Source organism: Amphiprion ocellaris, chromosome 24 (genome assembly GCF_022539595.1).
Source record: "Amphiprion ocellaris isolate individual 3 ecotype Okinawa chromosome 24, ASM2253959v1, whole genome shotgun sequence".
Taxonomy (NCBI): domain Eukaryota; kingdom Metazoa; phylum Chordata; class Actinopteri; family Pomacentridae; genus Amphiprion; species Amphiprion ocellaris.
In genome coordinates, this window is record NC_072789.1 from 20,148,543 (window position 1) to 20,270,438 (window position 121,896).

The 121,896-nt window shown below is 36.1% G+C and overlaps 6 protein-coding genes and 1 long non-coding RNA gene across 15 annotated transcripts in view; 3 read left to right on the top strand and 4 right to left on the bottom strand.

Annotated features, from left to right (window-relative positions):
* The window catches only part of bin1b (bridging integrator 1b), a 38,573-nt gene extending 16,207 nt beyond the window's left edge, over nucleotides 1-22,366 (bottom strand). The window contains exons 1-5 of one of the 7 annotated variants that reach the window (XM_055008491.1): nucleotides 21,953-22,366; nucleotides 2,854-2,934; nucleotides 2,627-2,681; nucleotides 693-787; nucleotides 477-512 (exon numbers count right to left, since the gene is read on the bottom strand). In XM_055008491.1, the coding sequence (XP_054864466.1) occupies nucleotides 477-512; nucleotides 693-787; nucleotides 2,627-2,681; nucleotides 2,854-2,934; nucleotides 21,953-22,033 (348 nt within the window). In that variant the 5' untranslated portion in view covers nucleotides 22,034-22,366. The remainder of the gene's footprint in view (nucleotides 1-476; nucleotides 513-692; nucleotides 788-2,626; nucleotides 2,682-2,853; nucleotides 2,935-21,952) is intronic. The other 6 variants (XM_055008490.1, XM_055008492.1, XM_055008495.1 and 3 more) reach the window with 6 other exon arrangements.
* Nucleotides 22,367-28,502: 6,136 nt separating this feature from the next.
* LOC111582838 (indian hedgehog B protein-like) lies at nucleotides 28,503-44,834 on the bottom strand. Its single transcript, XM_023291693.3, has 3 exons — nucleotides 43,942-44,834; nucleotides 38,335-38,596; nucleotides 28,503-30,928 (listed from the first exon to the last, which is right to left on the bottom strand). Exons 1-3 carry the CDS (start codon nucleotides 44,239-44,241, stop codon nucleotides 30,231-30,233), a joined length of 1,260 nt encoding a protein of 419 aa, XP_023147461.2. The 5' UTR covers nucleotides 44,242-44,834; the 3' UTR covers nucleotides 28,503-30,230.
* A 1,403-nt stretch (nucleotides 44,835-46,237) lies between these two features.
* nhej1 (nonhomologous end-joining factor 1) lies at nucleotides 46,238-72,417 on the bottom strand. 2 transcript variants are annotated; one of them, XM_055008107.1, is made up of 9 exons: nucleotides 72,335-72,417; nucleotides 69,945-70,064; nucleotides 67,713-67,919; nucleotides 65,954-66,175; nucleotides 65,725-65,863; nucleotides 64,730-64,788; nucleotides 47,291-47,471; nucleotides 46,807-46,904; nucleotides 46,238-46,535 (listed from the first exon to the last, which is right to left on the bottom strand). In XM_055008107.1, the coding sequence occupies exons 3-9, from the start codon at nucleotides 67,899-67,901 to the stop codon at nucleotides 46,461-46,463; spliced, it is 963 nt and encodes a 320-aa protein (XP_054864082.1). In that variant the 5' UTR covers nucleotides 67,902-67,919; nucleotides 69,945-70,064; nucleotides 72,335-72,417; the 3' UTR covers nucleotides 46,238-46,460. The 2 variants fall into 2 exon arrangements, with proteins under 2 accessions (XP_054864082.1, XP_023147463.2); XM_023291695.3 differs by having other exon boundaries at nucleotides 47,306-47,471; nucleotides 72,335-72,416.
* A 398-nt stretch (nucleotides 72,418-72,815) lies between these two features.
* On the top strand, nucleotides 72,816-79,010 carry LOC111567750 (tyrosyl-DNA phosphodiesterase 2-like). The gene is made up of 6 exons (XM_055008625.1): nucleotides 72,816-73,004; nucleotides 73,076-73,207; nucleotides 73,288-73,382; nucleotides 74,878-74,996; nucleotides 76,392-76,562; nucleotides 78,470-79,010. The coding sequence occupies exons 1-6, from the start codon at nucleotides 72,946-72,948 to the stop codon at nucleotides 78,749-78,751; spliced, it is 858 nt and encodes a 285-aa protein (XP_054864600.1). The 5' UTR covers nucleotides 72,816-72,945; the 3' UTR covers nucleotides 78,752-79,010.
* A 3,398-nt stretch (nucleotides 79,011-82,408) lies between these two features.
* On the top strand, nucleotides 82,409-101,508 carry rpgrb (retinitis pigmentosa GTPase regulator b). Of its 2 annotated transcripts, none has more exons than XM_055008623.1 (14): nucleotides 82,409-82,531; nucleotides 84,842-84,967; nucleotides 86,030-86,122; nucleotides 87,667-87,729; nucleotides 87,815-87,973; nucleotides 88,052-88,201; nucleotides 90,388-90,546; nucleotides 91,592-91,747; nucleotides 91,849-91,973; nucleotides 93,299-93,490; nucleotides 94,450-94,636; nucleotides 95,718-95,866; nucleotides 95,976-96,035; nucleotides 97,876-101,508. In XM_055008623.1, exons 1-14 carry the CDS (start codon nucleotides 82,501-82,503, stop codon nucleotides 99,769-99,771), a joined length of 3,546 nt encoding a protein of 1,181 aa, XP_054864598.1. In that variant the 5' UTR covers nucleotides 82,409-82,500; the 3' UTR covers nucleotides 99,772-101,508. The 2 variants fall into 2 exon arrangements, with proteins under 2 accessions (XP_054864598.1, XP_054864599.1); XM_055008624.1 differs by having other exon boundaries at nucleotides 95,772-95,866.
* On the bottom strand, nucleotides 87,858-94,486 carry LOC129348328 (uncharacterized). The gene is made up of 4 exons (XR_008600859.1): nucleotides 93,398-94,486; nucleotides 91,569-91,715; nucleotides 90,337-90,539; nucleotides 87,858-87,995 (listed from the first exon to the last, which is right to left on the bottom strand). It is a non-coding gene; the product is annotated as an uncharacterized LOC129348328 (long non-coding RNA).
* Nucleotides 101,509-116,789: 15,281 nt separating the features above from the next.
* Nucleotides 116,790-121,570, top strand: s100b (S100 calcium binding protein, beta (neural)). Its single transcript, XM_023271103.3, has 3 exons — nucleotides 116,790-116,929; nucleotides 118,550-118,705; nucleotides 118,823-121,570. The coding sequence occupies exons 2-3, from the start codon at nucleotides 118,562-118,564 to the stop codon at nucleotides 118,967-118,969; spliced, it is 291 nt and encodes a 96-aa protein (XP_023126871.1). The 5' UTR covers nucleotides 116,790-116,929; nucleotides 118,550-118,561; the 3' UTR covers nucleotides 118,970-121,570.
* Nucleotides 121,571-121,896: the final 326 nt, after the last annotated feature.

A 121,896-nucleotide genomic window follows, 5' to 3' on the forward strand; every position in this document is an offset into this window, starting at 1 on the left:
ATGCCTTTCTGTGGTCATTATGTATGTCTTTCTGGTCTTTTTGCTTCTCATTCTGTACATTCTGTGTCCGTTTGTGGTCATTTTGTTTCTCTTTCTGGTAATTGTACGCCTTTTTGTGGTCATTTTGTGTCTTTTTGTCGTCTTTTCATGACTGTCTGCGCTCTGGCAGAGTGAAAATGGCCTGATGAAGCGTTTCCACCACAGTTCTACAGTAAAGTTTGCTACAGAATCTGCTCTAAAACTAAACATTTCTACTCGGTCTGCTGCACCAGTGTGTCCCACAATAAACCACAAGAATAATAGCTGCACAGTCTGACTAAAATCAGCATCAAATGGAGATTTATAACACATTTTTTACATTCCTTTTTTAATCCAAAGTTAATATGACTGTCAATGTAAACTTTGTGTTTTTGCTGCTAAATGTTTCGTCCTGAGCTCATCTGTGGGACACACTGGAAGCTTCTCCTGCCTTTTACCTCCAAGTTATAGTCCATCTCCTTCTCTATCATCTCCTTCAGAAGCATGCAGTTCAGAGAAACAAAGTGGGTTAGCAGCGTAGAAAAAGAAGGAAAAACACTCTGAAGTCACACAGATTCAGACTCGTTCAGACTCAGGAGGGAGAAAACAAAAACAACAGTGAATAAGACACATTGCTGTCAGAGAGAAGACAGGAAATGATGAATCTGTCTCACCTCTGCCATCGCGTCCATCTCCTCTTTGCCAAACCAGTCGGGTTCGTACATTTCAGCCAGACAGTCCTGCAGCCGCCGCGACGCATCGTGCATCGCTGGAATACAAACACATGAACGCACGTTTACGTACGAGGCCAACAGAAACTAATTCAAATGTTTATTTCCAGCAAGACACTGGTTGAGTTTCTATTTGTTGTTTCAATCTTTGTCCTTTTGGGGCTATTTTTAGTCTCTTTTGCATATTTTTTCCATTTCTTGGTGGTTGTTTTTGTCTCTGTGGCCATGTTGAATCTTTGTGGCCAACATGCATCCCTTTGTCGGTCATTTCGCTTTTCATTCTGGTTGTTTTGTGTCTCTTTCTAGCCATCTTGTGTCTTTTTCTCATTGTTTTGTGTCTCTTTATGGGCCTTTTTTTAATCTCTTTTCGGGCATTTTGTGTGGCTTTCTGGTGGTTTTGTGTCTCTTTTGGGTCGTCTTGCGTGTTTTCTGTGATCGTTTTGTGTTTCTCATCATTTTGTGTCTCTTTGTGTTTGATTTCTATCTCCTTCGCATGGTTTTGTGTCTCTTTGTGGTCACTTTACGTCTGTCTGGTAGTTTGTGTCTCTTTGTGGTCATCTTGTATCTCTCTGTTCTCATTTTGTGTCTCTTTTCGGTCATTTTGTGTGTCTTTCTGGTGGTTTTGTGTCTCTTTGTCATCATTTTTATGTCTCTTTGTGCTCATTTTGTGCCTCTTTCAGGTTATCTTGTGTCTTCTTCTCACCATTTTGTGTCTCTGTGTTTGTTTTCTATCATTTTGTGTCTCTTTGTGGTCATTTGCATCTCTGTCTGGTTGTTTTGTTTCTCTTTCTGGTCTTCCTATGTCTCTGTCTGATTGTTGTCCATCTCCTATCGTTCGTTTTGTGGGTCTTTCTAGTTGTTTTGTGTCTCTGGCAATTGTGTGTCTCTCTGGTCACTTTGTGTCTCTTTCACATCGTATTTTTAGTCTCTTTATGGTTGTTTTTTTGTGTCTCTTTCTGGCCATTGTGTGTCTGTTGTCGTTTTCTATCTCTTTCACATCATTGTGTGTTTCCTTCTGGTCAGTTCCATCTCTTATCAGTCATTCTGTGTGTGTTTCTGGTAGTTGTGTGTCTCTTTGTGTTCATTTTCCATTTCCTTCACATCATTTTGTGCCTCTTTGTGGTCATTTTGCATTTATTTTGGGCTGTTTATTGTCTCTTTCTGGTCATCTTGTGTCTCTTTGTGGTCACTTGTGTGTTGCTGTCACTGTACATCTCTTTCTGCCATCATTTAGTGTCGCTTTGTGTTAATTTTGCCTCTCCATGCGTTTGTTTTGTGTGTCCTTCTGGTTGCGTTGTGTCTCTTTGTGATTGTTTTGTTTCTCCTTTTGATCATTTGCATGTTTTTATTAGCTGTTTTTGCATCACTTTTGGGTAGTCTGTGTCTCTTTATTGTCAACTTGTGCATCTCTGTGGTCATTTTGGTGCCTCTGGTTGGTCATTTTGTGTCTATCAGTAGTGGGTTTCCATTAGTTTGTGGCTGTTTGCGTGTCTTTAGAGTAGTTTTTAGTCTGTTTGTGGTCATTTTGTGTCTATCAGTAGTGGGTTTCCATTAGTTTGTGGCTGTTTGCGTGTCTTTAGAGTAGTTTTCTGTCTGTTTGTGGTCATTTTGTGTCTATCAGTAGTGGGTTTCCATTAGTTTGTGGCTGTTTGCGTGTCTTTAGAGTAGTTTTCTGTCTGTTTGTGGTCATTTTGTCTCTTTTGGTTGGTTGTTCTGTTTGGTTCTTGGACCTGTCCTAGGTCAATAAGACATATTTTTAGTCCTTGGAAACTTCAAAACGTACAACAAAAAAGATACTGGGACAAACTGATGAAATAAACATAATGTGCAAGTTTTCCTAGCAGAGTGTAAACTAAAACCACAGTTACAACACTTACTTTTCACTGCCGTCAGGTAGGCTTTCAGGTCTTTCTGCAGCTTGGTGCCCTCTGTCTGAAAGAGCAGACACAGCCATGGAGGACGGTGAGTAACAAAGCTGCAGCCAGGAGTTATTAAAACATCAAACAGCACTGTAATTTGTGTGTCAGTAGCATCGGACACAAACAGAGTTTTATTAATCTTTTTGCTGATTTCTCGACTTGAATTACAAAGATTCATCTCTGACCATCTGCTTGTTGAAGTTGGCCACCATCTCCTCGAAGGCAGCATCTCTGGTCTCGTCCGCTTTGCCGAGTTTCTGCAAAACCTGCGGAGAAAAGACATCGATCCGTCATTCACGTCCGTTTCATTCCTGCCGCTTTTGTTCAGATCTATAACCGGAGGCATGCATCTGTCTATTTTCAGGCCCGTCAGAGCCATGTGTCTGCGGTTTGCACCAGCTGCATGTGGACTAAACCGGTTTCAGTTTTACACCTTCTGACTGTTTGAAAGACCCGTGTGAAGGTTCAGACGTGGTTTTAGGGTTAACGTTAGAGTCAGGTTTAGCTGAAAATGAATGGTAAAGGCATGTTGTCATAAAGGGATTGCTGAGGCGTCTAGGTGCCTCTGATTCGCAGTCAGTATTCAAATGAGAAAGTAGAAATAAACCTTAAAAAGGTACATTGACACTCAAAATGGATGGAAAGAGATGCAAAAAACAATAAAAAGAAGCAAAATGAACACAAATAGAGGACCAAATACAGAAAAAAGTGGTGCAAACAAGCAAATTAAATGACAACTAAAAAGCGCTGCAAAATAAGCATAAACTGATACGAAACAGCTGCAAAGACGCACAAATAAACCACGTCTGTAAGTGGAAAAATTGCAAAATGAGTACAATAGATGCAAAAGTACAAAGAAACAATTGAATGAAAAAGGCCAAACACAACGACAAAGAGATGGAAAATGAACACAGAGACACAACAACCACAAAAACATCTAAAATGACTGAATAAATGACACAAAAAGACACAAAACTACTGCAAATAGTGACAAGATTACTGTAAAGGGACACAAAATGACCACAATAAGACAGCATTAACTAAAAATACACACAGGAAGAAGACAAAAAGATGCAAAACAATGGAGAAAAGACTACAACAAGATGTAATATTAACACAACTAGTTGCAAATCCACTGAAATTAGAAACAAAACAACCAGACAAAGATGCAAAATGACCAGAAAGAGATGCAAACTGACCACAAAAAGACAAATAGACGCAAAACAACGGCGAAAAGACTAAAATGGGATGTAATATTAACACAACTAGGTGCAAATCCACTGAAATTAGAGACAAAACAACCGCAAGAAGATGTAAAATGACCAGGAAGCAACACAAAGTGATTAAAATGAGACTCAAAACACAAGTATGGAATAAAACAAGTCCAATTTGTATCTGCAATGTGGGCAGTTTTGAACTTGCGACTTTCAGAAGCAAGGTGAGAAACTTCAGCTCATGACTGTTCTTTATTAGGATAAAAAGTCAGCATATGGAGGTCAGAGGTCAGAGCCTCTGTGACCTGAAGACACATCTAAGTGATCCTGAATGACAAGAGAAATGTGGTGTGTTCTACTTTTAGAAATATTTCACGCTTCGGTCTTGACTGACATAAAACAACCAGAGAGACGTAAAACCACTACAAAGGGACATAAAACCAACTCAAAAGAGCTCAAAACAACCAGAAAGAGACACAAAACCTGTACAAAGGGACATAAAACCAACGCACAAGGGCTCAAAACAACCAGAAGGAGATGCAAAACCACTACAAAGACACATAAAACCAACTCACAAGGGCTCAAAACAACCAGAAAGAGATGCAAAACCCCTACAAAGAGACATAAAACCAACTCACAAGGGCTCAAAATAACCAGAAAGAGATGCAAAACCCCTACAAAGAGACATAAAACCAACTCAAAAGAGTTCAAAACAACCAGAAAGAGACACAAAACCTGTACAAAGAGACATAAAACCAACTCAAAAGGGCATAAAGCAACTAGAAAGAGACACAAAACCACTACAAAGAGACATAAAACCAACACAAAAGAGCTCAAAGCAACCAGAAAGAGATGCAAAACCCCTACAAAGAGACATTAAACCAACTCAAAAGAGTTCAAAACAACCAGAAAGAGACACAAAACCTGTACAAAGAGACATAAAACCAACTCAAAAGGGCATAAAGCAACTAGAAAGAGACGCAAAACCACTACAAAGAGACATAAAACCAACTCAAAAGTTCAAAACAACCAGAAAGAGACACAAAACCTGTACAAAAAGACATGAAACCAACTCACAAGGGCTCAAAACAACCAGAGACTTAAAACCACTACAAAGAGACATAAAACCAACTCAAAAGAGTTCAAAACAACCAGAAAGAGATGCAAAACCCCTACAAAGAGACATAAAACCAACACAAAGGGGCTCAGAACAACCAGAAAGAGACATAAAACCAACACACAGGGGCTCAACACAAGCAGAAAGAGACACAAAACCACTACAAAAGAGACATAAAACCACCACAGCCCCTCAAAACAACCAGAGAGAGATGCAAAGCCACTATGAAGAGACATAAAACCAACACAAAGGGGCTCAAAACAACTAGAGAGAGACACAAAACGGCCACAGAAAAATACAAAACCCCTATGAGTATCCACAAAACCACAACAAAGAGACGTAAAACTCAAAAATCATTAGCATTTTAAGCTAGCAAAACTCTGACATGACATAAAACAAGCAAACGTTGTGAAAAAAATGCTCTTTCAAGTAGTTTCAGAACTGTAGTTCACATTTAAAAGAAAAAAAATTCAGTCACCCTTAAAAAAAAACAGGAAAAAAAACTCAACATTAAACCATCCAAACTGGAATATTAAAAATTCATATTTCAGCAAAAGAGTAAAATGCATCTTTGGTAAAAATAATACAAACAGCAGTTTTTTTTTCTAGTGTCTAGATTTTTTTTATTTTAATTTTGATTGATGGCTGTTACTAAAAAACTCTTTCCATCCTATTTTTTATATTTGTTAATTTTATTGTACTTTTATGCTTCAAAGTATATTTACGATTTCGTGCAGTAGAACAATTAAATAAAACAAAAATATGTAAACAAAAAAAAATTTCTACCGAATATTCAAACATTTTTTTTGCTTATTTTTTAAATCAGATTTTACAATGTTATTTTTTAAAAAACTTCTACCTTTATAAACTGTGATTTTTCCATGTTTTTTAAAAAAGTTGTTTATTTATTATTTTTTTTTTTCTCAAGATAACTGATTTTTTTCAAGCTTTTTTTGTCTGTTTTTAATGAAGATTTTTTTTGACTCCTTTGATTTAGTTTTGTTCCCATTCGCTAAATTATAAAGATTTATAACTTTTAATTTTTAAATTTATTTTTCATTTATTTTGTGATCATATATCATTTATTTTGTTTGTAATTTACATATATATGCATATTTTTAAGAGTTAATTCAAACATTTGCATTTACTTTATTTCATTTTTACTAATCAAAAGTAAAACCAATAGAATTATCTTGAGAAAAAAAAGAAGTAATATATAAATAAATACATGGAAAAATTACAGTCTATAAAAGTACAAAATAAGTTATCAAAACGATCATCTGTAAAATATGATTTAAAAAATAAGCAAAACACATTTTTGAATATTAGGTAGAAAATTTAAATAAAACCAAACTCAGTTCGACTTGTGTTTTTGTGTGTTTAATGCGCTCTGAGTGGATGATAAAAATAAACAGACATAGTTAAAGTGTTGCAGCAGTTTGTATATTTGAGCCCACATTTTATATTTCTGGTTACACCTGCAGGATCCTGAGAGACAGAAAAAGGAGACATCAGTGTGTTTCCTTTGTTGCTGTCAGTGAACGAGGTCAGCAGCTAATCTGATCAGATGCACCACCTGCCGCCGTAATCCTGCGACGGACACACAAACCAGCATCAACACCGGCGGGGGGACTTCCCACCGCCTCCGTTTATAACCCTGCCGGGGAAACACCGAAGCATCTCAACCGCACACAGCTGCTCTTCTGACTGGAAGCCTCTCAGGTGCGTTCAGGTGACGACGTTTGAACGTTTTCATCGGAAATGTCCTCGCAAAGATAGAAGCACCGACGTGTGTGAGGCAGCCGACGGCGTTCGGTTTCAGCCCCCAAAAATACCCCCCGAGCTCACACACTGTGGGGTATTAAGAGCGACGGGGTGGAGGTCCGGGGGGCATAAATATAGATGCAGCCCCACCCACCCACCTACCTACCTACCTACCCACCCACCCACAGCACAGAGGCATGCTGGGAGAAGTGGGAGGAAGGACAGGTGTTGGATTCAAATGACTGAACTCAGAGCGCTAAAGACGGACCAGGAGTTAGTTTTTACATTTTTATTCAGAAATTCAGACAGATTTTTAATCAGGTTTGTATCATGAGGTCACAACGCCTGAATGCTTCAGTTTCTACTAATGAATTTCTACATTTTTATACCATTAAATTTAGCATCGTAATTTAGGTCCACATCAAAAATCTGTGACCATAAAATTACAAATTTTTTTACTGTATTTAAATCAGACAAAATTGCGGATATTTCCTGCTATCTGACAAAAAAGGTGAATAATATTTTAAACTGTTATTTTTCAGGTTTTTTTGTTAAATTACAAATAATATCCAACAAAATCACCGAAAAAAATGCTAATTTACACGTTGACTGTAGAAAAAAATGGATAAAACTGAAATAAAACTGAAAAAAATTACAATAAGTGACCATAAAATTTGATATTTTTTACTGTATTTAAATCAGAAAAAATTATCATTATTTTTACATATGTTTGCTGTTATTGGACAGAACAAATATGTATTTTTACAAATTCCAACTTGTGTTTCTACACATCTGACTGTAAAATTACACTTTTACTGTATTTAAATCAGCAAAAAATCTAATTATTTTACAGATATTTGATGCTATCTGATATAAAAGATAAATAATTTTCTAAACTGGTATTTTACAGGTTTTGTCTTGTTAAATTACAGATAATATCCAGTAAAAATGTAAATTTATATATTAACTGAAAAAAAACAGAACAAAAGTGTAAATAAAGTCAAAAAATCTGCAAATTTACTCAAAGAAATTAGTTCTTTTACATGTGACCACAAAATGACACTATTTTTTTTTACTGTTCTTAAATCACACAAATTATCATCATTTTACAGATATTTGTTATTTGACAGAAAAAAAGCTGTATTGAGGATTTTAAAAAAAGGTAAATCTTTTAATAACTTGTTATTTTGCAGATTTGGTTTTGTTAAATTCCACATATTTACCAGTAAAATCGCAGAAAAAAAGCATGAATTTATGTCTTAACCCTAAAAAAACTGGTTAAAACTGTAAATAAGGTTGTATTTTTAAATTATTGACTGTATAATTACACTTTTACTGAATTAAAATGTGCAAAAAATCTAATTATTTTACAGATATTTGATGTTATCTGATAAAAAAAGGTAAATCATTTTCTAATCTGTTATTTTACAGGTTTTGCTTTGTTAAATTATGGATAATATCCAGTAAAATCAACGAAAAATATGCAAATTAACATGTTGACTGTAGAAAAAACAGGACAAATTATTATGATTGTTAATTATTACTAGCATGAGAAAATAACATGTTGGAAGTGGCTTCAGTTTCCACTTGTGCTGCAGAGTTTGTTTCCGAAACGTACAATATTTTCTGGTTTCTTTCCTCCTTTGTGACACTTAACTGAGTATCTTTTGTCATTTTTCATCTTCTTTCATCTCATCTTGGACATTTTTCACCCTTTTCTAGCATTTTTAAATTACTGTAGACGTTTTATGTCACAGATCCACGACTTTCTAATAATTTCCAGCAAAGATTTCCATGAAGAACTTTGAACTTGGCTGCAGCTCCAGCTGGAAATCCTGCATTAATTCCTTGACACTTTCCTCACAATTTCCTTAAAATTTGCTGCGAATTACAAGATATGTCCAACAAAGTGCAGCACAATTTGGAACTAGCTACATAAAAAGGAAAAAAGTGTTATTATGTTTGAGTTTTAAGGGGGAAAACTGAAAAAAAAAAAAAACACTGATAAAGCTTAATTTCCTGAAAACAAAAGGAAAAAAGCTCCTTATTTTAATTCAACATGACAACTGTAGTAAATTAGAAATCTACTTTAGTTAGTTTTTACTTTGAATTTTAGTTTAAAGTTCCTTAATTTTGTGCATCAAACTAAGAAGAAAGAGGAAACACATTTCAGTGATTTTTATCTGGGAAATTTGCTGCAAATTACAAGATATTTCCATGAAAATGGAAAAAAGTGTTGTTACATTTGAGTTTTAGGGGGGAAAACTGAAAATTTGCTGTAAATTACAAGATATTTCCAACACAGTCCTGCACATTTTGGAGCTAACTACACAAAAACTCCTCATTCTATTACAGCAGACGTTTTATGTCACAGATCCATGAATTTGTAATAAATTCCAACAAAGATTTCCATGAAAAACTTTGAATTTGGCTGCAGTTCCAGCTGGAAACGCTGCATTAATTCAATGGTAGATTACAGAGATGAGTGCGTTTATTTAAACTGAATTTATCTCCAGTATTTAGTGTGTATTCATGATAAATTAGCAGATCTTTCTACTACAGACTGATGGTGAAGTGGGACGACTACGGAGGTCAGGTGAGGCTGGAGGAGGCGTTGCCTTCAGGTGCTGCTTCCTGTCGGGTTTTCCTCCTCTTTAGCTCCCAGCACCACAGCGGGTCTCTGGCTGCTTTCTAAAGGGCAGCTCCACACTCATCCGGATTCCTCTCCCAGCATGCTCTGCGGCACAGCTGACTGGGTGACATTACATCACTATGACTACGGCGGCGGCACCCAGGAGAGGCTCGGGATTACTGGGGCAGCTGGTCCGAGTCAAATTAGTACTTGGAAATGAGGGAACAATAATGAACCGTGAGCGGAGTCAGAACCAGAGTTTAGTAGAATCTAGTCTGTGTCGCTTTACATAAGACAAAATCAAGATAAAATAAAGATCTGATACGATACGATAAAGATAAGACAGAGATAAGATATGATAAAAATAAGATACAATAAAGATAAACTAGAGATATGATAGAAATAAGATAAAAATAAGTCATGAAAAAATTAAGATAAACATAAGATAAAGATGTGAGAAAAATAAGATAAAGACAAGACAGAGATAAGATAAAATAAGACAGAAATAAGATACGATAAAAATAAGATATGATAAAGATAAGATAGAGATAAGACACGATAAAGTTAAAATGAAATATGATAAACATAAGATATGATGAAGATAAAGATGGGGTAAGATAAAGTTAAAATAAGATAAAGTTAAGTTAAGGATAAGATCAAGATGAGATAGAGATAAGATACAATAAAGATAGACATAAGATATGATAAAGTTGAGATAAGATAAACATAAGACAAGATAAAGAAAGGGACAAGATAATGATGAGATGAAATAAAGATAAGATAGAGATGAGGTAAAGATAAGATAAAAAATAATAAAGATAAGATAAAGATAAGATGGCGATACGATACAACACAATAAAGATGCAGTGAATAACACTGATCATCTTGTTTTAATGTCCTGCTGGGAAACCTTGAGTCCTGACATTTATGTTGATGTTTGACATGTATCACCACCTAAACATTGCAGGTCAGGAAACAGAAGGTTTTTAGTCATTTTGGACGACTCTGGAGTGGTTTCTGAGAAGGTTTTAGTTACCTTGGACGATTGAAGCGGTTTTTGAGAAGGTTTTAGATACATTAGATGACTCTGGAGTTTTTTTTAAGAAGGTTTTAGTTATTTTGGATGACTCTGGAGTGGTTTTTGAGAAGGTTTTAGATACTTTAGATTACTCTGGAATGGTTTCTGAGAAGGTTTTAGTTATTTTGGATGACTCTGGAGTGGTTTTGGAGGTTTTTCTTTTTTGTAAAACAAAACGTAATTCTTATATCCCAAAATGGCACATATAGAGTTCACAATAATACCCATAAGAAACTCTACAGTTCTAAGGAGATTACTAGCCTGCTTTAGCTCGTTGTATTAGTTTTACAGTCTACAAATTTACTGTTTACAGTCTGTTTTCATCACTAAATGCTCAGCAGCAATAAAGTTAGAGATCAGTTGGTGAACATTTTGCAGAGTTCAGCAACTACAGAGCCACGTATTTCCCTCAGGAGGTGGTGGAGAACAAAAACAGAGCTTAAAGAGAGGAGATACTGGACTTTTAGTGGACATGAACACGACTCCAAATCAAGCTGTACATCCAGAATATTATCTAAACAATTGCAAAAAACTGTGCAATATCAGTTTCATATTTTCATTTCTTGTCAATGTTTGTGCAGTATTTCATTTTTGTTCCGCATCATACTTATATAATCTTACTGCTTTTTTACTTTTTAGACACTGCATTTCCTATATAATGACATCTGGCACATCCTTTGGGATCAATAAGGTTTTATTTTATGTGTCTTTTACCTAATTTTGCTGCCCCTAGCGGTCAAAACTAAATAAATTTACACACCTCTGAGATGATGTTACCTTCCAGCAATAACACCTATCAGTTATGAGTCGTGTCAGGCGTGTTGCCAGGAGTCATAACCTTTAATGAGCGCCGTAAAACCGACGTGAGCATGCTCAGTGCAGCTCTGTGGCTCGGAGGGTTTCATGCACCGATATCGGTTGGACCTCCTCTGTTTTTTTGGAGTGTCGGAGCGTAAAGGAGGCGAGCTGGAGGAGGTGTTTGGTGGAGGGCAGCGTGCCAGCAGACGGACAGCTGAAGCCGACTCCCCCCTCCTCCACCGGGAAGATGATACTCTGACCTTCCTCTCTGCTCCCGGCTCAAGGACTCGCCTGAAAGCTGGTCGGACCGACTTTACTCATTTCTCCACTTGACTTGTCTCTCAACAGATATCCATGAAAAGGGAGAAACATCGAACATCTCATTATGACGTGTAGAGATAAAGCTAAATTCCTCCACACTTTCCTCGCAATTTCCTTAAAATTTGCTGCAAATTACAAGATATATCCAAGAAAGTGCTGCTCAATTTGGAACCAATTACATAAAAAAATGGAAAAAAGTGCTGTTGTATTTCAGTTTTAAGGGGGAAAACTGACATTCAACACTGATATACCTTCATTTCCTGAAAAGGAAAAAAACCACCTAATTTTAGCAATAAATTAGAAATCCACTTTATTTAGTTGGTTTTTATTTTGAATTTTAGTTTAAAATGCCTTAGTTTTGTGTTTCAAATGAAGCTACGAAAGAGAGAAGACATATTTCAGTGATTTTTATTGGGAAATTTGCCATAAATTACAAGATATTTCAGCAAAAATGGAAAAAAGTGTTGTTATATTTGAGTTTTAAAAGGGAAAACTGAAAATTCAACATTGATTAAGCTTCATTTCCTGAAAACAAAAGTAAAAAAACTCCTAATTCAACACGACTAAATTGCTGTACATTAGAGAACTGCTTAACTTAGTTGGTTTTTAATTTATTTTACTTAATTTCAGTGATTTTTTATCTCAGACGTGAAGATAATGATGCCTTTCTGCAGAAACACGCTTTAGCAATGCATTATTTTACAGGTGAAATCTAAATTCCTCCAGATTTTCCTCACAATTCCCTTAAAATTTGCTGTAAATTACAAAATATTTCCATAAAAAAGGGGAAAAAAAGTGTTGTTGTATTTGAGTTTTAAGGGGGAAACTGAAAATTCAACACTGATATACCTTCATTTCCTGAAAACAAAAGGAAAAAACTTCTAGTTCAACATAACTGAATTGCTGTACATTCAAGATCTGCTTTATTTAATCGGCTTTTCTTTGATTTTAGGTTTAAACTTCCTTAGTTTTGTGCTTCAAACTAAGCTACATGAGAGAGGAGACACATTTCAGTCATTTTATCTGGAAAGCTTGCTGTAAATTACAAGATATTCCCATAAAAATGGAAAAAGATGTTGTTATAGTTGAGTTTTATGGGGGAAAACTAAAGAATCAACACTGATAAAGCTTCATATCCTGAAAAAAAAGAAAAAAATGGCACCGACATCTCTTGTGAGGTGCTATTCATTAGAAATCCAGTTTTAGTTGTTGTTTACTTTAATTTTAGGTTTAAAGTTCCTTTGTTTTTCTGTATTGTGTACCGATTTACAGCTGATAGCTAATTTTCTTGAGACTTTCCTCTTGATCACCTAAAAATGTGCCATAAATTAAAATATATTTCAAACAAAGTAATGCACAATTTAATAGGAAATGTTAAAAAATGTTACTAAATTTGAGTTTAGAGGAAAAAACTGTGAACATTTAAACTAAACTGAAATTGACATCAACTAATATCTAAGAAAAAGACAAAACTCCTCTCTAATTTTTGTGTTTTAAACTGACCTGACAATCAGCAACTAAAACACGTTATAAACAGCAGTTTAATTTACAGATAAATTTCTATGGGAGTTTCACAGATCCGACCTGTAAAAAAAAGTGAACTATTTTCCACTTATTTAAATGATTATGTTCTACTTTGTCCCTAAATATTTCAATGCAACAAGTTCAAATCACAATTTCACAGACAATCTGGCCTTTCTTGGGAATATTCTTGTAATTTCCTCCTTAATCCAAACAGATTTTTGGGAAATTATGAAATTTGGGACCATAAATAACATCTGATACCAAACTCTGAGCAATTTTCTTCGTGTTTTAAAACATATTTGGATTTTATTGTCATATATCGAGTTTTTTTTGCCTAAAATATCCAAAGCATTCCTAATAAAGACCACAAACCCTTCTCTCTGGAAGCACCCATCATTATTTATGATAAACTCGAGCATCTCGGAGCCAATTCTGATTTTATGTTGAGATCTTGACCTCTTTTTTAAAAATACACACAGTTTTCCTTCATAATGAGGTACTTTAAGTCATTTTTGGATGACGTCTTTCTGATTCTTCTATTTCCTGTAAATCCAGGGATTGTTATTTGGCTTCCCTCCAGATTCTAGAGGACACTGCTGCTCTAAATAAACTCTCACATTAAGACATAAGGAATGTGGAGAGTATTTCATTCAGCAGCTGCTATTTAAAGTCCATTCAAAGGCCTCTGAAATCACAGTACAAGGACAACATCCTGTAAATTTAACATCTGAAATAGACGTGAAATTCTAAAATACTACAGCTTGTCACACGTCAGCCCAGTTTCTGGCCATTTTGAGTCTCTTTGCAAGTGGTTTGTAGTCATTTTACGGCCTTTTGTACTTTTTTTTTTTTTACACCTCTTTGCTGCCATTTTTTTGTCAACACTAAATGTTCAGCAGCAATAAGCGGGCAGATAAAGCTGGAGATCAGTTGGTGAACATTTTGGAGAGTTTAGCAACTAAAGAGCCATGTACTTCCCTCAGGAGGTGGTGGAGAACAAAAACAGAGCTAAAAGAGACGAAATATTGGATTTTTAGTGGACATGAAGGGGGGCTGTGCACGGAGAAGCTTCTAGTCTCTGCTCAGTTCATTAAAACCAATGACTGGAGCATTTTAATCACCAATCCTCAGTCAGTCAAGAGAGGACGCCAACAACAGAGGTCCACTAGAAGCTTAATTGATGACAGTTATCAACATATCGGCAGAACTGTTGAAGAATCTAACTCAGAGAATCTAGCTGCTGTTTCTGGATGATCTGACAACTTTCTTGGCACAACACCCGTGTGTTTGGAGCCGTAAACATTAAAACAGTTAGTCCGAGAAGCAAAGCAGTCTTTATCTCCTGCTTATGTATGTCAAAGTCATGTGTGTCAACACTTCTGATGTCATCAAGACTCCTGAGGGCAACGCAGATATCTTCTTCACAGACACCAGAGAACTCCAAGGAGACCCTGGAGCACCTTTCCTCTTCATCATCTGCTTAGACTACGCACTGAGGAATGCAATTTTGCCCTCCAATGGTCTGACCCTAAAGCGTCGTCAACGTAGAAGTTATCCCAGAACTTGCATTCACAGATGACATTGCCCTGCTGGAAAACACTCTCAGTGAAGCAGAAGACCTTCTGCATCAAGTAGAGCAAGAAACAAGACAGATCGGACTCTTCCTGAATGCTGGAAAGTTCATGCACCTCAACCCAACATCTGAGTAGACACTGCATGCACTAGATGGGTCAGAAATTGAAAAAGTTAAGGATTTCCTACATCTTGGAGGCTACACCAACACAGCACGATATAGAAACAAAAACTGGTAAAGCTTGGGGAGCATTGCACTCTGTCAAAAATATGGGCATCTCCAATTAAAATGGCAACCAAAATGAGAGCATTCAAGGTGACAGTGGCTTTCATCTTGCTTTATGGATCCGACTCCTGGTCACTAACAAAGAAACTCTCAAAAAGAATTGATGGGACTTATACCAGAATGCTGTGGATGGTACTAAACATCTCCTGGAAGTCACACCTCACCAAAGTCGCTATATGGCTGACATCCACGCTTGTCAACCATCATCAGGCAACAAAGATTAGCCCTGGCTGGACAGAATGAAGAGACACAACGAAGCAGCTGGTCGTTGTTATGGAATCCTGGCACTAACAGAAGGGCTGGCAGGCCTAGCACAACGTTAAGGAAGGTGTTAGAAGAAGACATTGGTCTCTAAGGCAAAGAACTACTGACTGCGATGTTGGACAGAGGGAGTTGGATGAAGAACTTCATTCATGTGACTGATTCCGTCAGATGCAACTGACTTGACTTGAGCTCCTGCTGCCAAAAATAACGGATTAATCCTGGGAGGCTGTTGATTTAGCAGCTTTCCTCCTTATCCGAGGAACACCTGAGACTGTCCAACCAAAGGGAAACTGGTTGGACGAGAGCAAACTGATCAACCAATTGATCTGTCAACCAGAAGACTACAAGTCTAGACATTTCTGTGAGTTTGGTGTATTAATGCAAGGAAGGCTACGGTTACAAAGCCTGGTTTTGTTGCATTTTGGTTTAATTAATGACTTTTCCACCTTAGTCGAGTGCGTAAACGTTTCTGTCATATCTCAAGCACTGTTTGCAGCATTTTTATTTTTTATTAAAGTGCAAATTGAAAATATGCAGGAAAATTAATGGAAAGATGCAAATTAAATGCAGAATTTACAAAAGAGCAAATATCTTCAGGTCTTTTCTTTCCCATAGTTCCTCTCTACTATCTAATAAAAGGTTAAAGTGCCTCAAAAACAGCTGTTGTTGAACCGTTTCCTTTAAATCTGCTGTAAATTACAAAATACATGTAAAATCCACCCAATCGTTATCAGCGACCACGCACCATTATCTCTCAGCCTGCAAACAGATTCCATCCCTAAATCTCCTCAGACTTGGCGCCTCAACATCTCTCTACTCAAAGACCCAGAATTTGATCGAATAATAAGGAGGAAGTGGGCAGACTTTCTAAAAAACAATGAATCTAATGATTTATCTCCATCTTTACTTTGGGAAACTGGAAAGGCCGTAATCAGAGGTAAAATAATATCATACTCCTCATACAAGAAAAAAAAAGATCTACAAACAGAGAAAGAAATTGAAGAAAAAATTAAACAACTTACAGAGAATTATGCAATAAACCCAAGTGATCAACTATGGTCCGAACTACAAAATGCAAAACTAAACCTCGATAATGTCCTATCCAAGAAAACAGAGTTTTTATTACAACAACTAAGATATAATGATTTCGAACACAATAATAAATCAGGAAAATTTCCGGCGAACCAACTCCAGCGCAATAAAGAAAAATCCTTCATAACAGCAATTCAGGATCCCTCAGGAAAATATACTCAGTCACCTCAGGAAATCAACCAGACCTTCTATAATTATTACCAGAGTTTATACTCAGCAGCAGCTAACCCAAACATAGAAGATATTCATAATTTTCTCAACAATCTAAACATGCCCGAACTAACGTCAAATTACAGAGACATATTAGATGCTCCATTGACTATGAAAGAATTACAATGTGCATTAGACAGTATGCCAGCAGGCAAGGCACCTGGTCCTGATGGTTTCCCTGCTGAATTTCTTAAACATTTTTGGTCAATGTTAGCACCCCTTTTCTTCAGGACAGTGACAGAGATTAAAAATAATGGTTATATCAGTCCGCACATGAATACAGCTGCAATTAAATTATTATTGAAACCAGACAAAGATCCTACGCTTCCCTCTAGCTATCGACCTCTGTCACTGATCAACACCGACATCAAAATTATCTCAAAAGCTCTCGCCTCTAGGCTGGAGAAAATCATCCCGTCAATAATTCACAGCGATCAAACAGGATTTATAAATGGCCGACACTCCACCAACAATATCAGAAGACTTCTAAATCTAATCTCTTTGACGCAACGCCACAACAAAGAAGCTATTGTTATGTCACTGGACGCAGAAAAAGCCTTTGACAAAGTTAATTGGTCCTTTCTCTTTGCTGTGCTCCACAAATTTGGCTTCGGAGAATCGTTTATCCAGTGGGTATCAGCTCTGTACACCTCACCCAAGGCTACAGTCACCACTAATGGGATCACTTCACAAAGCTTCAGTCTGCAAAGGGGAACAAGACAGGGATGCCCACTCTCTCCCTTATTGTTTGCGATCTTTATCGAACCATTAGCAACAGCTGTACGTCAGAACACCGATATCAAAGGTATCTGTGCTCTGGAGTCTGAACATAAAATTAACCTATACGCAGATGACATTTTACTTTATCTACAAGAACCCAAAACTTCAGTAAAGGAAGTATTTAACCTCATCACAACCTTCTCGCGTCTTTCAGACTACTCCAACTGGTCAAAATCAATTATATTACCTTTAACAGAAAACTCGTGGAATCCCGCAGTCCAAAACTCGCATTATTCTTTTCCTACTGGCAACATCAGATATCTGGGCATAAATATTTCCTCCAAACTCTCAGAATTAGTTCACCTGAACTTCACTCCACTTTTGGACAAAGTCTGTGATGATCTGAGGCGTTGGAACAACCTCCCCATCTCCCTTTTGGGACGAATAGCTACAGTCAAAATGAAAATATTACCTAAAATCAACTATCTCTTCTCCATGATTCCATTTAAACCCACATCAAAGTGGTTCCAATTGTTAGACTCTGCTATTGGTAAATTCTACTCAGAGAATAAAAAGGCTAAAATCAGTTTGACTACCCTCCAGAAGAATAAACCTGAAGGGGGACTGGAGGCTCCCAACTTCATGTATTATTATTTATCCAACCAAATACAATATCTCACCAAATGGATACATCTGCATGAAGAATATAACTCCTGGCTGGAAGTAGAACAGTTAGATTGTAACCAGATCAAAATCTCTGACCTTCCCTTTATCACTTCTGCCCTTAAACATCACTCCTGCTTCAAGAACTATAGTCACCGCGAATTTTGCTGGATTTTGGTTGATTTTTATATGAATGTTCTTAAAGAAAATATTAGACGTTTTACTGATATATATGGAATCACTTTAGATATTTTTAGGATTTTTTGGAAAATTGTTACTCATTTTTGGAAAATATTTACAAGAATTTTCTTGCCAAATTTGGGGGATTTTTTTTTTTTTAAATAAAAGTTTTAAGGGAAACTTTTAAGGAATTATTTGAGTTTTTTTCCTGAAGGTTTTGCAAATTCTCAGAAATTTGGGGAATTTTTTTGCGCATTTTTTGGATTTTTTCCAGACAAGGAAACTACATTTTTTGGTGCCTGTAAATGAGAACAACAGGAGGGTTAATACAGCTCAAATTAGGAGGTTACATGAAAGCAAAAATCTATTTTTGAGTGAAAAACTACTTTTTTTTTTTTTTTTTTTTTAGCATGTCTAGCTTATTTTAAGACACCTAAGCTTGACAATCCTGGTAAAATAGAGCTTCAAATAAGTTTTCCCAGCTAATTCTAAGATTTCAATATTCTAAATATCATATTTTATTTCATGAAATCTTACCAAGTCATTTTTCACTTGTTTTGTTGGCAGATTTTTCACTTATTTCAAGGTAAAACTTCCTTGAAATAAGTTTTTTTTTCTTGTTTTGAGAGGGGCATTTTTTCCAGTGTGGTCATGTGTTGCAGGAAAATTAAACTTTTAAAGCTCAAATTAGAGAGAAATATGACGTCAAAAGCAGGAGGTTGGCAGATATTTTGCAGTTGTGTCTTTTAAGGGGTTTAAACTGGAAACATGAGCAGCAGAAAGACGGAGTGAGGCGCATAAAGATAAAACAACTGGGCTCGGGGAGCGTTTTAAATGCGACTGACTGACTGACTGACAGCACTCCTGGTGTGGCTCGGAGGTGATTAGAGGGTAAAACCTCGGCAGGCTTAAGCAGCAACAGTGATTAGGACAATAATAACTCGGAGCCCAACGCTCACTCTCGATCAGGTTTCATTTGGACACTTTCAGGGCTATTTTTTCCTGCCTTTTCTTTCCTTTCTCACTTCTCCAATTCTTGTGAAAGTACAGAAAATCCCCAGGTGGTGCGAGGATTTCACTATCAGTAGCTCTACTCACACTGTGGATACACAAGTACATCTCACAACGTAACGAAACGCTTTGGAAAGAGCTTTTTTCTTTGGGGAACTAAAAAAGAATCTATTAAAATTCAACATCTGATACTCTTCATCACTCTTCTGTCTAATGGCATTAAATTAATAACAATTTAGAGTTTGCAAAAGTCCTAATTAGCAATTTAAGGTGTCTTTTCAGGAGAGAAAACTCCCTTTAATACACAAATCAAGGGGCTTCTGTTATTTTTTTAAGGGGTTGATATTATATTTGGGAGTAATTAATAGAATTATAATGGACTACAATATACAAAGGAACTTAAATTACTTTTTTCATGTTTTAATGAGGTATTAAGGGGTAAAAATCCTCTAAAGAATATCAAACAGCATTAATGAAACCCCTGAATTTTGACTTTCTTTAAATAATTAAGGTAAAAGCCAAAGTGAATGGATTTTTTTCCACGTTATTTTAGTCTTAAATCACCTTAAACTGTTCCAAAAAACCCATTAAAAGTACCTTCACACACCACAACCTGTTAATTAGCACATTAAAATAACTTTAAAAGGAAAATTTAGGGTATTTTAAGGTCAAGTTTCAGGTCACAACAGTGAAAGAAGCTCTTGGTTTTTCCCTGAAAATCCACATTAACGTCAAATATTTCCCCTCATAGTTGTTACACTAAAAAACTAAAATTGTCCAGTGCTCTGAATTTGCTTTAAACTATGCAGAAAATAGCTCAATATACGACAAGCTCTTCAGTTCTCACCTTAATAGACTTTAAAGCCGTTTAAAGTGGACCTTAACAGATGGTTTCAATTCATTTTAAGATTTTACCCTTTAAAAACCCCTGAAATCGTGCCTTAAACTCATTTGGTAGCTTACAATTGGTTATTTATCTCATTAAAAATATCATAATCATCCTTAAAAGTCAATTTTAAGGTATTCTAAGGTAAAATAATATAGAAGTACACAACTTTCCCCTTAATTTTAAGTATCTTTAATGATATAATTGAAGGTTGTGTTGTTCTGACTGTGAATTGCTCCCCTTGAGAGATAAATAAATTAGCTAAATGATGAATTAATTTAATTCCTCAATTTTCTTTTTTTTAAAAGTAATTTTTTTTTGGCCTTTTTGTGGGCTTTATTAGATAGGCGCAGTGAGAGAGAGACAGGGGAGAAGAGTCAGGGGAAGACATGCAGCTAAGGGCCGCGAGCGGGAATCGAACCCGGGCCAGCTGCATCGGGGACCAGCCCTGTACATGGATCACCCGCTCAACGCGTTGAGCTATACGGGCACCCAATTCCTCAATTTTCCTCATTTTAAGGCATTTAGATGACTAAAATCAGGAAATACTGCCCTAAATTTTCCCTTTAACACCCTTAAAACCCACAAAAATTATATTTATCTGAAAGATGTCCATGTTTTTTCTATTTTATTTACTCTGAAACCCACATTAAACTTGCCTTAGCCCAATTTAAAGAGCCTTAATATGTTACAGTCTGTTAAATATTGCAGTAAAATGGTAGTGTCATTCTTAACCCTTTGATGCGTAGACCACATCAGTAGATACCCATTTTCCATTGGATTTGGGTCACTTTTGACCCATGTTATGCATCAAAGGGTTACACTACAAATTTAAGGCTCTTCAAAAGGTAAAATGCATGATATTTTACGTCATTTTAAGTGTCTTCAGTTACATTAATAAATGTTCTACTGTGTGCCGACTATGAATTGCCCCTTTGAGGGATCAATAAAACAAATGAATGATTAATTATTTAACTTATATTTGACAAAGCCAGTCAATTTAAATCATTTTGAGCACCTCAAAACCAAGAAAAGCAACTGAAAACCCACTAGAAATACCTAAATATGTAACAATCTATTGACTTTTCACCTCAAGTAAAGAATTCATAGCCTCATAAGTTAGACTTTAATCAACGGCGTCCATGTTTATTAAGACTTTACCCTTGAAAACCCCACTAAATGGTGCTTAAACCCAATTTAACCTACATTAATACCCTACAATCCACTAAATATTGCATTTAAATATGAGTGTCATTCTTGGAATACAAATTTAAGGCATTTTAAAGTAAAACGTGATATTTTATTTCAATGCAGGTATCTTAAGTTATGTAATTGAGTGTTGCATTGTGTTTCGACTGTGAACTGACCCTTGAGGGATCAACAAACCAACTGAATGATCGATCAATTGACAGATATTTGGCAAAATCAGCCATTTTAGACATTCAAATCTCCTTAAAGCTCACTTAAAACACCTTAATATGCACCCATACACTGAGTTTTTCATCTTAATCCAAGGTTTTGAGGAACTTTAAGGTAGAAATTAAGGACTGGTGCCATGCTCTCCCCTAAACGAAGCACAAAACCATTTGGAAATACCTTAGTAGAATCAAATTCATCAGTTAAATAATTAAAATGGACCTAAAGTAACAGTATTTGAAGTTAAAATATGGTTTAGAGACACTTAAGTTCTGGTTAAAGGTGTTTTTAAAGGACTTAAACTTAGAAATCACCCTTAGACTCGGGGCTGGTTTGGAACTTTTACGCAGGCTGATTGTCATTTCAAGCCCCGGTAAAATATGTATGTACAGTCCGTTACCTCTCCCGTTACCTGCCTCGGTTACAGCGGCACGTTAACGGGAGAAGTGCCGGTATTCGGAGGTACAACGTCAAGGGATCCGGTTTCACAGCAGGACACCGTGTCCCGCCGCCATGGACAGGCTGACCACTCTTACCTTCTCCTGCGCCCTGGTCAGCCTCTTCTGGACGTTGCTGGCCAGCTTCCCGGCGGTCACCCCTTTCCCGATCTCGGCCATGGTGTCGCGCAGCTCCCCGGCGGTGTGAGGACCAGCGAAGCGGGAGAAATGTGCCTCCTCTGGATACCGACGGCGCGTAAAACCCCTCCGACCTGGCTCGGTGCGCGTAACTCTAATCCCGTTGACAGCTTCTTAAAGGTGCGATGCGTAATTTAATCCGGTTTGTGTGCGACGAGGAAAAGAAAAATAAAAACCAACGAAAAAGAAGGTGCAGTTTGGCGAACAGAGCAGAGATCCAGACACCGTCCTGGTCTCGGTTCTTACTGTTAATTGATGGAGACTTGAGCTGGATATGCAGAGATATTAGGTGTCCTGCTCAGTGTCGCTCTTAAAGGCGCAGCAGGTTGTTATTATTAGCCGACAACTGTTGCATGCATGCTGCTGTCTTTACGCACAGCCTTATTTATGCCGCTTCATGGGGGATGTGGGGGTCTAAATTAGTCCCGATCCCCCCTCCAAGAGGCCAACATTCATCAGCTGTAGGAATAAACTGGCACACGTCCAGCAGAACACACCTGCTGTCAGGACAGGAAGCCGCCAGGTGTCAGCCAAGGTGCGCTGATGGCAGGTAAACTGGTCACAATCAGAATTAAACAGGCCTCCAAAACCCCGCAGAAACCCCAATAATACCACCTTAAACTATACATTGAGCGTCCTAGCATCACTAAACCAGATTTCACCTAAGTTAACCACCAATTAATTGGATTTAATTGATGAATTGCAGTTCAGAGGCTTTTCAAAATGGTTTTCTGCTTGATTTATCAGGTGAGAAATATCCAACTACAGGACAGTCATCCTTTAATTCCACCTTAAAATGCTACAGCTAATGAAAACTCATCAGAGATACTTTCAGTAAGTTCTAAGGGGATTTAAAGCCAAATTCAGGGGTGCTCTTTTCATCTCCTGAATGCTAAGTTGAGGTTTTTTGTCAACTATTTAATCATTCCTATACTTTTTTTTTTACTGCACAGTCAGCACAAAACAAAGCATACTCAGGAGTATAATTAATTAAAAGACATTTTTTCAACCTTAAAATGCCTTAAATTTGTATTTTAGGACCGTCAGTTAAATTTTATTGAACTAATTAACGGATTGTAACGTGTTAAGGTACTTTTAATGGGTTGTAGCCGCTGTTTAGGGGTAAATTATTTTTTAAAAAATATATAAGCCATCCATTAAGATCCACCTTAAAAGATTTTGAATTCTTTATGAGTCATTAAAACGTCCAAGAAGAGGCTGCTTGATTTTATCAGGTGAAAAATGACATCCATCCTTTAATTCCACCTTTAAATGCTCCAATGTCATGAATCAAGGTGAGAACTCATTAGATTGTTATGTATTAACATATTTTCAATAAGTTCTAAGGGGGTTTAAAGCAAAATTCAGGGGTGCTGTTCGTTGTTTTGGGGTGTTCTTTTTATCTCTTAAATGCTAAATGAGATTTTTGCCAATTATTTCATCATTCCTTTACTTTATACTGCACAGTGAGCACAAAACAAAGCACATTCAGAAGTATAGTTAATTAAAAGCCCATTTCATTAACCTTAACATGCCTTAAATTTGTGTTTTAGGTCCGACAGTTATATTTTAATTGTAACGTTAAGGCGCTTTTAATGGCATTTAGATGACTAAAATCAGGAAATGCTGCCCTAAATTTTCCCTTTAACACCCTTAAAACCCACAAAAATTATATTTATCTGAAAGATGTCCATGTTTTTTCTATTTTATTTACTCTGAAACCCCCATTAAACTCGCCTTAGCCCAATTTAAAGTGCCTTAATATGTTACAGGGTGTTTTCATGTTTATTAAGATTTTATGCCCCAAAACCCCATTAAACGGCACCTAAACCCAATTGAAAGTACATTAATATGCAACAATCCGTTAAATATTGTGTTCAAATGTCCTTGTCATTCTTAAAATGCATATTTAAGGTATTTTTAGGTAAAACACATGATTTTTAACGTCATTACCCACTAGAAATACCTAAATATGCAACAATCTGTTGTATAATAATAAAGGTCGATTTTAATTAATGGTGTCCATGTTTATTAGGATTTTAACCCTAAAAACCCCATTAAACGGCGCCTAAACCAATTTAAAGTGCCTTAATATGTTACAATCCTTTAAATACTGCATAAAAATGTCAGTGCCATTCTTAAAATGCAAACTTAAGGCATTTTAAAGAAAAACACGACATTTTATTTCAACTCTGGTGTCTTAAATGATGTAACTGAATGTTGTGTTTTGACTGTGAATTGACCCTTGAGGGATTAATAAAACTGAATGACCAATCAATTGACGGATATTTGACAAAATCAGGCATTTAAGTCATTTTGAGCACCTCAAAACCAAGAAATACCTAAATATGCAATAATCTATTGACTTTTCACTTCAAGTTAAAAACTTACAGCCTCAAAAGGTAAATGTTAATCAATGCTGTCCATGTTTATTAAGATTTTACCCCTAAAACCCCATTAAACCCAATTTCAATTGCCTTAATATGTTACAATCCATTAAATATCGCATTAAAAGGATAGTCATTCAAATTTAAGGAATTTTAAAGTACAACACATGATGTTTTATTGAGAATCAGTTACTTTAAATTATGTAATTGAATGTTGTTTTGTGTTTTGACTGTGAATTGACCCTTGAGGGATCAATAAAGTAACTGAACGACCAATCAATTGACGGATATTTGACAAAACCAGTCATTTAAGTCATTTTGAGCGCCTTAAAACCAAGCAAAGCAACTGAAAACCCACTAGAAATACCTAAATATGTGACAATCTATTGACTTTTCACCTCAAGTAAAGAATTCATAGCCTCATAAGTGAGACTTTAATCAACGGCGTCCATGTTTATTAAGACTTTACCCTTGAAAACCCCACTAAATGGTGCTTAAACCCAATTTAACCTACATTAATACCCTACAATCCACTAAATATTGCATTTAAATATGAGTGTCATTCTTGGAATACAAATTTAAGGCATTTTAAAGTAAAACGTGATATTTTATTTCAATGCAGGTATCTTAAGTTATGTAATTGAGTGTTGCATTGTGTTTCGACTGTGAACTGACCCTTGAGGGATCAACAAACCAACTGAATGATCGATCAATTGACAGATATTTGGCAAAATCAGCCATTTTAGACATTCAAATCTCTTTAAAGCTCACTTAAAACACCTTAATATGCACCCATACACTGAGTTTTTCATCTTAATCCAAGGTTTTGAGGAACTTTAAGGTAGAAATTAAGGACTGGTGCCATGCTCTCCCCTAAACGAAGCACAAAACCATTTGGAAATACCTTAGTAGAATCAAATTCATCAGTTAAATAATTAAAATGGACCTAAAGTAACAGTATTTGAAGTTAAAATATGGTTTAGAGACACTTAAGTTCTGGTTAAAGGTGTTTTTAAAGGACTTAAACTTAGAAATCACCCTTAGACTCGGGGCTGGTTTGGAACTTTTACGCAGGCTGATTGTCATTTCAAGCCCCGGTAAAATATGTATGTACAGTCCGTTACCTCTCCCGTTACCTGCCTCGGTTACAGCGGCACGTTAACGGGAGAAGTGCCGGTATTCGGAGGTACAACGTCAAGGGATCCGGTTTCACAGCAGGACACCGTGTCCCGCCGCCATGGACAGGCTGACCACTCTTACCTTCTCCTGCGCCCTGGTCAGCCTCTTCTGGACGTTGCTGGCCAGCTTCCCGGCGGTCACCCCTTTCCCGATCTCGGCCATGGTGTCGCGCAGCTCCCCGGCGGTGTGAGGACCAGCGAAGCGGGAGAAATGTGCCTCCTCTGGATACCGACGGCGCGTAAAACCCCTCCGACCTGGCTCGGTGCGCGTAACTCTAATCCCGTTGACAGCTTCTTAAAGGTGCAATGCGTAATTTAATTTAATCCGGTTTGTGTGCGACGAGGAAAAGAAAATAAAAACCAACGAAAAAGAAGGTGCAGTTTGGCGAACAGAGCAGAGATCCAGACACCGTCCTGGTCTCGGTTTTTACTGTTAATTGATGGAGACTTGAGCTGGATATGCAGAGATATTAGGTGTCCTCCTCAGTGTCGCTCTTAAAGGCGCAGCAGATTGTTATTATTAGCCGACAACTGTTGCATGCATGCTGCTGTCTTTACGCACGGCCTTATTTATGCCGCTTCATGGGGGATGTGGGGGTCTAAATTAGTCCCGATCCCCCCTCCAAGAGGCCAACATTCATCAGCTGTAGGAATAAACTGGCACACGTCCAGCAGAACACACCTGCTGTCAGGACAGGAAGCCGCCAGGTGTCAGCCAAGGTGCGCTGATGGCAGGTAAACTGGTCACAATCAGAATTAAACAGGCCTCCAAAACCCCGCAGAAACCCCAATAATACCACCTTAAACTATACATTGAGCGTCCTAGCATCACTAAACCAGATTTCACCTAAGTTAACCACCAATTAATTGGATTTAATTGATGAATTGCAGTTCAGAGGCTTTTCAAAATGGTTTTCTGCTTGATTTATCAGGTGAGAAATATCCAACTACAGGACAGTCATCCTTTAATTCCACCTTAAAATGCTACAGCTAATGAAAACTCATCAGAGATACTTTCAGTAAGTTCTAAGGGGATTTAAAGCCAAATTCAGGGGTGCTCTTTTCATCTCCTGAATGCTAAGTTGAGGTTTTTTGTCAACTATTTAATCATTCCTATACTTTTTTTTTTACTGCACAGTCAGCACAAAACAAAGCATACTCAGGAGTATAATTAATTAAAAGACATTTTTTCAACCTTAAAATGCCTTAAATTTGTATTTTAGGACCGTCAGTTAAATTTTATTGAACTAATTAACGGATTGTAACGTGTTAAGGTACTTTTAATGGGTTGTAGCCGCTGTTTAGGGGTAAATTATTTTTTAAAAAATATATAAGCCATCCATTAAGATCCACCTTAAAAGATTTTGAATTCTTTATGAGTCATTAAAACGTCCAAGAAGAGGCTGCTTGATTTTATCAGGTGAAAAATGACATCCATTCTTTAATTCCACCTTTAAATGCTCCAATGTCATGAATCAAGGTGAGAACTCATTAGATTGTTATGTATTAACATATTTTCAATAAGTTCTAAGGGGGTTTAAAGCAAAATTCAGGGGTGCTGTTCGTTGTTTTGGGGTGTTCTTTTTATCTCTTAAATGCTAAATGAGATTTTTGCCAATTATTTCATCATTCCTTTACTTTATACTGCACAGTGAGCACAAAACAAAGCACATTCAGAAGTATAGTTAATTAAAAGCCCATTTCATTAACCTTAACATGCCTTAAATTTGTGTTTTAGGTCCGACAGTTATATTTTAATTGTAACGTTAAGGCGCTTTTAATGGATTTTGGCCGATGTTTAAAGGGTAAATTCTTTTTAAAAAAATATATAAGCCATCCATTAAGATCTACCTTAAAATACTTTAAATTCTTTATCAGGCATTACAGTCTCCAGCAAGAGGCTGCTAACAGCTGCACACCTGGAATCAGAGCCCAGGTGTACAGGTTGTCGGCTAATGCTAGCACTTGCTAATGCTAACGGTCGCTGCAGCTACTTCCGGTTAAAAAGCTGAGACTCCTCTCTAGATGAACGAGAAGAGGGCTGGAACTGCAGTTTTAATTGGCACAAGTAAATAAAAGCGACGTGTAGAGAATCGCCAGTAACAAGTTTGGTGACTTTCCCTGAAAATAAAGTTTAAAAAGCGATTTTCCCATAGTTCACCTCTATTAGGCATGCGCAGTTGAGTCAATGCAGCAACATGATTGGCTGGACGTTACAAGGTTACATGATTGGCTGTTTCAGGGTAGGGGCGGGACATATCATATGACTGCTTTGTGGTAAATTCTCCATTAAGTTTCCATTTAGTGTTATTCTGACAAACCGGAGACTGTATGTAAAATATACAAACATTTATGTATCATACATTATATAAATTAAAATTAATCATAAATCACGTCTTTTCTCATATTTTATGGTGACTTTGCATCTCTTTGTCGACATTTAGTGGTGATTTTGTTGTCTTTTATGGTTGTTTTGCACCTTTGTGCAGTCATTTTATGTATTTTTGTGGGAATTTTTTCTCTCTTTGTGATGATTTGCTTCCCTGTGAGTCGCTTTGTGGCCTTTGTTGCGTCCTTGTGCTTGTGTTGTATCTCTTTTTGGTTGCTTTGCATCTCTTTGTTGCCTTTTTTGGTCATTTGGTGTCTCTTTGTGGTCTTTTTTCGGTAAATATACGTCACTTTGTGGCCATTTTACATCTGTTTGGGTTTTTTTTTGGTGACTTTGCATCTCTGTGGTGATTTTTAAACCTCTTTTTGTGTGTTTTTATTGTGGTTTTGTTGATTTCATGTCTTGTTGTGGTCATTTTGTGGTCTTCTCTGTGTCCAGGACATTCCAAGGTATATTAAAATACTTTCATATGTGACATAAAAGCAGCAACACACAACTCATTTCCATATAATTTAATTTCAAAAATAAATCTTTGTAATATCTCTTCACCCATAATAATAATAATAATAATAACTTCATATTGGATTTTCTGTAAACAAACAATATTTAAATACTCTCTATCATTTACTCTAAAATCTCTGTGTTAAAGCAGTACGTTACATACATTTGTTGGAAGAAAAACAACATTTCTTCTTTTACAAAGAGCACAGCATCCCTGTGGACGTCACTATGAAATCCAATCCCTTAAAACTCCACCTTAAAATATCACTAGTTTACCTTAAAGTCACTGAATGTTTTGATTATTATTAAAGTATGAATTCAATAGAATATCAGCACTGTTTAAGGGGTTGTTGTGGGATAAAAACATATTCAGATCAATCAATAATGTTACCTTAATTTACATTTACATTGCAAAAAAAGATATTATTTAAAGTGATATTAAGGTTGGAACTTTGAGTCAAGCTCAGGTACAAATTAATACAATTTAAGGGGATTCTTACTCAGTATTAAAAGGATAAATTTAGTAAAATCACGTTTTATTAGATTATTTTATTGGCTTTAAGTGACCAAAATATTAAAGACACATTTACAGTAGACATGAGAAGTGATGCTTTCATGGCTTTTGGTGATTATTATGGCAGTTTAGCTCCATAAATTCACCTTAAATTAATCAGAAAATTTATTTAAACAAGTTTTTTTTATTTTATCATTTTCTATTAATTTAACCATCTGTAACAAATTAACAACAATATTTATTGATTGTAATCTTTAATTTACCTGCAAATTTTAGATGCTTTTAAGGGAATAAAACACATCGAAAGTCCTTAAACTGTGACATAAATTACGCCTAATTCATTAAATGACGCTCATTGATTAACTGCTTTCCATTAATTTATCAATTAATTTCTAATAAATATGGGTTAAACCTATAAAATACAAGTATTGTTATATAAATACCTCAGACCCTGAATGTAAAACCAGGACACCAGCGATAAAAACACCTTAAAATGATAATAAATGTGTGAATTTATGGGAAAGTCATGTGAACCTTAAAGTATTACAGGTGGTCCTCGACTTACGGCGCTTTGTCGGAACTGGTTACATGGAACTAGCTGGCTAGAAGAGTGGATGAATACGTCACTATAAGACGGCTTTGTTTACATTCTCTGGTTGTAGCCACCTTGGATTGTGCTACATTCACAGACTTTTTGTCCTTCATTATGGCTCCCAAGCGTAAGTCAGATTCTTCTGATGAGTCGAAGAAAAGGAAAGCCGTCTACATGGAAGTGAAATTAGATGTAATGAAACGCTTGGAACATGACTTTTCCGAAGGACTGATCGATATTGTGATGCACGTAATGGCTTTGTTTACATTTTCGCTGGAGTTCCAACTTACGGTGAAAATCGACTTATGTCGATCCGTAGGAACGGAACTCCGATGTAAGTCGAGGACCCCTGTACTTTAAACTTTAGGTGTTTTAAGAGTAGAGTTTTAAGGGTTTGGTGCTTCATAGTGCTTCAAAAGTGATAAAAACATCTGCTTGTTTTCTGTTTCCACGTTGTTCTTTCTATTATTTTGGAAAAACTGGTCTGAGTCACGTCACAGTTCCCTTTTTCCTGCTGAAAACCTCCCATCAGGAGCCCCAGCATCTCCTGGAGGTTCCTCTCGGTTCTGTTCAGGTTTGGATTTGTGGCTTTCTGTTAGTTTTTTCTTGTTTCCGTCCTCACCTGTCGCCCTGAGCGACGCCCAGCGGGTGGAGGCGTCCTGAGTCCAGCAGCTTCTTGCCCAGCCAGTGTAAAAGCTGAGAGTACCAGTGGATCCCGTCGCCATGGCGCCCGACGGACCCGGTCCAGCTGTGCATGAGCCTCAGCGGGGCGAAGGCCCAGTGGGCCAGGGCGTGCTGGTCCACCACGGCGTAGCAGGACGCCACCACGCCGTCCACCACCAGCGTCCCCTGCTGGGTCAGCGGTGCGAACGCCCCCGTCCTCTCCGTGACGCCGACCCGGCTGATCCGGGACAGACGGCCCCCCCGGTACGTCCGACCCGCCTCGCCCTCCGACACCAGCACACACTGTCCCGGCCGGGTGTCGCTGGCGTACGCAGTCCTGAGGGCGCCGTGGGTCGGCTCCGCCCCCTCTGAGCAGTTCCCCTCGGACACGAACAGCAGGTGGGCGGCGGTGAGGCGGAGCTGAGCCCCGGATTCTGTCTGCAGGCTGTAGAAGAGCCTCCGGGTCTCCGGGTCCCGGTCCAGGAAGGTCAGGACTTCACTGAACACCAGCTCGCTGCTGCCATCGCCGCCCGAAGACGCCAGGACTCGATCCCCGGGTCGCAGGTTGCTGATGGGCTTCTGAGCGCCGCCGGCCACCGTTACCATGGAGTCACCGGGGAAACAGCCTCCAGACTTCGCCGCCACTGAGTGGTCTGAAGGACAGAGAGGGTTTAAACCATTACTGCCATGAGAAGAAAACACGTTAGAGTGTGAAGGATCAAAAACATGATCACATAAATATTCTACGGACAATGTCACAATTTAGACTTTTAGTCTTTTTTAATCTATTTTTTAAGCAGTTTGTATCTGATAAGCTGCTACAAAAAAGCTAAAAGTAATGGATAAGTTGATGAAAAAAGCTGAACCACGAATGAGTCAAAATTATGATTTTCATTATTACAATTCATGTATTTTTGTTTAAATGGTAGAATTTCCCATCATATTCCATCATTATGAAAGAACTTAACAAGTCAATATTTTTATTTACCACATTTATTATGAAAAGTTTTCTAAAAGAAAGTTTGACACATGGCTATTCATGTTGATCTCATAAAGAATCAAATTTTTTCCCTTTACTCTCACAATGTTGTTTTTTTTTTAACTTGAGATTTTAAAACAGAAACTACTTTGGCTGTAAAATTACACAGTTTAACAGTATTTAAATCAGCTAGAAGTGGAAATATTTTCCAGACATTTGCTGTTTTTTAAAAGACTTTTTTTTTTTAAATCAAGGAGTGAAATATGGTAAATCATTTTTAATGATTATATCATTTTACTTTTTTTTTTACAGTTTTAACAATTACAGTAGTTGTAAGCACATTTGCTGCCAGATTTTTTTTTTTTACAGTGTAGCCATATAAAGAACAATGTATTTTCAAAGTCACAGTTTTGATTTGGTGTGTAATCATTTAGAAAAGAAAAAGCCATAAATGTGAAGATGAACTCTGCATTTTGCATTTAACTAAATATATTTACCAGTTTTCTGTTTGTTTTCTTGGCAGCTCTGAGCTTCCATACAACCTCCTGCACACAGTAATTCTCTGTGACTCCCTTTAGCTAAATATTGACTTTTTTCTATCCTTCTCTGAACTTAAAGGAACAATAAGCTGATAAAGCTCCTGTTTGCGTCCGTGTGTTTGTAGTTGTGAGTCCAGGTGGGATTGTGTTCGTGACAATGAGTCCAGACACTTGAAAGTGACCTTGGACGGCCGTCTCAAGTCTATCTGGGATAAATATTTGGGGAAGGCAGGAGAGCCGAGGCCAGGTTATAAGATAAGTCACCTGGAGGAGGAAGGAGCCGAGCAGAAACTCAGCCAGCGAGTTAATCATCAAAGATCACATGACTGATAGTTCGGTTTTGTCCTTTGTTCCACGTATACGAGCAGAAAGATCAGGATTTAAAATAAGAATGGATTTTCATTGCGTCAAGAAAATAAAGAAATATGAAATGTCTCTTTGTACACGAGGTAAAATAAAGTCACTCCAGTCGTGTTCTTCAACATTTTGCAGTTAATTTTTAAGGGAAATTTAAAATGTTGCCTTGTTATTGCCTAACTCTCCTGTGAGAGAGTCTTTAGATTATTTACATCATACTTCCCCCTCAAGTTTATCTTACCTTTAATCTAACAATTTAGATTAAAGGTATTATTATGATTATTGTTATTGTTATTATTATTATCATTATTATATTTAATATTAACAATAAAATAAAGAGCATAAATAGTAATAATAATAATAATAATAATAATAATAATAATAATAATACTAGCAGAAATAATAATTATTATTATTGTGTTTAAAAAGAATAAAAAAATTATTATAAATAAAAGAATAAAAATAATTATTATTAAATAATAATAATAATTATTGTTGTTATTTTTGTTATATTAAATAATAAGAAAAAAATAATTATTATTATGAAGTAATGATAACATAATATAAAATAACAATGCCAGTAATAATCATAATTATTTTCATTATTGTTATTATTGTTATAGTTAATAAGAATAAAATAATGATTATTATAAAATTATAATAGCTGTAATAATAATTTTTAATAATAACAACAAAACAATAATTATTATGAAATAATAATAATATAATATAAAACAATAATAATAATAGCTGTAATAATAATATTAATAGCAATAATAACAATAATAATAATAATAATAATAATAATAATAATAATAATAATAATAATAATAATAATAATAATAATAATAATAATATTTTTTTTTAAAAAAGCTGAACATGAGTATCAACACTCTGAAATTGTTAGTGGAATGTAATAAGAGAGTTATGGATAAATGGCTAAAAAAAAGGCTGAACATGGCTTAAGTGGTTGTAACATTAGATTAATAGTAGCAGCATCCAGTTTTTATGAACCACTGGACTACAGGAACCACAGAACCGGTTAAATTAATCAATAAAACGTCCATTTTTCAACATGAGAAGTTTGAAAAAAGTTCCATTTTTCCTAAATATTACCTTCCTAAACGTCTTCCTGGATCGATCTCAGCTGAAGTCTGAGGTGAAAAGAGTTAATATTCTCCATTAATCCCCATGTTTCCCTGTTTTCAGTCCAGTCCGTGCTGCCCCCTAGTGGTCGTTTCCTCTCGCCGCCTTTAAAGCACCTTTAAGAGCTCATCAGTGACAACTTTTCCTCAGCCGGTCAGATTTATCTTCCCAAGAAACCATTTCTGTTCTTTGTCTTGTTTTTGAGGAATTTTGAGCAGAAAAAAGGAGAAAAAACTTTTTAAAAAAAGGAGAAATTGAAAACATGGAAAAAAATACCAGCTTGATTGGTTGCCCTTCTGATCAAGTCAAGGACTGGGCCCTCGCAACCCGATCTGGGAGGGAAGAAGAGAGGAAGAGGAAGAGGAAGGGAAAGGAGAGATGAAGCAGGAAAAAGGGAGAAAAAGAAAAAGGAAAATCTCAGTTACCACTCAGAGCAAAACGTGTCAGCGGGAGTTTTTCTGATGTATTTTAACAAGAGGCCGAGACTTTCAGCACACATCTGTCCACCTCTGGGCGACACACTGGTGCTACTTCTCCAGCTAACTGCACATTTTTTTGTCAACAGGCTGGACTGTGATGTGTCAGTTTTCTAGCAACAAGATAAAAACAACCGAATAATAAGTTTCATATCTGTACAACTGGATCAGATCTGGAGGTGCTTTAACTCTTAGAAGTTGTGTTTCCACCTGAAGCCCTTGGAACTTCTCAAGGAAGCTTAGAAGTACTGACCTGTATTGTCACATAAAAACCTACAAAGATTAGGCAAAGGATCCAGTTCCTGCTGTTTAACTATGGATAAATCAACTGTAAAAAACTACATTTTAACATCGATTTCTTTTGGACTTGGTTGTCAGACCATCTATCAACAGATTCTGGATATGTAGCTCCACGTTGTTGTGTCATCACACAATGAACATAAAGCAAATAAGCTAATCTGGTGTTGCGGGTTTTGTAAAAATGCCGCCAGAGTAGTCAAACAACCCACAATATTCTTGTACTTTCAGAAAGCGACAGGAAGTCGAGGCAGGAACAAGGTGGTGCTAACATTTACAGCAACACTTGTTGAGCTTTCTGTTTCTATTGCAGTGGAGAATCCAACAGCTTCAACCACAACATAACACCAGTCCTGTCAGCGTGTAGGAAAGAAAACCATGGAGGTCTGTTGGGGTGGTCTGCATGGTGAGTTTGGAGTCGCTGATTGTTGAGACCTGCGCAGGAACTTGTTTTTTCCACTGAAAACTGACTTGAAAGATGTTCTTTGGGTGGTTCTTGTGGTTGGACCATGATTGAAGAGCCAGGCCGCCTTAGAACAGGCTGCAGATACCTGCAGAGGACCTCCATCTATCTACCCATCCATCCATCTAATGTCCGTCCATCTATCTAATGCCCGTCCGTCTGTCCATCTATCTATCTAATGTCTGTCCCTCCATCCGTCCGTCTATCTATCTAATGTCTGTCTGTCTGTACATCCATCTATCTAATGTCCATCCATCTGTCCATCTATCTAATGTCCATCTGTCCATCCATCTATCTAATGTCCGTCCCTCCATCTATCCATCTATCTATCTAATGTCCGTCCATCCGCCCATCTATCTATTTAATGTCCGTCCCTCCATCCGTCCCTCTATCTAATGTCCATCCGTCCGTCCATCTATCTATCTAATGTCCGCCCCTCCATGCGTTCATCTATCTATCTAATGTCTGTCTGTCCGTCCATCTATCTATGTAATGTCCGTCCATCTGTCCATCTATCTATCTAATGTCTGTCTGTCTGTCCATGTATCTATCTAATGTCCGTCCATCTATCTATCTAATGTCTGTCTGTCCATCCATCTATCTAATCTCCATCATTCCGTCCATCTATCTATCTAATGTCCGTCCATCTGTAAATCTATCTATCTAATGTCTGTCTGTCTGTCCATCTATCTATCTAATGTCCGTCTGTCTGTCCATCTATCTATCTAATGTCCGTCCATCTATCTATCTAATGTCCGTCTGTCCATCCATCTATCTAATCTCCATCATTCCGTCCATCTATCTATCTAATGTCCGTCCGTCCATCTGTCTATCTAATGTCCATCCCACCATCCGCCCATCTATCTATCTAATGTTCGTCTGTCCGTCCATCCATCTATCTAATGTCCATCCATCTGTCCATCTATCTATCTAATGTCCGTCCATCTATGTATCTAATGTCCCACCATCCGTCCATCTATCGATCTAATGTCTGTCCATCCGTCCATCTATGTATCTAATGTCCATCCATCTGTCCATCTATCTATCTAATGTCCGTCCATCTATCTATCTAATGTCCATCCATCTGTCCATCTATCTATCTAATGTCCGTCCATCTATCTATCTAATGTCCGTCCATCTATCTATCTAATGTCTGTCCGTTCGTCTGTCCGTCTGTCTGTCTGTCTGTCGTGTTCCCAGGCCAGATGAGATATATAATCCCTCCAGCAGGTGGGATTCTGGTTCTACTCTCCGATCAGGGATTTCTTTGGGAGAAAATCTATTATTGTGGAACTTCTTTTAGACTCTAGTTCCACTGGTTGAAATGCAGGTAGAGCTTCACAAAAAAAGGTTTCTTGTACTCCATGGGTGCAAATAATATCTTTAAAGAACTACTCAGGAGTCCTTACAAGCCATTTTCTGCCACAGGAACTTGCAGGTCAGCTTAGAGAGACTTGAACCTTTTGGCATGTTCCATCCAGAAGAATCCACCTCAAGAACTTTTTTCAATGCTGTTTTCAAGAGAGAAGAAAGCACCTCCTCCAAGGTAGGTATTTCTGAGCAGCCCTGGAAAGTAGACGACAATCTTTTTTTATTGCCTCTCCGAGTCCAGGCAGCAGTCTTCTTCTCTCTAACATCAACCAACAGTTAAGTCTACCTTTGTAGTTTTGGAGCACTTGGAATTGATGTTGTGGTCCAATTTGGAGGATTCTATGCCATAACCGCAATTCTTAGGAAGTTGTTCCTGCAAATGCTGATGCAACTTTGCCCCTGCCCCGAATTCCTGTTGTGGAAAGTACACAGTACAATCCAACCCAACAATCTTGGGGTGTAACTATCACCCTGGAACTTCTTTTAGACCCTGATTCCTCTGGTGGAAACAGAAGTAAAACTCTTCAAAAGTTTGTTTAGTCTCCTGCAGAAAAGTTTTGCTGTGTAAATGTCCTAAACCTGCCTGTTAAAGAGTTAGAGTCTATCAATACAATGTCCAGGAACAAGGTCAACTGAATCAACTTCCTTCTTACATTAAAGCAACATTAGCACGGTTAGCAAAGCTACCAAAAAGTGTCCTGTGCATGACTGTGCTTGTCTCAATCTACCCAGCTGACCTTGTTCCAGTTTATTTACACACAAGTAAACTATTTCCACACAAGCAGAACGATGGACTACATGTTTGTTTCGTGACAAAACATCCAGAAAATGAAAGACAGTGCTGCTAGAAAGTTAACAAATGAGGGTTTTCCTGTTCTTCTCATGGTGCAGACATTTCAGAAATGTGACCAAATGGTTTCCTTTTACCAGTAACAGACAATGAAAGTGGCAAATTTTAAATCGACCCATGGCAAATTAATGGGTGGATATGTGGTTTGGTAGCTAAGCGGTTAACTTTAAGTTAGTATAGACGACAGAAACACTTCACGCACAGCCTGATTCATGAATTCTGCTCCGATATGAGGTGGTATAAAGTACACATGAGGCTGCTTCTGTGTGAGAAAAGCAAGCAAGCCACAAACAACTGAAAGAAGCTGAATTTCAGAAGGGACACCTGAGCTGAGGAAACACGAAGTGAGTGGCTGATGATGGAGGAGAAAACACGAGACTTCCAGGAGGAGGGTTAGTAATCAGGGGAAGGAGGGTGAAAGTAAACCGTTAGAAAGGAAAGGAAAGGCAGCGGACGTTTGTGAAACTTCTACGGAGACTTTTGGTTATTTACACAAGATTAAGTGTTTCTGTGAGTTCAAGGTGAAGGTTTGGAGTCTTTGTGTCGTAAAGCTGCAATATTAGTCAACTTCAAGAGGAGTTGTTTGACTTTTTTTTCACAACGATGACACCTGAGTTCGATGCCATGCTACGCTAAGTGTTTAAGTAGTCATCTGAAATGCTAAAAAGCTAATTTCAGGAAGCTGTTTCAGGTTGTAATTGAGTAATTAATCAGAGCTGAGTAGGTAGGAGGACTTAAAGGTTAAACTTGAAGTAGTACGCTCTTCACTTGTATGGTTTGGTTGTAGGATAGAGGACCTCCATCTATGTATCTACCTATCTATAGCCTGCCTGCCTACCTACCTACCTACCTACCTACCTACCTACCTACCTATGACCTACCTACCTACCTACCTACCTATCTATAGTCTGCCTACCTACCTACCTACCTACCTACCTACAGCCTGCCTACCTACCTACCTACGATCTACCTACCTACCTACCTACCTACCTACCTATAGTCTGCCTGCCTACCTACCTACCTATCTACCTACCTATCTATAGTCTGCCTACCTACCTACCTACAGCCTGCCTACCTACCTATAGTCTGCCTGCCTACCTACCTACCTACCTACCTACCTACCTATCTATAGTCTGCCTACCTACCTACCTACCCACCTACCTATCTATAACCTACCTACCTACCTATCTATAACCTACCTACCTACCTACCTACCTACAGTCTGCCTACCTACCTACCTACCTACCTATCTATAACCTACCTACCTACCTACCTACCTACCTACCTATAACCAACCTACCTACCTATAACCTACCTACCTACCTATCTATATAACCTACCTACCTACCTACCTACCTACCTATCTATAATCTACCTACCTACCTACCTACCTAACTATCTATCTGTGTTCCCAGGCCAGATGAGATATATAATCCCTCCATCAGGTCCTGTTCCTACCCTCCGATCAAGGATTTCTTTGGGAGTAAATCTATAGTCCTGGAACACTCAGGTATGTTTAGGGCCACACAGGTCGCCTTCATGCTCTTCCTCTTTTAAAAAGCTTCTGACCTGTGAACTCACCTGACTTGACGCTGCAGTGGATGTGGGCTTTGGACTCGTAGTAAACCCAGTCGAAGCCGGCCTCCACCGCCAGCCGGGCCAACATGGCATACTTGTTCCGGTCACGGTCCGACGTGGTGATGTCCACCGCCCGGCCCTCGTAGTGCAGCGACTCCTCCGAGTGGTGGCCGTCCTCGTCCCAGCCCTCGGTGACCCGCAGCCGGACCCCGGGCCAGAGGTTCATCACCGAGATGGCCAGAGAGTTCAGCTTGTCTTTGCAGCGCTGCAGCAGAGGAAACACATCTGGATAAATATTACTCTGATACTAAAACTAAATGCATCCATCCATCTAATGTCTGTTCATCCAACCATCCATCCATCCATCCATCCATCCATCTAATATCCATTCATCCAACTATCCATTCATCCATCCAGCTAATGTCTGTTCATCCATCCATCCATCCATCCAATGTCTGTTCATCCAACCATCAATCCATCCATCTAAAGTCCGTTCATCCATCCATCCATCCATCCATCCATCCAATATCCATTCATCCAATTATCCATTCATCCATCCAGCTAATGTCTGTTCATCCATCCATCCATCCATCCATCCATCCATCCATCCAATGTCCGTTCAACCAACTATCCATTCATCCATCCATCTAATGTCTGTTCATCCAAACATCCATCGTCCAACCATCCATCCATCCATCCATACATCCATCCAATGTCCGTCTGTCCATCCATCCAATGTCCATCTGTCCATCCATCCTTCCATCTATCCATCCATTCATCCATCCATCCATCCATCCATCCATCCATCCATCCAATGTCCGTCTGTCCATCCATCCAATGTCCATCTGTCCATCCATCCATCTAATGTCCATCCATCCATCCATCCATGCATCCATCCATCCATCCAATGTCCATCTGTCCATCCATCCATCTAATGTCCATCCATCCATCCATCCATCCATCCATCCATCCAATGTCCACTGCAGTAGAGGAAACACACCTGGTAAACATTATTCAGATACTAAAACTAAACATCATGTCACATATTAGTACTTCAGAATTTCCATTTTCTTCAGCTCCAATACTGTCAAATACTGCAGTTTATACTCCACTACACTCATCTGGTAGCTTTAGTTACTTAGCAATAATACATTATTTTTGTGTCAATTTTCTGTTATTTTAGCATCTTTTTGTGTAGTTTTGTGCATTTTTGTGCCATTTTCATGTCATGCTAAGATCTTTTTGTGTCTTTTTGTGTCATTTGTGTGTTATTTATGCGCTCTGTGTAATTTTGTGCATTTTTGTGCCATTTTCATGTCATTTTAACACCTCTACATGTCATTTTGTGTCATTTTTGTGTTATTTTAGCATCTTTTGTGCTGTTTTTGTCTCTTTGTGTCATTCTAATTGTGTCATAGAAGACATTTTTGAGTTTTCTCCTTCATTCTGTTTCTGTAGAGCTGCAGGACTTTAGTGAAAAATGAACCCACAGTTAGGAGTGAAAAACGCTGGGTTTTAGTGATGCATTTTCTCAAACAGACTATTTTTACATTTGCTGCCTTAAAAAGTAAATTTTGACGCTACTTCTCGGTCGGTTAAATGAAGTAAAATGTTCTTCAGACTTTAAAAGACTCTCCACAAAGCCTCCTTCTAGCTGCATCCACCAGACCCCCATCTCCCCCTTGTCTGTGGCTCCAGAACGTCCCACAATGCACTGCTGCCCCGCCGCTGTTTGCTCTGTGTGGTGAGTCTATGTCGGGTCCTGAGCGTCCCTCTAAACCCAGAGTCTGGTCAGAGAGAGCAAACAGGAGGTGAGAGGGTCTATTGAACCAATCCGTCCAAATAAATCCTCCATGTGATCCACAGCATCGTCCCTCAGGTGAGCTCCACACACACCTGGGCAGGTTTCTGCTACCATTAGAGTCCGCTCTGTTTTACTGCATTCTATGCTCACATCACATTCTGTTTATGGTAAATACCAAAAAGCAACATTTTATTGTAAATACACACAAGCTGTTTTGCTCATACTTCTCATATAACCAGGAAGTGGCTTCATTTGATCTTTTTTTTTTTTGTTAATTTTGCATCTTTTTGTGTCAATTTTGCCATTTTGTGCCATTCTTGTGTTATTTTTTGTGCTACTTTTGTCTCTTTGGGTCGTTTTCATGTCATTTTAACACATCTCCATATCATTTTTGTGTTGTTTAAGCATCCTTTTTTGTAGTTTTGTGCAATTATTCATCATTTTAACAGCTCTCCATGTCATTTACGTGTCTTTTTGTGGTATTTTAGCATGCTTTTGTGTCATTTTGTGTCTTATCGTGTCATTTTTCTCTTATTTAAGCATCCTATTGTGCAATTTGGTGTGTTTTTGTGCCATTTTCATGTCATTTTAACACCTCTCCATGTCACTTATGTGTCTTTTTGTGTCATTTTTGTGTTATTTAAGCATTCTTTTGTGTGGTTTTGTGCATTTTTGTGTCATTTTCATGTCATTTTAACACTTCTTTGTGTCTTTTGTGTCTTGTCATATTTCTCTTATTTAAGCATCCTCTTGTGTAATTTTGTGCATTTTTGTGTCATTTTAACATCTCCCCATGTCATTTATGTGTCTTTTTGTAGTATTTTAGCATCATTTTGTGCAATTTTGTGTCATTTTCATGTCATTTTAACACCTCTCCATGTCATTTATGTGTCTTTTTGTGGTATTTTAGCATCATTTTGTGCAATTTTGTCATTTCTCTCTTCTTTAAGCATCCTTTTGTGTAATTTTGTGCATTTTTGTGTTATTTTCATGTCATTTGTGTTAGGGTTGGGGACTAAGCATTAAATGTTTGCACAGATCGGGCAGATGAGGGCACTAATTCTGTTAGTCAAACCTGATGCTGCTTTTAAAACACCAATGGGGCCTTTTTAGTTTGTTTGTTTTACAAAGATGATGAATCACAAAAAATATCTGAATGAGGGCACAAATATAACAGGAGTTGGATTTAGATCCAAACTGGAGGAAGTTTTAAGTAAATAATCACGCATTTGGTTTGATTTTGACCATTTAGATTCAATAAATGGACATTTGTAGCTCCAATTTAGCAAGATGTTTCTTTAAAAATGTCCTTTAACGTTTATATTTTGGTATCTTCTAACGTAAAACAAGATTCCACTTGTTTGGTTTTAACACAACTTGCATTTTCATTTAATTAAAGTTTCCAAAATTACAATTTTCTGGTCAATTAAAGGTCAAAATCCCAAACTCTTGAGTCCAAACGCTCAGATTTCAATAAAACCTGAAGGTTCTGTTGGTTTTATTTCACTGAGTGTCACATGCAATGAGAGGAATCAGAATGAGACAGTCTTATTAAATCCGCTCTGCGTGGTTCCCTGCAGCCCCTCAAAGCTTTTAGTGATGCAGCGATTCATGAATCTCGGGTCTATTGAGGCTGCAAACTGGGATTAAACCCTATAAATGACTCTTTCCGTGGCGGCTGTGATAAGAATAGCTCGCGGCTCGGCGGCCACAGATGCCTTTTCACGGTGTCCAGCGGTGGATTTCTAGTGTTTTCTCTGTGCGGTCGCAGAACGAGCTGGACTCCATAAATCAGACGATAGATTTTTGTTGGTTTTCCTTTCAAGGTATACACACCGACGGTGGTTTTAGCACCAAACCGCTGGCTGCACAAACATTGGACAACACGCGCCTATGTGAGCCGCGAAAAGTCACATTTTCTCCAGAAGAAGGGACCGAAATCTCCCGAAAACAGAGGCGACTTCACTTGATTTAAATGGAGGATCACTGTTTGGAGCATTTTATGAAATTAAAAGCTTTGATTTGCTGACAGGGCGCAATCTGGCTTCTTTGGAGCAACTTTTGTGCACATCTCCAACAACAAAAACCCTCATAATTACTAAAACTGTGTTAAAATGATTATGTTTGCGTTGCAGGAGCTTCCATATGAACATATGAAGGCGTGAATTGAGCTAATTACAGTCGCGTCTGTTCAGCGCCCAGGAAAAAGCGAATAAAACCCGTAATAAAAAATAAAAAAATCCGCATAATTAAGGCTCCGACACAAGCGAAGTGAAGCTATTTCTGCACATGTGCGCTGCGAAAACAAACAAAAAAGTAACACGGAATAGTAAAAGACAAACAGGAGGCTGTCTCCTGCGGCTTGGAGCCCATAAATTGTGCGCAGGTCAGCGGCTGCGTGTGCGCGCTGCAAAAAATGTCACGATTTATCCGAACTTTTGACTCATTATTTCAGCTGATTTTACTTCTACTGCGAGTTGGAGACATTTCTGGTGGCAGGAAATGAGAAATAAGTACAAAATCGATTCATTAAAGCTGTCGAATCTGTTTCATTGGGAATAAATCGATCTTTGTGCTTATTTCTTGCAGTGCGCGCAGCGAGGTGACAGCTCCAGACTCGGGGGGGTTACGCGCTTTCATTCCCCCCACGTGGGTCCTGTCTGTGGACATAAACGGGAGGAAGCCCGCGGTCGCCAGAGCCAGATATAAATACTTTTATTCCTGGGGAAATTGGGAGTCAAATAAATTCCAGCCGGGGCCACATCAGTGACGGTGTCGTAAAAATTTTCTGACAGTCCAAAAAGGCGACTGTGGGGCTAAAAACGGTAAACATCAGGACACGCTTTGACCCCGGGGCTCTTAACCAACTTTTGGCTGTTTTTCCACCAAAAAACACGACGTTAAAACAGAGCGGGCAGTGTTTTAATTAAGAGCGACCGCTTTTCCGAACATTTTTAGACGGGGTTGCCCCTCTTTTACGCACGGAGTTGGCCACAGTGGAGCTCCACAGATCAGCTTCTACTGTGTCAACAAGACGCATCGACCTGGAGGGTGACTTGTGCAATCAGAAAATCCACCTTAAGAGCGAAGAAAAAGCAACAACAAAAAAATCTTCCACTGAATTTTATGCGTTTTTCTCTAATTTAAGCATCCTTTTGTGTAGTTTTGTGCGTTTTTGTGTCATCTATGTGTCTTTTTGTGATATTTTAGCATCATCTTGTGCCTTTTTTGTGTCATTTCTCTCTTAAGCATCTTGTGTAATTTTGTTAGTTTTTGAGTCATTTCCATGTCATTTATGTGTGTTTTTGTGGTATTTTAGCATCCTTTTGTGCCATTTTTGTGTCATTTCTCTCTTATTTAAGCGTCCATTTGTGTAATTTCGTGCATTTTTCTCATTCAAGGCGGGGGTGCCCCTCTTTTACGCACGGAGTTGGCCACAGTGGAGCTCCACAGATCAGCTTCTACTGTGTCAACAAGACGCATCGACCTGGAGGGTGACATGTGCGATCAGAAAATCCACCTTTATATAGATTTTAAGCAAAAAAAAGAAGAAACCTCCACTGAATTCGAGAAAATGACTTTCCAGCCATTTTCTCGAATTCAGTGGAGGTTTATTCTTCTTTCCTTTTTCATTTTGGCTTAAAATCGACATAAATGTGCAAAATAGTGATTGTTTTTGTGCTGGAGAGTCTTGAGAAATGCGGAACAGATAACAGCGTCCACGCGTTTAAAGACCGGGCAAAGTGCACCGAGTATAAGAGGCAGAAATCCTCCACCAGAACCGGGGTTTTTGAGCAGCCGGTTACCTGTGTCATCATGCGGTCTGCACCTGTGTTCTCCTCGTCCTTGAAGATGATGTCGGGGTTGTAGTTGGGGGTGAGCTCCTTGAAGCGCTCCGAGTTCCGGGTGATCTTCCCCTCGTACCTCCCGCTGGCCCCCAGGGTTTTCTCCGCCACGTTGGGGCTGAACTGCTTGTAGGCGAGCGGCGCCAGCTTCCGCGGCGAGCGCCTCTTGCCGTAGCCTCTGCCCGGCCCGCAGCCCTCGCTGACCGGGGAGAGGAGGAAGGCGCACCCGGCGAGGCACGTCACCAGCGTCGGCAGCAGCATTCCGCCCCCGGAGCCGCGCCGCGCGTCTTCACGAGTGTCTCCTTCCCTTTTTGCTTTAGTCTTAGAGTGGAGATAACGCAGCGGGACTCATCCCAGGGTCCCCGAAAGTCGCCATTCCGTCGCGCGTAAAAGTGGCCAAGTGCGCCGCTGGAGACGAGCCGCAGAGCCGTGAACCTGTCCTCTGCGCGCCGACACGCTCCTGTCCAGAGGGCACGCGGCGGCAGGGGCATAAATAGGCGAGGTGAGTTTATCTTGGCAGGCAGGTTCAAAGCTGCCCCACCGTGTCGGAGCTGTGAGAAACGGCCGACAGACAGACAGACTGACAGACAGACAGACACGGAGGCGCGCGGTGCGTGGGCTGGCCGGGCTCCGGGTCCCGGCGGTCAGAGGGCTCCCCGCAGCGGTTTGTGCCTCTCGGCTCTGCTCTCAATGCGGCCCTGTGGCGCAGCGCCCTGCGGCTGGCAGCGGTGGGAAGGTCCGACTAGAGTCCAGATGAGGTGCCGCGGGAGAAGAAGGAGACCGCGCCCTGCTGGACCTGCCCTCTGCCGCGTCCGATCCTCCCACCGGGGAGGAAGGAGCCCCGCGGAAGCCTTCATCTGTCCGGAGCCGCGGCCGGGAGGACGGACAGAGACCCGGACACGAGACGCGCGCTCACCCCACGTCCTTTTGGACCCGCGTCCTCGGGGTCAGGACGCACGAGCAGGAGGGCAGGTGCGCGCGTAAAAAGACCCGCAAAACCCGGTGACCCTCAGTGACGTAACAGTCTGAGCTGCAGGTGAGGAGAAGCCTCCGGTCACCTGGAATAACCTGAAGTATTAACAACATTAACCTGAGTTATTAATAATATTAACCCGAGTTATCAATAATATTAACCCCAAGCATCAATAATGAGACATTAAATAACTGGAGTAATAACCTGAGTTATCAACAATCAGATAATAAAGAACAACAGTCATCCAGGTTTTCAGTAACAAACTGCTCCTTCAGGTTCTTGAAGATGTTTCACTTCATCCATAACAAACTATTAACGGTGTCCACATCAAAAACTGCATTATTTTAGAAATAAATAATTAGTTCTTTTCCAGCATTCGAACATATAAATAAATAAATGACCCACTGCCGGAATTAAAAAAAAAAAAAAAAACTATATATATATATATATATATATATATATATATATATATATATATATGTATTATATGTATCATATATATGTGATTGATTGATTGATTGATTGATTGATTGATTGATTGAATTGATTCTGATATAATTCTGCTTCAGCTGCAGCTTCACTTTCATTTGTAAAAACCTGTTTACATTCAAAAAGAGGCAGAGAAAGACGATGAGTTCTTATTGGTGAGGATTCTCAGCAGATACTTTATACTTCTGATGATCCCAAAAGATTTTTAAGATGAGATTATAATCGATTCATGAATTTCTCATTAATCGTTTTCCATTTTCTTTATGATTATAAAACCAAATCAAAACTATTCAACCCTGAAATGAACAGATTTGCCATCTTTTATCTTATTGTTGCATCTTAAATTTACAGTTTGTACATGTGATAATGTGCAGGCTGCATTCTGGGTTTAAATAAAGACACTTTCAGTCACCTTTTGTCGCGCAGAAACACTTGAAACCCTCCGAGGCTGAGCGGCAAACAGTGACTGCTCAGCTAGAACTTCAGTAACATTCCCAGGATGCTGCAACACCTTGAGTCAACATCTCGCTGGGCTCTGAAAAAGGAGATCGGTCGCTCTATCGACCGCCGCCGGCTCGTTGTCCTCCGTCTGTCTGAGTCAGGGAGAAACGAACAACCACCCAGGACGACAGCAGAACACTGTGGAGGCTTAAAAATGACGAATTCCTTCAAAAAGTCGCTCTAAAATCAAAGCAAAACTGAAATTATCACCATTCACTGGTACTAGAGAGTCAAATCTAATGTATTCTGAATATTTTCAGTAGTTGATTTAGCAAATAACGGACAAAAACAGGATTTAAAATGACATTTACATCTTTAATTGACAACTTCAAGTCCTTAAAAATCCCCAAAATCCACAATATAGTCGCTAAAAGCATTAAATCCTGATGTTGTGGGTCGTAAAGTCGTTAAAAAAGAGCAAAGAGTTGATTTATTTAAGTCTAAAAATCATCTTAAAAGCAGTTTGTCCTTCGGGGTGAAAGTTTAAAAGCGCTTTTAAAATCAGGCGTCCTACTGCTCATCTGAACAGCCCCACTTTCTTCTTCTTTGGTTTGGAGGTCGGTCGCTCTGCGGGGTCGGAGGTCACGGACGGCTGGAGACAGAAAAAAATAAAAATATTCCTTTAATCTCTTATTTTTTACCACCAGGATCAAATCTACTCTGTCATTAGCAGCATCAACACTGATTATTTTCCCACTTTTTGTTATTTTATGGCACTAAAACGATTATTTTACAGTTAAAATCTCTACAAACCTCAGATTTCACGTCATTTTCTGCCATTTAGACACTTTTCTGCCACCTTTACTGCTGGTTTTAAGGTGATTAAATGGAGAATTGATGGTTAAAAATGAGTAAACAGTCACCTGCTGTACTGCGGGTCTGTCGGCCATCTTGGCTCCAGCTGTTTCCACCCGTCCATTGTGGCTCTGTTTCCTGTCTGCCGGTTCAGTGGATCCAGAAGCTGAAGGGTGAAAACAACCCAATGCAAGCAGAAAAATGTTGCTTAAACTTCACACTGATTCAATTCTTCGGTTGTCAGTCAGAATTTTGTGATTGTTCCTAATTAAAGGGTGCGAAAAGAGCTAATTTTGAAGTTTTAATCACACGTTTCTGCAATAATTTAGGTCATTTATTCATCATTTGAGCAATTTTTCAGTAAAAAAGTCAAACATTCTGTAATTCTTCCAAACATTTGTTGGCTCCACATCTTCGTCAACTTATTTTTTGGGGTTTTGGATGGTTTTACTGAACAAAAAACACTTTTTAATGAACATTTTATTGTAATTGAGAGTAAATGTCAGCCTATAATTACATTTTCTGTGCTATTCTGTGAACTGTGAAGCTCACCTGGAGTCGAGGCGACGGCTGGTGGTTCTTTGACGACTGCGGCGGTTGGTTCGTCCTCCTCCACCTCCGACCGCTTGCGTTTCCCTGCGTTGCCGTGGGCGACGACGGTGGCGTACAGCTGCTGGAGGTCGTCGTCGAAGCCGAGAGCATCCTGATGCTCAGAGCTCAGCAGAGGAAGAGTCTGGAGGAGAAACAGGAAGGACAAGTTTGAAGCTGATTCTGAAGTTTCACATGGGAAGAACTGATGTTTAATAAAGAAGAAAAGGAGGCGACTTTTAGTGGAAGAGAAGAAGAAAAGGAGGCGAGTTTTAGTGGAAGAGAAGAAGAAAAAGAGGCAAGTTTTAGTGGAAGAAGAAGAAAAGGAGGCGAGTTTTAGTGGAAGAGAAGAAGAAATGGAGGTGAGTTTTAGTGGAAGAGAAGAAAAGGAGGTGAGTTTTAGTGGAAGAGAAGAAGAAAAGGAGGCGAGTTTTAGTGGAAGAGAAGAAAAGGAGGCGAGTTTTAGTGGAAGAGAGAAGAAAAAGAGGCAAATTTTAGTAGAAGAGAAGAAGAAGAGGAGGTGAGTTTTAGTGGAAGAGAAGAAGAAAAGGAGGCGAGTTTTAGTGGAAGAGAAGAAGAAAAGGAGGCGAGTTTTAGTGGAAGAGAAGAAGAAAAGGAGGCGAGTTTTAGTGGAAGAGAAGAAGAAATGGAGGCGAGTTTTAGTGGAAGAGAAGAAGAAAAGGAGGTGAGTTTTAGTGGAAGAGAAGAAGAAAAGGAGGCGAGTTTTAGTGGAAGAGAAGAAGAAAAGGAGGCGAGTTTTAGTGGAAGAGAAGAAGAAAAGGAGGCGAGTTTTAGTGGAAGAGAAGAAGAAAAGGAGGTGAGTTTTAGTGGAAGAGAAGAAGAAGAGGAGGTGAGTTTTAGGGGAAGAGAAGAAGAAAAGGAGGCGAGTTTTAGTGGAAGAAGAAGAAAAGGAGGCGAGTTTTAGTGGAAGAGAAGAAGAAGAGGAGGTGAGTTTTAGTGGAAGAGAAGAAGAAAAGGAGGCGAGTTTTAGTGGAAGAGAAGAAGAAAAGGAGGCGAGTTTTAGTGGAAGAGAAGAAGAAATGGAGGCGAGTTTTAGTGGAAGAGAAGAAGAAAAGGAGGTGAGTTTTAGTGGAAGAGAAGAAGAAAAGGAGGCGAGTTTTAGTGGAAGAGAAGAAGAAATGGAGGCGAGTTTTAGTGGAAGAGAGAAGAAAAAGAGGCGAATTTTAGTAGAAGAGAAGAAGAAGAGGAGGTGAGTTTTAGTGGAAGAGAAGAAGAAAAGGAGGCGAGTTTTAGTGGAAGAGAAGAAGAAAAGGAGGCGAGTTTTAGTGGAAGAGAAGAAGAAAAGGAGGCGAGTTTTAGTGGAAGAGAAGAAGAAAAGGAGGCGAGTTTTAGTGGAAGAGAAGAAGAAAAGGAGGTGAGTTTTAGTGGAAGAGAAGAAGAAGAGGAGGTGAGTTTTAGGGGAAGAGAAGAAGAAGAGGAGGCGAGTTTTAGTGGAAGAAGAAGAAAAGGAGGCGAGTTTTAGTGGAAGAGAAGAAGAAGAGGAGGTGAGTTTTAGTGGAAGAGAAGAAGAAAAGGAGGCGAGTTTTAGTGGAAGAGAAGAAGAAAAGGAGGCGAGTTTTAGTGGAAGAGAAGAAGAAAAGGAGGCGAGTTTTAGTGGAAGAGAAGAAGAAATGGAGGCGAGTTTTAGTGGAAGAGAAGAAGAAAAGGAGGTGAGTTAGTGGAAGAGAAGAAGAAAAGGAGGCGAGTTTTAGTGGAAGAGAAGAAGAAATGGAGGCGAGTTTTAGTGGAAGAGAAGAAGAAATGGAGGCGAGTTTTAGTGGAAGAGAGAAGAAAAAGAGGCGAATTTTAGTAGAAGAGAAGAAGAAGAGGAGGTGAGTTTTAGTGGAAGAGAAGAAGAAAAGGAGGCGAGTTTTAGTGGAAGAGAAGAAGAAAAGGAGGCGAGTTTTAGTGGAAGAGAAGAAGAAAAGGAGGCGAGTTTTAGTGGAAGAGAACAAGAGTCCAATCAAAAAATAAGTGTTTTACTGTTTTTTTTCTTTTTTTTTGTAAAACAGTAAATTTGAAAATTCCAGTACAACAATAATTATAATTTAGCAATACAGTTATCAGTGTGATTAAAGAGCTTGGACATAGTCTTTACTCTCGGATTACAGAAACATAAGAACATGTTTTGCTAATCAGCAATAGTATTCATTTGCAATTAAAAGTGCAAAAGACTTCATGTGTGAATAAAGAAGGAAACCACTGCTTGTTGTGATGAAACTCAGTGCCAAGTTTCAAAACAGTGGAGATTCTTATTTCTACAGTTTTTTTTAAATCATAGATGCACAATATTAGACTGGATAAAAGTTACAAAGCAACAAAAAAATGGTCAAAAATGAGACAAAAATTACACAAATGACACAAACGAGACCACAAAAAACAAAAATGAGAAACAAAACAACCAAAAAGTGGACGAGCCACACCAGCGAGACAGAAACACTAAACGACAAAAATGAGAAACAAAACGACAAAAACATGAGACAAACAACACAAGTCAGACAAAAAAGACATTAAACAACAAAAACAAGACAAAACATTACAAAAGCGAGAAAAAATGACAAAAAATGAGACAAACCACACGAAACAAAACAAAAAAGAGACAAAGAATTTACAAAGCGACAAAAAATGCATAAACAATGAATAAAGCAAAACACAAAATGACACAAATAAGACAAAAAAACATAAGGGAGACAAAAAGGAAACAAAATGACAAAAACGAGAAACAAAACAAGTCAGACAAGTCAGACAAAAAAAAACAACAAAAAGAAATTCGTAAAAATTAGACACAAAATGACAAAAGCGAGAAACAAATGACAAAAAATTAGACAAACACAAAACAGACAAAAAAAGTTACAAAGTGACAAAAAAATGGACAAACGAGGCAAAAAATGAGAAAAGCGGGAAACAAAATAACAAAAAATAGAAAAATGACAAAAGTCAGACAAAAAACAACAAAAACAAGACAATATTACAAAAACGAGACACAAAAAGTAAAAAGCAAGCAAGAAAACGACAAAAAATGAGACAAATGACACGAAATAAAACAAAAAAGAGCCAAAAATCTGACAACAAAGTTACAAAGCGAGAAAAATGGCCACAAATGAGACAAAAAAATGACAAAAGCAAGAAATAAAGCGACAAAAAATGAGACAAACGACACGAAATAAAACAAAAAAGAAACAAAAAATATGACAAAAAAGTTACAAAGCGGCGAAAATGGACACAAATGAGACAAAAAAGATAAAAGCAAGAAAAAAATGTCAAAAAAATAGACACAAACAACACAAGTGAGACAAAAACAAACACAAAACGATACGCTGCAGAGATTTAATGTGACTTTTTGTGAGGCAGCTGTGCATTTTGTGAATGAATGTGAGACTTACATCCAGTAAACTGCTGATATTTGGTATTGATCTGCTGCTACCTGACAGATAAGGCTGCAGCTAAACTCCTGCTACTCTCTATTCACTAAATCCTTCTCTTTTTTCTTTTTTCCCCCCGATGAGAGGACAAACTCTCCAAATTAGCTCCTCAAATATTGACCAGCAGAGATCGGTGGTCTCCGGCTCGCTGTCGGGGCAGAGGGGCTCCTGAACACACTGTGGTCGGGGGTTTCGAGGTTTCGCATTGATTTATTTTCTGCTATTTGTTTGTTTAAATGTGGTAAAAATAAACGGCGAGGCTTGGTTCTGCTTCGGGCACAGAGGAACCAATGTGCAGCAGAAAGTTGTCCCTTTCTTCGCCTCCTGCTGCTGGCTGCTGACCAGCTCTCTTCAGATCATTTGATGTCAAACGCTCAGCTCCATTTGTTGGAAACCAGCTTTCTATTCGATAGTCTGGAGCTCCTCCTCGGCTCTACGGAAGCCCATTAGTGCCAAGAGTACAAATAGTAAACGCACCAAATTCTGAACCGAAATCAATCCGTTTTTATGCTGTTTATGGTGAATATTTTTAATTAAAACTGTACTTTTATTCTGGAATGGCCTCTTTAGATTATTCTTGCACTCAATTTAAAAGGTTTCAGAGTTGGTTTATTTAGCTTTTTATGCTAAAGCAACATTTTTTACTGCATTTTATTCTATTTTTTATTATAATGATGATGTTTTTATTGCTATTTTGTCCAAATGTTTGCAGCCAGGCACTTTGAGTTAAATCTCATAAAAAGCACCCATGTCTCACATGTAAACAATTATAAAAAAAGTTGGTGTTTATTCTTTTTACAGCTGAATCAGAGCTGGTTTACTTTATTTCTTGTGCTAACACAACATTTTTCACTGTATTAATAACATTTCATAATAGCATTTCCCTATAAAATAGCATTTTATAATGTTTTTTATTATTATGATGATTATTTTATTGCTATATGCTACATTTTTCATTGCAGTTTATTTTAATTTTTATTATAATCATAATTTTTAAATTATTATTATTTCCAAAGTTTGCTTGAATATTGCAGCCAACAGCTAAACTTTGAGCTAAATCTCACTGAAAGCACCTGAACATCGCCTTTACATGTAAATAATTACTTCTTTTGCTGCCTTTTATTCTATTTTTTTATGATGATCATCATTTTAATTGTTATTTTTCTGCAGCCAAAAGCTAAACTTTGAGTCAAATCTCACTAAAAGCTCCGTAAAGCTTCAGATTCACACTTTAGTTGTTCCATAAAGCCAAAATAATCCACATTGTTTTTCTTTTCTGGGCAGCACTGGGCTTCCATACATGTCTGTATTTAGGACCAGAACAAAAGCGTCCTGGAGGTGTGAGGATTGTTATCTGACCAGAAAGGAAACACCAGCCGAGGAATAAAAAAGGTGATTATGGCGGGTCAACAACCTCTGGTGGAGCTGAGTAACGCTCTGGAAAGTTCCTTCCTGTTCTTAGAACCGGACAAAGTCCAGCAGCGAGGGCGAAGACGAGGACGAAGACGGACGCTCACCTGGCGGCCACGCCTCCAGGCTCCGCCCCCTGAACCACAGCAAAGCACCGAGTGGTGAAGGTGAGGAGAGGTCGGCCCCAGAGCTCCTCTATTATTAGCAGGTAAACAGCTCTAGTTTTAGCTGCTGTTGTTTTTGAATCCGGAGCCGGAGAGTCTCACACTTCATGTTTACCTCCCGCCTCGTTTTCTCTCATCGTCACCTCGGCTTCCCGTCCAGCAGCCCAGAGCGATGACGTCTGAACTCCACGGCTCCACAACGCAGCCTCGGAAAAATACTGGACGATTAAACCGCAGAATTAACCGGGAAAATGACGAAACAGTGACAAGAACCAGAGAGAAGATAATCAGCTGCAACTAACAACTAAAGAGATATAAAAACTTCAAAAAAAACCCAATAAAACCCAACAAAGCAGGACGTTTTTCTAGAAGTTAGGTCCGAAAGAAGACACTCAGAAAGTTCCATATTTGTACTCAAAAAAATCTCCAAAAAAGTGAAAACCTGGCAGCAAAAAATTTGTGTCATTTTTGTGTCATTTCTGTAATGTTTCTTTTATTTAAGCATTAAATAAACATTTAAACACTCCTTTTGTGCTATTGTGTTCATTTCGCATCTCCGCAAATTTCTGCATGTCATTTTTGTCTTTGTGTCATTATTGTGTTATTTTAACATTCTATTGTGTAACTTTTGTTATTTAAGCACCATTTTGTTGCTATTTTGTTTAGTTTTGCCTTTTTACATCATTTGTGTTATTCTAGCATCTTTTGGTGGTATTTTAGTGTCTTTTAGAGTTATTTTTGTGTTATTTAAGCATCCTTTTGTGCTATTTTGTTCATTTTTGTGTATTTTCATGCCATTTTTGTTTTTTTGTGTCATTTTTGTCTTATTTTAGAATCCTTTTGTCATTTTTGTAATATTTTAGTATCCTTTTGTGTCATTTTTGCATTATTTTAGAATCCTTTTGTGTCATTCTTGTATTATTTTAGCATCCTTTTGTGTCATTTTTGTATTACTTTAGCATCCTTTTGTGTCATTTTTGAGTCTTTTTGTATCATTTTTCTGTTTATGTATCTTTTTCTGCCATTTTGTTAATTTTTACACCTCTCCACGGCACGTTTTTGCGTCTGCAGTAAAACAGTGAAACAGACGAGTTCAGGCCTGATGACAGCAGCTGGCTTCAAACCCAAAGTCCACCTTCTGTCAGCTGAGGAAGCCTTAACGAGTCTGCGGCTCGCTCCAGAGCTGTCTGAACTCCATAACCGGAAGTGTTAAGTGTCTCAGATAAAGAGAAGCGGTTCTTGCAGTCGGCCGTAAGCGTGTTCACGTGCCGGCAACAGCACCGCTGCCGTGTTTTACATCGCTGCTCTCACGCTGCTCATGATGTCTTTGCGGGACGCCGCCACCGGCCGGTCCAGGCTGGACCCGGGCCCAGGGGCCGGCAGCTGAACAGGGGCAGCAGCCAGCCCACAGAGGGCCTAATTACAGACCGGGCCCGGGACAACCCTGTGGAAACTGTGTGCAACTGACAGAGGAGGAGGACCTGCTGGATGTGGATGTTTTTCCATCTTTCACTCCTCACAAACAAACCGTGGCTTCAAATAATATCTATTTTTATCATGTGATGGATAAAGTAGTAAAATATAGCAGCATCACAAGAGGCCCCAGCGCCCAAGAGATGCTTGCAATCAGTGTTGAGTGCAGCTACAAGACCTAAACAGAAAGGAAAAAAGCAAAACCTGCACTGACTGTTGGTCCAGTGGCAACTTTCTATCTGATCCCTCAAAAGATCCACTACCGTTCAAAAGTTTAGGGTCACTTAGAAATGTCCATATTTTTGAAAGAAAAGCTGTTTTTTCAATGAAGATAACATTAAAATGAATCAGAAATCCAGTCTAGACATTGTTAATGTGGTAAATGACTGATTTTTAATGGAATATCTCCATAGTGGTACAGAGGAACATTTCCAGCAACCATCACTCCTGTCTTCTAATGCTACATTGTGTTAGCTAATGGTGATAAAAGGCTAATTGATGATTAGAAAACCTTTGTGCAGTTATGTTAGCACATGGATAAAAGTGGGAGTTTTCATGAAAAACATAAAACTGCCTGGGCGACCCCAAACTTTTGAATGGTAGTGTAAGTTTAAAAGATGGTGATGCTTCTAATTTATTTTAATTTTTTTGTATTTTCAGGGTAAACGCACAGCTTCTTTCTTTCCATTTAAGACTAGTTAGCTGTTAACTGGTCTTAGCTTGGGACAAATCTGAAGACAAGCAGAAATGTGAGAAAAGATTTTTTTCAACCGGACTGCACACATTTTGAGTCTTCTATAGTCAGGATGATACGAACATCAGACTACACAATCCCTTTGAATCCTGTAAGAACAGCAAATGTTTCTTGCTCTTGCATCCAAACCAAACACACTGGTATCAGAGATCAGGAATACAAGCAGTTTCCTAAAACATCTAAAGTTCCACAACAACCAGGAGTTAGCTAATGCTAGCAGCTGGAGGCAGCAAGGACAAACTTTGCAGCAAATGCCAGAGAAAAGAAAGAAAATGTCCAGAGAACCTTCAGCTGTTCTTGGATAATCCAGGATTTTATCACTTTAGCCCCTGATGCTGATGACTAATGATCTGTTTGGATGTCTGGATATGCATGTGTTAGGTTTCAAATCAATACATTTTTTTTGTCGAAATGCTCCAAACTGGTTGTCATTCAAGAACGAAGACTGGAACATTCCCAAATGACCAACTTGGACCAAGCAATAAAGACTGGAACAGACTTGGACCAACGGACAAAAACTGGACCAGATCTGGACCAAATGACAGAATGGAACAGACGTGGACCAACTGTCTCACACTAGAATGGACCTGGCCCACATGACAAAGACTGGAACAGACCTGAACCAATTAAAATAGTGTGTAAACAGATCTTTACCAACTGATGAAGGCTGGCCCAGACCTGGACCAAATGATGGAGACCAGAACAGATCTGGACCATCTGGTGAAAGAGTTTAACAGAACTGGACCAACACCCAGACTGCAGAAGACCTGGCACATCTGACAGACTGCAATAAACCAGGACCAAATGACCCAGACTAGAACAGACCTGGGCCAACTGATAAAGAAACCGGAAAAGGTGTGGACCAACTGACGTAGAATGGAACTGATATGAATCCATTAACAAAGCATGGTCTAGACTACAACAGACCTGGTCCAACTGCCAAAGACTGGAACAGATCTGGACCAACTGACTTAAACTAGAACAGATCTGGACCAAATGACATAGATTCAATAAGAGCTGGTCCAACCGCTTAAGACTGGATCAGACCTGGACTAACTGACCCCATTTAGAACAGAACTGGACCAGTTGCCAAAGATGGAGTAGAACTGGACCAACTACAACCACAACCACATTACAGAGCAGAACCCACCCAGTCTAACTAACAAAGACTGGAACACACCCAGTCCAAAAGACGAAGACTGGAATAAACCCGATCCAACTGACCCAGGCTAGAACAGACCTGGTCCAATGTGGCCTAACTGCAGTAAGTTTATTATTAAATGACCACCACAGTCGGGTTGCACACTGTTCTGCAGGAAGCTGAACTTTCTTCACCACCTTCCTGCTGATGAGTTCGCCCCCTCCGAGCCTCGCCTACTTACCACCCCAGCCCTGAATTCCTCAGGTACGTGAGATAAAGAGCCGCTCGCTGCAGTTTACGAGCTCGGTGGTCAATGATTCACTGAGGACGGAGGGAGAGAAGAACCTTTCCCACCTTCCCGTCTTCTCTTAAATCCTTCCTCGTTCCCGCTTCCTCCTACTCCCAGGGTGATTCACACGTTTTCTCAGATTTAATAGCTTCACATGCAACGTTACATAATCTGTACAAAGAGCTCCAACCTTCACATGGTGGGGTTCGTCTACTTCAGACTAGATTTCCATCTTTTCTTCCTCTTACTTTTGCATCAGTTTCAGTTTGTTTGACTCAACTAAAATCTAGAATCCTGAAAAGAGTGATCGTTTTTCACTAGCATCTCTTACGGGGGTCCTTGACTTAAGTTGGAATTCTGTTCCTACAGCACGACGTAACGCGATTTTCGCTGAAACTTGGAACTCACATGCTGTACATAAGTACCTATGTCACTCACCTGTATCTAATTTCACTTCCATGGAGATGGCTTTCCGTTTCTTCAAAGCATCAGAAGAGTCTGATTTAGACTTCGAAGCCATAATGAAGGGCAAAAAGTTTCCAAAAATAAAACACAAATGAAAGAAAGCGAACGTAGCACAATCAAATGTGGCATACACCTGGCGAAATGTAAACAAAGGCGTCTTCCTTGGATAGCGCAGCGTGATGACGTATTCGTCTGCTCCGCTCGCCAACTAGTTCCTGCCTGAAATTTGTTTTCACATCGCAAACGCTGTACGTCTGAATGATGGAGCGAGACTTTGACAATAAATTTGTTGGAGATGAGCTGCCCAGATAGCTCAACAGGTTGAGGTGGGGTACCATGAACAACTTTAAATTTATGGGAGAAGACGACGCAACTACGAAACGCTGTCGGTCAAGGACGTCGTAAACCGAGGACCTGCTGTAACTATAACTGATTTTAGAAGTGGTATTACAAAATCAATGTAAAGATGCATCCATTTATATAAATCTAATGTCAGTTTAACCCTCCTGTTATGTTGTGGGTCATATTGACATATTTTAAAGTTAAAAAACCTAAAAAACCTTTCTCTTGTGTTTGCTCGCTTGTCAATTAGGAGTCGACTGGTTTAGTTGTTTTTGCTACGTCATGATGATTATTAGCGATCAAAGAGACAGATGTTTGGTACTGATGCACATTTGCAATAAAAGTTTAAATCCCTGTGTCGAAATTTAGAACACCACAAACTCAAAACTTCTTTTTTTAAAATGTGTGTGAGAATGTTTCATGTGTCAGGTAGCGCTGAGGCTACATCAGAACAAAAGCAGCTCATTTTAAAATTAAGTCATTTTATAGAGAATCAGTGAAAGATGTAAAGCTGGTTAGACAGAAAAACGCAAACACTACATGATCAAAAACTGGGTTTCTGTTAGTAAAAATCTGTTGTATTCGTCTGAGATTGCTTGATTTTCTTCGATTAAGGGGCTTCCATCTGAGGGTTTTCCTGAGTCAAAGTGTGTATTTTGGATCCATCGGCTGCTGTGGTCGGTGGATGCAGAGGTTCAGTTTCCTGCCCTGCTCTTAACTTAGAGCTTCTGGTGGTTGAAGCACACAGATATTAGGATTTGACTCCTCCTGCTGTGCCAGCGTCGGGCTTCTCATGGAGCGCTACGTAGCATTTAAGGATAATTCCTGCAGCACATAATCATTACAGCGCTTTAGCGGAGACGGAAAACTGCACATCTCTACGCCGTAGAGGAGGAAGGAACAGTTTCTCATTGATTGTTTTTAAGCGCAAAACCTCGACCAGAAAAACCTCCACTTTAAGCACGAAAGGCAGGAAATTTGGAGCGAGGAATGCCAAATGTGGAACATTTTGGCTCAATGATGTGATTGTGTGCAGCTCCAGTGAGGTGTTCTGGTCAGAGGCGGCCACTAATTGTCAGATGTCGTTATACTGGAGCTGTGAAGCCGCCGTCTCGTGAAACAGGAAGCGGGCGACGTTCCCAAACGGTGACAGTTCAGTTCGGAGACGACGACCGTGACGCTGCTGCAAACTGCGGGGCATGCGTCACCGCTGCTGCACGTAAACACGGAGATAAAAAGCAGCCACACAGCGAAGAGAAACCAGGAGCATGCGTCACAGCGTGTGGACCGACATCTACAACCACAACGCCACATGTCAGGACGCCTGTGTTTGTGAGGACACCGAGCGTTACTCTACAAAAACACAATCTGAACCCACAACGTTCGACTCCACAAGAGACAAAAAACGTATCTCCACTTTACAAAAACAGTCAACCAAAGACACTGCAGTTCCTGGAAAATTTATTCACTTCACATAAAAACACGAATTTTCAAAAACATGTTGTCACATGACATAACTTCTAAAAACGAGTCCTTATTGTACAAAAATGTTCTCTTTTTAAAAACATGTCAAACATAAAAAAACAAAACATAAACATACATACAGAAAAAAAAGTGCGCAAAAAAAATCCTCACTTTTTTATCCTAATTGTTTAACCCTCAGATGCTGCACTGATTGGACCCTACACTCTTCCATAAGTAGGTCAAAAATGACCCTTATAAGAATCAGTGTGTTTTTATACATTTTTTGTCATTTTGGTTAAGAATAAACATTTGTATTATTGTTTGCATTATATTTTTTGTGTGATTTCTTGTTTGAATTATGTCTATTTTTCACTTCATAACAGATTTTGAACATTTTGATAATTGGAAAAGAAGAATATTACACAGAACAGCAATAGACGAATGTCCACGTCCATTTTGATGACATTTTTCAACCCTTTTCTCCAAGTTTGTGCACTTCATCACCTCTTTTATGATATAATCAGTGATAAAAAGCTTGGGGTAGTCATACAAATATTACAATGTCTTTAAAAGTGTAAAAGGGATCATAAATGTTTAAACTGAATGCTATCAAAACATGTTTTTTGAGGAATACCTGGAAAATTAAATGAACTCATCAGGTCATTTTTGACCCACTTATGAATCTAAGGGTTAACAAACATCCTCGATCTTTAAAAAATCCTAACTTTTTAATGTGTCCTCAAAAAAAAAAAAATCCTCACTTTTTAGAAATGTGTCCTGACTAAAATGTCCAATTTAAAAAACAAAACAAAAATGGTGTCCTCAATCTAAAAAACATCTTTATATCATAAAAATGTCCACACTGTTGAACAACGCCCCCCCCTCCCTTTTTTTTAAAATAGAAAAAACGGTCCCTAATTTACAAAAACATCCTCAATATTACTCCACCAAGGAACGCGGCGGAGTTATGTGACGATCGGCGTTGGTTTGTCTGTCTGTCTGTCTGTTAGCAACATCACTCAAAAACAGACTGACAGATTTGGATGAAATTTTCAGGGAAGATCAGAAATGACACAAGGACCAAGTGATTAGATTCAGTGATGCAGCTTATAGTCTGGATCCATGGATTTGTTAAGGATTTCTGTATTGGCATGGTGTCACTGTAACCATGACAAGTGAACACTACATCAGCTGCCTGCTGACGATCACATGACTGTGATCCTGCTACAAATCCACCGCTGTGGACTTATCAGGACTTATCCATCAGAAATAATACAAGGAACAACTGATTAAATTGTGGGGGTGTTTCTGAGTCCCATCAATTCCCGCCGCCAGCTACATATTTAGGCATCGCGATTCGGTATACGTACATAATGTACACATGTATAACACATACCTGTGCTCAGCACAAGGTCAAGGTTTGTTTGTGGGTACATCTATATTAAATGTCCACATTCTATAGTGCCGTGATTCTGTCACAAATTTTTTCAAGATTTCAGCGGTCAGAAATGATACGACTGAGCAGCCTTGGAGGAGGACAGCGTTCTCTGAGTGCTTTACTAGTTATAAACATGTCCTCATTTTACACAAACATCTTCACTTCATGAAATTTTCTCATGTTAAAAAACATCCTCGGTTAACATAAATGCTCCCTTTTTAAAAAAAATTGTCAAAAAAACATCCTGATTTTCTAAATGTTTACACCTTTATATCCCGTGTTCTGATAAAACATTCCCAGAGTCTTTGCTCTAAACCCTAAAACCAGATCTGGACCCACAAACGGCCCTTTGAAGGTCTTTACAAAGTGAAACAAACATTCGTCCGTCTTCTAAACCACCTGAACCGGATTCTGACCTGTCCTCACTTCCCACAGATGTCCTGAAGGCCTCACGCCAGTCCTCACAAGGACACAAGACCGGCTACCAACACACACCCTCCAAATTTAGGCCTTCAGGGAAGCCGACGTGATCCTGAGAGGATCTGAACGTTTTTCAGCTTCAGTGTGTGTTTGTGTGGACGCTAATTCCACCCGTGTAAATGTTGACCTGAGCTGGGTGGGGTGTTTGTGTGGCTGGGGAGGGGCTTTGGGTAGAAAATAAAAGCTGCTGCTGCTGCTGTCATCATCGTCCCGCTGCCCTTCACTCCCCTCATTGTGGGAAACCAACGGCCACAAACAGAAAAAAAGAAAAAAAAAAGAAGGGGCCGACGACGAGGAAGATTTCTGCAGATATTCGTCTGCTCTGCTCCTCGTAAATATCAGAGAAGTTCAAGGAAGGAAAACTGAAACCGAAGCTGGGTGTTTTTTACCAGAACAGGAGACTCTGTTGTACCTGCAGCTCTGATCTCACCGTTAAAACCATCATGTCTGACTCACCGCGACGCTTTCCGGCCGTCATCTGGCGGCATTTCCTCAAGTGAATCAGCAAAACGTCAAAATGAAAGCAGCACTTTGTGGATGTAAATGTCAGTTTGGCTCTTTTTTAGTGATATTTTACGTCTCGGAGACGCCTCATTGATGCAAACACTCGTACATTTGGCATGAAACCAAATAAAAAGATCAAATATTTAACTTTCTGACTGTCCTTGAACTACTCATCTATGACTTGTTGCTCCATCTAAGCTTCAAATCCCAAAATTTCATCAAAATGTCTTCATTCTACCAATCTCATTTTTAAAAAATCCCCCAAAACATATCATTTTCTCCAATTAGATTTGGTAAAAACACAAAAATGTTATACTCCTTGGTGCAACCGTAAAGATATTAGTGACTCAGCTGAGAAAAACAGTGATGTGACAATAATTCATGGACTTTTCGGCTGAACTGCAGGCAGTGTTTATAAAAATCACAAAAATGACACCATTTATCAGAGCCAGAAACTGTAAAAACACAAGAAATCACCAGATTTTCAACTTTCCAACTGTCTTTGAAATACTTATCTATGACTTGTTGCTCTAGTTGGGAAAATCTAAGCTTCAAATCCCAATATTTCACCAAAATCTCTTCATTCTACATGTCTCATTTTAAAAAAAAAAAATCACCAAAAATATACCATTTCCTCCAACTAGATTTGACAAAAAAAAAACAAACAAACTGTGATCTTTGGTGCTACAGTGAAGATATTAGTGACTCAGCTGAGACAAACAGCGACATGACAAAAATTCATGGACTTGTCGGTTGAACTGCAGGCTGTGTTTACAAAAACCGGCAAAATGACTCCATTTATCGGAGGCAGAAACTATGAAAACAGATCTTTCCAACCGTCTCTGAACTACTCATCTGTGAGTTGTCGTTCTGTTGGGGAAAATCAAAGCTTCAAATCCCAACATTTCATTTAAATCTCTTCATTCTACACGTCTTATTTGAAAAAAATCACCAAAAACATACCATTTGCTCGAACTAGAGTCTGTAAAAAAGAACTAAAATTTTAGATTCCTCGGCGAAACATCGCAGCTATTAGTGACTCAGATGAGACAAATAGTGACACAAATTCATGGACTTTTTGACTGAATTGCAGCAAGTGTTTACAAAAATCACTCTTTTGTGTATTTTTTTGTCATTTTCTTTCCCACATTTCTCATTTTTTGTCTCATTTTTGTCGTTTGTCTATTTTTTGTCGCTTTGTAACTTTTTCAAATTTTTTGTGTCTTTTATTGTTTTGTTTTGTGTCATTTGTCTCATTTTTTGTCACTTTCTGTGTCATTTTTGTAATATTTTGTCTTGTATTTGTTGTCTTTTTTGCTTTTGACTGACTTTTGTCGAACGTCTCATGCTTTTGTCGTTTTGCGTTTCTTTTTTGTCTCGTTTGTTTTTTTTGTCTTATTTTTGTCATTTTGTGTTTTGCTTATTTCATTGGTTTTGAGTGTCGTTTTTGTTGTTTTGTGTTTTTTGTCTCGCTTGTGTTGCTTGTCTATTTTTTCATCATTTTGTTTCTCGCTTTTGTAATTTTTTTGTCTCGTTTTTGTCCATTTTTTGTCGCTTTGAAACTTTTGTCTCTTTGTTTTGTTCGTCTAATTTATTTGTCATTTCGTTTGTCGCTTTTGTCTTTTTGTGTCTTGTTTTTGTAATATTCTGTCTTGCTTTTATTTTTTGTCTGCCTTTTGTCATTTGTCTCATGTTTTTGTCGTTTTGCGTTTCCTTTTTGTCTCACTTGTGGTTTTTTTTTCTTGTTTTTGTCATTTTGTGTTTTGCTTTTTTGGTTGTTTTGTGTGTCGTTTCTATTGTTTTGTTTTATTGTCTCACTTGTGTTGCCTATTTTTTGTTGTTTTGTTTCTCACTTTTGTCATTATTTGTTTAATTTGTGTCATTTTGTGTCTTGTTTTTGTGATATTTTTATTGTGTTTTTGGATCTGACTTTGGTCATTTTGATCAGAAAGTAAAATACTTAGTTCCAGATGTGACTAAATGTTTTCTTTGTAGACACTCTGTGATCTTTAAGTTGTAATGTGGAAAAGATAAACTGAGGCATAATATTGTTGAAATGTAATTTATTTTTATTAAGAAACTTCAGGTTGTTCATACTGTTTTGTAAAAAGATAATTCCTTAAATGTGAAAATTTTCAGAATGTACTTTTTGCACTAAAACAAAGGGAACATTGAGATATTTATAGGTTATTATCCTGTGATTTTACTGGAAATTTGAGATCGAATTGGGCTGAAAGTGGAACTAACCTGAACTAAAATGATTTTGACACTCGTGTGTTGATCCAGTCCAGCGAGTAAAATCTGACCCTGAATGCAGATTTCTGTGTCTTTTGACACTAAAATCAGCTCCTCGCTGAAAACAAATCATGTATGAGTTCAGTGTGATGCCCTGCCATGAGCGTTGCCACGGAGACGGAGACAAATACAAGCCCCGGTAGATAAATACCGCACGTACGCGCTAAACGCCTCGGCCTGCCGTGTGATTCTCCGTCTGACGCGACATTCCTCCCCGGCACATTTTATTTCAGCTCGGACTTCAGTGGAATTTGCCACAAGAGGGAAGACTTTGATGCACTTCTTCTTCTGTGGTTTCTGACACTCAGAGCCGCTACTGATGGAACTTTCCATGACTCCTCGTACCTGCTGCTTAAAAATAAGACTCCTTCCTGGTTTGTCAGTTTGAAGACAAACGAAAAAAACAAAACACCAGCTGATGAGTCAAGCTGACAAACGGGGCGGCGGAGGGAAACTTCCCAGTGATCTTTAAAAACTCCACGACCTTCACACGAAGGCGGATTCTTCAGAAACAATGGCTCTTTTCTGAGCAACAAAGGTCACTAAAGGTTCGCCTATTTTTAACATTTAACCCTCCGAACCTCAAAAAGTGCCGTCAGGTTACAGCTTTTCAACAGCCTGAGGAGCCGCTCTGTAACCAAACATGAGCTTAAAATCAAGACACTGAATCAAAATCATTTTTCATTAAAAAAAAAAAAAAAAAAAAAAAAACTGCCAAAAATAAACCACCATCACCAAACAGATTCAGTAAAAATCTAAAAATTTTGCTCTCCTTGGCGCAAATGACAAGCCATGAGTGACTCAACTGCGATGATATATATTAAATTTAATTTTGCCTCTGAAATTCCCTTTAAAGCTGTTAATTTTTTTGATTGAAACCAGATTCAAATATTCTAGAAATGCAATAATTAATCACATTTTTCACCAGATATTGTTTTCCTTGGTATGAAAAACCCATTAAATTAAAAAAAATGTGGCATAAAAATCGATTTAAATGTGTTTAACAATTTCCAAATGACAAAAAGTTAGACAGAAAATCCATTAAAAGTGACAATAATCAGTATTTTTTTGATTTATAGGCTATTTTTCAATGTATTGCTGTGAGATTTTCATCGTTTTTTTATGGCATTTTAATTGTATTTTCAGGTTCAAGTCTGGACATGCATCAATTCTACATTTAAAAAAGATTTTTTCCACATTTTAGCACCGGTTTTGTCAAAAAATATCACAGCTTGAGCAGGAGAATGTGGAAGATCGATGAGAGTCACCAATAATAAGTTTAGTTTGTTGCCTCCAGCTGTTTGTAGGAGTTTTAACTCTGAGTTAATGAAATAATGCAGCTTCAGACAGCAGGAAAAAGAGAAGCTCAGTGAGTAAAACAAACGCACTGCAGCTGAAATAAAAATGTAAAAAACAAGCAGGGAGGGAACATATAGACGCTGCCTGGAAAATTCAACGGATGAATCTGAAATTCCTGAACGCAAACACACACAGGAGTCGTCAGAGATGAGAAATTCCACACATGAACACAACAAACACACACACAGACACAGAGGACAGCTTTAAAGAAAAAAACCCTGCTGCATTCTGATTGGCTGACAGCAGTGATTTAAAAGGTCGTCATGGCGACCGGTGTTTAAGGAAGAGAGAGAGGCGGTCAACGGGTTTGATTGTGGTTAAAAGACGTGTTTCAGTGTGTTTTTGTGTGTGTGTGTTGCTGACCTCTGCAGCTTCTCATTTCTCATGTCCTGTAGCTTCCTACCTTTGCCATGAAGTCTTCTCTGTACGTCGGCTCAACAAAAGCATCCGTCTGCAGGCGTTCTGGATTCAAACAGACATCAGTTAACGTCATATTTATTTAACATATATTTAGTTCATTAATAATATTTTGTAATTTTGTTTTGAAAAGGTGGTCTACAAATAAAGTTTATTATTACTATTATTGTTATCAGGGCTGTCAAAATTAACACAACGCGGATTAATCTATCCTCATGATTAATCTGATTAAAAATTTTAACGCAATTAACGCATCTGCAGAATGACTCAAAATCCCTGAAACGTGTCTGGCAACACATTTTGTGCAGTTGTCCAAGTAGATTTGCCATCGCACAAATGGGCAGCTGATCCGGTAGTGGCAGAACCAACTCGAAATGGAAGACGGTCGACTGATTTATTTGCCGATTAAACACCCACATATTCTTAATTTCTCATAAAACAGTAAATGCTGTTAAGTTTCAGAGTCTACTAATGTCCAGCAACTTCTTCTAATGTCCTGCAACTTCTACTGATGTCCAGCTACTTTGACTAATGTCCAGCTACTTCTACTAATGTCCTGCAATTTCTACTAATGTCCAGCAACTTCTAATAATGTCCAGCAACTTATTCTGATGTCCAGCAACTTCTCATGTCCTGCAACTCCTACTAATGTCCTGCAACTTCTACTGATGTCCAGCTACTTTGACTAATGTCCAGCAACTTCTACTAATGTCCAGCAACTTCTAATAATGTCCAACAACTTCTTCTGATGTCCTGCAACTTCTTCTAATGTCCTGCAACTTCTAATAATGTCCTGCAACTTCTTCTGATGTCCAGCAACTTCTTCTGATGTCCAGCAACTTCTTCTAATGCTTTATTGCTGATGTCAGTCATGCTACGTTTCTGTGACTTGATTCAACTCATTTCTATTTAAATTTCATTTTATTCTCAACATGTCATCTTAAAGCACTTTTCGAGGTCCAATGAGGAACCCTGTGTTACCTCTGCTGAGTGTAGCTCCGTTCTCTCTGTAGTCCTGGATCTCGGCATCCTTCCTGACCAGAAGTCCTCCCAGCTGGTCCACCTGTCGCTGCAGCAGGCGGCTCATCACCAGCAGGGGGCGCACCAGCTGAACGCACACCTGAAAACAGACGTTAAAACATCCACGTCCAGGTTTAAACCCACAGCGGCCTCATCCAAGAGAACTACAGATTTGAAACTCAGACCGTACCAAAGCGACGGGGGCGGGGGTGCATTGGAACTCCCAGTAGAAGGGCAGCCCCGCCAGCTCGCTCTTCAGCCTCAGGCTCACGCTGCCGTCGTCACGGCGATCCAGGGAGATCTGAGCCTCCCGGTCGGCTCGTCCTGCAGGTCCGGACAGGTAGGGTTGGACCACCTCACACAGGTGGGAGAAGAAGGCTTTGACCGGAGCTCGCAGACGCCGGTTCAGCTCCTGGTGGAACAAACAATGGATCCATAAAGCGAAGGAGAGCTGCTTTTATCCTCAGGATACAGATGCTGGAATATTTAAAATAAATATTTAGAAGGGAAACACATGTATGCAGTTTCACCAACAAAAAACTCAAAAGCCACCAGCAGGTTTGAGAGGGATTAGCGGAATAGAATTGGCCTGATGGGTTAATTTGTGTTCAAACTGAGTTTAAGATTTCAGGACTCGTCCACTATTGTTGTCTGGAGAATTTTCATACTGGTAGAATGTAATCCCTTTAACACTTGCATTATTCTCTGGCAGTTTTGTCTCCGGCAGTTTTTGCATCTTTTTTGTATTTCATTTTTTGTCATTTCTGTTATTTTAGCATCCGTTGATATCATTTTGTGCGTTTCTGTCATTTTCATGTCATTTTTGCATCTTTTGGTGTCATGTTTTGTTATTTAAGCTTCCTTTTGTGATTTTGTGCATTTTTGTGTCATTTTCATGTAATTTCAACACCTCTCTGTCATTTTTGTGTCTCTTGGTGTCATTTTTGTGTCTTGTCATTTTTGTGTTATTTTACCATCCTTTTGTGTCTTTTTAGCAATTTTTGTGTTATTTTAGCATCCTTTGATGTTATTTTGTGTGTTTTTGTGTCATTTTCATGTCATTTTAAAACTTCTTCGTGTCATTTATGTGTCTTTTTGTGTCATTTTTGTCTTTTAAGCATCATTTTGTGCAATTGTGGCCATTTTTGTGTCTTTTACTGTCATTTTTATGTTATTCTAGCATCCTCTTGTGTAATTTGTGTTATTTTGTGTCTTTTTGTATATTTTTTCTGGTATTCAAGCATCCTTTTGTGCTATTTTGTTCATCTTTGTGTAATTTTTGCATCTCTCTGTGTCATTTCTGTTTTTTCATGTTATTTTAGCATCCGTTTGTGTCATTTTTGTAATTTAAGCATCATTTAGAGCTATTTTGTTAATTTTTGTGCCTTTTAGTGTCATTTTTGTGTTATTCTGGTATCCTTTTATGTCATTTTTATGTCTATTTGGGTAATTTCTGCATCATTTTTCTGTTACTTAAGCATTAAATAATTATTTTAACACTCATTTTGTGTTATTTTGTTCATCTTTGTGTCTTTTTGTCATTTTTCTGTCATTTTAACACCTCTCTGTGTCATTTTTGTGCCACTTTTCTGTTATTTCAGCATCCTTTGGTGTCGTTTTTGTCTCATGTCATTCTGCACTCTCCTTCATTCTGTTTCCACGGAGCTCCAGGACTTTAGATTGTGGAGAAAAATGATCCCAACAGCGAGGAAAAATGAGACAGAAGCAAAGAGGGAAAAAAAACACATAGAAACTGCACAGAATGGCTATTGAGTCCAAAAAAAAGTAACTTCCTGGACGCTAGCGTCTCTAAAAGTATGTAAATTGAGTTTGAAATCCTAAAGAAGTGATTTTAAACTACAGCTTTGAAGTTTGACCAAATATTCCTGCACTAACAGCTCATCCCAGAGTCCTTCTTCAGACGCTAACAGACTCCATAGTCGACGTACCTGTGCTCGGCTCTGGATGTCCACCGTTTCCATCCTCTCCTCCCACATTCCCTGCATGTCGGTCAGCAGGACGCGGTACGCCGTTTCACCAAACCAGCTCTTGGTGAGGAGCTGGCAGCCGCTGATGCTCACCGGCAGCCACGGACGCTGGAGGAGGACGTCGTCAGCAGGAACCTCCATCACCTCCATCGCAGCAGAAAGAAACAGCTGCAGGAGGAAGAAGACGGCCGTAACCAGACTTTAGTCTAACTGTGCAGAATGACATGGTTAGAATGACACAAAGAGACAAAAGCAGCATAAAAGGATGTTAAAATGATAGAAAAATTACACCAAAGGAGGCTTAAATAAGAGAAAACTGGCTCAAAAAGACACAAAAGATGTCTATTTTCCAGGTATTTTTAGCTCCTGTCTCATTTTTCCTCACTATTCATTCTAATGTCCTGCAACTTCTTCTCACGTCCTGCAACTTCTCTTCATGTCCTGCAACTTCTCTTCATGTCCTGCAACTTCTCATGTCCTGCACCTTCCTCTAATGTCCTGCTATCAGAGTATTAACAGAGAAGATGATTTTACTTTACACTGGCTGGTAAAAGTTAGAAAATCTGTGTTTTTTTTGGTCCATATGATTCTGAATCATCATAAATGCGACTAATTCTGAGGCAGAACCGCCGCTCCAGCCAACCTGCAATCACTAATGCGGATCGCTAAAGTTAGAAACACAGTGGGATGACCTTACTTTGCCAGTGTGTCATGTTTTATATTTATTTCTCCCTTAAATAACTCGAAGGTGGTGCAAAAAAAAAAAAAACCCTGCAGATTTCTGGGAAAAGCTTCCAGAGTTTCTAGATCCAGCAGCGCCTCTGCTCTAACTGACGTGTTATTAAATATGACGTCGCTCGATTATTAATAGTGAAGCATCCGTGTGTCTAGTGGTGTGTTTCTGGAAATCTGAACCGCTGTGAATGCACTGTTATTTTTAATAAATCTCATAATCAGTGTCCAGTTTTGCTGAGACGTTGGATTATTTGTTTATCTATTAAAATGCGTAAGAATTAAAAGAAAAAAGTCTGAAATGGGAGGCGACTACACACTGATTTTTAGAAGAAGGAATAAAAAAGGTTTAATCTGTCACTCTGTGTATTAAGAGTATTTATTGTGCAAAATCTGCATGTGAAAAATAATTAAAGCTGTCAGATACATGCAGAAGAGAAGAAAGTAGTGGAAAAAGCTGCAGGACTTTAGATTACAGAGAAAAATGAACCCAACAGTGAGGAAAAATGTGACAGAAGAAAATAACACCTGGAAAATAGACATTTTTTGTGTCATTTTGCATCTTTTTAGCTTCATTATTGTCTATCTTTCATCTTTTTTGTCATTTTTGTGTAATTTTTTTGTATTATATTAGCATCTTTTGTGTAATTTTTGTCATTTTCATGTGTTTTATGTGTTTTTGTCTCGTTTTCATCTCATTTTAACACCTCTTCATGTCATTTCTGCGTCTTTTTTGTCATTTTTGTGTTATTTAAGCATCTTTATGTGATTTTGTGTGTTTGTGTCATTTTCATGTCATTTTAATGCGTCATATTTGTGTTATTTTAGCATCCTTTAGTGTCATATTGTGTGTTTTTTAACATCTGTGTAGTTTTTGTGTCATTTTCATGTCATTTTAACACATCTCCATGCCATTTTTGTGTCTTTTTGTGTCATTTTTGTGTTATTTTAGCATCCTTTTGTGTTGCTTTTGTCTCTTTGTGTCATTCTAACGATGTCATTCTACACAGAAGACAATATTGAGTTCCCTCTCCTTCATGATCGTTCTGTTTCCATACAGCTGTAGAATTTTAGATTGCAGGAGAAAATGAGACCAGCAGTGAGGAAAAATGTAACAGGAGCAAAAAAACATTTGGAAAATACACATTGTGTCATTTTGTGTCTTTAAAAAAAATCAGTGTGTAGACGCTTTACTCGAGTAAAGCTCGAAATTGCACTTAAATATCAGTTTTCAATGCAAAATTTCAAAGTACTTTACAGCAGAAAGAAGAACGTAAAAGCAAAGAAACATAATACTTCAACATCTCAGCTGCAGTTCTGGCATTTCTCTGCTGCGATATTTTTGTTTTTAAGTGAACCTCGCAGTTCAGAATCGCACATTTTACACTTTACAGGCCCAATTTGTGGGTCGAAGCTCCCAGAAAGCTCGGAGTAATTGTAGTGTTTTTTAAAATCACTCACCTCTAAGGAATGAGCCCCCCGAAGCCTGGACCCAGATCTGTTGAAGCCACGCTTTCTTTACAGAAGCCAAACCGGCCGCATAATCACCACCTAGCAGGACGGACGCCGCGGTGGCAGCTCCTGTTTTCAGGGAAAGGAACAAGGTATTTCTCATCAGTCGCCATTTGAAACGTAGCGCAAGTTACAGAGGTTGACTCACGGCAAACTAAAGCGCACCACCACCATAAATCCAGCCGGTAAGTGCATTGACTCAGCAGACATAACGTTAAATAGGTCTGTAACTATTTCAAAACAAGAAGGCCTCAAAATTCAATTAAATCAATTAAAAATACAACTTTATTCACCCCCAATTCAAGCAGCTGGACACAGAACGGTGGCAGGTGGTTAAAATAAGACAAAGAAAACTACATTTCAAAATGAAAAGTGGAAAATGCTGAAGTAAGAATAAGGTAAAATATCATATTGACGACAAATGATGTACATAAGGTGCTAAAATGGTCACTTGGTGCCTGAATTTTGTGTTTTCTTGTGTCATTTTTGTGCTTTTTGTGTTATTTTTCTGTTATTTAAGCATCGTTTTGTGTCATTTGTGTCCTTTTGTGTCATTTTTCTCATATTTTAGCATCCTTTTGTGTCATTTGTCTCGTATTTTAGCATCCTTTTGTGTGATTTTGTGCATTTTTACACCATTTCAACATGTCTTTTGTCATTTCTGTGTAATTTTTGTGTCTTTTTGTATCATTTTTAAGTTATTTAATCATCCTTTTGTGTCATTTGTGCCCTTTTGTCTTTTTTCTCATATTTTAGCATCTTTTATGTAATTTTTGTGTCTTTTTGTGTAATTTTTCTCATATGTTAGCATCCTTTTCGGTGATTTTTTGAGTATTTGCATCATTTTAACTTCTTTTGTCATTTTGTGTTATTTAATCCTCCTTTTGTGTGATTTTGTACGTTTTTGCTTCATTTTAACGTCTTTTGTCATTTCTGTCTTTTTTGTGTTATTTCAGCATCCTTTTGTGTGATTTTGTGCCATTTTCATGTCATTTTAACACCTCTGTCATTTTTGTGCAATTTCAGAATCTTTTTGTGGTGTTTTTGTCTTTTTGTGTTATTCTGAACAGAAGAAATTTCTGATTTCTCTCTACTTTGTGGTTGTTGTTTCCATAGATCTGCATTTTTGCATCTTTTTTTTTGTCATTTTTGGGTGATTTTGGATTTATTTTAGCATCCTTTGGTGTCATTTGCGTTTTTGTGTTATTTTAGCATAGCATATTTTAGCATTTGGCATACAGAGGTTGACTCACGCCAAACTGAAGAGCACCACACCGTAAATCCAGCCGCTAAGTGCGTTGACTCAGCAGACATAACGTTAAATAGGTTGATAATCATTTTGAAGCGAGAACGCCTCAAAATTGAATTCAATTAAAAATACAACTTTATTTGTCTCCAATTCAAGCAGCTGGACACAGAACTGTAGCAGGTGGTTAAAATAAGACATATAAAACTACATTTCAAAATTAAAAATGGAAAATGCTGAAATAAGAATAAAGTAAAATATCATATTGACGACAAATAATGTGCTAAAATGGTCACCTGGTGCCTGAATTTTGTCTTTTCTTTCACATAAATGAAGCCACTTGCACCATAAAATGATATAGAAATTAACCAGAATGCAGGAAATTAGGAGTTTGATGCTCTAAATCTGTGATAAACCTCTGAACAACTGGTCAAGACCTCCAGGAACATTCAGCAGGACCATGCTCGGTGGATAAACACCACTAAATTTCCTGAAAATATCTGTTTAGACCAAACTCCATTCACAAATCTCAGAATTTAAGCTTCCCTTCCTGGTCAGCACACATTCGTCCAAAGAAATCGGATGATTTTAAACTTTCTCTACATCTCTAGAAGTTTCTTTTTAGTTCTCCAGTATATTAATAAACCTGTGTTGATAAAGATGCGAACGAGTAGATGTTTTGAACCGTGTTTGGTGAGCAACTTCAAGAGGAAACGTAACCTGCTAACGACAGAACATCACACCAAACCTCATATAAAAAAAGACCTACTTTTAAATTTTCACAGCCAATTATGAAATATAACGGAGAGATAGATTAAAACTGAGATTAAATTGCTTCCTGAGGCGCTGATATTCAATTCGGCGATCATCTCAGCGCCGCAAAATGCGCATTTACAGCAAAAATCCGTACTTTTGCCTCTAAACTGCGCGGGTTTAGCTAGCTTCGAGCTAACAAAGCAACGACGGACGTTAGTTTAAGTTAATTTATGCATTAAATAAATGTTGTTGGATCGTTATTCTAAGACAACAGCTCGTAACACACCTATACACATGATAAAATATAAAAAGGAGTATATTAGTGCTTTAAAAGTACCAATGTTTGCTGTTCCTCCGCTGCTTGCTGTTGACAGTTAGAGTCCCACACCGACGTCAAACAAAAGCGTAGTTCAAAGGTTCCGCTTATAATAAAACGTAAAGAATTATTTTTTGAAAAATAAAATCATGATGATCATTACATACATTAAACATTTTAATATGAAAAGTAAAGTTAGTAAATCTGATTAAGATTAAAGATAATGTAAAATCTGTCACGATAAATTAGTTTTTTGGAAGAAGTATGCTGGTTTTAAGCAGTTTATACATGTTTTTTATGTCTTCATGTATTGCTGTTGTGTGGCTTTTAACTAGTTCAAGACGACAAAATTTCCAATTCTATCCTCTCTTCAAGCAGCTATATTCAGGTTTTTAATTGCCCCCTGGGGACCAATAAAGTTTTCTGAATCTGAAGTTAATTTTTATATTTTATAAACACTTCAGAGACTGTCTCCTAGCTGTGCTGCTGGAGTCACGCTGACAGAGTCTTTTAGCACAAATGAAACTGTGACATCATGTGACGTGTTTCAGTGAAAATGAAACTGAAGCTCTTTAAATGACTCAGCTGCTCTGAAGTTAGATCCTGCAGGTTGTCACGTCTTTCTAGCAGACATGGAGGGAGACTGTGAGGAGAAAACCACCACACAGGAGGGAGAAGAAAGAGGAAACAGGTAAATAAAGCTTCAGACATTCCCTACTGCATTATTGCTGACTCCTAACATCCTGCACCGGCTGTTGAAAGTGCTGCAGAGGCTACAGGGAGTGGACCAGAGGAAGCTGACAGCAGACTGTCTCTGATCACCTGGAACGTGGACGGTCTGGATGCTGAGGAGCAGCCAGAGAGAGCCAGAGGTCTCTGCTCCTACCTGACCTCGTAAGTCCACGCTCCTGACGAGTCTAGAGGGTCCATTCATGCAAAGTAAAGCACTAAACGCTGACTTTGTCGTTGTGCAGACACTCCCCTGATGTGGTGCTTCTGCAGGAGATGATCCAACCCTACATCCGCTTCCTGCACAAACGTCTGGCCGCCACCTACACATTCATCCAAGGTACGGATAAAAAGCTGATGGCAGGTTTTAATTCACACGTTAACCATTAAAAATAGCACAGAACTGACTTCAAATAATGCCCACTTCATTTTTTAAATTCTTATAGATGATAATCTGTTCTTTTATAGCACTACACAGCAAAATTTCACTATTTTTACTGGATTTAAGTCAGCAAAATTATTGTTGTTTTACAGGAATTTGTCATTATTTACATAAAAAACTAAATTATGGATGTTGAGGATTAAAAAAATGGTAAACTGTTGTAAAAGACTCTCTTTTTTGTTCAATCACAGACAGTAACTAGTAAAAATAACTGAAATAATAATAACTTCTCAAAATGTAAATATTTTTTCTGTTTTTCTCTGTAATTTAATAACAAAATTAACTGTTCAGATTCTCCCTTTTTTGTTCAATCACATACAATAACTAGCAAAAATAACTGAAAAATGAATGAGTAAATTCTAAAAATAGTAGTCAAAATGTAAATTAATACTTTTTTCTGCTTCTTTCCTCTATAATTTGATAACAATAATATTAATAGTTTTTTAACTGTTCAGATTCTCTTTTTTGTGTAAATTACATAAAATAACTAGTAAAAAAATGATTTTTTAAAAAATTAGTTCAAAAATAGTAGACAAAATGTTAATTAATATTTTTAATCTGTTTCTATTTTTCTGTAATTTAATAAAATAGGGAGAATCTGTGAAATAACAGCAAAATGCTGTTAAACTACTTAAAAAATAACTAAGTGTGGATCTTAACCTTGAAATCAGTAAAACGTCGCTGATCTTCTCCATTTAAATCAGCTTATATAAATTATGTATAGTAAAATTATTTTATCATTAATGCTTTTATTTTCATAGTTTTTGTTACAGTATTTTATTGTTTATTAACATACTTTTTCTCGCACCTTTACAACTACATTTTCACTATTTTTACTGTATTAAAATCTGGAAAAATATTGTTTTTACAGATATCTGTGTTTATTTAAATAAAAACTAAATTATGTTTGTTGAGGATAAAAAAAAAGGTAAATATATTTAAACTGTTCAGATTCTCCCTTTTTTGTGTAAATTACAAACAATAACCAGTACAATAACTGGAAAAAAATTCAAAAATATCAATCACATTGTAAATTAATTGTTTTATTGTGTTTCTTTTTTTCTGTAATTTAACAAAATAGGGAGAATCTGTAAAATAACAATAGAATTTAACAATAAAAACAGTCAAACTTGTTTTTTCTGCATTTAAATCATCTGAAAATATCAATTTTATAGTTAATGCTGTTATTTTCATAGTTTTTCATTACAGTTTTTAACCCTACAGTATTCTATTGATTATTAATCCATTATTTAGTGAATTCCATCACATAAACCTCCAGAAGTGACCGTCCACCTGCTGCCTGATAAATCCACCGGCTGACATTATAATGAGCTCATTTCCTCTCCTCTGTGTGTTTTGAACCTGTGCTCTTCCTGTGGCTGCTGCTGATCAGGCGGTGATGAGGGTTATTTCACCGTGATGCTGCTGAAGAAGTCTCGGGTGTCTCTGCTGGACAGCCAGATAGTCCAGTATCCGAACACTTGCATGATGAGGAACCTGCTGCTGGCTCAGGTTGGTGTGCAGCAGCGGCTCAGCGTCACAAAGTTTGTGGAGTTTTTCTGCATGTTTGCTTGTTTACTTCAGTTTTAGCTGCAAATTACTTTTCAGATTAAGATTTTAAAATCAGGATTTTATATCAAATTAATTAAAAAAATAATAACTAAATTTTACAACTGCTTTGACATGGGACAGGTTACCAGAAAGCAGAGTCTACTGTCACGTTAACCTTAAAAAAGGACAGGAAAAATTGGAATTAATGTTGACATCAAAATGGTAAATTTTGCTATTTTTGCTGTACTTAAATCAGGTATTAATTTACATTTAGACTGTTAAAAAAAAAACAAAACCAAACATAATGTTGATTTATTATTTTGGCCTTTTCTTTCTTCAGTCAACCTGTAAATTAACAAAACAGGGAAAATCTGTAAAATTACATTCATTTCTTTAAAAACATTAATATTATAGATTTTTAAATAATATTAATAATAATGTTGACATCAGTAATTTGCACTTTTTTCTAAATGGTAATTTGTTTGACTGAAAATTTTCTGTAAATTTTCTGTCAGAAAAAAACACAAAATCTATTTTTTTTGTTAAGTTATAGATAATATCCAGTACAATCACAGGAATAAGCATTAATTTACATTTTGAAAGTTTAAAAAATTTATGTTTTTTAAAATTTTTGGCCCACTTTTTTTTTTTTTTTAATTATTTATAAATTTTTTTGGCAGGCAACCTGTAAATTAATATTTTTCTCTGTGATTTCACTAGTTATTTGGAAAAAACTAAACAGGGAAAATCTGTAAAATTATATAAATTTTATTTTAAAAACATATTTAGAATAAAATTCTAAATGGTAATATGTCTTGACAGTAAAAATTTCACTATTTTTAGCAGCAAAAATTATTTAAAAATCTATTTTTAACTTATTTTACAAATTTTGTCTGTATTGTTAATTTACAAATAATATCTAATACACTCACACTGTACAATCACAGGAATAAGGATTAATTAATTAATTAATTTCACTAATTATCTGTAATTTATGAAAAAATAAACAATAAATCATTTATAATTTACTAAAAATTTTGTTTTTACAATATATGACAGAAAGAAAATCACAGTTTTATTGTATTTAAATCAGCTTCAAATATCAATAAAACAAATTTCACTAATTTACACAACTGTAAATATCCAAAAAATTCACGTCAAGGCTAAGATTAGAGAAATCCCTCCCAAAATCCTGAATTATCTGGTGACTTTTTTGTGGAGAATAATTGTTCAGTTCTAAATAAAACCACATCCAGCAGCAGTAGCAGTGAAACGCTGCTTCAGGTCACAGAAGAGGATGTTTACTGGTATTTAAAGGTGTTTCACTGGTGCTTTCTTACCTGCTGACGTCCTCAGGTGATGTTCAGAGGCCAGAAGCTCTGCCTGATGACGTCCCACTTGGAGAGCTGTAAGGACTACGCAGGAGAGCGGATGAGGCAGCTGCGACTGGTGATGAAGAGGATGGATGAAGCTCCTGATGACGTCACCGTGCTGTTTGGAGGCGACACCAACCTGAGAGACGCTGAGGTTTGTTTCATTTCATTCAGATCTGCAACAGGACTCGTGTTTTCCCTCATGAAGCTGCAGAATAAACACTTGAAACTGTTGCTAGCAAAACAGAGTCTGAGCAGCTACTGATGCACTATGAGTGATCTTCACTGTAAAAAAATAAAAAGGAAATAAAAAGGGAAAACACATTGAAAATGCGTGCAATGTGTAACGTTCAAAAATTTGAAGGAATTGTGAAAATACTGACAAATATCTACAAAAACAATGCTATTTTTTTTACTTAAATACAGTAAAATGGTACAATTTGATGATCACACATTTTGTAAATTTCTAGTTCTTTGCATTAACATGTACACTGCAAAACACTTTTAACAGTTTTTACTGTGATTTTTAAAAACAAGTTACTCTTATTGTGCAGATTTTCCCTGCTTGGTTAAATTACAGACAATAACTAATAAAATCACAGGAAAAAAAATTGAAATTAATCCAAAAATAGTAAATCAGCAAAATTAATATTATTTGACAGGTATTTATCATTATTTTAATAGAAATTAAATTATATATGTTGAGGATTAAAATAATCATAAATTGTTTTAACAGATTCTCCTTTTTTTGTACAAATTAAAAAAAAATAGCAGCCAAGATGTAAATTAAACTTTTTTTTTTCTGTAATTTAATAATAACATTTTAAAAAATTAACTGTTCAGATTCTCCCTGTTTTTAAAAATTAAATTACAGACAATAACTAGATTTAAAAAAAAACTGCAAAAGTAATGAAATTAAATTCTAAAAATAGTAGTCAAAATGTAAATTAATACATTTTTCTGTTTCTTTTTCCCCTGTAATTTAATAACAATAATATTAATATTTTTTCAAAACAGATTCTCCCTTTTTTGTTACATTACAAACAATAACTAGTAAAAATAAGTCCTGCAAAAATAATGAAAATAAATTCTCAAAATAGAAGTCAAAATCTAAATTAATATTATTATCATCATCATCATCATCATCATCATCATCATCATTATTATTAATAATAATAATAATAATAATAATAATAATAATAATAATAATAATAATAACATTTTTTAAATTACAGATAATAACTAGTAAAATAAAAAAATCAAAAATAGTAGCCAAGATGTAAATTAATACTTTTTTCAGTTTTTTTCTGTAATTTAATAATATTATTAATGTTTTTTTTTAAAAAAAAGATTCTCCCTTTTTTGTTACATTACAAACAATAACTAGTAAAAATAAGTCCTGCAAAAATAATGAAAATAAATTCTCAAAATAGAAGTCAAAATCTAAATTAATATTTATTATTATCATCATCATCATCATCATCATTATTATTATTATTATTATTATTATTATTATTATTATTATTATTATTAATAATAATAATAATAATAATAATAATAATAATAATAATAATAACATTTTTTAAATTACAGATAATAACTAGTAAAATAAAAAAATCAAAAATAGTAGCCAAGATGTAAATTAATACTTTTTTCAGTTTTTTTCTGTAATTTAATAATATTATTAATGTTTTTTTTTAAAAAAAAGATTCTCCCTTTTTTGTTACAGACAATAACTAGTAAAAAAAAATGCAAAAAGAACGAAAAGCAAGTCTACATACAGTAGTCTAAATGTAAAGTAATATTTAACCATAATAATATTAACATTTTTTTGTGTAAATTACAGATAACTAGTAAAATAACAGAAAAAAATTATTTAAAAAAAATTCAAAAATAGTAACCAAGATGTCAATTAATACTTTTAATGTGTTTCTATTTTACTGTAATTTAATTTAAATGGGGAGAATCTGTAAAATGACAGTGTTTAAAATGCTGTTAACTGCTCAGAAATGTGATTGTTTTGGGGTGTCCATTCAAAGCTCAGCTGCTGTTTCCCCCCAGGTGTCCAGAGTGGGTCTCCCCAGCAGCGTCTGCGACGTCTGGGAGCAGCTGGGAGAGCCGGAGAGCTGCCGCTACACCTGGGACACTCAGCTCAACACCAACAAGGACGTCCGCTTCAAGTGCCGCCTCCGCTTCGACCGGCTCTACCTGCGGAGGCCGGCCCAGGACGGACTCCCACGGCTGGACCCCGACAGCATGGCTCTGGTGGGCCTGGAGAAGCTCCGGTGTGGCCGCTACACCAGCGACCACTGGGGGATCTACTGCACCTTCTCTGTCCAGTAGAAACCAGTGTCCTGTACTTTTACTAAAACAATTTTAAAAATGCACAACCTCTCGTCTTTATCATACACACCCAATGTCCACTGAAAAGCAACAGTCTAAAGCTGGGGGGCGAACATGTGGCCCGCGGGCCAAAACCGGCCCTCCAGAGGGTCCAATCGGGAGAAGTCGTAAACTGTAAATTTGTAAAACGAGAAATTTAAAATCATTTCTAGACCACGACAAGTTGTTTTGATCATAAAATAAAATACTATTCATTGTTGTTTTGTTTCTCGTTTTTGTCGTTTGTCCATTTTTTTTGTCACTTTGTAACATTTTTGCCTCGTTTTTTGTCTCTTTTGTTTTGTATCGTTTGTCTCATTTTTTGTCATTTTGATTCTTGCTTTTATGGTTTTGTCTCATTTTTGTAATATTTTGTCCTGTTTTTTGTCTTTTTTTGTCTGACTTTTGTTATTTGTCTCCTGTTTTTGTCGATTTGTTTCCGTTCTCTTGCTTGTGTTGTCTATTTTTTACTTGCTTTTGTCAAATTTTGTCCCGTTTGTGTCATTTGTCCATTTACTGTCACTTTGTAACTTTTTGTCTATTTTTGTCTCTTTTTTGTTTTATTTTGTGTTGTTTGTCTCATTTTTTGTCATTTTGATTCTTGCTTTTATGGTTATGTGTCTCATTTTTGTAAAATTTTGTCTTGTTTTTGTCAGATTTTTGTCATTTCTCATCTTTTTGTCATTTGGTGTTTCCTTTTTGTCTCGCTTGTGTTTTTTGTCTTATTTTTGTCATTGTATGTTTTTCTTTATTCATTTTCTGTGTTATTTTGGTCATTTTGTGTTTTTGTCTCGTTTGTGTTGTCTATTTTTTGTTGTTTTGCTTCTTGCTTTTGTCATTTTTTGTCTAGTTTTTGTCCATTATTTTGTCACTTTGTGACTTTTTGTCAAATTTTTTGTCTCTTGTTTTGTGTCATTTGTCTCATTTTTTGTCATTTTGTTTCTCGCTTTTGTTGTTTTTTGTCTCATTTTTGTAATATTTTGTCTTTTTCTTATTTTGTGTCTTTCTTTTGTTTGTCTTTGTTTGTTTGTCTCAGGTTTTTGTCATTTTGTGTTTCCTTTTTGTCTCGCTTGTGGTTTTGGTCCTTTTTTTGTCTTATTTATGTCATTTGTGTAACTTTTTGTCGCTTTGTAACTTTTCTGTCAAATTTTTTGTCACTCTATTGTTTTCTTTTGTGTCGTTTGTCTCATTTCTTGTCCTTTTGTCTTGTTTTTTTAATATTTTGTCTTGTGTTTTGTCTTTTTTCGTCTGACTGTCATTTGTAGACACTGTGTGATCTGTAAGTTGTAATGTGTAAATGATAAACTGAGGTATAATATTGCTGAAATTGAATTTACTTTTCATGAGAAATTTCAGGTTGTTCATAATGTTTTGTAAGAAGATAATTCATTAACTTAAACATTTTCAGAATGGACTTTTTTGCACTAAAACAAAGGAAATATTGCATAGTAAATGTTATTATGCTGTGATTTTACTGGTCCTGTATTTGGCCCCTGGACTAAAATAAATTGGTATAAGTGCTGCAGCTCTGCAGCTAATTGTGTCTGGATGAAGATGGAATTAATCAGTCTGTATTGATGCTGTAGGAGTTATTATGCAGCATCATTAAACAGCAACTATTGACATTAATCCAGTGACCACAGGTGTAGAGTTCAGGTGTGTGAAGGAGAGTTTTAATGATCTGTGGAACAAACGTCTAACGTCAACAGACCTAAAATTAACTCTAAAAAAATCTTAATGTCTGTAATCAGATGAAATATCTTTTTATTATTTGATGCAGTTATTTGTAGGTAAGTCTGGATGATAGATGCACAAGCAAATGTTCTCAAGTTACGCCTCTAACTAACTCAACACTGCTCTCTTGTGGTCAAACTACAGAAAATCAGCTGACAGAGACTTTCAGTAGTTTATGATGATGCCATTAAAAATATCACTTAAGAATTGATTGTGTAGCGCTAAGACGTGTCATGCTTAAATTATTTACTGGTTTAATGATTCTAAAACTGAAACATCAACACTCTAAACTGTTCTAGGTGTGTTTTTGTTATTTATAAGTAGTAATATCTTGTCTTTCATTTATATCAGTCAGGTAAATTAACATAATAACCTAAATGTTTATTTTAGTCAGAAAAATTGGTGTTTTTTATGATTTTGTGGAGACTTCACTCTAATATTTAGATTATTTTGGTAAGTGTTTTATTTAAGATTGTCGGGACTTCATTTTCATCAGTGTTTACCTTAGTATTTATATTAGTCTGGTAGCTTCAGTGGAAATCAACTGGTTTCACACTGTAGCGAAGCTGGCCCAGGATCAAACCACGGTTTTATCTGATGTCATGTCACTCTTCACATGCATCCCCACATCAGAGGCAGTGGAGAGTCAGAAAACACCTCCTGGAAGACAGAACCAACCCCAACCTGCTGGATCTCTGCCTGACTACCACCTATTTCAAACATAATGTATGTCTCTGTACATTCTGCAGAAGGACAGATGGTTTGAGAGGACTGAAGGAAGCCATCTGTAAGCAGAGGAGAGGGTTTATGACACCATCGTTAACATCTTGAGTTTCTCTTGACTTGGTAGATTAACATACTTTGTTGTATAACTGGCAGCTCCATCACTATGATTGCTGTCGTTGCTGTTCAACCTCCTATAGTTCCACAACATTCACACTTGGAGACAGGTGAGTCCTGGTAATTAATGGACCATCAGTCATGTGACCTGGAGGGGCCATAATCTCTGGAACGTCCCATCAGTCAGTCAGAACTGAAGAAGAACATTGGATGAAACATCTTCAAGAAGCTACAAGAGAAGTCCAGCTGATTTCTACTGAAGCTCCTACAGTCACAAAGACCTGGAGGGCTGAGAATCCACACAGACTTATCTGGTAAAACTGTTTATTATAGAGTCTAAATCTAAATATTCGTTTAGTCAGATGACTTGGTATTTTATATACCTTAACGTTTAAGTTACTTGGGTTAATGTGTATTTTATGTAGTGACATACCTTATTCTTCATATTTAAACTAGATCAGTAAATGGGAATAAATAATCCTTTTGCGGGGTCTTGAAATTTGTCTTGAAAAACAGCTTATTTCCAACGGCTGTAAGAGCCCTAAACAACACTGGTCCGTAATACGCGCAAAATATGCAACTGTCACTACCTCGTGCAATATTCAATATTCATCCTGTATATACGAACTACAGTTTTTCTCTGCTTTTATGTAAATACCTCAACCCGTGTTTTTACGGTGCCTTTTTAATTTTAAATCCATCTTGTCATTTTGTGTTTTTGTTTTTATTATTAAAAAGCTTTTATATATATTTTGTATTTTGCACTGTATGGCCTGCACCTTACCTTTCGTTGCACTTGTTGCAATGACAATAAAGTGAATCTGAATCTGATTCTATAAATAAAGTTAATATTATTGTTCTTATTATTGTTTTTATCTGGATCCTGAGTCTGTTGTGAAGCGTGATTGATTCTGTGGTGTGAAATAGAGTACTCAGTTACTTTAGATATGCATTTAGTTACTTTCCACCAATTCAGAAATAAGAAACCAACGTGGCGCTGTCCCTTTAAAAATCACGTCATCGGTGTCGTAGCCTAGGAGAAGTTTTGTTTACTTCCGGGTTGTCGCAGTAGGAAAACAAGAGGGGCACCAACACGCCCACAAACACCGAGCAAAGCGGATTAAAGTCCCGCAGAGATGGCAGGGGAGGCTGAGGACGAGATACCGGGTAAATAAACGAAATTAATTGCGCTTTTTCCGCCACCGGGGCTCCAGCGTTTGGAGCGGTTAGCCCTTAGCCGTGATCCGGCTAGTTAACGGCGCTGCTGGGAGTTAGCTTCTGCTTTAGCTCGCAGGCTAACGGATAATAAACCTTTAACTTTCTCCGCCGTAGCCGGGCAGTTAATTAGTTATTACGCTTCTTTAATCCTCGCTGCTGCTTTAGCTTGTTAGATTATTCGCTGTTTATGTAGTTCTTGTTCTGTTTTCTTTGTTAACTTGAGAAGCTGTGAAATATTAATGCGCATCTGTGACTCTCAGATCTTTGTTTTTTAACTGCTCTTTGTTCATTTACATATAGTCAATAACACAAAACTACCTTATCTAGATCACATTTCACCATTTTAATTGTATTTAACTGACTGCTGTAGCTGCTAAGAGTATTTTACAAACACACGTGGTCAAATATGATGCACTGTTATAGTTTAAACCGCAAAAAAGTGTAAAAATAAGTAAAAACAACTTCAATTTAACGAGTTAAAACATTAAAAATGCTGCTTACACATTAAAACATTAGTAATAGCGCAAGAAAATAATATAAAATACCTCATTTTTGATACTTTCTCACAGTTTTGCTGAGAATTCTCTTTAATTTTATGTAATTTTTGCTTGTAGTCACATTTTTACATGTGCAAGATGTCACTTTTACTTATATTAAAGATCTTTAAACTGAAAAAAGCAATTATTATCTAACAGCTGTGGCTACTGTCGCAATTGCACAGATAAAATATGATGCACAACTCATCAAATAGTGTAAAAAGAAGTGAAAACAAACTTCATTTTTTGAGGTTACCATAATGGAATGCTGTTTACACATTAATACATTAGTATTAGTACATGAATATCATTTAAAAAACACCAAATATATACTGTTTTTGATACTTTGCAGGGAATTACTTCTATTATTCCTTAACGTTATCTAAGTTTTGCTTGTGATTGTATTTTTATATTGACAAGTCAGATTTTTCTACTTTTTTAGGACATATTTTTCTGCTTATATTAAAATATGTCCTAAGAATATATTATATTATTATATATATTATGTTATTATAATATTATTATTGTTATATTATATATATTTTTAGGACACATTTTTGTACTTCTGTTTATATTTTTTAAAGTTTATATTTTTAGAACATATTTTTCTATATTTTATGCTTATGTTTTCCTACTTATATTTATATTTTAAGATGCATTTTTAAACTTATATTTATATTATGAAAACTCTTTTTCTATTTGTGTCAATATTTTTAGATCATATTATTTTTTTTACTTATACCTATATTTTTATGATATATTTTTCTATTTGTGTCAATATTTTTAGGTCATAATTTTCTACTTATGTTTGCAGTTTTTATATGTACAGGATGTGACTTTTACTTTTTCGCAGCTATTTGGATAATTAACAGATTTTTTGGGGGATAAAGCAACACAGAACATTGATTTCAGCATTTTTTTAAAGGTTTCTTTCTTTTATATCTTTGCAAAATCTCTATTTTTGGGGTATTTCGACTTCTGGTGGAACAGAATTATGAAAACGCCACGTCCTGCTTTTTTGCCGACATTGAGATACTATTATCCTTGTGTTAAACAATAGTCTGTAAATTATTACATTAAACTATGTATCAAAAATATGTTAAATTAGATTTAGGACTCTAGTCAAAAAAAATACATTTAATTACTTACTTTTTGCATGTAATTTTAAATATTTTTGCATTCACAAGATGTTACTTTCATAGAAATATAAGTATCTTATAAATAAAAATTGATTAGTTTATTGATGGCAAAATAATCTCAACCTTTGATGATCAGTGAATCATCTACAAGCCAAACAAGGCTAAATTTTCCTGCTTTTCTTTGACGTAAATCAGTGCAAAAACAACGTGTTTATCAGCTCTTCTGACAAAATTTTGACATAATTAATCATTTAGCTTAAAAAAATAATTGGTAGATTAGTTAAAATAGATGCTTTTTAAAAGCAGCACATTGAGTTTTAGTTTATTTTACAAATGATAACTGTGTAATTACTAAACCAACACATTTAATACATAAATTATCCTTAAAATCTGAAAATAAACCACAAAAGCTGCTGGATTTCGTCTGTTAGAATCCAAAATCAGATCAAAGTAAACTCTTCAGGTTGTTTCATTTGTTTGATAAAGTTGTGCTTTAGTGGATCGTTAACTTCAGTCATTCGTTTCCTTTCTGTTTCCGTGAATCATTTCTTCTTCTTCAACCGTTTCTGTTTCTCTTCTTACAGACTCGGGGGCAGTTTTCACTTTTGGAAAGAGCAAGTTTGCTGACAACATTCCCAGTAAATTCTGGCTAAAAAATGACGTTCCACTGAAAATAGCTTGCGGGGACGAACACACGGCCTTATTAACGGGTGAGAAAAATGGAAACGTTGTCATTTAGATCTTTTAAATTCTAATTTAAATTGTAGTTTTTGATGTGTTCAGTAAATTAGACTCAAATTAAAAATGATTTAATACATTTTGAAGCCTGTGTTTAAAAGTTTTCACTCACGCATGTATATAAAATGTCTTTATCAACAAGTTTTAATGGAGATTTTTAGTTTGAAGTTTTCTTGTTTTTGGATAATGTCAATGAATCTGATTTCCTACATCTTAATTTTTATTTTAACAATTTATATATATTATTAGTTACATTTATATTTTAGTGTTTGGATTTTTAAAAAAAAATTTTTTTTTAGAATATCTCAATAAATTAAATTTTTACATCCAATTTTTTCAATTTTTTTGTTTTTTGAATGGAATGTTTCAAAAAAATAAACTAAAATTTACATATATATTTAAATTTTAGTCTTTAGTTAGCTCTTTTTTTTCCTCAAAAAATATGTACATTTAAATTTTTAAAATGTAAAATCCTCTATCTTTTTTAATTGTCAGCTAATTAGATTTTCTTTTTATTTATTTATTTATTTATTTATTTGGAGTTAAGATTTATTTAGCTGAAATGTCTTTTTCTGTCAGTTTAAAAATATTTGGATCATGTTGAAAATTTGTGTGTCTTTTATTGTTTTTAAAATAATTTTTCTTCATTTTTCCTCAAATGTTTTCTATTTCCTTTTTTAATGTGATTATATTTCATTTTTCATTCACAATTTTGCTTTTTCTAAATAATATTTTAGCAAATAAATTCCAAATTTCTGACAAAAATCAAAAACCTAACATTTTAGTTTCAAAAAACATTCATTAATATTAATAAATCCTCTTCATATTTGTGCTGGAGCTTTATATTAGTTGTAAAAGTTGTAAAGTTTGTTAGTTTGAGATGAGGTACGATTTCTACATCAACTTGTGTTTCTGCTTAATAATGTGGCAGTAAAAGCTGTTTATTTTCTATTAGCGGTGACATATTTGAAGATTTTTCTGACGTAATGATAGAAAACGTTCTCAGAGATCCACTGATGTCTTTGTCTCCACAGAAAATGGAAAACTCTTCATGTTTGGCAGCAACAACTGGGGTCAGCTGGGCCTGGGCTCCAAACTGACCGTCAACAAACCCACCTGTGTCAAAGGTTGGTCTTTAAAGTTTAAAAAAAGAGAGTATAGTGAGGCAGAGCAGCTATTTTAATAGGAAACTAAACAGGGCTGCTGAGGATCTCTCATCGCTGTAATCCCAATCTGGAGGGTCTTTAATCTGCTTTAATCCGGAGACGGACTGAGAGACACTCACCGCTAATTTAAAAGGAAGCTTCACTCTGCAGATAAACGTTCTGTTCTGTAAAAGCTTCCTATTGTTCTGTGTAAGACGGTAAAACTGGAATTCAATCAGGAGAAAGATTCAGGTTCATTCTGAACATTAAAAATAGTCGTATGGCAAAAAAAACAAAAAAAAAACAGAAAAATATGCTTCGAAGTGTTTTCCAGAGCTTTCAGACGCAGTTTGCTGAATCATACAGACTTAATAACACAATTAGAATGCCATTGTTGTTATATTATGTTTATATTTTTAGATCATATTTTTCTACTGAAGTTTATATTTTTAGGACATATTTTTCTACTTGTGTTAGAATATTTAGGATATATTTTTCAATATTTTACGCTTATATTTTTGTACTTATCTTGATATTTTTAAGACATACTTTTGTACTTGTGTTGATATTTTTAGAACATATTTTTTGATATTTTATGTATATATTTTTCTATTTATGTTTATATTTTCATAGTTTATATTTTTAGCTGACATTTTTCTACTTATGTTTATATTTTTTGGACATTATATTTATATTTTCAGATCATATTTTTCTACTTAAGTTTATATTTTAGGAAATATTTTTCTACTTGTGTTAGAATTTTTAGGATATGTTTTTCAGTATTTTATGCTTATATTTTATGCTTATATTTTTCTATTTATGTTTATATTTTCGTAGTTTATATTTTTAACTCAAAATTTTCTGGTTATGTTTATATTTTTTGGACATATTATATTTATGTTTCTATTTTCAGATCATATTTTTCTACTTATGTTTATATTTTTAGATCAGATTTTTGTACTTACATTTATATTTTGAGAAATATTTTTCTATGAATGTTTATATTTTTAGAACATATTTTTTAATTTATGTTTCTATTTTTTGGTCATATTTTTCTGCTTGTATTTATATTTTTAGGACGTTTTTTATTTCATGTTTATTTTTTTCTACATATGTTGATATTTTTAGGACATTTTTTATTTATGTTTATTTTTATGACATTTTTCTACATTTTATGCTTATATTTTTCTACTTATGTTTATATTTTTCTATTTATGTATATATTTTTAGGACATATTTTTCTACTAATGTTTATATTTTTAGGACATATATTTCTATATTTTATGTTTATATTTTTCTACTTATGTTTATATTTTTAGGACATATTTTTCTACTTATGTTTATATTTTTAAGGCATATTTTTCTACTTATGTTTATATTTTTAGGACATATTTTTCTACTTATGTTTATATTTTTAGGACATATTTTTCTACTTATGTTTATATTTTTAGGACATATTTTTCTACTCATGTTTATATTTCTAGGGCATATTCTTCTATATTTTATGTGTTTATGTATTTTTTCAGCTCTGAAGTCGGAGAAGGTCCAGCTGGTGGCCTGTGGAAGGAACCACACACTCATCTGCACAGGTCGGTGTTCGACTCAGCTGTGTTTTCGTCTCACCTGTAGCCGAACATTAAACTCCGTTAAACGTTTCCTGTTTTCTCCGCTCAGCTCAGGGAAAAGTTTACGCCTCGGGAGGAAACAGCGAAGGCCAGCTGGGGCTCGGAGACTGTGACGAGCGGACAGCCTTCTGCAGAGTCGACTTCTTCAACTCACACGGACCGATCAAGATGCTCGCTGCCGGTTCCAACACCTCCGCTGCTCTCACAGGTGGGATCCCTGCGTGTATGCCCTGTTTTATGTGGGAAAAGATGAGTTCTGGTTGGTTATCTGGTGCTTTTATTGCAGCGAGCGGACGGCTGTTCATGTGGGGCGACAACACCGAGGGTCAGATCGGTTTGGGGAAGGAGAGTCAGGTGTCCTCGCCACAGGAAGTCAGCGTGGGACGACCAGTCAGCTGGGTGTCGTGTGGATATTACCACTCTGCTCTAGTCACAGGTGAGCAGAGGCGAGATACATATATATTACATCAATAAAGAGAGATGAGATACGTCCAAATAAATTATACAAATAAGTAGATAAATCCATATAAATGAACAAAGACGAGATCAGATTTTTAAATCAACCAGTCAGATGCCAGAGAGGAACTTAAAATATCAGCTGGAAAACCAATTTCAGGTTCATTTTTTCCCTTGTTTTCCAAAAAAAATTATTTGAAAAAAGTCCTGAATTATCAAAGCTTTGTAGTTTTTAATCCCTGTATCCTACTTGTTAAATATTGTTATTATATAAAATTTTAATTAGATTTTTTTCTTGAAATGAAATGTAATATTTCAGTTTAATATTTTAATTTATATTCTTCTTCTTATTATTATTCTTATTGTTATACTAAATTTTTTTTCTTTAAAAAATATAATATTTAAATTTCAGATTTTGTTCGAAAATTGGATTAAAATGAAAATAGCTCAGAGCATTGTTGTAATATTTAGAATTTTAATTTTGTTCCCTTCACCTTTTCTGTTTTTTTATTTTATTAAATTTGACTGTTTGTTTCATTTGGCAAAAAAAATACAATTTAATAAAGTCTAAAATTATCATAGCTTTGTACTTTTACTTACCTGCACTTAAGTTAAATTGGATTTCTTTTCTTTAAACAAAATTTAATATTTTAATATTGTGTTAGAAAATTGGATTAAAATTGTGAAAATAGCTCAAAGCTGTGTTGTAATATTTAGAATTTTCTAATTTTTTTCTTCTGCTTTTTTATTTTATCTATTTATTTTATTAAATTTGAGTGATTTATTTTATTTTCAATTTTAAATCGGCTCTTTTGGCCAAAAGAAATATTAAAATGTAATTAAACAAACTCCATCTGGTGATGGTGGCAGCTTAAAGCTCCAGCAGAAAGAGGGAAGAAAATTTATTCACATAAATATATCTTTAAATAAAATGTAATTATTTTTTACCTTCCTATTTTTGACTGAAAATTTTAATTAATTTGTGAAAATATTTCTAATTAATCTTTGAATAAATCTCAGTTTCTTAAACCTTTCTCTTTTTTTCTTCTTGCATTACTTATTTACATTATTTGATTATTTGATTAAGATTCTTAACTCAAAATTTGACTTTTATTTTAAAATTCTGTGGTCTTGAACGATGGAAGTTGTCCGGTTTAGACCGTTCAGTTGTCACCATGTGAAAAAAGTAAAGTAGTACTAAATTAGTAAGTAATTTATGAAACATGGCAACAATAGTTATTCAATATTAATAAACAAACTCCATCTAGTGATGATGGCAGAAATATTAAGATAATTTATTGATCATTTACTAATATTAATGTGTATTTTTTATGTAAATGTTTTTGTTTTCAGCTTGAAGCTCCAGCAGAAATTTAAAGTGAATTTAATCCAATATAAATGTATATTTTTAAATGTAATTATTTTTTAGCGTTTTATTTTTGTCTGAAAATATTAGTTAATTTGGTACAATATTTTAAATTAATATTTAATACATGTATAATTTATTAAACCTTTTATTATGTTATTTTAAAAAAATTTTAGTATTTACATTTTGTGACATCTTTTTTTCTTTAAGACATCTTTAAGATTCTTGACTCAATATTTGACTTTTACTTTCAAATTCTGTGGTCTTCATCAAATTTATGAAACATGCCAACAGTAGTTATCCAATATGAATAAACAAACTCAATCTACTGATGGTGGCGGAAATATTAAGATAATTTATTAATAATTTATTACTATTTTGTATTTTTTTAAAGTAAATGTTTTTGATTTTAATTAATTTGCTAAAATATTTTTAAATTAATCTTTGAATAAATCTTCAAATTTATTAAACCCTGTATTGTGTTCAAATTTTTATGTGACATTTTTATTTGAATTTATTATTTTCTTTCAGTATTTACATTTTGTGACTAATGTATTTTTTTTTTTTTTTTTTTTTTTAAAGAATCTTGACTCAAAATTTGACTGTGAAATTCTGTGGTCTTCATCAAATGAATGAAACATGCCAACAATAGTTACTGAATATTCATGAACTCCATCAGCTGGTCATGACAGTCCAGCAGTAAGCGGCCCTTGGGTCTCTGGGTTCTGGTTGCTATGGTGACGACACACCTTAATAATCTGTTTGATGCATCAGATGAACGTCTGTCCGTCTGTCCTCAGCGGACGGAGCTCTGTTCACCTTCGGGGAGTGGGACAGTGGGAAACTGGGTCTGGGCACCGACCAGCTGCCGGGACATCGAGTCCCTCAGCTGGTGAAGAGCATCAAGCACAGAGTGAAGCAGGTGGCGTGTGGAGGCGGCCACACGGTGGCGCTAACAGGTAGAAAGAACAGGAAGTCAACTAGTCAGTTCCTCTTACACGGCTCACACTCATTCCTGGATGTTTTTAATTTAGTTTTATGGAGAGATACAAAGAAAAGACAAAGAAAACTTAGTTTGAACTTGGACCCATTTTTATTCTGTTTTTATGTTATTAAATGTTTTATTTATTGTTCTGCAAACATTTATTAGTATTATTAGTATTATTTTGTTACTTTAAATGTGCTTTTTGGTATTTTTTACTTAACTTTTAGTTGTATATATTTGTATTTATGTTTAATTATTACTTCTGTTTTTTAACTTCTTTTATGAAATTATTTTTTTCCCTGCTAAAGAAGAGACAGATTTCAACAGACAATACTGAGAAAAACTCTGATAATGATAACTGAAGATCTTTGTTTTTTTATGGATGGATGGATGGATGGATGGATCGACAGACAACTGAGGGGAAAAATAATACAAAATCCAAAGCAACTTCATGCAAAAAATGAAATTTAAAAATGTATCTTAAAAGAGCATTTCCTGTTTCAGTGACAGAAGTTTTGCACAAATATTGACCAAACTGTCAAAAATGAGGTCATCCCTCACATTGTGATTTCATTGGTATCCCAGATTCTTCCTCATCTGACCCAGAACACCTATCCAGGAATTAATCTGATTCTAAAACCCTGTGAGCATTTACAACCCCATCTTTATTCCAGATCGGGATCATTATATATATATATATATATATATATATATATATATATATATATATATATATATATATATATATAAATTTAAAAAAATTATTTTCTATATATATTTTTAAAATCTTTTCTTTTTAATATATATAATATTTTTTATATTTTATAATATTAGAAGATAAAAAACTTAAACCATGACAGATACAAATAAATTCTGGGGAAATCTTGAGATCAGAAATGAATAACTTTATATTTTCTCAGCCTCCATATCTCTGTTGTGAGTTTAAACAGAGGTTGAACTGAATTAATCAATGAAGGGTAATTATTTTTTTTTCACCGAATCACTTTGTCGTTTTCCAGAGGACGACATCTACACGTTCGGCCTCGGCCAGTTCGGACAGCTCGGTCATGGGACGTTTATCTTCGAGTCTCGGCTGCCACGTCCGGTCGAACATTTCAAGAAGGGACGAGTCCGTCAGGTGTCCTGTGGAGAGAACCACACAGCTGTCATCACAGGTAAACCACACCTGGTCAGGTAACTACACCTGCTCAGGTAACCTAGAGCTTCTAGTTAGATGGTTTCATTAAAGTCTCTCCACCGGTCTGGCTGTTTTCAGACGGAGGTTTGCTGTACACGTTTGGAGATGGACGGCACGGAAAACTCTGTCTGGGGGAAGAAAACTTCACCAACCAGTTTAAACCGACTCTGTGTCCACGATTCCTCAAGTATAACGTCAAATCAGTGGGTGTTTCTAGCTCATTTCATTTATTTATATGTCAGAATATAAACTGAGGTTATGATTTTAATCAAAATGTTCTATTTAGTATCATGCTGCATTTCTTATATATATATTTTTTTTTTTAACATATTTTTTAATTTTCTTTATTTTTTAAAATAGTTTAAATAAACATATAGAATGATGTTTTTCCCCCATTTTCCTGCATTTTGTTATTTTTTTTTAATATTTAACATTTTGTTATAGTTATACAATTTGTTTTATATACATTTATTGTGAACTCATTATTGAGTACTGAGTTGATGATTTTATAAAAAAAATACATTTAATAGATAAACATTACTTTTATGACCATTTAAAAATGTATTTATTTTAAACAGTATTAAACATGCTTTGTGTTTATAAATTTATTTTATTTTTTAACATATATTTCATTTGATTAAATTATTTTTGTTTTTTTGTCTGTTTTAAATTTTTTTTCAATTATATTTTTATAATTTGTGGTTTTATACATATATAAAAACCACAAATATATTGTGCATAAGGTTTATTGTTCATGATTAATTAAATTTATATTTTACATTTCAATTAGAAAAAAGTTAAATTTCTTGTTTTTTTTCCTTTTTTTCGACTATTTTTGTAATTTTTTTTATATGAGTATTATAATTTTTTCTATTTTTCTTTGTGGATTATATCAGTATAATTTCTTCCATGTTTTTCATTTCAAAATTTTTCAAATACTATTTTTGTAAATTTTGTATAGATGTTATATTTTTAGTGTTTTTTTTTTTTTTCAAATTTTCTACTTGGATTATATTTTAATATAATTTCTTATGTGTTTTTTCCTACTATTTTTGTAAATACTATTTTCAGATTTTTTTTAATAGAGTTTTTTCTATTTTTCTACATGAGTTATATTTGGATAATTTTTTATGTTTTTTATTTTTAAAATGTTTAGATTTTTTTGATATATGGGTATTATAAATTTTTTACATTTTTTGAAACACTGTTTTTGTAATTTTATATATATGACTTTTATATATTTAGTGTTTTTTTCAATTTTCTATACGGAAGACAAAGAAAACTGTCTTCTAGATGGATTATATTTTAGTATAATTTCTTGTGTTTTTTGATTATTTTTTTAAATTTTTTGAAATAATCTTTATTATTTGTGCTTTTAGAAATGTATATCATTTTATTTACCACATTTTGTTGTTTTTATATATCTTTGTTTTAGTTTAAATTCATATTTAAATATTTGTTGGTATGTATTTCATATTATTTCTATATTTCATTATCGTCATTGTGGTTTATGTCCGGATGTGTCCAGGCGGCCTGTGGCGGCTGCCACATGGTGGTGTTGGCTCACCCGAGGGATGGCGGCTGCAGTGACGTGACTCTAGAGGACGATGATGTGACGGAGGATTACCTGCAGAAATCCTATGTGGAGCTACTGGGGGACTCTGTCGACTCCTCCACCCTGCAAAGGACCCTCTCCGCCCGGGTTCGCAGGAGGGAGCGGGTGGGTGTCAATTTTTGCCCTCTAAATTAGGAGGGTAGTTTCATTTATTTTTCTGTGAAAAATTGAGTCGTATCATCTGCGAAGAAAATTACCAAAACACAAAAAAAAATTAAGAAAAACTCAGACACAAACTGAATTACACAATCAAACGCTGCCAGCTTTTAATCTTCCTAAAATAAGGTCTAACACAGTCACATAGAGCTGTAAACATGTATGAATATTAGTACTTAGCAAGACAGTAGCGCACAAATTTATGTCTAAAAGCCAACCCGAGCAAGATTGCAGTGTTAATTTAAGTTGCCATGCAGTCAGCTTTTAAATGCAAATCAGTTAGCAAAACGTAACGTAGATTTTACACAAATATTTGAGTGTTTGTCTAGATTTTGTAGCATTTTTACCCCCTAAATTACAATTTTATAGCCAATTATTACTCAGATTTACGTTTTCCCTTAATTTTGATTATACACACATTTTCATGTGCTTACGGGAATTTTTTCCAGAGATATTTAACACAAATACACTAATTGGGTGTTCATTTTAATTTCTAGATTTTTTAAGTGTCCATGCAGGTAATTTGATAATCAGTTCTCTAATTATATTCAGCTATTGTATTGCAAGAATTTCCTTCAAGGTTAATAAAGTTCTATTTTATCTTAAATGAGTTACACTTTATGATCAAATCTGACATCCACTGACTTACCAAGAACAGCTATTATATATGAAATAATGCCGCAAAGAAAGGGTTGTTTATTTTTCTATGGAAATTTGAGTCGTGTCATCTGCAAAGAAAATCAACAAAACACCAAAAGACACAAAAACTCAAACTGAATAACACAATGAAACGCTGCCATTTTTTAATCTTCCTAAAATACACTGTAACATGTCCAGAGAGTGTTTCTGCAGATACAATATACAATAATTATTAAAAATAAAGAGAAAACATGATCCCTACCCTGCAGGAGCGATCTCCGGACCAGTTCGGCGCCATGTTCCGAACGCTGCCCACCATGACACCTGGCTACCTCCAACCACCGCCGCCCGTCTCCAGCCAGACCATCCCACCCAGACTTCCTCCAGCTGAGCTGAACCACAGAAAGGTGCTCAACGGCACTCACCAACATGGAAGCGCAGGGTCAAACCACCAGGGTACCTACCTCACCTCACCTCCAAGTTTACACCAACATTTAATCATTTTACTCTCTAGCAAAACTCTACTTATCACTTTTTTACCTGCTTCTGTCATCCTCTCTGTTTCTACAACATTCATTCTCATTCTTACACAGCTTTTAACCCTCTGAACCCTGAGTACCTTTGGAGCAATTACATTTTTCCTCACTGCTGGGCTCATTTTTCTCTGCAGTCTAAATTCCTGCACCTCCAGGGAAACAGAATGAAGAAGGAGAGAGAACTCAGAAATGTCTTCTGCGAAATTCAAATAATAACATTCCGGAATTTGAATCAGAACATTCCAGAATTCAAATCAAAACATTCCGGAAATCAGATCATAACACCTCGAAATTCAAATCATAACATACCGGAATTTGAGTCAAAATATTCTAGAATTCAAATCACAACATTCTGGAGTTCAAATCAGAACCTTCAAGAATTCAAATGATAACGTCCCGGAGTTCAAATCACAACATTCCAGAATTAGAATCATAACATTCCGGAATTCAAAATCAAAACATTCTGGAATTAAAATCATAACATTCTGGAATTTTAATCATACTATTTCAAAATTAAAATCATATCATTCCAATATTGAAATCACAACATCCCGCCAGCCTATCACAGAGAGACAGACAACCAAGATTCATTCCAGAATTCAAAAATAACATTCCGAAATTTGAATCAAAACATTCCAGAATTCAAATCGCAACATTCTGGAAATCAAATAATAAAATTTATAAATTCAAATCAAAACATTCCAGAATTCAAATCAGAACATTCCGTAATTAAAATCATAACATTCTGGAATCACAATCACAACATTCCAGAATTCAAATCACAACATTCCGGAGTTCAAACCATATCATTCCAGAATTCAAATAAATTGAACAAACAAACTCTGAAATTCGAATCATTACATTCAAGAGGTTTCAAAGGGTTAAAGATTTTTTTCTTTAAAGCTTGTTCGTCGTCAGCCGGACTTGAATAATCGATTAAATACCTGACTGAGACAAAAATAAGGCAGCACAACTCTCTAGAATGTCTTTTTTTTTTACAGCCTTTGAAGCGTCAAACCTTCTAACACTGCAGAATGATGCTGTCCTGTTTCCAGAGCATCCGGAGGCCGAGCACGGCAGCGTTGTGGAGAGTCTGACGGATACCGACAGCGTCAGAGGCCTTGGAGAAACCACAGACTTCCTCAACATGGTGAGAGATCTCCGGGTTTATCTGAGGAGCTTCTGCTCGGACATGAATACATGAAAAATGTCAGGTTTTTCGCAGCTCATTCACTCTCTGTTCCCCCCCCCTCCCATAGACTCATGTGGTGAAGATGGACCCTGGCGATAAAACGCTCACTCTGTCTCCAGTTCAGAAGGTAAAGAAGACTCTTAATTTGTTAGATTCTCTTCATCATCATCCTCTTAACATCCTTCTACATTTTTAACTTCACCAGGCTGGTTGCTGAGGTTGTTTCTGGTTTATTTCTGAACAAACTTCACCAATAATTTGTAAATTGATGCATATAGATGGACTCTTTCCAGAAAGAGCCAATACTAGTTCTGTGATGTTGTTTATTGAAAAAAAATTTTTTTTACTGTAATATGAAGTCAAAAAACAATGGAAAATACCCGAGATACAGTCAAACATTCAAGTTTAGAGTCATGTAAGACATCTTGTTTTTCTGTACATTTATTGTGAACTCATTTATAAAGTAATGAGTTCATGATTTTATAAAAATCACATTTAATGTTTACATTTTGAACATTACTTTTAGGACCATATATGTGTGTGTGTGTGTGTGTGTGTGTGTGTGTGTGTGTGTGTGTGTGTGTGTGTGTGTGTGTGTGTGTGTGTGTGTGTGTGTGTGTGTGTGTGTGTGTGTGTGTGTGTGTACTATTATACAAGCACACACATATATTATACAAGCTTTGCATTTATACATTTATATTAAATTTTTTTCATCAAATATTTTATTTGACTCATTTTCATTTTTAAAGTTAAACATTACTTCTGTGACCATTTAAAAAAAAAGAATAGTTTTATATATCTAAGTATTGTACATGCTTTGTGTTTTATTCTATATATTCTATTTGATTCATTTATTACTACATGTTTTTGTTTCTTTTTAAACATCTTTTTTTTAAACAGCATTTGTGGTTTTTATACATTTATTATATATACGGTAGATTGTACAGAAAGTTTAGAGATGATAATTTGAACATCTAAATTAGAAAAAGTAAAATTTATTTTATTTTTCATTTTTTACTGTTTTTTGTAATACTATCTTAGAATTTTTTTATATATAAGTATTATATATTTAGTGTTTTTTCTATTTTTCTACATGGATTATATTTGGACAATTTCTTATATGTTTTTCTTATTTTTTCCATTATTTGAAATACTATTTTTGAAATGCTTTATATATGAGTATTATATATTTTAGTGGATTTTTTTTTTTTATTTTTCTACATGGATTATATTTGGATAATTTTACATTTAACGTCTAAATTAGAAAAAAAACTAAATTTCTTGTTATTTTTATTTTTTTTCTCAATTTTTTTGTAATAGATAAAGATAGAAAAAGCAGTAAATCTGCACGTTTGAGAACCTTGAACCAGGAAATCTGGGGCATTTATATCGGGGTTCTACAAATTTATGTATTTTAAAGTAAAAACAAGAAGTGTGGAGTCATCTGGGTTATTTTATGCCAGCAGTGGCACTGAACAGAGAACCAGTTTGACTTTCAGTCAGAACAAAAGAGTAAGTTTTGATTCTTCAATCTAATTTTTCGGAAAAAGTGCACTCAAATCTGTCAACATTAATGAATAAACCCAACTATCTTCTTGGCAGATCTAAAGTTATGTTGCTCCTTCAAATAAAATTCACATAAATCAGGATATAGATCTGCAAAAACAGCTCAAAGTCAATGTAATTTCAAATTATAAAAAGATTCCCTTTTGAGGAAATCTTCTATCTAAATTTTCTTCTTGTAGATGAAACTTCCTCAGCTTTTCTATCTATTTATGGTACCAACTAAGACCTGAAACAATCTCATACACCACCGTGATGAATCAAGATAGGCTAAAAGCAACTTGATTGACTTTCCTTTCTAATTTTCCTTTGCATGTTGCTTTTTGTGTTTTGTCTGCACATCTTTTCCTCTCTAATGCATGCCTCTCTTTCGTCCTCTTCTTGCTGTCTGGTGCCGAGGATAGAGGAAGGGTAAGAGTGGCAAAGCTGAGAAAGAGCAGAGTCAGAGAAAGGAGAGAAAGCCGTCCAGGCAGAGCAGTTTCTCCTCGACTTCGCCGTCTCGTAAGAGCAATCCCACCTCCTCCCCTCGCCGGGCGCTGCCCACCGAGCTGCTGAGGGGCCACAGCACTCGACCTCAGAAGAAAACCAAACAGAACAAAGAGAACCTGATCCTGGCTGTGGAGGAGCTGGGCAGGAGGTCCGGTAAAAACAAACCTCCGAGCGTGGTGGACATCAGCAAGGCGGCGTCCAAACAGCGTCACAAGCCGGTTCAGGGTAAAAACCAGCTGATCGGGGTCGGCAGGAAGCTAGAAGCAGAATCGAAGAAAGTTTTAGGCGACAGCTCTGAATGTGTAGCGGCAAAAATTAAGGAGAAGGAGTCCAAAGCTGTGAAGGTTAAAGCCAAACCGTTAGTGGTGCAAAGCAAACGCCAGGATTCAACTGCTTCTCATCTGAGTGACGCAGGAAACGACACGAAACCTAAAGCGGATTTGTCCAAGAAATCCAAGAATGAGAAAAACCAAAAAGAGGCTCAGATCGAAAAGGAGTCACCAAATCTTGGTCTGCTCGCCGGGGCCGCCTCCCTCGCCGCAGGGTCAGTTTTAATCCAAGAAGCGGTGAGTCGCTTCAGCACGCCGTCGCCGTCTGAGAGCAGCCGAGGATTCCTCAAGGACAAATCGAGAAGCGACGAGTCAGATTCCTTCGCTCTGAGCAACAAATCTGCCGTCAGCATCAACATCATTCCCGCACCGGAGAGTCCCGAAGAGAGCCGGGACGAGAAGGAGGCGAGTCAAAGCGAGACGCCGACGGACTCCACAGCCGCCAAACAGCAAGAGGAGGAAGAGAAGGATGATGAAGAGGAGGAGGAAGGCCAGAGGACGAGTGCAGACGTCAGCGAGGATGAGGAGGATGCAAGTCACAGCACTGAGAAAGCAACAGAGGATGAAGAGAAAGAGGAAGACGAGGAGGACAGTGACACTCTTCAACCAGAAGATCAGTCAGATTCAGATGATGAGCAGGAAGATGAGAGCGCTGCTGAAGAGGAAGAGGAGGAAGAGGAGGAGGAGGAGGAAGAGGAGAAAACAAGCGGGGTGACAGGAAGCGAAGACGACACCGAAGAGAGAGAAAGCAAAGGAGGAGACGTGGAGGAGGAAGAGGAGGAGGAAAGTGAGGAAGGGTCGAGTCAAGAGACAGAAAGTAGAGGAGGAGAGAGTGAAAACGATGAAGAGGAGGAGGAAGATGAAGAAGAGGGGAGTTTGGAAAGTGAAGGTGAGGAAGAGGAGAGTGAAAGTGGGTCTTTGAAGTCATCAGAGGAAAGAGATGAAAGCGAGGTAGAAGGAGAGGAAGATGAGGAGGAAGAAAAAGAAAGTAGTGCTGAGGAAGAAGAGGAGAGTAGTGGGGAAGAAAAGGAGGAGAGTGAAGAAGAAGAAGAGGAAGATGACAAGGAGAGTAAAGATGAAGAGGAGGAAGAGGAGAGTGAGAAAGAAGAGCAAGAGGAGGAAGAAGAAGCAGAGGAGGAAGAAGAGGAAGAAAGTGAAGAAGAGGAAGAAGAGGAAGAGAAAGAAGAAAGTGAAGAAGAGGAAGAGGAAGAGGAGGAGAAAGATGAAAGTGAAGAGGAAGACGCAGAAAGCAGCAATGATGACGAAGAGGCTGAAGAGGAGGAAGAGGAAGAAGAAAAGGAGGAAGAGGAGGAGGAAGAGGAAGAAGAGGAGGAGGTGGTTAAAAGGAAAAAGTCAAAAGAAGTCAAAAGACAAAGTGCGAAATCCGCTACTACTAGAAAATCAGGGGTCAAAGGTCTGGCAGCAGGAGAGTCCGAGGAGTTCTGGGACGATGTTTTACCTCAATACCTCTCTCTGAAATGAAACCTATCACTGATCAATATGTCTGTTAGGTTATTGATTTTATTTAGGCCACGAGAGACCAGAAAGTGGTGAAAACCGGAAACTTGTCCCATTGGAGACGCTTAAACCAGGGAAAAACTTTTCTTTTTTGCTTCAGAAGAGTCAAGAATTTCCTTCAAGATTCACAAAATTGTCTGATTTTAAGTGAGTTACACTTTATGATCAGATTTTACACCCACTGACTTATCAAAAACAGCTATTATATCTGAAATAATGCCGCAAAGGAAGGGAGTTTCATTTATTTTTCTGTGGAAAATTGAGTCGTGTCATCTGCGAAGAAAATCAAAACCCCAAAAAACAAGGACAAGAGCAGAAACAAACCAAATAACACAATCAAATGCTGCTAGTATGTAATCCACCTAAAATGTGAGGGTATGTAGATAAATGCAGCTGTAAACATGAATATTAGCCCTTAGGAAGACAGTATCACACAAATGTATGCCTAAAAGCCAACACGAGCTTAACGAATTAAAGTTGCCATGCCGTCGGCTTTTAAATGCAAAGCAATAACTTTTGGGTGCCTATCCAGATTTTGCAGGATTTTTACCAGCTAAATTACAATTTTATAGCTAACTATTACTCAGATGTTCATTGTTTTTCCTTAATTTTGTGAGTTTTACCAAATTTTTTAATGATTATACACGAATTTCCACGTGTTTACGTAAATTTTCATGTCACATGTTGCCTAAATTTCCAAACATACACTAATTGGATGTTTGTTTTAACTTCTAGAATTTTTCCTGTCCATGCAGGTTATTTGAAATTCAGTTCTCTAATCATATCTGAAGTGTTTAATTCAACTATTTTATTGATCTTCCCTATTAATCATCAAGTTCTCCACAAATTTAAATGTGCTTACTTGAATTTTGAGACCATGTTATCTAAATTTTAGCCTAAATTTCCAACATTTTACACAAATATCATCTGAAACTGTGTAAGAGTCTTGCCCATATTTTAAGATTTTACATAAATGAATTGGGTATTGAGCTTTTCAGTGTCCAGAAAGTTTATCTGAATTTGCATTTTAAACTCCATATTTTCAGATTAGTTTTTCTTGTTTTACCTGATTTTTTTTTCTTGAACTTTGAGTTTTCATCAGCATCTTAATACACCTAAATTAATTGCTTCTGAAACAGTTTTAGAGTTGGTGGATGGGGAGTGGACCTTTGTTGTTTTCTGCAGCAGCTGTAATAACTCCTACACTGTGCCTTTCTCTGTTTCACTTGTTTTGCATGTTATAAACGCATTTTTAAGTTGCTTTCTGAGCTGTTTTTTTTCATAACATTCATGCTTTTGTATTTCCAGCCAGTCTTTGGCTCCTGTCTTGCCTCTAAATGGCTAAAATCTGACTTGAATTTTGCTTTTAAATGCTCTGTTTACTACTTTATCCTCAGCAGCTCTTTTTTTAAATTTGTTTTCTCCCTGCTTCTGTTAATTTGTGTTTTGTTCATGTCATTTCGATATTGTGGGATGTTTTTAAAACACCGATTTGCACTGTGACTACGGTGAAGAGTATCTAATGAAACCAGTGTTCAGTCAGATTACCAGTATGAAACTAAACTACCAGAACTCTAAAATTACTCAGACCTTCAGCCTTAATCTCTGGCAAATTAAAAGACGTACATTTTTATGTATTTATAGGGGATCTGGGACTTTTCTTTTTCACTTCTGTGCTTGTAATAAAAATGTTTTATTTCATTTAGGTCATTTTGGTGTTGTTTTTAAAGAATTGCTTCCCATTTCTTCATCTTTCTGCCTCTTTTGTATGAGCGTACAAACATATTGCAAGTTGTAGCTGCAATATTTGCAGTTTTTGTTCATGTTACAGAAAAAAAACATTGTAAAATCATTGCATTTATTGTGAGTAAACAGATAAGTTGTGCCGTAGAAATGTGCATTAATTTCACTTATTTTTCTGTCATAAATTGAGTCGTGTCATCTGCGAAGAAAATCGCCAAAAGACAAAAACACAAGGACAAAAGCACAAACAAACCAAATAACACAATCAAACACTGTTAGTATGTAATACACCAAAATGTGATGGTATGTAGATAAATAGAGCTGTAAACATGAATATTAGCCCTTAGCAAGACAATATCACACAAATTTATGCCTAAAAGCCAACACAAGCAAGTCTAATTAAAGTTAGTTTTAAATTAATTTTCATGTTCTCCACAAATTTACATGTGTATACTTGAATTTTGAGACTACACCTTACCTAAATTTTAACCTAAAATTCCAACATTTTGCACAAATATCACAAAATTTTGTCAGTGTCCTAATAACGTTTTAAAGATTTTACACTAATAATAGGGTGATTTTCATAGTTTCACAGATTTTCAGTGTCCAGTTTATCTGGGTTTGCATTCACTCAGTTCAAACCAAAATCAGCTGGATTTTCCAGCTCCACAGCTCATTTTAGGAACACCTACATTACATTTCGGTATGACAAAACTAAATTGTTTCTATCCACAAAACAAATCTGGTTCGAATTGGGTTAATATCAGTTTAGATACTATTTTTTGATGATAAATTATAGATTTTTATTATTTTAATTACTGTAAATAAAAAATCAGCATTAACTGTTGATCATTTCTTGAGGTTTCTGGGATGTTCACTTAAAGAAATCAGCCAAATCCTATGAAAAATAACCAACTGGTAAGTAGCTTTAGGAACGAAAGGAAGCCCAGTTCATGTTTTCATTGCTCTGTACTCAATAGTTCGCCTTACGTTAGTTTTTAAGTGATAAACAACACTTTAAAGCATAGCTACTATTAAAGTCCTTCTCTATTCTCTGATTAAACCCATAAAAACTCATCTTTGTGCATCAAAGTTACATGTTTAGAAGAATTTATGCTAAACAGATCCTCAAACTGAACAAACTGCAACCAAAGACAGAAGAGAAGACAAATCTAAGGAAATCTGAAGATGCAGGAGGAGTGTTTGGTGGTTTTCAGGATCAGGTTTGGCTCATTTTTCAGTCATTTTTGTGCTGTAGTTCCTTCCCATCACTCCCTGCTGTAGTCTAAAGAAGCTCAGAGCTGCTTTTCAGGTCATTTAAGTCTAAGATTAAAGCATTTTTTGTAGTTTTTTGTGCTACTTCTTTCTTCTTCATTTTGAACCTCATTCCTTTGAAGAAAACCTGCCGCCGTGGGTCGTAATATTCCTTATTATGCCTTTAACTCACTCTTTTCATCAGGATTTGACATGGAGTAAAGGCAAGGAGGTGAGAGACGAGGATGAGGAAGAAGAAGAAGGGGAGGACGCTGATGAAGAAGTAGAGGAAGAAGAGAATGACACATCTGCGTCATCGACAGACAAATCAGCGGAGGAGACTCAGAATTCTGTAAATATGCATCGCTGAGTAGGAAGTGTTTAAAAGTCAGCGTGTTGCCGCTAACGTTGAACATGTGATCATCTTCCCTGCAGCCAGAAGAGCTGAAAGAAGAGTCCGTACCAGACGGAGAGCAGAAAGGTGACGTGTTTCATTCTTCCTCTGATAAATGAGGGGTGTTAAACATGCGGCCTGCGGGCCAAAACCGGCCCTCCAGCGGGTCCAATCCGGCCCGACTTTGTAAAGTGTAAAAATTCCAGAGAAGACATTAACTGCAAATTGTACATTAGTAAAACTGTTAATTTAAAATAATTTCTAGACCATGACAAGTTTTTTTGCTCATTGTTCTTTTGCCATTTTGTGTCTCGTTTCTGTAATATTTTGTCTTGTTTTTGTCTGACTTTTATCGTTTGTCTCACGTTTTTGTCGTTTTGTTTCTGTCTCGCTTGTGTTTTTCGTCTTTTTTTTGTCGTTTTGTTTCTCGCTTTTGTCATTTTTTGTCTTGTTTGTGTCATTTGTCCATTTTTTGTCGCTTTGTAACTTCTAAACTAATTTTTAGTTTTATGTCGTTTAATTTTTTTGTCATTGTGTGTCTCATCTTTGTAATATTTTGTCTTGTTTTTGTTGTTTTTTGTCTTCTTTGGTCAGACTTTTGTCGTTTGTCTCATCTTTTTGTCGTCTTGTGTTTCCTTTTTGTCTCGCTTGTGTTTTTGTCTTTTTTTTTGTCATTTTGTGTTTTGCTTTTTATTCGTTGTTTTGAGTGCCGTTTTGTGTCGTTTGTGTTTTTTTGGTCTTGCTCGTGTTGTCTATTTTCTTGTCATTTTGTGTCTCATTTTTGTAATATTTTGTCTTGTTTTTGTTGTTTTTTTGCCTTTTTTTGTCAGTTTTGTCATTTGTCTGATGTTTTTGTCATTTTGTTTCCTTTCTATTTTTTGGTCATTTTGTTCCTCGCTTTTAATATTTTTTGTCTCGTTTGTGTCATTTGTCCATTTTTTGGCGCTTTGTAACTTTTTTGTTTAATTTTTGGTTGTTTTGTTTTTCATTTTTGAAATATTTTGTGTTATTTTTGTTGTTTTTCTGTCTTTTTTTGTCTGACTTTTGTAGTTTTGATCATAAAGTAAAATACTATATCATTCAGTTCCAGATACCTGTGACTAAATGTTGTGTTCCTTTGTCAACACTCTGTGATCTGGAAGTTGTAATGTGGAAATGATATATGAGGCAGAATGTTTCTGAAATTGAATTTATTTTTCGTAAGAAATTTCAGGTTGTTCATGATGTTTTGTAAAAAGATAATTCCTTAAATGCGAACATTTTCAGAATGGACTTTTTTGCACTAAAACAAAGGAAAAATTAGGAGTGGTGGTTATTTATCGGTTATTATGCTGTGATTTTACTGGTCACTGGAGATCAAACTGGGATGAATGTGGAACTAACCTGAACTAAACTGAGTTTGACACTCCTGTGCTAAATGATTTGTAGAAACTTGATTCTAACAGGGAACAATAATGTCTGATGTCAACAGCAGCTGAAATCAGTGAGCAGCCTGAAGCTACAGGTGAACAAAAGACAGACGAAGACACCAAACCAGCCAACGGGACGACGAACGGCGACTCTAAATCCCAACCAGGCTTCAACAAAAAGGTAGAAAAACTATGTTGTTTATTCCAACCTGAAACACTAATTTGGTTCATTTAAGACCTTTCATTGCAGAATAAACTCTATTAAACAGCACAACCATGTAAAACAAACTCAAAATTAAAAACGACTTGAATTTCTATTATTCTTTACCTTAGAAACAGTTTAGAAATAGCTTGAAAGTAACACGTTTGAACATTTTCTCGTGTTCATAAGAGCTATTAATGCTAAAACTTGCTTCTTAAGATTAATAAAGTTCTATCTTATCTTAAATGAGCTACACTTTATTGTCAGATTTGACATCCAGTAACTTGTCAAAAACAGCTATTATATCTGAAATAATGCCACAAAATAAGGAGTTTCATTTATTTTTCTGTGGAAAATTGGGTCGTGTCATCTACGAAGAATTAACTATTTTCAATCAACTAAAAATTCATGAACTGAAACACTAATTTGGCTCATTTAAGAACTTTCATTGTAGAATAAACTCTATTAAATGGCACAACCATGGAAAACACTCAAAATTGTCTTGTGTGCAGTTATAATCTCATCGTGTTCAATCAACTTTTCCTGCTGAAAACAAGGGATATCCAATCACAGGAATTTTTAAACTTACATGAATTGATTAAACTTGCGGACAACTCTTTGGTTAAGTCTGTTGTCATGCAGAATAATGGGGACGCCATCCTAGGTTAATTTAACACTCATTTATTGGCCAGAGGTCATAAAGCCCCACAGAGGGCTTTGTCATCGTGCTCCTTTACTAGCTAAAACCCCAATGCTTTCTGCTTGCCAACACAGAAGTACATGCCTCGTCTACAGTATTAAACTGTAAGAGGCTGACAAGCAGCTGCTAAAGCTAATCTATGATACCTGAAGTGTGTTTTATTGAGAAAAATGTAATCGGGTATTGACATACAAACTACTAAATGGACTGGCAGCCAAAAAAGCTCCAAAAAAACAATTCTCCAGGACGTCACTACTAAAAATCCAAGAACGAGGCAGATGTACAAATCACTACTTTACATAAAAAAATATTTAAATGGTGAAGCCTATCACTTATATATTGGTATCATTATAAATGCTGCCTGATGTGCAGGGATATGCATTTTTTCTTTGCTTTTCTGTGCAAGGTCAAGCTTTATCTTCATGCTAAACTTTGAACTAACTTTCGAAAAACATTCCTGGAAAGTTAATAAAAGAACAACACTTTGATTTTGTCTGTAAACATGTAAGGTAAATGAATGAACCTGAACATCACTTTGATTTTGTCACATTAAGAGAGTGTAAAAATAAATGTTTGCCCTCTTGAATCTGGACTGAAACCACAAAATGGCACGAAGAAGGTACAGAATCATCCTTGAAAGATGCAAAATGACCTCTAAAAGACCCCGCAAAAACAAAATAAACCTTGAAAAGATGAAAAGGGAATTTTGAAAAAGGGCTAAATGACCTCAGAGTGTCATATAGTAATCCCCAAAAGATGCAAAATTGCAAAAAAGACACATTAAACAACCACAAAAAGGCACACAAACAACAGGAAATGACCCCCAAAAAGATGCAAAATGACCACAAGAAATAAAAATTAACTCTAGACACATGATGTAAATCTAGAAACACCTGGATATGAGCACAAAGGGACACCAAAAATGTAAAATAAACTTTTAAACAACAAAGAAAGATCAAAGACAGGTATTAAACAAGCCCCAAAAGACACAACACAACCACTTAAGACATAAAACAGTCAAAAAAAGATTCAAGATGGTTCCAACCATCAAAAGACTCTGTGGCCACAGACAGAAAGGAGTCAAAGAGATGCATAAAAAGCTGCAAAACAGCTAACGACACAAAACAGCCACAAAGTACTAACAAAACGGCCACAAAAAGAAATAAAATGACCTCAGAAAGACTAATGGTGGCCACACATACAAATTACTCCAAAGGGATGCAAAAAAACTAAAAACTAAATAAACCTTTAAAAGATGTAAAAGTAATCTCGAAAAAGTGCTAAATGCCCTCAGTGAGCCATATACTGACGCCCAAAAGATGCAAAACCACAACAAAGACACACAAACAAAAGGGAATGACCCCAAAAAGATGCAAAAAAGACCACAAGAGAGAACAATTAACCCTAAATACATGATATAAACTGAGAAAAATCTGGAAATTACCACAAAGGGATACCAAAAAAAGTCAAATAAACCTTGAAAATACAAAGAAAGACCAAAGACAGGTATTGAACAAGCCCCAAAGGACACAAAGCAACCACTTACGACATAAAACAGTCAAAAAAAGATGCAAGATGGTTCCAAAAATCAGCTAAATGAACAACTACTAAAAGATTCTATGGCCACAGACAGAAGGGAGTCAAAGTGATGCACATAAAGCTGCAAAGCAACAACTAAAGACACAAAACAGCCATGAAGCACTGACAAAACAGCCTCAAAAAGAAATAAAATGACCTCATAGAGGCACAAAGCAACCACACACACAAAAAACCTCCAACAAAAACAAAATAAACCTTGAAAAGATGAAAAGATAATCTCAAAACAGTGCTAAATAACCTCAGAGAGCCATATAGTGACGTCCAAAAGATGCCAAACCACAACAAAGACACACAAACAACAGGAAATGACCCCCAAAAGATGCAAAATGACCACAAGAGATAAAAATTAACCCCAAATACATGATAAAAAACCTAGAAAAACCTGGAAATGACCACAAATGGACACCAAGACAAGTTAAATAAACCTTGAAAAGACGAAAGAACAACTACTTCAGACATAAAACAGCCCAAAAAAGATGCAAAATGACACACAGCGGCCAACAAAAGATTCAAAATGGTTCCAAAAATACGTGATTCCAAAGATATTTAACAAAAATTGGTTGATATATTGATGTTCAAGTTTCTTACAAAAAGTTATCAGCATCGAGCAACAATGAGGCTTTAGAAAACAAACAGGAAGTTACTGACCTGACTTCCTCTCTCCTCTCAGCTCTCTCTCTTCAGACGACTGTCCTCCTCCAGGTCCAGGCAGGCGGACGACGGGGATCCAACCCTAGCCGAGGCTCCCGTTGGTGGGGATGGAGGCGTCCAGGGGGAGCCTCCATCTCCAGCCGGGACCCAACAAGGAGGAGGTCTGCAGAGATCTGGAGCCAGAGGGCCTCGATCTGGAGCCTGCATCCTGCTGTAACGGCAGGAAGTGAACCCTCAGGTGGACTCTGGGAAGGTGTGAAAGCAACCAGTGGTGAGCTGCATCGTCCAACGACAACAAACTGACCGCAACAGGCTGAAAAAGACTTTGAAGGAATACTCCACTGAAAATCACACAAAATCTGCATCCAGACTTTCCACCGACTCTTTACAGCAGCAGCAGGATCTCCAAAGTAGGATTTCAAAGTACAAAAAGTGTTTATAATACCAGATTTATTGAGCTGTGCAGGACGAAGCTTTACAGTGGACTAAAGTAGCAAGCTGAAGTTCCAGAGAACCGCTTTTCTTACCGTTTTCGTCCAGATATTACATAAAACCCTGCAGCTGGACCTCCGTTACCAACGGTTACCATCAATTCATCAGAAAAACTTCATCTGAATAACAGCTTTCCTGCTTGTAAGAGCTGAAAACGAGACAAAAAATTACAAAAGTGAGAATCAAAATGACAAAAAAAATGGACAAAAACACAAGCGAGACAAAAAGTAAAGAAACGACAAAAACAGGAAACAAAGCGACAAAAGTCAGACAAAAAAAGTACAAAATATTTTTAAAAATGAGACACAAAATGACAAAAGCGAGAAACAAAATGACAAAAAATTAGACAAACAACATGAAACAAAAGAGACAAAAAATTAGAGAAGTTACAAAGCGACAAAAAAATTGACAAACGACAAAAACGAGACAAAAAATTACAAAAGTGAGAATCAAAATGACAAAAAAAATTTGACAAAAACACAAGCGAGACAAAAAGGAAACACAAAACCAGAAACAAAATGACAAAAACAAGAGAGGAACAGCAAAAGTCAGACAAAAAAAGACATAAAACAACAAAAATAGGACAAAATATTCCACAAGTGAGACACAAAATGACAAAAGAACAATGAATAATCTAATATTTTACTTTATGATCAAAACAACTTGTCATAGTCTAGAAATCATTTTAAATTTATAGTTTTACAAATTTACAATCTGCAATTAATGTCTTCTCTGTAATTTTTACACTTTACAAAGTCGGGCCAGATTGGAGCCTCTGGAGGACCGGTTTTGGTTCACGGGCCTCATGTTTGACACCCCTGCACTAAGATAAGAAAATAAACTGCAAATATTCACATTTTTAAAGTCCGTGCTTAAAAAAACACAACCGACTAAATAAGTGAACTAAACCATTAATCCATGAATTATTTGACTTGTAGAGGAGTTTCTGTGAATGTTTGGATGCTTTAGTCTCCACCTGAATCCAAGTGTTTCCACATTTTACAGATAGTACATGGAGTATTCCTTTAAACTGCCTTTATTTCTTCCTGTATTTAGTTTTTTTTCCATGTTTGGAGCCACCAATGAGCTTTAAATCAACCAGCTGAGCCTCCACTGCACCAGTATGACCAGTAGCTCCCCATTACTGGCTGCTTTTTTAAACTTTAAACGGTTCTGTGGCACATTTTTTATCTCTAGCAGCTGAGCCTCAACGTGTGTGTGTGTTTGTGTGTTTTCAAACTGTGAGGATGTAAATAGGATTATTTATTGTAACGTGGTTCTGAAGCACTTTTTGCACTTTTGACCTGTTCGCCTTTCAGAGGAGATGCATCGGTTTTATATTCACACACCATAATCTCATTTAAACTTTTTAACGTTTGGATTTTTGTGACAGCAATAAAGAATTTTGATATAAACTCGAACATGACTCTTTATTTTGATTTGTTAAAAATTGCAAAGAAACTTTTGTACTCTTGAATATGGACTGAAACTGACTCCACAAAAGACACAAAATTACCTGAAAATTGCACAAATGACTGCACGAAAACACAGTGACCCACCAAAGACACAAAATGATCCAAAAATGACCCAAAGAAGACACAAAATGACCCACAAAAACACAAAATGACCCAAAAATGCACAAATGACCACACAAAAACACAAAATAACCCTCAAATGATGCAAAAGAACCACTGGAAAAGCACTTAAGACCCTACAAAGACACAAAATGACCCCCCGAAAGTCACAAATAACCCTAATAAGAAAAAGATTGCCTCCAAAAAAGGCACAAAACGACCCACAACAGACAAAAGCAACTGTATAAAGATGCTAAAGACACAAGAACAGCCACAAAGCAACACAAGACAAACCTACAAAGTGACAAAATTACCTCCAAAAGGTGCGAAACACAAAACCTCTGAGTCGGGGCTGGTTTTTCATCATATTCAGACACTAGAGGTCACTTTACCTGAATAAATCCACTTTAACTACATGATAAAGTGATAAAATAGTAAACTCTTGACCGTTTTGGTTTCAATTTGATCAGATGTTCTGGTTTGTTGCTGACACTCTGCTGCCCTCTAGGGGTCAATCAACAACATGACAAACCTTGAGTTTCTGGCTTTTTAACTCTATTTTCCTCCAGACAGTCAGGTCTTGACTTGTTTTTTGAATATTGAAGAGGTCAGGGGTCGCAGCATGAATTCAATAGAAACTAGAAAACAAACAAACAAACAAATACAACAACAGAAATAAAGAAAAACCCTCAAACAGCTGCAGCCTCACTCTGTTAATCTGCCAGGCGGTGACTCAGCGGCCCAGAGAAAACCTTTTTCCAGCCTGGCGGGAGGCGCTGACCGGTTGCCACGGAGACGGGAGCTTGGCCGGCTCTGAGGACGCCTCGGCTGTTTGAGGACGACCGTCTCCCGGGAGAAGAAACGCTGAAAAAGACACGACGGAGAGGGAGAAGGAGACGCTGGCCATGAAATGTCTGTGGAGGTTTTGGCTCCGTGTGAGAAACTGGAATTAAAATCAGCCCAAAAAGACAAATAAATGATGTTTTAACACCGCGACCTGAAATTCATCTAACTTCTACCATGGAAATAGAGATAATTAAATAGAAAATAAATAAAGGAAAATAAAACAAGCTTGATGAATAACTAAAATAAAATAAATGAAAAAAATGTCAACTATTGAAAAAGAGAAAATGAGATAGAAAATAAATAAATGAAAAAAGCTAGATAAATATCTAAAATAAAATAAATGAAATAACACATCTTTTATTAAAATAGAGATCAGTAGAGATAGAAAATAAATAAAATAAGATAAAAAAATAAGCGAGATAAATAACTGAAATAAATGAAATAAAATGTTCGTCATTAAAATAGAGATAAAAAAAGATAAAATAAAACAAGCTAGAAAAATAAATAAAATAAAATGTCTGTTATTAAAATAGAGATGGAAAAAATAAATGAAATAAAGTAAGCTAGATAAATAACTAAAATAAAATAAATGAAATAAAATCTGTTATTAAAATAGAGATTGCTAGAGATAGAAAATAAATAAATGAAATAAATTAAGATGAAACAAGCTAGAGAACTAACAAAAGTAAATTTAATGTTTATCATTAAAATGGATAAGGATAGAAAATAAATAAAATAAGGTAAATAATTAACTAAAATAAAATAAATGAAATAAAATGTCTATTAATATAGATAGATAAATGAAATAAAATAAAATAAACAAGATAAAAACTACAATAAAACAAATAGAATGTCTGTTATTAAAATAAAGAGAATGAGATGGAAAATAAATGAAATAAAATAAGCTAAATAAATAACTAAAATGAAATGAATAAAATATCCTATATATAAGTAACTAAAATAAAATAAATTCAATATTAATAAAATAGAGATTAAAAAATAAATTAATTGAATAAAAGAAGCTAGATAAATAGCTAAATTAAATTAAATGCTTATCATTAAAATAAGTATATAAAATAACTAAATGAGATGAATAAGTTATATAATATCGTGGCTCAATAATCTCCACATTGTGCTGAATTCCTGGTCGCCCTCGCTGACCTCTGACCTCCCTCCACTCTGTGGTGTCGGAGAACAGAGCGTCTATTCCAGATAAACGTGTCTTTGTTGGAGATAAATCCTCAGCTCACGAGGACGTCTACAGATGTTTCATTGTTGTCCTCAAACACTGAAACTGCAGAAGCACCAGAGAAGCTCCTGGAAGCTGGAGTCACTCACATCAATCATCATTTATCTCTGACTTCTGCTGTCGGAGTGACACCTCCTAAACATTTTATTTACTTCATTTGTTTATCTGACTTATTTCATCCAGATTCTGTACAATATTTTTAAAAATCTGCGTTCCTTCATGCAAACAGAAAACTATCAGTGACTCGGCTGCGACCAACAGTCAGATGAGCTGCAGGATGTGTTTACACAGAACATGGAAACAATCAGAAATGTAAACAGTAAAATATCATTTGGGCTATTGGTGGCATTTTTGTGTAACTTTTGTGCTATTTGAACATCCATTTGTGCTATTTTTGTGTCATTTTGTGTCTTTTTCTATCATTTTTGTGTTATTCAAGGACCTTTTTGAGCTATTTTTGTCATTTGGTGTTATTTTTGTGCTATTTTTGTGTCTTTATGTGTTATTTAATCATCCCTTTGTGCTATTTTAATGTCTTTTTGTAATTTTTGTACTATTTAAGCATCTGTTTATGCTACTCTAGTGTCTTTTTGTGTCATTTTTGTGCTATTTTAGCATCTTTTTATTCTATTTCTTTTAGTGTCATTTTTGTGCTATTTTAGAATCTTTTTGTGTAACTTTTGTGCTATTTAAGCATGATTTTGTGCTATTTTTGTCTTTTTGTGTTATTTAAACATCCTTTTGTGCTGTTTTAATGTCTTTTTGTGTAATTTTTGTTATTCAAGCATTTTTTTTAATCTTTTAGTGTCATTTTTGTCCTATTTTACCAAATTTTTTGTGCTATTTTTGTGTCTTTATGTGCTATTTAATCATCATTTTGTGCTATTTTTGAGTCTTTTTGTGTCATTTGAACTGTGCCATTCTGTACATTTCTGATTCTCTCTCCTTCTATTCATGGTTGTTCTGTTTCCACTGACGTTCAGGACTTCATTTTGCAGTGAAAAATGAGCCCAACAGTGAGGAAAAGTGAGAAAAGAACAAACAAAAAACATCCAGAATATCGTTGGAGTTTGAGAGTTAATTCAATCAATTAAAGTAAGTTTTGTGTTTCTTTTGTTCAATGAATTCTCAGCGCGTCGGGAGCTAAATGGGGCTCAAATGTTGTTTGATTTATGTCATGTGTAACAGACAGATTTTGAAATAAAAATAGTATAATAATCTAAAAGATAAAAACTTTAAGGACGTTTTTTATAAACAAATCACAATTATTATTTCTTTTGTTGGAATCTTGAACCAAATTACACTTTGGTTTCCAGAAAATGAAAGTAAAAGTGAGTAAAACTCCTCTAAATGATCAACCTGAAAGTTCTTTAGGATTCTACATACTCTGAGAGACAAACTGACGAATCAAGCTGAATTTTTTACCCTCCAGAATGTTTGTTTACAGCATCTGGGGGTAAAATCTTGGCGCCGGGACGTTTCAGCTTGTGCCCGTTTTGCCAGAGCAGCCGTAGAGTTTGTGAGCAACGTCTGGCCGAGTTGAAAAGAGCGACTCCATTAAGATGCACGGCCGGTCGCTTCCTGTGAAACGGGCCTTTGTCGGCCGGCAGATGAACCGGCACAGCGAGGAGAGGCAGAATCTGATCACATAGGTGGACGGTTTAACAGAAGGAGGTGTTTGGTGTTAAAGATTTCACCAGGAAAATACTTTAGTCTCATTAAATTACTGAAATAAACAGTTTACTGGAAGTTTTAATGCAAAATCGTCCAGGCTCAAAACTATTGAGGTTAAAGTGAATTATTAGAAATATTTTTACATGTTAACACACTTAGACACAAGCACAGGCTTTAGCATATTTTAGTTATTTATCGAGCTGATTTGATTTCATTTATTTATTTTCTATCTCATCTATCTATACTTTAATAAGAGATATTTTATTTTGTATTGTAGTTATTTATCTCTATTTTAATAATAGACATTTTATTTCATTTAATTTATTTTTATTCTTTATCTAGGTTACTTCATCTTTTTATTTCATATATTTATTTTCTATCTCATTCTTTTTCTATTTTAATAATGGATATTTTATTTCATTTACTTTATTTTTGTTATTTATCGAGCTCATGTTTTATTTCATTTATTTGGTTTCTATCTTTATCTCTGCGTTAATAATAGATATTTATTATTATTATTTATTTTTTATTTATTGAGTTTATTTTATGTCAATTTATTTTCCATCTCTATTTTAATATTTCATTTCATTTATTTATTTTCTATTTTTATCTACTTCTATTTTAATAATAGATATTTGATTTCATTTATTTATTTTTATTTTCTATCTATTTTAATAATAGATTTTTTATTTATTTTCCATCTCAATCCGTCTCTTTTAAAAGATATTTTATTTCATTTATTTTATTTTAGTCATTTTCCTAGCTTACTTCATTTTATTTTGTTTCATGCATTCATTTTCTATCTCTATCCGTCTCTATTTTAATAATAAATATTGTTTTCTATCTCATTCTGTCTCTATTTTACATGTGTTAGCATGCTAAAATCAACTAAGTAGCATAAAATTTAACGCATATGTGGCCATAAATACAACTATTATTGGGGAACTACAACAGATAATCTCTTTCCACTGGTTTAGGCAGTTTGATAAGTTACATAAGTGTTATTTGTACCCTAAGTCTGGCTAAAATAAACCTGCTAATTATTTAAACCTGTATTGTGGATGTTTCTATATGTTAAAATCTCGATTTAGAGACACTTTGAAGCGCCACCTGTGCATAGAGGCAAGGATTTACTGTCTTATTCCACTTTGTTGGGACCCCTTATCACGTTTGAACTTAAGATTCCCTTAATCACCATTTTTCAAAACACAAGGTAGTTCTGCAGAGCTCTAAAAGCCTGTGAAATTCAGAAATAGACGCCATGAGTTAAATGTTCTCAGCTGGTGACATTGTTGCTCCTTTTTAGAGATTAGCTTTGAAACGTGGACACAGAAAGACAATCGGCGTTATTTTGGCGAGTAAAAATGAAAGGAAACGATCAAATTAAAAATGATAATAATAAAGAAACAAAACGTCAGCGTGTTCATTGGCCTTGTCTCCAGTGAGATGCTGTTTTACTGTAAATACCAACACGTTTTTCATAAGCGTCTTTGTGACCTTATTCCTATTTCTTCAACCATCATGATTTGCACGTTAATTGGATGTTGGTTTCCTTATTTATCTTGTATGTAGCGTGTGAGCGGCTGGATACCTTGATTTGTTCATTTTTTGTAAATATTTGACTGAGACATGTAGAATAAAGTGACTTTAAGGAAATATCTTGTATTTAAGCTCAGCGATGGTTACGTTTTCCAATAGGACTGAATGTCAGAACCATCGTAAAGCTGAAAATCCAACGATTCTGATGGTTTCTACAGTTTTGGCTCTGATAAATGATAAATGGTATTATTTTAGTGACATTTCTGTTAAACCTGTTAACTTGTGCAGAGGTTCAGAGGATGAAGGATTATTTGGATTCACATTTTTCTGGATTTGTGTAAAACAGTAAAAGAGTTTAGACGGAAGGACAGACGGATGGATGGATGGACGGATGGATGGATGGATGGATGGAAGGATGGATGGATGGATGGATGGATGGATGGATGGAGAGATGGATGGATGGATGGAAGGATGGATGGATGGATGGACGGATGGATGGATGGAAGGATGGATGGATGGATGGATGGATGGATGGATGGACAGACGGAGAGATGGATGGATGGATGGAGAGATGAATGGACGGATGGATGGATGGATGGATAAAAAGTTCACTTTTAACATTATAGGAACATTGTTTGAAAGCAGAAATGAAAATGTTTTCTCCCAAAGATGACTAGAACTATTATTACTATTAGAACCATTACGGCCCACATCTGTGGAACAGCAGAAGACCTGAGGACAGCAGCAACTCAAAACCAACATTTGGAATCAGGCTTTTGATTGATTTGAAAGATTTTATTCATTACTCTTCTTAAGAGTAATTTTATTTATTGATTTCGCTCTTTATTTACCAATTTATATATTTTAGTCTGTTTATTATACAATTTGTTATTTCATTTTTTCATTTCTTATTCTTTTTAACATTTTTGATGTTTGTTACTATCTGTATCTATCTCTATTTTAATAAGACATCCTTATTAATTTTATTTGTTATTTATCTCGTTTATTTTTATTTATTTTATTTATTTATTTTCTATCTCTATTTTAATAATAGATATTTTATTTTATTTTAGTTATTTATCTAGCTTAGCTTATTTTATTCAAATTATTTTCTATTTCTATCTCTATTGTTATGGGATATTTTATTTCATTTATTTTATTTTTGCTATTTATCTGATTTTATCGTACTTTATTACATTTGTTTTTTTTTCTTTGTGTACCTCCATTTTAATAATAAATATTTTATGTGCTTTGTTTTTGTTATTTATCTCACTTATTTTCGGATTTTATTACATTTGTTTAATTTTCTATCTATCACCTATTTTAATAATACATACTTAATTTGTTATTTTTAGTTATTTATCTAGCTTATTTTGTGTCATATATTTATTTTCTACCTTTGTCCCTATTTTAATAATAGATATTTTATTTCATTTATTTTATTTTAGTTGTCTAGCTTATTTTATCTCATTTTATTTCATTTATTTATTTTCTATCTATTTTAATAGAATATTTTATTTCATTTGTTTTATTTTAGTTATCAATCCAGTTTATTTTATTTATCTCTATCTATCTGTATTTTAGTTATAGATATTTAATTTCAGTAGGTCGCTGCAGTGGAGTGAGGGGAGGTGGACGGAGCCGATTGGTGGGCAGTTTGACCGGCAGGCTGGCTGACCTCAGATCTGCAGCTCCCCACACCGAACACCCACAGACTGCTGCTGGATAAAAGCTGCAGCGCATCGTCAGCCGCCGCTCTCCGGACTCTCAGCTCCCTCCTGCAGTCGTACCACACGGTAAGAACATCTGGGCTTTTATACGTTTCTTTTTCTGCTGCAAGATGACGACAAAAAGAGGAAAAAGTTGCATGAACGTTAAAAACCTGCAACTCAGGGATCCAATTATGCAAAAACAAACAAAAGTGTTCAAGTTCAAAAAGTATTTCTGAGCTCAAATGTCAAATGTAAGCTTCTGTTGGAGCATTTATAAAACTTGCAGCGTCATCTCTGATCAATGCGTCGCCTCATCATGCAGCTCTTTTAGTATCTGCAGCAAAAATACGTCAAAGTGTGAAAGAAATAACTTTGCAGAGGACCGATTTTACATAAGAAACCCACAAAAGTAGGATGACACTGTTGTTAAAAATTCTAAAATTATTTATTATTATATTACATAATCTATATATATTATTTTATTATGGTTTTTATTGTTTTTTTAAATATGCAGCTAAACACTGAAAAAGTTGTGCTGCAAGTGTGTGAAATTAAAAAAAAACTTTAAAAAATAAATATTAAAAATGTAATAAATAAATACTGTGATTAAATTAAATAATTAAAATAGCATATCTGATTTAAACACAATAAAACTGCCTCATTTTGTCATGAAGAAATTACTATTTATAAAAATGCAGATTAATGACATGGATTTTATAGAGAATTTTGGTCTGTTTTGTTTTCTGATTTTTTTTAACAATGAAAATGTAAATCTTGACTTTTTTTTTCCCTGTGGTCTGATTATTTTTAATACCTGTAATGAAAATTTAGCAGATTTTCTGATTACGAAAGGAAAACTGTAAAGTTAAATAAATGCTAACAGCAAATATTTGTAATATAATGATATTTTCAGCTCATTAAAAGACTGTAGAACTGTGTAATTTTACACTGAAAGAGAGGTAATTATTAAAAATAAAAATATTAGACATTATGCACAGTTTAGGCCTCTTTTTTCACTGTTAACATGTAAATTAATATTTGTATTTCTTTAATTTTACTAGATATTATCATTTAACCAAAGAGTAACACTAAATAGTCAAAGTCAAAATGTAAATTAATACTGTTTTCTGTGATTTTATGCGACACTACATCCTATGAGACTGATTTCTTTTAATATCTGTAAAGAAAATTAACAGATTTTCTGATTACAAAAGGGAAACTGCAATGTTAAATAACTGTTAACGGCAAATATTTGTAAAATAATTACATTTTCAGCTGATTTAAAGACTGGAAAACTGTGTTTTACATATGGTAAAAGAACAGCTTAGGCCTCTTGTTTGATAATTAAGATGCAAAATAATAATTTTTACTTTATTTCACAAAATATTATAATTTAACCAAACAATAAAAGTAAATAGTCAAAAATCAAACTGTAAATTAATGCTTCTTTTCTGTGATTTGATGCAACACTGCACCCCGTGAGACTGATTTCTTTTAGCATCAGTAACTAAAAATACTAGACTATCTGCTTATGAAAGGACTAAAATTACATGGGACCAATTTTGAATGGGAAAAAAACAAAAAAAGTCAAAAAAGAAAGTCAGTTAACTCTTTCTGCTTCCCTGAAATTATCTTTAAAATGCACGTTTCTGCAACAGCGACTCAATCCCACTGAGTTTCTCACTTTGGTTTTTCCTGTTTCAGGTGAGAAGACAGATGACAATGACCGACCTGGAGACCTCGATGGCCACCATCATCGCAGTGTTTCAGAAGTATTCGGAGAGAGAAGGAGACAAACACAAGCTGAAGAAGAGCGAGCTGAAGGATCTGCTTCACGACGAGCTCCCAGATCTGATGGCGGTGAGACAGAAACCGTTACAGTATTTTAACATCTAAACCGACACGCAGCTGGAGCTTTCTCTTTAACATTCCAAACACGTTGACTTTTCTGTGTCTTCTGTCCTGATCTGAACCCAGCACGTCAAAGACCAGGCAGCGCTGGACAACCTGATGGAAAGCCTGGACGCCGACGGAGACGCCGAGTGTGACTTCCAGGAGTTCATGACATTCATCTCCATGGTTACCGTCTGTTGCCACGAGTTCTTTGAGCACGAGGACGAGTAAAGGGGAGCTACAGTAAATTATAAGGAAGCCTAGCAACGCACAAACTGTCGCCGCCTTCAGAGCAGCGCAGGGCGGAGAAAACCCAACCAGTGGCCAAAACTCCAGTCAAGTAGTCGCCTTGTGTGAAATCAACCTCGTTTTCTGTTCTTAAATACCTAAACGACTTGTAAAACCTTCAAAACGGCAGTGATGTTTGATAGAAAAGTAGCCAAACAAGAACTAAAGTAGCTGAAATGTTGGTTCAGAAGACTATAGTGGCCTTAGTTGGCTATAAACTGGGCTAGTGATTTGTGATTTCTCTCATAGTCTCAGTTTTCAAATCCATTTTATTTTCAACTTATTTGAGAAATCAGTCAAGTTCCTGCTAGCTTTTAGGTATGGCTACCAACTTTGGCTACCAATGAAGCAATCAACAATTCAAGGTTCTTCTCTTAAAAAGCCATAAGGGCTAATAAAGTTGTGAAATCTTCAAATTTGGCAATGAAGTTTGTTAGAAAAGTAGCCAAACAAGGATTAAAGTAGCTGAAATATTGGTTAAGAAGACTTTTAGAGGCCTTATTTGGCTGTAAACTGGCCTAGTGATTTGTTGTTTTTCTCATAGTTTTCTTTTTACAAGTCAAGTTCTTGCTAGCTTTTGGGTTTGGCTGCCAACTTTGGCTACCATGAAGCAATCAGTAATTCTAGATTCTTCTCTAAAAAAGCCCAAAGGGCCAGTAAAATTGTTAAATTGGCTAGCAAGATGTTATGTTTTTATTTCTGTACTGTTAAACTGTCCTTCCCTTTCTATGAATCAAGCTGGCTGGAAGTTTTGGAAAGTGTTGACAAGGTTTTAGGAATGGCTACTACTTTTGGCGGCAAGTGGCCCAATGAAAGTGGTTTGTAAGTTTGTCTACACTTCATGTACTTTGGAGATTTTAAAAGTTTTGCCAGACTAATAGATTATATAGTGAATTACTCTGACATCCATAAATCACAAATTTTGCCATTAAAATCTAGGATGGCCACTAAATTGAGAAAGTGGCTAACAAGCTATTCAACTCAACTAGCCGCTGTGGAAGTGAAACAACAACTTTAAGTTATCTGTGTCTGAAAAACATTGCTGACTATCAAATTATGAGAGTAAATTAGGTGTCAAATTCACAATATTTAATTGGCTAGTAAAAGTTTCAAAATGATTTGTGAGTTTTAGGTTTAGTAGCTGCTATTTTTAATAAAGTCTAGTTGACAATTAAGGAGTTGACAGCTGCTTAATAGTTGGATGTCAGATTAAAACCATTTAAATGGCTAGTAACTATTAGAAAACGCAAATTTTTGGATTTGTGACTTTTTCTGACAGCCACCAATCAATTTCTTTGACATTTTGCACTTCAAATCTAAGGAGGCCACTAAATTGAGAAAGCGGCTAACAAGTTAATCAAGTTCCGTAGCTATCTGAAGATGACTGTGTTTAAAAAATGTAACTGACTATCAAATTTGTAAAGTGGCTTGTAGGTTTGACTGCACTTGACGCAAACATAACATCATTTCAAAAGTTTTGTCAGGTTGAAAGATTTCATAGTGACTTATTCTGATTGGCACAAATCATGAAATTGAGATTTTGCTCTAAAATCTTAAATGGCCACTAAATTGACAAAGTGGCTAACAAGTTCATCAACTCTAAACAACTTCTTAAAGACACTCCTCGTTGACTATCACATTTTGAAATTGGCTAGTAATTCAGACATGACATCAAAATTATTAACTGGCTAGTAAAAGTTACAAAATGGCTAGTAGGTTTTAGCTAGTGATGCTACGAATTTGGTAGACAACTTCTAGAGTTTGTCCTTGTATTAAAATAATTTAAATGTCTAGTAATGTTTTCAATGAGGCTTCTAATTTGTTAGTTTTGGAAAAACATTACAAATTTTGCACTTGTAATCTTAGGAGGAGGCCAGTAAAGTGAAAAAGTGGCTAACAAGTTAGCATGCACAACAATCAACAGACTATCTAGAAGAGGCTGTATATGAAAATCTAGATGACTAATTTAGAAAGTGACTAGTAGGTTAGTTGTTGCATTGAAACATTTAACTGGTTATTAAAAAAAACAAAAAAAACCCAGCTTTATCAAATTTAGAAGCGACTCCGAAAAATGGTAAAAATTCGAATTTTTTCTGTAATTTGTTGCTTTATTGTTAATGAAAAATCTGGCTTATTAAATTTGTACGTTGCTTGTAGGATTGTCTATTTTACATGTTTCATTTATGTGCTGTTGATAATTTTTTGCATTTTTTTTTTTTTTTGGATTTAACAGGTCCTTTTATTGGTAGCTGTTAAACAAGTAATGAGAAATTCTTTACTAAAAAAATCCTAAAAAGTTGTTTTAGTGTCTGCTGCTGCCTGTAGCTGAGTTTAGCTCTGTTTAGTTTCCTTCCCTGATTCTGCTGCAGGTTTAACTCTGTTTTAGTTCATATTCAGAACAAATACAAACTGTTAATCTAAAAACAACACAAATAGATCTAAAAACTGTGGAGCAGGAGAGTTTGTCTGATGTGTTTTCTGAAATGTGGACTGTTGGTTTGTCTGGATGTTGGCAAAATGAATTAAATTATCGGTTTGAGAGTTCGTGGACGTGTTTTTGTGAAGCCATTTTCAGAATAAATTCATCAAATAAAATAGAAACATTCCAACTGATTCAAAAGAAAGAAGGTTATCAAATGATTTTTGCCGAGGCTAATCTTTTCTTATTCTTGCCTGGTTTTCATGAATGAATTCAAAAATATGCACAGAAACACCACAGCAGTGTTTTAATAGCGCTTCTGCAGAGTTGCTCAACCATAAAGCACCAGTTAAATGTTGTTTTTCTCAGCGTTCAGCAGCTTAACAGCAAAGTGAGCGCCATCATGTTGCTCAGAAGCTAAATATTCAGGAAGTTTTATTGACAAAACAAC

Coding starts and splice junctions, on each gene's coding strand:
- LOC111582838 (XM_023291693.3), bottom strand. CDS start 44,241: ATGCTGCTGCCGACGCTGGTGACGTGCCTCGCCGGGTGCGCCTTCCTC. Junction 38,597..43,941: donor CAGACCGCATGATGACACAG/GTAACCGGCTGC, acceptor CCTCTGCTGCAG/CGCTGCAAAGACAAGCTGAA. Junction 30,929..38,334: donor CCACTGCAGCGTCAAGTCAG/GTGAGTTCACAG, acceptor TCTGTCCTTCAG/ACCACTCAGTGGCGGCGAAG.
- nhej1 (XM_055008107.1), bottom strand. CDS start 67,901: ATGGAGGTGATGGAGGTTCCTGCTGACGACGTCCTCCTCCAGCGTCCG. Junction 66,176..67,712: donor ACATCCAGAGCCGAGCACAG/GTACGTCGACTA, acceptor TTGTTCCACCAG/GAGCTGAACCGGCGTCTGCG. Junction 46,905..47,290: donor AGCCGTCGCCTCGACTCCAG/GTGAGCTTCACA, acceptor TTCACCCTTCAG/CTTCTGGATCCACTGAACCG.
- LOC111567750 (XM_055008625.1), top strand. CDS start 72,946: ATGGAGGGAGACTGTGAGGAGAAAACCACCACACAGGAGGGAGAAGAA. Junction 73,005..73,075: donor GGAGAAGAAAGAGGAAACAG/GTAAATAAAGCT, acceptor GGCTGTTGAAAG/TGCTGCAGAGGCTACAGGGA. Junction 73,208..73,287: donor CTCTGCTCCTACCTGACCTC/GTAAGTCCACGC, acceptor GTCGTTGTGCAG/ACACTCCCCTGATGTGGTGC.
- rpgrb (XM_055008623.1), top strand. CDS start 82,501: ATGGCAGGGGAGGCTGAGGACGAGATACCGG. Junction 86,123..87,666: donor CAAACCCACCTGTGTCAAAG/GTTGGTCTTTAA, acceptor GTATTTTTTCAG/CTCTGAAGTCGGAGAAGGTC. Junction 94,637..95,717: donor CGCAGGGTCAAACCACCAGG/GTACCTACCTCA, acceptor TTTTTTTTACAG/CCTTTGAAGCGTCAAACCTT.
- s100b (XM_023271103.3), top strand. CDS start 118,562: ATGACAATGACCGACCTGGAGACCTCGATGGCCACCATCATCGCAGTG. Junction 118,706..118,822: donor AGCTCCCAGATCTGATGGCG/GTGAGACAGAAA, acceptor ATCTGAACCCAG/CACGTCAAAGACCAGGCAGC.